This window comes from Aythya fuligula, chromosome 1 (genome assembly GCF_009819795.1).
Source record: "Aythya fuligula isolate bAytFul2 chromosome 1, bAytFul2.pri, whole genome shotgun sequence".
NCBI classification, from domain to species: Eukaryota; Metazoa; Chordata; class Aves; order Anseriformes; family Anatidae; genus Aythya; species Aythya fuligula.
Window position 1 is genome coordinate 181,571,076 of NC_045559.1, and position 143,816 is coordinate 181,714,891.

The 143,816-nt window shown below is 40.8% G+C and overlaps 4 protein-coding genes across 14 annotated transcripts; 3 read left to right on the forward strand and 1 right to left on the reverse strand.

The window, feature by feature from the left end:
• The first annotated feature begins 9,594 nt into the window (after positions 1-9,594).
• SUPT20H (SPT20 homolog, SAGA complex component) lies at positions 9,595-44,274 on the forward strand. 9 transcript variants are annotated; one of them, XM_032186492.1, is made up of 23 exons: positions 9,595-9,643; positions 10,839-10,936; positions 12,236-12,271; positions 13,023-13,081; positions 13,178-13,244; positions 20,190-20,319; positions 21,019-21,122; positions 21,639-21,755; positions 21,887-21,940; positions 22,728-22,867; positions 24,096-24,252; positions 24,340-24,396; positions 25,382-25,453; positions 26,384-26,541; positions 28,195-28,227; positions 30,296-30,413; positions 32,425-32,533; positions 32,770-32,937; positions 34,708-35,020; positions 36,075-36,229; positions 38,602-38,657; positions 42,266-42,371; positions 43,837-44,274. In XM_032186492.1, the coding sequence occupies exons 2-23, from the start codon at positions 10,934-10,936 to the stop codon at positions 43,938-43,940; spliced, it is 2,316 nt and encodes a 771-aa protein (XP_032042383.1). In that variant the 5' UTR covers positions 9,595-9,643; positions 10,839-10,933; the 3' UTR covers positions 43,941-44,274. The 9 variants fall into 9 exon arrangements, with proteins under 9 accessions (XP_032042383.1, XP_032042392.1, XP_032042418.1 ...); XM_032186501.1 differs by having other exon boundaries at positions 43,840-44,274; XM_032186527.1 differs by having other exon boundaries at positions 20,193-20,319.
• Positions 44,275-44,303: 29 nt separating this feature from the next.
• Positions 44,304-54,518, reverse strand: EXOSC8 (exosome component 8). Its single transcript, XM_032186546.1, has 11 exons — positions 54,464-54,518; positions 52,638-52,674; positions 51,629-51,692; positions 50,462-50,535; positions 49,829-49,874; positions 48,776-48,881; positions 48,643-48,688; positions 48,288-48,384; positions 47,131-47,251; positions 44,928-45,034; positions 44,304-44,514 (listed from the first exon to the last, which is right to left on the reverse strand). The coding sequence occupies exons 1-11, from the start codon at positions 54,478-54,480 to the stop codon at positions 44,399-44,401; spliced, it is 831 nt and encodes a 276-aa protein (XP_032042437.1). The 5' UTR covers positions 54,481-54,518; the 3' UTR covers positions 44,304-44,398.
• Positions 54,519-54,585: 67 nt separating this feature from the next.
• ALG5 (ALG5 dolichyl-phosphate beta-glucosyltransferase) lies at positions 54,586-77,382 on the forward strand. 2 transcript variants are annotated; one of them, XM_032207358.1, is made up of 10 exons: positions 54,586-54,765; positions 55,725-55,896; positions 57,127-57,173; positions 57,818-57,886; positions 59,156-59,248; positions 60,256-60,369; positions 61,708-61,767; positions 65,163-65,314; positions 74,799-74,884; positions 76,094-77,382. In XM_032207358.1, exons 1-10 carry the CDS (start codon positions 54,688-54,690, stop codon positions 76,204-76,206), a joined length of 984 nt encoding a protein of 327 aa, XP_032063249.1. In that variant the 5' UTR covers positions 54,586-54,687; the 3' UTR covers positions 76,207-77,382. The 2 variants fall into 2 exon arrangements, with proteins under 2 accessions (XP_032063249.1, XP_032063250.1); XM_032207359.1 differs by having other exon boundaries at positions 54,586-54,758; positions 55,724-55,896.
• A 22,995-nt stretch (positions 77,383-100,377) lies between these two features.
• Positions 100,378-140,920, forward strand: SMAD9 (SMAD family member 9). 2 transcript variants are annotated; one of them, XM_032187139.1, is made up of 7 exons: positions 100,378-100,419; positions 113,907-114,515; positions 120,243-120,500; positions 123,320-123,457; positions 125,244-125,465; positions 129,969-130,225; positions 134,753-140,920. In XM_032187139.1, the coding sequence occupies exons 2-7, from the start codon at positions 114,104-114,106 to the stop codon at positions 134,894-134,896; spliced, it is 1,431 nt and encodes a 476-aa protein (XP_032043030.1). In that variant the 5' UTR covers positions 100,378-100,419; positions 113,907-114,103; the 3' UTR covers positions 134,897-140,920. The 2 variants fall into 2 exon arrangements, with proteins under 2 accessions (XP_032043030.1, XP_032043039.1); XM_032187148.1 differs by having other exon boundaries at positions 123,320-123,430.
• The last annotated feature ends 2,896 nt before the right edge of the window (positions 140,921-143,816 follow it).

Below are 143,816 nucleotides of genomic sequence, written 5' to 3' on the forward strand. Positions count from 1 at the left end.
AATGAAAGCATCCATACACCTGATTCTCTTGGTTACAATATGCAGCCACATTAATGTAAATAATGTTCTGATTTGCCATGAACTAAGCAGAAGGGAATTAGGTCAAATGAGAAAGACAGAATAACAAGAGCATTGTTTATGAAATAAAAAATAAAACAGATATAACTCTTCCAGAGGGTCATAAATGTGCCACACTTTCACATCATCTGCATGTTAGCAAAATCCAAATATGCAGATATGTGTTCCAGACTCTGAGTGTTGCAAGAGAAGACCAACAAATGTGTTGCTTATGAACTCTGGAAAACTCAGCCAAAACACTTCATCGAAAAATTAATTATGTAGGAATGGTGTATTTCTTTGCTTATTTAATACAGGAGCAGCTCAATAAAAGATGCACTTTTTAAACTTTGAAGAAGAAACTATCCTCTTTCTATCAATATTATAGATTAATTACCTCAATATCCACATTAATTTTGTTCATAATAGAAGTATGCATATCTATTTTGCCAAATGAATAATAATTTGACTATAATTTCCAGGTATTCCTGAAGCTCTCCCAGATTTTGTTACATTGAGAATCTTGCATTCAGACATCATCATCTTAATTAGAGGGCCCCATTTTATTGTTCCAGTATGGTTTATCATGGCAACCTCACTGTTTAGTAAAGCCAAACTGCATACTATGATTTTTCATGATGTACCAACTGGTAATGGAAAAATTCTTTCCCTTAAAATTCTCAAAGAGTAAAGGGATGGTTTAGATGCATTCCTCCTTTCATATGCTAGCATGTCCATGACATAAGGTTGGCATCGTAGACTCAAACCTTTGGCGGTATCTACATTGCCCTAAGTCCTCCTTGAAGTACCCTCAGTGCCAAACTGCATCTCTCCACAAGCTTCTTTCTACAGCACAAGTATGCTCAGCCTGATAATCTCTGGGCCCTGAAGCGCTTTCCAGCACAACTCCTCAGGCACCACACACTTCCACCCACAGGTTCCCGGGCTTTGGGACAGATAAAGATGGTTATCCCAACTCCAACAGAAAGCAAGGTGCTGCCTGGTGACCCATTTGACCTAGAATTCAAACAGAGTCCTAGAATATCAACTATCAAAAGCATGTTTTCATAGAATCACAGAATCACAGAATTGTTGGGGTTGGAAGGGACCTCGAAAGATCGAGTCCAACCCCCCTGCCAAAGCAGGGTTCTTAGAGCAGGCTGCCCACATAGGTGTCCAGATGGGCTTTGAATATCTCCAGAGAAGGAGACTCCACAACCTCCCTGGGCAGCCTGTCCCAGTGCTCCATCACCCTCACCATGAAGAAGTTCTTTCGCGTGTTAGTGTGGAACTTCCTGTGCTACATCTTGTGGCCATTGCCCCTTGTCCTGTCCCTGCAAACCACTGAAAAGAAGTTGGCCAAATCCCTCTGTCCCCTACACCTCAGGTATTTATACACATTGATGAGATCCCCTCTCAGTCTTCTTTTCTCCAGGCTGAACAGACCCAGGTCTCTCAGCCTTTCCTCATAAGGAACATGCTCCAGGCCCCATATCATCTTTGTGGCCCTCCACTGGACCCTTTCCAAGAGACCCTTTCCAAGGACCCTTTCCCTGTCTTTCTTGTACCGGGGAGCCCACAACTGGACTCTAGGTGAGGCCTGACCAGGGCAGAGTAGAGGAGGATCACATCCCTTGACCTGCTGGCCAAGCTCCTTTTAATGCATGCCAGGATCCCATTGACCCTCTTGGCTATGAGGGCATGCTGCTGGCTTATGGTCAACCTGTCATCCACCAGGACCCCCAGGTCCTTTTCGTCAAAGCTCCTCTCCAGCAGGTCGTCCCCCAGCCTGTACTGATACATCCGGTTGTTTCTTCCCAGGTGCAGGACTCTACACTTGCTCTTACTAAATCCCATTTGGTTTCTTCCTGCCCATCTCTCCAGATGGTCCAGGTCTCGCTGAATGGCAGCACAGCCTTCTGGCGTGTCAGCCACCCCTCCCAGCTTTGTGTCATTGGCGTACTTGCTGAGGGCAGACACTATTCCCTCATCAAGGTCATCGATGAAGATGTTGAACAGCACTGACCCCTTGGGAACATCACTAGTCACAGGTCTCCAGTCGGACTCTGTGCCACCAATCACCACCCTCTGAGCCTGGTCAGTGAGCCAGTTCTCAACCCACCTTACTGTCCACTGTTTTCTAATTCTCAAGTTTCTATGTAAGCACAGGACAAGGAAAAAAAAAAAAAAAAAAAAAAAAGGCCAGTGGCCTTTCTATATAAAGTATAATCTGGACTGTATATCTTCCTCTACCCCTAGCTTACCCTGCCTGCCTGCTTCCAGATGATCAGGGAGCTGATCTAGCCTGACCATACTCTCTCTCTCCAGTTTCCACTGCTTTCTTCCCACCTTTCTCAAAATTAAATAGATAAATAAACAAAAATAAAATAAAAAATAAAAAAATAAAAACTGCATCCAAACATCACTCCTAGTAACCTCAGCCTCTGGTTTACTGTCTCTGGTCCATGACATTTCAGATTTACCACTGGTCTGCTGTTAAACATTCTTGCTTTATTGCTTTATTTGCTATTTTAAGGATGATGTTAACTCCTAAATCCAGTGTCTGCTGTCCAGCCTTCTGTATACAGAAATCTCAGCATATTTTTACCCATTTCTTTGTCAGAGAGTGTAGTGATAGGGCAAGGGGTAATAGTTTTAAACTAAAAGCGGGTAGATAGATTAGATATTAGAAACTTTTTCACTATGTGGGTGGTGAGGCCCTGGCACAGGTTGCCCAGAGAACCTGTGGATGCCCCATCCCTAGAAGTGTTCAAGGCCAGGCTGGATGGGGCTTTGGGCAACCTGGTCAAGTGGAAGGTATTCCTGCCCATTGCAAGGGGGGTTAGAATTAGGTGATCTTTAATGTCCCTTCCAACCCAAACCATTCTATGATTCCATGTTTTCATCTCCTATCAACCATTTTGTGCTGTGCCCCAATAGAGTCACCAAGTTCAAGCAAGGTGGAAGTGAGGAAGAAAGGATAGTAATTAGGTTATCTGAGCCAGGTTGCCTTGCCTGATCTTCCTTTGTTTCTGTGAGATGCTGGTAGGTATGAGTCAGTCTTTTGTGTAGGACTGGGAAGTAAAGTGTTAGAAATGCAAATAATTCAGGACAAGAACAGAGTAAGATGGAGTTGTTGGAGAAGTTGAAACAGTCTGTGGAATAGAGGTTGTCTCCAAGTGTCCCATATATCTGTGGTGTTAATATCCTATTCCTTCTCCTAAGCCACCATAATGTCCTGCAGTATAGACAGGGCAGTCCAGCTTTAAGAGGTCTTACTGCAGATGCAATCTGAAGAGCAAATTTAAAATAATTCATGTAGTTGGAATTGAGTAGCATCAGCTATTATATATTTTTTCTGAGAGAAATCACAAAAAAAAAAAATGAAGAAAATAAGTATTTTCTTTAGTCATCAAATCTGAGACCCAACAATGATTTCTAATTTGGAGTGTAAATCAGAATATTCTGAAAATCAGGGCTGTTTTTAAAGTGTCTCTGGCTGAGTATCCCAAATGTGATGCACCAGAGCTCCTGTCATGGAGCAAATGTCATCAGCAAATGTTATGGAGGAAGACAGCCTGAGCAGACAACTAATTTTAGGTATCTACACGTCTCAATTCTCCCATTGTCAGTACAGTAGCCAAGGAAGTCCAACAGAGTGACTCAGATGACCAGCCATGGGCTCATTGACTGGGCCTCATACCATTTCAGACTGTTATGTATCCTCATTGTTTCCTGATGAAGAATACAGATATCCCTTGAGATCTATGTCATATTTGCCAGTCCTGAAAAAGAGTCTAAGGCACCTAAGGTGAATCATAAAAGGCACTAGATACCTACTTTAGAGTGAGTGGAATTGATTTTCTAGGCTTTACTGAGTATAACAGAAGCCTACACTCCTTGGTCACTAGTAGTTACTTTATGTGTATTAATTACGTACATAATCCTATACCTAGTCTCTGTGAAAACATTTTTTTTGCACAGTGTTTCCTATTTTCTTCAATTCTACTGTCAGAAAACAAATACAGGAATTCTCTTTAACTTTGTGTGTGTTTTCATGAAGGAAAAATAGATGATCGGACAACAAACTGAACATAAGTTGAGTAAGAATGTTGTTCATCTCTTTTTTCCAACTGTAAAATTTTATTTCAACAGTCATATTACAAATATCTGCCTTCAAAAAGAATGGATGATTGTACTTGAAAGGTGTATATGTCTTTAAAAATAAATAGAAACTGGATCTTCAGCATGTCTGTAAATGATTTGAGTCCTAAATAAGGATGTACATACCCAGGATCGGAAATGTTAGCCACGGGGATTTATGAGAGCTCACACAGAAAGTCAGTGACATAACTGATTTAGAATTCAGGAGTTCATGGCTCTTTGCCCTAAGTTTAACTTACATGCCCACAGTCTGTCTGACTTGAATACAGCTTCTACTTATGAGCATGCTGTCATTTCTTTTTACATCTGTACTCAAATGAGAGGGGCTATACTTGAACAAGTGCCTCAGCCTGAGCACATAAATGTGTTTCAGACTGATACGCCTCCATGCCATTTCTCTGAAACAGCACAGGAAAATGAAAAACAGCTTTCCAATTTTCTGTTGGGACAAGTACATGTATGTCTATAGCTACAGAAGTCAGATATTCCATTCCCATGAATGCACCAAACACACTAATCAAGCAAATCTGTTTATAGACAGTTAAACATTATGAATGAAGGTTTGTTATTGCTAAAGAATAATCCAATTTAGATAGATGAACAATGAGACTGACTTCTCACCTACACAGATTTGCTTTTAAGCTTTATCTTAAAAAAAAAAAAAAAAAGTTCCCATACTTTGATCTGAAAATTCTTGAACTGTACTTTTCTGGCTTGTATTTTTATTGTTCTACACAGTCAGCAAAGTGAAACATGCATATTAAAAGTTGGTTTTTGTCTACGAAATTTTGAAAAATACTAATTTCTAAATCTAATAATAGACATCACAGACTCAGAGTCAGTCTTTGACTGATTTTATTATAGATATAGATATTTATTATAGATATCTGAGCTCGCTCTTCATTGTAATATATGTCGTTTATAAATAAGGACACAAAAAGGCAAAGAAGGCTTCACAACAGCTGCTGTTAGTCTCTTTTGTGAAAGCCATTGGCTCATATGATAATTCAGGCTGGAAGGGACCTGAAGAGTCCAACCTCCCATTCAAAGCATGATCAGCAGTGGGGGTACACAAGGGCTCAGGGCTTTGTCCGGCTGAGATAACAGGTAGGTAAGAAAGCAAATTGACAGAGTTATGGCTCTTGTCCCAGGAAGGTACCTGAGGCTGCAAGTATAGGAAATTATCTTTCCAAGTAAATTGATTAACTTTTCCTCAGATTTAGAAAGGAACAGAAGAGGCATTGCAAATACTTCTATTACAGATCACCCTCCAAAACAGCTTTGCAGCAGCCACTCTGTTCCTGTTCCTCCTCTGGGCTATGAGTATAGGATCAGCTGATTTCAAAGCTGAATTCAGTGAAGAAACAATGCTGGGAGAATTTAGAAGTGTCAAGTGTCAAATGTCGAGTTCTGTCAGTATGACAGAACAAAACCAGTTTTGTACACCCAAGGCAGAAAAAACATACCACACTACAGCTGAAAGGAATGCAGGAGGGATAGATCTTAAGGGGAAGTCTGTCCAAATATCAGAACTTAAAAACAATGATCAACATATCTGTATTATCATTCCATATTCCAGAAGTCAGTCTAAGTGATGGATCTCCACTGCAGAGTCTTTTATGTAATCAAACAAATTGGCCTGCAGAAGCATGGGGCAGGTGGAACCTAATCAGTTTATCTTATCTGTTACACCGGACATGGTACTTGACTCAAACAGATGAAAGGCTGAGGTCTGAAAGGGTTATGTTGCTACAAGGAGAAGGAATTTGGGAGACTAAGTGGACAACAGCTCTTGTTCAGTTGGATTTAATTCAAGTTGCTGTGTTGACTAGAGCCTAAGAGCAACAGATAAGATTGTAGAAGTTGCATTTACTCACAGCCATCTACAGAGTACTCCAGAGGACTCAGGACTGGATTGCCTTAACATGGACTTTTCAGAGTATATAAGAATCAAAAGGAAGAAGAAAATAGCCATTTTCCACAGCAAACCACTAGGGATCCACAGGAATCTCTGGTGTTCAACACATTCATAAAGAAGCTGGGTAGATGAGTAAACAGCAAGGTAGCAAAAATATATAATATCAAATTATTATTCAAAAGGGACTGAGAAGTAAAATTGCATGTGAAATCCAACATAAATAAAGGGCAGTTTCAACCAAAACTTGGAGGATCTGAATCTGAAGGAGAACCCTGCCCTGGCTTTTCAGAAGCTGAAGATGCCAAACATGAAAAACCTGGAAAGTCTGGTCTTTAAATTCAGCTACTGCCTCACATTTACCTCACAAATTTGAACGTAGGCCTTATTAGCACAAAAAATAAATAAATAAATAAATAAATAAATAAATTTTTAAAAAGCCATTCATCTAGGAAAATGGTGGGATCTTACAAATGTGAAAGTACAGAAAAATCAGTGCTAAAAGGACTTGCAGCAAATGAAATACACAATGCCTGTTTTCCCCAGGGCCTTCCCTTTACAATATAAACACAGCAAAGTGAAGCTAGAGTCAGTCCTAGGCCCACAATATTTGAAATGACCCATCCTGAAATACTGTATTGAGTCTGTTCTCAGTTAACAGGTTCCAGAGAAAAGAAATGCAAAAACACACATATAAAAAGGGAGGTCTGAATTAAAGCATGAAGAAATGGGTGGAAACAGCTTTAATTTTTATTATCAGCATTCCTTATTCTGAAGGAGAAAGAAAACTCATCATTTGGTAGCAAGAACTTTTAATGAAACTTCCAGTAAACTGTAATATGACTCATAGCATAATTTCTTGGGCAGCATCTGTCTTCAAACACTCTGGATGCATAGGAGGAATGGTAATCAAGGAGTTTTAAAAGATGGCTTTTTAAATGACACATGGTGCACAAAGGAGAAAATAATATGAACAAATTTAAAAATAGATTAAACAAATTGGAAGGCAGTATGGATGGACTATCAACCCTCGGGACTGATTTTCCAGTTTTCTCACTGAAAAGTTCATAGGTTTCTAGATCAGGTCCATACCTCCAGCTTTCTTTGAAGACCTAGGTTCAAAATCTTTGGGCTTTTCATCATGGATTTAGAGAGCACAGAGAGAAAACAAAGACAACTGGATTAAGCCAAAGGAAATCAAGAAAACATGTCTTGATGTACGACATCTTAGTTTATGGTTTCCAAAGGCTCAAGTAATTGGGGAAGACAGGCTTCATTATGAATCTGGCTGAGGGCACTCAAGTGGGAAAAGACTATTCAGAAGTTCATATTTCAAATTATTTCAGCCTGATACTCAGAGTGCTTCAGAATGAAAGAGGGTGGTCACCTACCCCAATGAATGGCTAAATGATAAAGAAAACAGGTCTGGTGATCCATAATTAATCACTGAAGTCTGGAAAATATCTCTAAATGCAAAACCTCTTATTCTAAGCAAGTGTAACAAATGCCAGAAACATACAGCAGGATTTTTATCTCCATGACCGACCTTCTCTCTCACAAAACTATCATCACAAATCCTGCAACTTTTCAGGAGGATCTGAGCATGGATAAAATCTCTCAAGGAATTCTTGCTACACAATTACAATAATCTTTATCATTATAATCACTGTACAACAGTTCCCCATATGTTCATCATTTATTCCATCTGTGTATAATAAGGAATACATACTGATTTGTTTCTGGTAATGGGACAAAAAGAGTGTAAATGAGCAATATGTTTAGAGAGTATACAAAACTTTCTGTGATTCTAAGGCATCTAGCTCCTCTCTTAGGAAGAAAGATTGTTTCCAAACTCATCACTGAGATGCCGTTGTAAACAAAGTTTCACCCTGAAGTAGCATTAATGTGCTGGTTCTCACCCACAGCAATGTTATGTTAGGCAAGCTGAAACCCACACACAGATGGGGCCAGATTGTGGCCAGATTCTCCAGTCCAGATATAACCTAACTTGAAGGCAGTGCTGGGGGAAGGTTGTAGGCCCTCCAGAGGGCTCAGCATAGCACATTTAACTGCCTAGGGCTGAGAATAAATTTCTGTCTTGGATACAGGCTATTTTGGGGAGTGTTCAGGCAGATCATGGTTGCGTATAACACCATTCTTGAGAAATTAGATTGCCTCATTCCAGCCTGAACTGAAATGGGGAAAAGAGACACTCAGAACATGAGCCCTCATATGACTTTTAGATAATACTGATAACTGAGAGTAGTAATGGGCAAAACATGGACCGGACATTGTCTAAGAATGAAATAACTGTGAAGAATTTACAACGTAATAATTGTGAATACCATATGTGGTAGTAATGTGGTGAAGGGACAAGAGGTAGAGTGTGTGTAAATTGTCCATTTTGTTGGTGTTGGTGTTGTGATGATGCTATGTTTATTTTGTTGTGAGTTTCCTTCTTTCCCTCCCTCCCTCCCTCCCTCCCTCCCTCCCTTTCTTTCTTTCTTTCTTTCTTTCTTTCTTTCTTTCTTTCTTTCTTTCTTTCTTTCTTTCTTTCTTTCTTTCTTTCTTTCCTTCTTTCCTTCTTTCTTTATTTCTTTCTTTCTTTCTTTCTTTCTTTCTTTCTTTCTTTCTTTCTTTCTTTCTTTCTTTCTTTCTTTTTCTTTTTCTTTCTCTCTTTCTTTCTCTCTTTCTTTGAAGCAAATGGACTTTGTGAAGATGTTGATGATTGGGATATAAGAATATATTTTATTGATAATCCTTAAGTATTCTTTTTACAGAGGCAAGAGAAGGAATGTACTGAGTTTACATGGCAATATTTTGGTAGTAGGGGGGCTGCTCGGACATAAGGAAATCTGTTCTGATCTTTATAACAACAGCAAACCTTTGGCCTGCAGAGGTTTTCAGGCATGTTACTGCCTGGGCTCCATTTTAGGACCAGTTCTCTTTAATGTTTTCAAAAATGACTCGGATGCAGGACTTGAATGCATACTAAGTAGGTTTGCAGATGACACTAAATTAGGAAGAGCTGCTGACTCGCAGAGAAGCCTCGCAGACAGATTCCAGTGGCTGAGGTCCCTGGGTTTGCTCAGCCCCGAGCAGAGCAGGCTGAGGGGAGGCCTCATGGCGGCCTGCAGCTCCCTCACGAGGGGAGCGGAGGGGCAGGCGCTGAGCTCTGCTCTCTGGGGACAGCGACAGGACCCGAGGGAACGGCATGGAGCTGGGACAGGGGAGGGTCAGGCTGGGCACCACCTTCCCCCGCGGAGGGGCGGGGCATGTGGAAGCCCCGCCCCCGTCTCCATGGCGACGCCGCGAGTCGCTTCCCGCCCTCTCCCTCCCCCCTCCCTCTCGTCTCCACGGCGACCGCTCCCTCCCCTTCCGGCGCCGACCCGGAAGCGGCGGGGCGGAAGCGGCCGGGGGCGCCGCGGGGGGCTGAGGCGGGGGCGGATGAGCGGGCGGCGGGGGCCGCAGCGCGGCGGGCAGGCCCCGGGGCAGGCCGGCCGGCAGGTAACGGGCCCGCCGCGAACGGGCCCCGCACCGGCACCGTGACCGCGGGGGGACGGCGGGGGGCAGAGGCCGGCCGGGAGGGCGGGCGGGGGCGGCCCCCGCCGTGTAGGGCCGCGGGAGGCGAGGCCCGGCCCCGCTCGGTGCTGGGCCCGGCTCTTGCCCGGCCGCTCTCGGCCCTCACGGGCAGGCCCGTGCCGGGCCGCTGGCCTGGGGGCTGGGCTTACCGTGAGGCGGGGTGGGGGGGCGGGAGGCTGCTCGGAAAGCAGCGGGGATGGGGGCAGGCGGCCGCCAGCAGGTCCCAGCCGTGCCCAGCTCTGAGTCATTCGGCCGGTGTTGTCTGGAGGAGTCGGTACCGCGGTGGAGGAGCTGAGTAAAGGCGCGGGGAGGTGGGAGGGGGCAGGTGGTGGCACCTGAAGGCATCCGTCCAACCCAAGGCTGATGTGGAGTGCAGGTGCAACAGAAAGAATTTCCCCAAATTGACGTGATGCCTGGTGGGGTATCTTAAGTAAACATTTCACGTATACCGAGGCGCTGTAATGTTCAAATTTCAAAGTAAAATTGACTTCAGTTTTCCCCATCTCTTCACTGACAATGCTGCTAAACACAAGGTTTAAAAATCAGAGTTTGTGACCTGTTTTTTTTCTTCATGCTTTAAAGTGAAATGGTATAGGGACAGTATGTGAGGGCAGAAGCATCTAAGGGACACGATGGTGCTCCGCAAATTTGATTTGTTTTTTAATTGACAGCCTAGTGTGAGTCAGTATTAAAATAACATCTCAAAACAGTGCTAGGAGGCACTGCAGATGGAGGTGTTGTCTGTGGAATAATACCTTCATAAAAGCTAAACAAAAAACTAATAGGGTATGCTAAATATTCTGGCCAGTTGTCATTAAAGAGCTTAGCATCTCTGGATTTGATGTTAGGGGTGTCTAGGTAGACTGCTACAACAGTGTTCTTGGCTATGAAATTTCAATTAGTTACTATTACTTTACTATAACTAGCATAAAATGATTGTGCATATTAGGAGCCGACATTAGAATAGGAACCCCTGTGCTTACACTTAACAGAATTTTCATGCTTTTGGAGGAGAAAATGCTGTACAGATGAGATTTATGTACAATGAGCCATTTAAGATGTTGTGTTTGAATAAAGTGATGTGTTTCATAGTGATATTTGTTTCTCCTTGATCTTTCAGTACCCCAGGAGTGACCATAAAATATGATTCTTCACCAACTGTACCAAACTTCTTAAGTACTTCTTTTGCCACTGGGTCACCTGGCTTCAACTACAATGGTAAGTTATGATTCAGCAAACATATTTTCAGATTGTTTCACTGTAGCCTGTTGCCTGTCTGGCTGATGAGGAGAAAGCCATCAATGTTTGTTTTTTCTCAAAAATCTGATTTTGCTTATCACTTCAGAGTTTTGTCATATTTTTAATGATGTTTTCCTTCATAGCTTGTGAATACTTCTCCTAAATACTTACTCGTTGTCCATTGCATCACAGGAATCATCACATAAAGTGATGTGTTTTCAGTCATGTATGGTGTTAGACAGCTGGGTACAAACTGCATGTCCTTCTTCCACGCTGTTTTTTTTTTTAGTATTCTTCTATTCACAAATACTCATATTGCCATGAAGTTTACCTGGTGTTAAGCAGTCAGTGAATAGAATGCCTGAAGTCACTCCGGTATCCAATGGGCTTATATAGAAAATGTGTTTGTTTAGATGTTCAAATGAAAATGCCACTTTAAAATGCCCTGTAGTAATAGGTTGCAATGAGTAATAGCACATCATTAAGTGATCTTTTTTCCAAGGACAGGGAAGAAAATTTATGTTAGAGATACTGTAGGTGAATAAAAAAAAAAAAAAGCCTGAGTAAGTATTTTTTCAAAGATACCACAAAGGAGTTAAATCCGTTAAAATAAATACTATTGAGTATACTATGCCATGGGATATAGGGAAGCTTTTGCCAGGATGGTGGTGTGTTAGGTTTTGGTATATTTCTTAGCTTCTCTTAGTGGATATCTTGGAGTGGAGACTGTTAAATGGTTGAGAAACAGTATATCATAAGAAACTCTTCCTAAATTGCAATGTTCTGAATGTAAGATCTTCATTTCTGTCTTGTAGAAAAATGCCTGATCTTTGGCATCCGTGCCTATGCATTAAATGTTTTCTTCCTGAGCTGCAGTTCGGGAAAATTTTGGTCTAACCTTTATGTGGAGTTAGCAGCCAGCTTAAAGAAGAACAGATTTTCTATTTTTTGTCTGTAATTATTTTTATTAATATTAATCATTACCTTTATTAGGCATAATTTCTATTCCCACTTTTAATTCTAGCTGCCCTTCATTGTTTTAACACTTTATAACGTAGCCAAAACTTCACGAATATAGATGCTTGGAAGCGGGATTAATTACTGCTAATGTAGTTACACAATGTTTCAGCTGCTAGGTTTAGAATCTGTGAAAGAATGCTTGAGCCCATCTTCTATTAATTCATATCAGTAGTAATAGAGGTTTTTGTGATGGCTTTTATGCACGAGATTGTTCAGCTAACGTACTTTCTAAAAAAAACCTGTTTATAATTCTTGCAGCAACAAGCTTTAGAACTGGCATTGGATCGTGCAGAGGTAAGGAATAGTTACTTGTTTGCATATAATATGTTGGGCTCACACCTAAGGAACATAATGTATGTGTGAAAAGCAGGAGGGTGTGTTTATGTAAATATGTGTGTGTATATAAATAAAGACCCATACATGTAACACTGGTTTTGCGAAATTCTCACTAAAATTACTAGACCAGGTCATTGTCTGTTACCTATTGAACTGAGAACAGTGTCAGGTACAATGATGATAAACCTTGCAGCACTTAAATTTTCCCCTTTTGAAACAAACAAATGTGTATGCTGTGAAATAAGCAGAGTTGTACAGTGGTGATTGCTGTAAATTCAGAGACAGCTGGCAGAACTACGTGGTAAAATCCTGTTTGTGTTTTTTTAAGGTTGCCTAGTTGGTATGAAAAGGCAAGTGCCTTTACTTTTCATGATGACGTTTGATGTAGTGGCTGCCTTGAACACTGTTAGTATATTTTAATTAAAATTATATTTATAATACGCAGGTCTGTAAAACAGAGAAACCTGGAATAAGTGCAAAAGACAAGGATAAAATAAAAATTCCCTCAGCTGGTTATATTGGGGAATACTTGATGTGTTGAGCCATTACACATGAAATTGATTGTATCTGAGCAAGTTAGCTTCAGTATGTTAGCACGTTAACTTAAGCAAATATTAGCTACTCTAATTACAGAATGTGAATGTAAAATCAAGATTTTGCATGCAACTAATGCTACAGTTCTTAGTTTACCTGTTTCTTTCTTTTTTAGTATATCATTGAAAGTGCCCGTCAGAGACCTCCCAAAAGAAAATATTTATCCAGTGGAAGGTAATAAGAGTTTTGGTATTTAGTTTTTAAGTAGTTTTTCTTTGGTTTGATTTTGGTTACATTTTAAGCTTTTTTTTTTTTTTTTTTTAATTTCAGAAAATCTGTATTTCAAAAACTCTATGATTTGTATATAGAAGAATGTGAAAAAGAGCCTGAGATAAAGGTAAGTGGAAATTGCTGAGCAGCTTTTAATTGTTGTCTAAATGGGCAAGTTCAGAAAAGACGTATTTCGCTTAATTCCTCTATTGGGGGAAAAAAAAAAAAAAGAAAAGCTGGTGGTTGTAGTAGTTACTGAAGGCTAAGACTTGGGTAACAACAATTAATGACTTTTGTGGACTAAACTGATTATTTTATAGCATTGTAATTCAGTTTGAAATAAGAACATGGTGCTGGGAGGGCTGGTGATTACCTGATGAACCTAATTCTGTTCCTAAAGGTAATAAAGTAGAATGCTGGCATAGAGTTGTGACAATTTTACTGAAGTTGCTTTTTATTATATGAAAAGTAGAATTTCAAATGAACAGTCTAGAATGGAGAGATGTAAGAAGTTTATTAGGCAACAGATAGTGCTATTAAAGTAATTGGGTAATATGTGAATATTAAACCTAGTCTGGCTTGAGTGACCTGTTTATTCTGTTTCAGTCCTGCATCACTGACACAATTGTGAGCAAATGTCAAGCATTGTTGTCAGTATCACTGCTTCTGAATCACTTAATTAGCATGACTGCTGTGGAAAAAATGTGCAATTTTTTTCAGAATCTGTGCTCTGTTGTAAATCCAGATGTCTTTTTTTGTTTAAAGATTCATCAACAGCAAATAAGTAACAATATATTTGAGCAGCAGGGAGAAGATTGGGCTTGCTAGACTGGAATCTGGAGAAAAGTAGGGTTTTAATACTATGGCTGTTGCTAAATCAGAAGGCGCTCAGCAAACTGACCCAACTCTAATAAAATTAAAGTAGTGAGGAAATTTTAGCACCACAGTAGATGAAGTGGATTATTGCTGATACAGATCTGAATTAAAACTTAATCTTTATTTAGTGGCTTATTTATTGATGTATTGGAAGCTTATGATAGCAAAAATTTCTATTTAGAACTCTTATTCACCAGATGTGGGTAGTTAATGTATCTTGGTCATATGCTGTGGATTCTAATTACTGAAAATAGGAAGCTTAAATATTGTAGTTTTAAGTTTAGAAGACGATGCTATTGTGAAACCTTATCCATGACTGCACATTCATCTCAGTTTACAATAACGAGGAAATACTGTTCTGCCTAGAGTTTGGCCAACAACCTTACAGTTTTTGATATACAGAACTGTCAAATCTTCTGTTTGCTACTGCATCATTTTGATGATACGAATTCTAAGTATGTTGTCCATCCAAAAGCAATCTTTTCATTCATATTTAGTATTATTTTTCAGTTGTATCTTAGCTCTTGTAATATAACGTTTCTCCCATGTTCATGCTTCCTAGCCTGCAGTTTATTTGTTCATTTATATTCTTGTTTGCTTTTGGTGTGCATAGGGAACACCAAATTTTCCACACTCATTCGCAAAGGACTAATGCATTACTCATCCCCTATTAGTGCAGTCTGCCCATTTGTTCACATGCATGCTAGTGAGAGTCGTAGTTATGTTGAAGTGATTCTCTAGAGCAGTTTATGTCCTTTAGATTCCTGTGCAGTACTGTGGTACCTAAATGTTGAAACAATAACATTTTAACAATAATAACAGACTTGGGCTGTGGGCTTGAAGGATTTAGGCTAGGTAGGTAGTTGCTACTATGTAGACATGTTAGAAGGCAACATCAGTGGGCAAGCACCAAAATATCTCAAAGTAAAGAAAGTTTCACACTGTTAATGAAAATCACTGGAATTAAGTCATTTGATTTCCATGTTGGACTAGTACAAAAATAGCAAATTGCACATCTGTTGCTTTGCTATAAAAGTGCTCCTAGGGACTGCTCCCCACACTGGCAGATGTGGGGAATAAGTAACAATGATACGTGAATAAAACAAATGGTGCCAGATAATGGTGAGGGATTTTCTTTGTTTTGGTGTTGTTTTTTTCCTTGATTAGTCTCTAACGATAATGAATGATGCACACGGTTGGATGTATTTGGGGAATTGTGTAAAATGTTATCTTCATATATATAACTAGCATGTGTGAGGTTACAAAACAGCTGGCGATAATAATCTACTCTGAAGAAAACCAAACCTCATTAGGGTGCAGCAGCCTTTTTAGATCACAGCATTCCTCAAGTTTGATCTGTAAAAGCTTATCTTAGGTGTTACTTAGGAAACTGAAATATTTTCTTGCCTCCACTGTGGAGACTGTGTGGGCCTTGTCTTTAATAGCTACATTAATACTAATCTGTGTACTTAGCTAGTAGTTGCAGTCTTCTCTAAGAATCCAATTTAGATTCAATGAGGTCACAAACATCCTTAGGCTTCAGTATATTCCTTGTGTTTTGTAACCAGTTAACAATGCCTCCATAAAAGGAGGTATCTTCTGAATTGTAGGGTTGGGTTTTTTAGTCAATATATACCAAACTCTGCTTTGCTCTTTCAGTTTTCTGAAAGAACAATGCTTGTCACCATTCACACAGTTAATTTTCAAGTCTTCTGTTGAAATTGACAGGAAATAAAATTGTGATCTCTTTGACTCTGTTGAACAAACCATGCGAAGAGTAGGAAAGAAATTGGTTCTGAATTTCAAGCAAAAATAGTCATATGCTCTTAGATGTAAAGGAATCACTTATGCTTTACTAATGTGAAATTTTAAATTTTAAAGAATTGCTTAAAAATTGTGATAATCTTTAGGTTATAATAAAATTATACTTAATTTGTTGAATGCTTAGTTATCTCTGATTAAAATATATAATTGCATATTCATGTGAGAGAACAAAAGTACTAAGTAACCCTTGTTGTTCTTAGATCAGAACCTTGTCTCATGCAAACAATCATATTTAATCTTCCTTTGTGTATAAGACTGGCCATGTAATTTCCCCTGGTAATTTCTGCAATGAGACTGACTTTTAGTTAGCTACCCTGCTGCCATACCTTAGGGAGTCTGTAAGTAATGCCACCAGGGTTGTGCATCGTATGATTACTCTTTTTCCCCTCAAAGAATAATTACAAATTTCAGTACATGGATTACTCTAAGCACTTTGAAGATGGTAGATTTCATATAAAGCCATCAGAACTGCCTGTGGAATGAGTATTTCAATCCATACCCACCACCACCACCACTGCCTCTCTCAGTACCTGAGAAAAGACATCTATGACGTGAGAAGAAACATGTTAAATGTTTACCCTAAGGGAAGTATTCTGAAATAATTTGAATATAAGATTTGTGATTTCACTTCTAACAAATCTTGACCTCTCAAAATTCTTCCTTAAAACAGAAGAAAAAAAAGACATCTGCTCCCTGAAAATACTCAAAAAAATAATCAAAAATGTGAGTCTGTCTACTGCTTTTTTCCTCAATGCTACAGATGAAAGGAACACAATAAGACAGTATTTTGAAAATTATAGAATAGAGGAGTTATAGAATTAAGGCTGGAAAAGACTTCCAAGATCACCTGGTCAACCATCCCCCACCACCAATGTCACCCACTAAACCATGTCCTTAAGCACCACGTCCAACCTTTCCTTGAACACCCCCATATATTCACCAATACATTCAATACCAACACTCCAATATATTCGGTGACATCTGTAACCCTCTAAGATTTTGAAAAAACGATGACACCAAAGTTATGATGGCTGTTCAGCAAACTTACCCTAAACCAATGATTCTCTGCAGTAAACATAACATGACATGAAAAAGCTTGAATTCTGTTGTTCTCTACTGAACAATCAGATAAAATATATACTCATGAGTTTATAGAAGACTATGATGGTGAGCACAGAGAACCTCTTGTTAATAGCCAAGTTATTCACTTGTCAAGTCCTGCAGAGAATAAATGATGGTGTCCAATCTGCTCTTGCATATTCTATGCATTTGTAAAGTGATGCTAGGGTTAATGAAATACGTCTGAAGTCAAGGGAAGAACCTTCGGTGGTGGGGTTATTGGGTTTTCTTAGACTTGCATTTCACAAAGGTGGTAAATTGCTTCAAGAGCTTTTTTATGGAGATGATCAGTTTGAAGCATTGGTCAGAAGCTGTAAAACAATCATAAAGACAAGTGAAAAATTGACTCAAGATGTTATAGTAAAAGCAGTCATGATAACGATAAAATCAGAATTTTGTGCACTGTCAGAGGATAAGATATTAAAGCTAAGATACAAACATAGCCATGGATTGAGTAATAGCAAACAAAGCATAAAAGCACTGCCTGTCTTGTTAGAGAGTAGTCACTCAGTATTTATTCAGTGGCAGTCTTCATAAGTCACTGGAAAAGGAAGACAGCACCTATACTCTCTCTGTGCTGCTTCCCACCCATCACAGTCACCGCAGTGTGTGTTCACGGAGGGGAGTACCACTTTTCTGCTGATTCAGAGAGGGTTAGGATTGTTAGTTTATTAGCTGGTGCAGCCGAGGTAGTGTAACTGCCTTGTGCCTCTGTGTCTGAATCCTTCCAATATACCATGGTGAACATTTGAGAAATCTAATACGCCTCAATCCACTTCTTGACCTTTAAGACTGTCCCAGACAAGATCTGAGCTTAATACCAGCTCTGAGCTACTACCTCCGATAGCCAGCTCAAAGGAGGAAGGTCCTCCTGTGGCTATAGTCATCTTCATGCTTAGTGCAAGGTAATTTTACCTGCTAATTATTTTTGGTATGCCACTTTTTGTAAACCAAAAACACCAATTTACTCCAATGTCTTGGAGTGGTGTTATTATTTTAAAATGTGCCTGGCACCTGGCATGCATCTTAAGAAATTTAGTTCATATGAATTTAGTGCTAAAAATGTTGTCAGGCCTGTTCAGGTCTGTTTGATTGTCCTCTTCCTCTTTTTCCTGTCTTCTGCCATCCTTCTCAACCTCCCCCCCCAAAATAGGCAAGAAAAAACCTGCCAAGCTGTAGTTGGCTAATTACTCCTGAACAATAAAAATAAAAAGAACTAACATGTTGTTCACTGAGTAGTGTGATTAATCAATGTAATAACTTTTACAATCGAACTATGATTATGTATGTTACTTATCTGATGTGTAAGGAGCAGAGGCCTTCTGTAAAAATAACTTCTTACTATTTCTTGTACATGTGAACAAATTTCTGAGGAAAAAGGTAAATTGTTCCCTATAAATTTTTTGTGATTGCTAGTCAGTTTAAATAATTCTGGACTTGTGATTTCATAGAATAATGTCATTAGTTGAATAATCTTTTTTATTAAGCTCATGAAAATAAAGTTGAATTAGAAATATTAACAGTATTAATAACTTCTAGAGGCTGTTTTAATTCTGTCCCAATGAGATCCAATGGATTTATTTTTATTTGCTTTTTAATTTTTAAAAATAATTTTACAATAAATAGTTTTTTTAGCATGCCTTACATAACCTGGTGATCTTTTTTAAATCAAGCCTTACATAATTCACAAGTCCTTTTCTATTTCCCTCCTAATACCATTGCACAACTGAATATGAAATGAGTGATCTTTCCAACACAGAAATCAAAACTTTTCCATCAAAAGATGACAGTATCTCAATTGTTAAGAATGAAGATATTAGAGGAGTTGAGAGTTGACTTTGTTTTCAGAGGGCAATTACTGTATGCCAGGATATTTCATGCTAGGTGTAAGTGAAGAGACAATAGCTCTATTCTGTACTCAGTGATCTTTCTGAAAATTGAAGCCGTGCACAGTCTCTCCTTCTGGGGTAGGTGTCTTATAGGATTCTAGCAGGAGTATTAGCTGAAGGTTTTACCTAGCAGGCTGCATCTGATATATAATCTAAATCTTCCCTCTTTTAGTTTAAAGCCATTACTCCTTGTCTTGTCACTATACCTGTGACAGAGTCCCTTCCCAGCTTTCCTGTAGGCCCCCTTTATATACTGAAAGGCTGCTCTAAGGTCTCCTCAGAGCCTTCTCGTTTCCAGGCTGAACAACCCCAACTCTCTCAGCCTGTCTTCATAACAGAGGTGCTCCAGCCCTCATCATCCTCACGGCCCTCCTCTGGACTTGCTCCAATAGATCCCTGTCCTTGTGCTGGGGGCCCCAGCGCTGAGCACAGGGCTCCAGGTGGGGTCTCTCGAGAGCAGAGCAGAGGGGAAGAATCACCTCTCTCAACCTCCTGGCCACTCTGCTTTTGATGCAGCCCAGGATACAGTTGGCTTGCACTTGGCCTTGTTGAAACTCATGAGGTTTGCACAGGCCCACCTCGCAAGCCTGTCCAGGTCCTTCTGGATGGCATCCCTTCCCTCTGGCATGTTGACCACACAGCTTGTTGGCAAACTTGCTGAGAGTGCACTCCGTTTTCTTGTCCGTGTCACTGACTAAGATGTTAAAGAGCACCAGTCCCAATACTGACCCCCTGAGGAACACCGCTTATCGCTGGACATTGAGCAATTGAACACAACACGTTGAGAGCAACCATCCAGGCAATTCCTTATCCACCATGGATGGATGGAGTGGTCCATCCATCAAATCTATCTCTATGCAATTTAGAGACAAGGGTATCATGCTTTTCTTTGTGGTAGTTTCCAGACTTCTAAACGCTAAAAGGCAGTAAGATTTTAGTCTGGAAAAGGAACATTTGCTTGCTAGGAATATTTGAGAGTAGTAAAAACTTTGTTGTTGTTATCAAACAGTGTATAATGTATAAATATGTGCACATAATAATGATACCAAATAATGTTCTGCTGTAGATTTGCAACATTGCAAATCTTAGCCAAGGATCATTCTTGCTAATTGTTTTGTGTGGTCTAAAAGTTTTTTGAACTGAAATGAGTGTTTCTAAAAAAAAAAAAAAAAAAAAAAGGTGCGTAAGTATGTACAATAATACATAATTTATATATTGTATTGAATTCTGCTAAATTAAATTTAAATGGGCTTGTTTTGATACATACTTCAACATTAAAATAAATATTTCTCATTCTGGCAACTGTTTTAATGCTTCTAATTACTTGATAGTATTATGTTCATGAGCAATGTTTACTTTTAAAGCAGAAGCTGAGGCGAAATGTGAATTTACTTGAGAAGCTGGTTATGCAGGAGACGTTGTCGTGTCTGGTGGTGAACCTCTATCCAGGAAATGAGGGTTACTCAATTATGCTCAGGGGAAAAAATGGTTCAGGTAACATTTTTACTATTTAATTTTTAAAACTATTCAGAGTGCTCTATAAATAGTTGGAATGTGTTGCTGTTGCTAATGTTTAACTGTTTATAACACAATCCCTTGTTTAAAAAAAAAAAAAAAGAAATAACACCTGTACTTGAACTGCAAATCTGCACAGAGTTGTGAAGTGCTTGTAAGCAATCTCTAGCAGTGCAGTATAAATCAATACATATGAATGTTTTTTATAGCCTTCCTCCCTTATTTCCAGCTAGCTTTGTATCTGTTCCCTCTTTTTTCTGTGTTTCTTATCTGAGTTTCTCTTACTTCATGTACCTTCTGGAAAGAAGAGTGAAAGAAATTATATAAGTCTAGCGAAAGCCATCTGCATTCCACTTTGATTGCATCTTTATGCTACCTGGTACTGTAGTAAGCACTAAGAATATATAGCGTCTCACTTGGGAGCAAGCATTTGTTCCATTGAGCTATAAAGGAGTTTTGCTTTGTAAGGAAAAAGAAAAGAAAAAGTGTTCTGGGAACAGAAATGGATGTAACAATTAATATTATTAAAAAAAAAAAAAAAAAAAAAAAGCAGCAATTTTGATATTTTCCACCAGCCCTGCTTTGTTCTGCGGCAAGCTCGTTTTAGATTTCACACTGTTATAGTCAAAACTTGAAAGGCAGATGAAAAGCAGTATGTTTTGTTTTATTCAAATCCAGATTCTGAGACCATACGGCTGCCTTATGAGGAAGGCGAACTGCTTGAATATTTGGATGCAGAGGAGCTACCACCAATTTTGGTTGATCTTTTAGAAAAATCTCAGGTTTGAAAGTTTTGTTTTTAAAAAATAAATTGTTTTGTACCTAAATAGACTTTGAATCATGAATCCTTCACATATGTGATTCCAACAACAGAACGTGAAACACTTGCTCATTTGGAACCAAAATATTTAATGCCCCAAATAAATACTTGATTGATCACTATAAAAAGGTAATTCATAAATACTGGGGAGAAAGGAATAGAAGGAGTTGCTCTTGTTTCGACTGCCAGACAGCTTGGATTCTGTGTTCTAGCAAAATGTCATTTGTTCTGTCATGAAATATTTGGCATGGAAATTTCCTAAAACTACATTTCTGGTATATGAAAACAAAACATTTGAAGCTTGTATGTTAGGTCTGTCTAGGTATGTTATAAAGACCTATGATCTTGTTAAAATTAGTAGTTTTATCCATAGTATCAATAAATACTGTATAATATATAACAAACTATATGGAGGCCAGGGCTGAGAAAGATGAGTAAATATTTGGATATTTACAAGTTGATCTTTTTTTTCAACTAGGTTAATATTTTTCATTGTGGATGTGTCATAGCAGAAATCCGTGACTATAGGCAGTCTGGTAACATGAAATCTCCAACATACCAAAGCAAGCACATTCTTTTGCGTCCTACAATGCAGGTAAGAAGTGTTTTAAGTCATTTCTCAGTGTTACAATAGTTCCCAGAGTTGATAAGAGCTACTACTGAACATATATTAAGAACTCTTATTACTCTGTTGAAAGCTAACTGCAATTATGTCTTTCTCATCAGACTTTAATTTGTGATGTGCATTCTATAACAAGTGACAACCACAAATGGACACAGGTGAGTCAACAGTTATTTTAAAACTTCACAGTAATGTGATGAATATACTTTATTTCATAAATTCTGATAAGCAAAATTGATGATATTCTAGACGTATTCAAACTGCTAGTGATGCAATAGTGTCTTTCTCCAAGATGCCACAGAAAACAATAGTTGTTAATTGAATCAGACATTATTTTTTGGTAACCCAGAATGACAGTGTTGGTGTTAGTGTAACTAGTTTACCATACTTCGTTTGTCTTCAATATAAAGCTCCAGAGCAGCAGGTATAATCTAATGGCACAGTTGCTCCTTTAATGGAACTTTCCTAATTATATTATTATAGTAAAGAGAATTTTGTTAACTAGGATTGGAAAATTAGAGTTAGTTAAATGCTGAAGAGCATGGTGCTGGCAGTGTACTTGTTTGTCTTTCAGAGCCACAATCTCGCTCAAATCCATTTCAAATTTTAATCTAAAGTTCCAGACAGATAATCTTTATGGCACTATTGTTAGTCTATCAAGATAAATCACTAAGAGAAAATTAATGTCTTACCATTACTGCTATTAAAAAAAAGAAAAGAAAAGAAAAAACACCTTTCGGTAGGTTCTCTTTTCCTATTAGAAACCCCTAACCAAAGCCCTGTAACTCATAACTGTTAGTGATATTTAAGCGTTATTTTCTGTTGTTGAGTATTGACAAATAGTTTCTTCAATTTCTTTAAGATAATGTGCATGTTATGCATAGGTGTGTATTAATGTGAAAGTCTTCATGATTTTACATTTAATAATAACTGTATATTATACAGGAGGACAAACTTCTACTTGAGAGCCAGCTTATTTTGGCTACAGCAGAGCCTTTGTGTCTTGATCCTTCAATAGCAGTGACCTGTACTACAAACAGACTCCTGTACAACAAGCAGAAAATGAATACTCGCCCCATGAAAAGGTATTTTTCAGTTTGAAGCCTGTTGAGACTCCTTCAAGATTTTTTTTTTGGGGGGGGGGGGCGGGGGCGGGCAGGGTTCAAAGAGAAGTGTAATCGCATCTTAATGTCTACTTAAATACTTGGAATAGTGGGAACAGTCAGATTATCTTATTTTCAAATATTCAGTTTTGTAGTGTATTTCACTTAGTAATAAATACTGCAATATGCTTATTTTTGTATATCAAAAACGTGTATGTTATTTTAACATCATACATCATATGGCAGCTTTAATCTTGTCCTTTTACTTAATTCAGGTGTCAAATGGCATCTCAATTTGAAATATATAAATGGATATTTTGCATATTGTCTGACGCTTTAAAAACTGTAAAATTTTGCTGCTAAACAATGAAATCAAATTAATTATTTATTTTTGAGGTTTATAGACTAAACAGAAGCGTTGTCTTATTTGAATCTTAATAAATTTATAAGTAATGTGGAACATGCTATATACAAGATATCAAACTTGTTTAACTTCTGTGCCTGGTGGTTCACTTTTTTTTCCACAAAAGCTTGAAATGGTTTACTCTTTCTTAGTAAAAGAGGTACATTCGTTCTGTAGAATGAAAAGTGCTAATGGTCTGTTAGAATTAACAAAGTATGTTTAAAATTAGAATCGCATTGACATACTATCCTAATGTACAGCTAGTGGTGCTAATTGTAAATAGACAAATTGATCAAGCTGCTCTTAAAAATTAGAGTGTAGTGGTAAACAAGCATTCCATTAGAAAAGTACACAGAGGTGTTAAATGGATGTCCCAGATAGCATTAATGTGCCAAAGGGTTGGGTGTGAAACAAAGAATGAAGAGTAGTTCCCATGAGTATAACTTATTAGTCACATAAGCAGTATATGGATCTTCTGGCAGAACTGAAATCTTTGAAAATATGCAAACCAAAGGCTCAGTAGCCTTTCGTATAGTTAATTATTTTGACAATGTAATTATGCATTTCAAAAATAACCCCATTCTTAGCACTGAAACATATAAACAGAATACTAGTATAGTATTCGTAAAAATACAAAATTGAGTTTAAGTTGTATAGTCCAGAACAGTGATTTTAAATTAATATTTCAAAACCTGTTTTCTAGTCTCAATGTAAATAGCATTTCCCTGTGTGTTTTTGTGCTTGTACTTAGGCAGTGGGAAATTCGGTTTTGATGTTCTTACAATCGTATCTGTCATTTTACCTTAGGTGTTTCAAAAGGTACTCAAGGTCATCTTTGAACAGGCAGCAGGAAGTAGGTCACTATTCAACGCCACCACAGCTCAGAATACTTGACTACTTACAGAAAAGGAAGGAGAGGAAAGGCACCCAGCAGTATGACCTCAAAATTTCTAAAGCTGGAAATGTAAGTGTTCTGAGACACTGGTAGGTGAACTTCTTAACTGTTTATTTACAAATGTGGTACACTAATACCACTTTATTCATCTTCCAGTGTGTAGATATGTGGAAACAGAACCCTTGCTACTTGACTGCACCTTCTGAAGTGGATGTAAGTTTGGTTGTTATCTTTTAGCAATTATTAGCAATTGTATTCAATGTTGTATTGCATGAAGAAGGAAGTGACTAAAGAATATCCAGTATCAAACAACAAGAATTTTTAAGAAGGTTTTAACATTTGAAATTCATTTTCTGTAGTTTAAGGTACAAACACAAGCTAAGCGACACTGGAATACATTGCAACTACAGTGTGATAGTTTGGATAAGACAAACAGGGCAAACTGAGCTTTAATATTGTTCAACTGTAGGATCCATTTGAAATTCTGTTGATAATATTTGAAATTTAAAAACAAAAAAAAAGGAAAGTATTTTACAAGGAGTTACTTCTCAGCCTGGTAGAAGTTTTTCTTGACATGTTATACTATAGGACATACTATTTTCAATGGTTTATTATATAGAGAATTCTAATTGGGAATTCTTCTGATCAGCCTATGTGTGCATTCTGATTTCAGCGATATGTATGTTATTGTTTTTTGGCACTGTCAGAATACATACTGTTACTAGACAGAAGGGGTCAGTGGATTAGCCAAGGCTGTAGGTTTGGGCTTAATTGGGAGTGGCAGTAGTGTACATTACACATCGAATGATGCTGTAGGTTTGCATATGATTTCTCTCCCTTTTTGCTTCAGCACTGTTGTAACTCCAGACTCTGATTAGGTCAAGTACTAATATTGTGAAATTTCTTAGCCATTCCACACTGCAGGCAGTAGTTTAAATCTGTTCTCTTAACAAAAGTGTGAAACATACGTTTAACATGTCAAGTATGATGTAACAGAATAAACATAAAGTCCTGAATGTTCTCCAATTCACTTTTTCTGAAAACTGCACATATAGATGAGGTCTTACTCATTTTTGAAGACTCTCATGTTAGCCACTGTTAAAAACAAGCAGCTGTGTTAGTTTGACATTAACTCTGGCCCAAGATGACCACTGTTATTTAGTTTTTGTTTTCTTTTTCTATCTCCATTTTCTTTAAGGTGGAAAAATATGCCAAAGTGGAAAAGTCTATCAAGCCTGACGACTCACAACCAACTGTTTGGCCAGCACATGTGAGTAATTTAGACCTTTGGCAAACTTTTCTGTCTCTAGTTAAAATGTCACGTATTTCAATAAAATGTAAATAATGTGGGGAATACTCCTCCTTCCACCAATTGAATTAACCTTCCATTTATTATATAGACATGGAAAGATTGTTACAGAAACTTGTAATTTCATACAGTGATCAGTGTTGTAATTTCTTCAGATCTTCCAGAAATGTAATGAAAAACACCGTCTCCCAAGTAATGTGCTGTCACTGTGTAGTAAATAAAACAATAATTTACAGGGATCGAGTACTCTGATCAATAAATTGTTTTCTTCATGCAGCTCATATAAAGATTGACATAAAAATGTTTCTGTCAAAATCAAAATGGCAAATTTTGAAAGAAATCATGTAATAAGGGCAGAAAGCCCTTTCAAAATTGTTATAGTCAAACCTTAAAATTTCACACAAATGGAATGATTTGATAAGGAGAGGTCATTTTAATATAATTAGGCATACATTAGTTCATTAATTCTTTGTAATTTCTGAATTGATATATCATTCTTATTTACAGCATGTATCATGATATCCTTGCTTCATATTACCAAAAAGTAATACTTTCCCATAGAACTCAATTTTCATCACTGACAGATTTTTGGAACATTTTTGGCATTGCTGTAACTTATAGAATTCTATATATGTTTACCCAGTCTGGCTTATGGTATCTTCTAACATGGTTGGTTTAAGGTTTGCAATATTTTTGAATTTTTAATAGATGGTAAACTTATTTTCCTCCCATCTCTTCAGATAATTTCTTCTCAAATAATTTTCATTTTAGCAAATGCACCCCATCTTTTATTTTGTTATGTATCTTTCGTATTGTATAGAACTGGCATATTTTACTAGCTATTTCTCCTACTGCTTTTGTAAGACTTAAGTGGTTATTTTCTTCTTCTAGGAAATAAAAGATGATTATGTGTTTGAATGTGAAGTTGGTAATCAGCTGCAAAAAACAAAGCTGACCATTTTTCAATCTCTTGGCAATCCGTTGTACTATGGTAAAATTCAGACACTCAAAGGTGATGAGGAAAGTGACAGCCTATTAACTCCATCACAGTAAGTTATATGTTCTTTTAAAATGTGGTATGATGCAATACATAAAAGAAGACAACCACTACTTACCATTTTCAGGCATAAAAATATTTAGGAGATACAAATCTGATTTTAAGAGGGTTTTTTTGTTCAAAAAAATCATCGGATAAACCTCAGATTTTTTTTCTAACAAGTAAAAGGACACATTTTACCAACATCATATCTTGAATATTCTTTTACATCAAAACTATATTGTAAGAAAATCTCGTATTGTGAAAATCTTTGTGTCTCGTACTGCAAGACATTGTTAGTGTGTGTTTTCCAGTGGTACTCATAATTTTGATCACTGTGTCAAAATCTGCCTGAAGCTGTGAAAACATTAGTCTTTATTATATTGCATTTACCCCTATATCAAGAACTTTAGGCTAAGTAAATAATGAAGGAAAATACGAGGTGCAAAGAAGTTACATCCTGTTCATACTACTGTTTTGAATCTGCTATTTTTGGCTGCAGTTCTAGAAATATTCTGTGTTCTTATCTCCTCTTGTTATGTCTGCCAATTCTTTTTATGGAGGAACCTATGCAGCAATGTATACCCTATACATTTCAGTAAGGTGGGGAGCAGTTAGCTTGAGCAACTGTATTTCTGTTAGCAAAAAAATTTTGTCTGCTATATAATTGCTATGTGATGCTATTTTTTTAGTATACAAGGATCTTCTCATATTCAGGGTATTTTATCCCTAAAATCTAAGCTATTTAACGTTTCTGTACTTACTGCTAATCTACTTAAAACAGCAGCGTAGCTTACAGTTGTAATAAGGTTGGGAATTAAGAGGATATAAAGCTGTTGTATGTTTGTTGGCTTAGGGTTTTTTTTTTAGGGTTTGTTGTTGGATTTGTTTTGTTTTGTTTTTTTCAGGTGGGGGATGTCACCGTTTTGGTCCATTGCTTTTTAAGATCTTACCCGCTGATCTTTGAATTCCATTCGTTGATCATGAATTTGTTTTCTTTCTCATAAAACAGTATCATAAGAAGTGAAAGGTGCAGATGATGTTATTGTCTTATTAAACTTAATATAAAATCTGATCTGGAGAAACTGAGAAGTTCTGTAGTGTTTAAAAAATTGAGTAAAAAATTAATAATTTGCAAGCCATGGCATTAATCAAAAAAGAAATGTTTAGTTCTGGAAAAACGTGGGGAATTGGAATTTGGACAAGTGAAATCAAACAGTGGAAACTAAATGTTTAGTTTTATACACTAAAGTAGGGCTGGTTTTGACATAACCGCAGGACACTTATGTTTGTATTTGTGGGTGAGCAGATTGGGATGTTGATTCATGGATAACTTTACCATTGCTACTTTTCACAGTAGCAATGCTGTAGCAGTTATTCACTTCCATTTTTTTGAAAATAGAAATACAAGAATTCCATATTCTGCCTTTTATAGGTAATTTTCTCTTAAAGGAGTCTATATTACACAACATATATATTGTGCACTGTTATGAAACCAAGTTTTTATTTCAAGTACTAAATACTGAGTCAATCAAATGAATCAAATGTCTCTTGTCAGTGGGCAGATCTGAAAACAGAATAGTATTGATGTTCTTTGAGCTTGTAATTATAAAAATATTATTTTACAATCCATGACTGAAAATGTGTTATACTTTCTAAATTTCAGGTTCCTCATTGGTTCCAAGACTGACGCTGAAAGGTAAATTCATACAGAATATAGAACTGTCTTGATGCCAAATAATTCATTTTGTTCCTTTTAGCTAATATGACTGTTAATGTTGTGGTTATGGAAACAGGTGCTGAACAGATAAGCAAAATAAGAAGAATTAATTATTGTAATAAGGAGAAGGAGATAGTGTGCAGTTCATGCATTTAACATGTAGGGAAATATATAGGAAAGCAAGTATGTAAATACAGCCTGTCCCGCTACCTAAATCCCAAGTATGTTGTTAGTTAGCTTCACAGTTACCCGATTACACAAGTAATTATAAAATTCTGAAAGCATGTAAGAGGAATTTCATCTTGGGATTTTGTGTGGTAAATTGGCAATCATGGAAGTTTTTAATTTGAGCTCAGTGTGATATAGGACTTTTTTTTATGCTCTTCATTATTTGATTCAGCTTTCTTAAAAAGCAAATAAATCAGTGTTCTAGTATTTTTAAGTCATAGAATAATTAGGATTAGCAATCTTGGCATAACTGTGTCGCAGCAAATTAAGAATTTCTTCAAATATTTGCCTGTAAGCATCATGTTACAGATACCTGTGTGCCTCTGTACACGAGGGCAGAACCTGTTGAAAGCACTCTCTCACAAAGCTGTTCACATGTTTGTGCCTTCTTAGGAGACTTTGAGGTGATGTACGTGCCATAGCCATTCCCCACTACGTGGTTCTCTCTTCTTAAGTGCCTGGCAGGGAGATGAACCCTTGATTTGGTCAAAATATCAGTAATTCTTTGTTTTAATAGATAATTTTGATCAATAAATTATTTGCTTGTCTTTTTCTCCTGCTTTTTTGTGGTGATACATACTTTTTTTTGCTTGTGCTGTAAGCTAAATTGGGGGATTGGTTGGCTGAAAACCAATGCAACAGTACTATGGGGTTTAGTTTTAACTGGAATTCATTTCCTGATCATATTTGCCACTCTGCACAAATCCTCCTATCAGAAAAAGTAGGTATGTTTCAGGGACTAGTTCAAGAAGTATCAACGGAGGAAGGAGCACAGCAGCACCTTTCTGAGCACACAGCACTTTATTACTCAGATTCCACTGTAACTTTAAATTATCTAGATCCTATATACTGGAAAAGGTGCATCTTGGGACCCTTGCTTACGGCAGCAGATTACATCAGTGCTATGCTCATATTTAGGTGCAAACTGATGGAAATAGTCCAGCACTTCTTCAGGGCATAAGGAACAGCTCACAGGTCTTCAGTTTGGTTTTCAAGTCTGCTAGGTTACTTTACCACAGCCATAAGCCAAGTATACAGTGTTCCCTCAAATTACTAGAAATGTAGAGATGTAGCGTTGGATTTCTTAGAGCAGTTCTGCATTTGTTTGCCTGATGCTGTTGATGCTTTACACCACTGGGTATGTCACTGCTTGCTAGTCTCCTATAATAAAATTCTGCTGTCCCAGTGCTGAAAGAAGAAAGTCTGGTCCCTTTTGCTGTGATAACTGATTTTTGGATATACCTTCACTATGAACCTCCCCTGCTCTAAGGAGTCTTCATCTGACATAGACTTCAAGTTAAAGGAGGGTTGACTGTTCTGTAAGGAACATAGCAGAGAGGACACAGCTTTATAAAAGATTCTGGACTCGTGGAGGAAATGGCTGGCTGACATCCTGAAGAACTGTACTGCCTTTTGGGAAGGGAGCTGTTAGGTCTACTGTTTTGCATATTCCTCTGAAAGAGTGTTTCCTAAACTTAGATTAAGTAGTTTGACTGATTCAAGCTTATTGCAGGAAACTGCTTCATGTAAGCATTTGTAGTTGGCATTAGAAAAATCAGTGGTTTAAAAACCAAAGAAACAAACACAAACTTTAAAACAGCACTAATCTAAGAACAGAACCCAGGAACATAAAGTAGGAAGATGGATATATAAAAATATGTTTAGCCTGTTTATCTAGGTTTTATATAGATGTATATTTAAAGGTATATATTTTATGCATAATACATATATTTTTTATATAACATCTGTATTTAGTATATACATATATACATTCAAAATTGTTAATCTTTAAATGTTTTTATGTATTTGTTTGTTTCAGAGTGGTGAACCAGTATCAGGAGTTAGTACAAAATGAAGCTAAATGTCCTGTGAAAATGTTTCATAATTCAGGTGGATCAGTCAATCTCAGTCATCTTTCTCCAGGGAAGGAAATGGAAGTGAGTTTATCGAGATATATATTTCTTTTATTTGCCCTTGTCGAATTGTTAGAATAATCAATCCTTGTTGTTCATATTTGAAAGTAAAATAACCTAAAAATTCATTCCGAATTAATTTTTAAACATGTTATTGTCATAATCATTCAGGGTGAGTGTATCAGAAAAGCTAGAGGAAAGCACTTTTGTTTTCACTGCTGGTATATTTTATCTTTTAGCCATGGCTTTTTTTTATGGCCATGCATAGTACAGTTAGCTCTAGGGTTTTGTTTAGAGCGTTTTTCTCTGTTCAGATTAACCTTTTACAAAGCAGTATAGTAAAATGCAGCCATGCATTTTTTAATACACATCAGTAAAACAGAAGTAGAAGGAATAGCTGAGCTTTTCTTTTACCTCTATAATTTATTTTCCCCTTAATTCAAGAGGAAAACTTTCAAAACGAACAAAGCTTTTAAAGTGTATATGTTTTTGTATGCATGTCATAGAAATTCCTGAATTCTCATGCTTGTGGTATTGCCCCTGTGTTTTACTTCTGCTGGCTTTCTCGGTCAACTGTATTTAAGCTCCAATTAGTAAATGAATTTGTGACGGCAGGGGCTATTTGCTTTGCTGTGTCTTTGCTGTAAATACATCCTCTGAAGGGCTATAACCTTGCTCTGAAAGAGATGGTTCTTTGTGTCAGCCAGAAGAATAGCACGTTGAAGACAGTGGTTGCAGAGAGGAATATGAATGTTTGTGTGTGTACATGTACACTCATCTGCATGCGTGTCTGTATATGCTATACACACAGAACATATCTAAACTGTGTACACACACACTGTAAAATCACAGAACAACTTAGGCTAGGAAGATACTTTATCTTGCCCATTTGTGCAAGTCCCCACTGAAAGCTGGACCAAAGTTACTTAGATTACTTAGTTTAATGATCTTGTCTCTTTTCAAATGGGGCATTAGTTTTTGTTCTCAAAATGAAGAAAAGAGTTTTTAATAGAAAAAGAAAGAACTAGTACTCAGGGTATGTTTTTTGTTTGTTTGTTTGTTTTGTTTTGTTTTTTTTTTATAAGAAGACAACTAGAAACACATGGAAGGAGTGACTCTCAGTGATAAGAGAAAGTGGAGGCTAAGCTCTCCAGAAAGATCGACACTACACAATAGCAGATGCTCTGATTTGCCAGCCCATGATAATTTAAGTTAGGTTCCAGCACTGAAATACTCTATTTGCTATACTGAGAGGCTGATTTTCTAATTTCAGACAGTTTGTGGAATGCATGCTTTAGAGACTATCTTCATTTATGGGATGTTTTATATGTAAAAATATAGCCTATAACTGTAAATATGTTTCACTGAGTCTCTTGTTGATGGCAGCTGTTTAAATTATGGATTTAGGGTATGTTGTGAGTGACTAAGATTTACAGGTTTGATTAGCTGAAGTTAAAATTGTGTTTAAACACCCTAATAAGCATGTTATAAGAAAAAACAATAAGGGATTACCTTTAATTTAAAGAGATTAAGGAAGTTCTAATCCCATTGAAGTCAATGGGAAAACAAATTGATTTGTAAGCATTGAGGATTTTCCTGAATGTGTTCAAATTCCTGCTCCCAGGATCAGGGTTGGAAATAGCAGGTGGTTACAGTTAGTGAATGAATGGAATGATGTAATTTTTCAAGGCCAAATTGTCTTTTTATATGAAGTGCATCTGTCACTTGCATTTGTGAAAAGTTACTAAGAAGCACTTCAGAATTAGGAAAAAATAATTCCTTATTTTTTTTTTGGCACAGTTTCAATTTTTCAGGAACCTTAGAATTTCTTCATAAACTAAAAAGAAAGAGTCCATTATCTAAAAAGAGTTGGTCCTAGGTTGTTTTTCAGATACATACAAATCTGGAATATTTCAAGGGAATTTTTGCTATGGTTTGGAGAATTAAAACACAAATTAACTGAATTATGTCTTCTGTTAAATATATGGAAGCTCATATTATTGCTCTGGTAGTGTTAATTTCTCTTTCCTCCTAGCAGCCAGAAAGTATATCAGGCTCTGTTCAGTCTTCAGTACTGGGGAAAGGTGTAAAACACCGGCCTCCTCCCATCAAATTACCTTCAAGTTCAGGAAGTAGCTCTTCAGGTAATTATTTATCAACTTGAGCATCTTCTTTCTGTGTTCTGCTTAATGTAAAGTGATATGCTGACGCTTCAGTAAAGTTTTATTTTTTAAAAAAGTCAGCATTATCTGTGAAAAGAGCTTTTCAAACTATCACTTTGTTAATTTCTGATTGTCTTTTTGTACGAATATATATCCTCAAAAATACTTGAGTAAACTTCAACTCAGTAAAATAATTTATTTTAATTGTTATTTTTCAGGTAATATTTTTAGTTCGCAGCAGTCAAGTGGCCATCTAAAATCCCCAACTCCACCTCCTCCTCCTCCTCCTTCTAAGCCACCTGGTCTTTCTCGGAAGCAATCTATGGATCTTAATCAAGTTAGCATGCTCTCTCCAGCTGCCATGTCTCCTGCGAGCTCTTCACAAAGTGAGTCACGACCTAAATTCTCCATTAAATCTTAGGCTTTTGCTTAAATGCTTCCTGAGATAAAACTTCTTAACCTGTGGAATGATGAAACTTAAGTGTACAGTGTACCCTAAATTGTATAAGTTGTGCAGCTTTAGGCAGGTCTCTTGTTCACTGTATGTATTTTTATGTTTATTGTAATTGTGTTCGTTTTTCTGTATATATGTATGCACCCTTTGTGTATACGTTTTAATACATTTTATGCAATTAGTATGATCTCCTCTTTATCAAAGGCTGGTAGATGATGTGATAAAATTCCAAAGTGTAGATTTTTCCTCCAGTGTACAAACAGTATGTTAGATCAGTTTGCTTTTACCTAATTTAAGCATCTGGTTTTTTAAATGTTATAGGAGCTGGTGCAGTTGTATCTCTATGTATGTATATAATCTGATTAGTCCCAAGGTGGTGATACAATAAACGATAAGATGATTTTTTAAAACACTCCTACACTGTTTTACAAATCATTGCTGATTGCAAGTGTGGTGGTGATGCTGATGATGATAGCACCATATTCTCAGGTGTTAAAATGTAAATTTCAATAATAAATGCCATCCTAGTTTAATTATTTTCATTAACACCGACAGGATCATTGTAATCATAGCTATAGATCATATGCAGTCTTTAAAATATGTATGTGTCTTGAGACGTTTTGTGAAAAGATTTGTACAAAGAAATCACAGCTGCAGTTATTCAATTTTTAATGAATTATTGTGTACTGCACATTCCAGTATCCTGCACAGTATTATAATATGCTTTTTTCATTAAATAATTTAAAATCTGGATAGCTCAAAAGGTGTAACTTCTCTGCCTTCTTGTTTTGCACAAAGAAAAAACAGAAAGCTGACAAAAGTTTTCTTCTAACAGATTTACTCAGTGCTTATTTTAGTGCTATGGATTGTGTAAATCTACTGCTCACAGTTGTTCCTTTAAGTAAGGCCCTGACCACAACAGCTGGACATTCACGTTTCTTTCCTTTCTTTCTGCAGGACATGAAAGCTTAAAAAAAGAGAGAAAAAAAACACTTTGAGCTTTTTGTTTTTTTTTGTTTTTGTTTCATTTTTGTATTGATGAGCTGTGCTTACTGCATCCACAACAAATACAGCTACACATACTACATTTAAGTAGAAGGCACTACACAGTAGCTTTTAAAGATGCAGTAGTGTCCTCTGGTTCTTATTTTTAAAAGTTATTCTTTTTATTTGATCAAAATTTGGCAAATGGGAGTTTAGTTATCTGATAAAATTTAGACTGACCCTCATGATTACTGCAATAGTATCTGTTCTTTGTTGAATCTGTTGTTTTCCATGATATGTTTTTTAACATGGTGCTATTGTGCAGGCAGTGCATATAGACTATGTGTTTAACATTTTAGGGCAAAAACATTAATTAGGGTAAAATGGTCACTAAGAAATGGCTTTATTTTGGGTTAAATGTTACTGAATATAGAGTTATGACTTCCTGTATGATAAATTATGGAGGAACATAATGGAGGATGCAAAACTGTGTTTGGTTTAAAGAATTAAGGATGGAGAACAGGGTTTTTCTGTGATTATACTGCATCCTTAACAATGAGTGCGTGCTGCAACACTCGTGTCGTGTAGAAATTAACACTTGCAGTTTAAGAAATGGAACAAATAGTCAGTGCTAAGTAAGATTCCATTAACCTTATTATACAGAAAGGGACTGGCCTTTTATAACAAACTAGCACTTTTTATTTTTCTCAATGAGCAGGGTCTGGAACTCCTAAACCATCTACTCCTACTCCAACCAACACCCCTTCATCGACCCCACACCCTCCTGATGCTCAGAGCTCAACTCCTATTACCCCTTCTGCCACCCCTACTCCCCAAGATTCAGGCTTCACCCCTCAGCCCACTTTGTTAACCCCGTTTGCTCAGCAGCAAATGTCTCTGAGCCAGGCATTGCCTGTAATGACCATTCCTCTTTCCACCATGGTAACATCCATTACTACAGGAACAACCTCCACCCAGGTCATGGCAAACCCTGCAGGACTTAACTTCATCAATGTAGTGGGCTCTGTGTGGTAAGTGCTTTGTTACGAGAGCTTCTTAATTTGTCCTGGGTGGGTTGGTGGTTGGTTGCTGGATTTTTTTTGGCAGCCAGTACGGTAGATATTTTTCAGAATCTGCAATACAAAAAGACCATTCACCTTGTAATTATGAATTAAAAAGCCACTAGAAGTTATTTATATTTCTCAAAGTTGAAGGCATCTGCTTTGAGAATACTGAAAGAAGTCTATAAAGAAAATTGTACTTTGAGCTTTTCAGATGCATATAATTTAATTCCGTAAGATGTGCCTCATGTAAGTGTGTTTCGAGGTTTTGCTCTTTAATGTTGAAAACTTTTTATTAATCAGAGAGAAGGTGGAATGTTGTATGCAGACCACTAAATGAGAAATGGAAAGAAATTCACTATAAACGTTCTATGAATAAAGGTGTGTGAAATTTAAGAAAAGAGCAAATATGTTTTCTAACAATTTCATCAAATACTTAGATTAAATATTCTTTGTAAAACTCATTTAGCTGTTTTAAAAAATAATGCTGCTGGCAGGTGTAGATTATATGGTATGAAGTGAGCTGCTTTTAGACAAAATAAAATTCTGTAGTCAGTATAATATGCTCAGTGTAAGACACGTGGTGTGCTTCAATGGAGGGATCAGGCACTTGATTTATTTATCTAAGATGTTCAGGAGCTGATTACCAATGATTAATTTATTAGACTTTTATGACACAAAAGGAAAACACAAACCTGTTACTTAGCTTTTTGTTATTATAGCACAACCATTTTGAAGACTGATCTTTCAATGTTTCTAGAATAAAAGAACCACTTAAGTTTTATTTTCCATGGGTTATATATTTCCATGGGTTATTTTCCATGTTGAACATGGGTTCAACAATCGTTTGAGAATATGAATTTACATATTTGTTTTACACTAAGCATAATGATCTTTTAAGCTACTTTGATGCTTTATCCACAATCCTAATTGCAGAAAACAATTTAGACAGAGGACAAAAACATAGTTACTCAGATTTGCTTGTACCACTTGGATTTGATGTGTTGTCTTTCCTCTTCTACAGTGGAGCACAGACATTGATGAGTGGTTCAAACCCTATGTTGGGGTGCAACACTGGTGCCATAGCCCCTGCAGGTATAAATCTGAGTGGCATTTTACCATCAGGAGGTCTGGTACCAAGTGCACTGCCCGCTGCAATGCAGTCTGCCTCTCAAGCAGGTTAGTGTGAATAAGTTGAAAAGCCATCCTTCAGAGAGGGACAGTGTAAAAACCTGTTGTGAGGACAATGGACCAAAGTGGCCATTGTGTGAATGGATTATTGTTTGTTGACTTGAACTTAGGAACAACATAAATATTTTTGCATTCTAACTGTAAGCTGTGATTAAGATGGTTTCTCTGAGAAACTGGAGTGGGGAAATGTACTATGCACCCAGAGTACCTTTGGTATGCCCAGCAGGATGTTTGAGATAAAATCTGAATTCAGATGCAATTTTGATAATGATGACTGCCAGAAAATAGACATGTTTGAATTTAGAAAGAGGCCTCTGATTTTAAATGTGCAGGGTATTTCATGCTACCACTGGTACTGCTTTATTCTAGATGGACAAGTAATTAGTTTGTTATTGCTTTTAAATATGAGTATATTAATGTATAAGTTTCAATATTCATTAAAGCAACATTTGAATTCTTTATTATGCTTTCAGAAAAAAAAATAAACTAAGACAGAGAACCCCAATACATGATTATTGAATCAAAAGGATAGAAGGTACATCAAGGTATCCAACCCTTATATTGAGACAGTCAAATCGGTCTAACCCATATTAAACTGTCCATAAATACCTTCACTGGAGAAGATTCCAGTCTCCCTCAGTAGCTGTTTGGAGTAGTTCATTATCTGTATAAAATGTTTCCTCCTAATCACAGTGCATCTCCTCAATTGCAGATTAAATTATTTTTTCTCCAATTCCTTGCAGACGTATAAAATAGTTGCTTGCTCTTTCTCTTTACTTTCTAGGTATCAGAAACATGCTGTCATGTCCCACATTTGTCTTCTCTCTCTGATAGGTTGTATTTTTCAAACCTTTCATAATCCTGTCACTCTTTTCTAGATTGTCCAATTTGCTCACATCCTTCTTAAAATGTGATACCCAAAACTGGACACAAGCCTGAGCTTGGCTGATTTACCGCTGTGGAGCACAGCAGAATAACTGCATCTTACCTCTTTCACAACATTCCTGTTAATATTTCCCCAAGTGAGGTCTGCCTATTTTTGTTCATATTTTCTTGCAACAGCATTACATGAACCTAAGAAGGGCTATACTGGCTTAGGCCAAAAGTCCATCCAGTTCATATTCTGTCTCTCACAGTGGCCCATTAGAGGATATTTAGGGGAAAAAATCTAAGTCCAGGCAAATGTAAAGCATTACATCCCTTGGTGTACAGCTGTACCTCTTATGGCAGTCTCCAGCTTTGAGACTTTCTCAGCTGAAGACTATCCATGTGGATCTTTTTGCTTAATAGCTTGTGCTAGACTTCTGTTCTGGGGACTTGTCTAATTGTTTTTTGAGTCCTTTTGTATTTTTGTTATCTACAGCATCTTGTGACAGTTCTATAAATGTAAACTGTGTGAAGAAGTTCTTTTCTTCTGTGTGTTTTCTAATCTGTGGTACGGGTTATTCGGGTATGTTTGTGACCTCTCTAATTTCTCACATCTTTTCTTGCTGTGTAGATGCGGAGATAGTTAACTCAGTTTTGTACTTGTTTGTTTGTCTTTTTGGAATTCAGTGTCATTGATTTTGGACCTTTTCTTCAATTCACTATGATGACTTCTAGTTCTAATCCTGTCCTTTCAAGCATTATCAACCTTTACCGGTTTTGTCAGATTTTTACTTCACACTATCATCTATGTAACAAATGGAAGTAGGGAGCTGATCTAGGTCTGTGGCAGACCTCAGTGGGGATTCTGTTTGAGAGCTACAGTTTTACTGGAGCATTTTAATCAGTTCTGTTCCCACCTCACAGATAACTACATATACATCCTTTTAGTCTATTTTTGAGGAGTGCTGTGCAGAATAATGCCAAAAGCCCTACAAGTCAGATGTGTCTTTGCATTCGCCCTTCTAGGGTAGTACAGCTGCTAAGATTTGGACAAGGGTTGTTTGTTGTAATGATCAAGAAACTGGGAACCCACTACTTCCTTCTGTCCTTGGACATTTCTAGGTTTACTGTACAAACAGTAAAACTTTGCAAAGCCAGAAGGAGAGTTGCTGAAAAAATAACTTGCACGAAATTCTCTATGTTGGTCTTTACAATAAATGCAAACACAAGTTAGAGGTTACAGTGTACAGTGTTTGACAGTGATTCAGTTTTCTTTCTGCTCAGTCAGCTCTTTAACTTGGAATCTGGACAACTGTGAACTTGTCAACTTCATGGAAAATGCAGCATTTGTGTTAAAGTACAAAATTTAAGCTTGCCAGTTTTCCAGCTTCCAAATGTTTGAAATAATCCCAGTGGAACGGTGTATTAATTGCAATACACATATATAATTAAGTAAAGACTTCCTACTAATAAAAAGATGTTTTCTTTAACAGGCAGCCCTTTTGGTTTGAAAAATGCATCAAATCTTCGGCCCTTAAATCTTCTACAGGTAATTGATATACTTGGACACAATAATACTTTCTTACATTTCTTTAGAGACATGCTTAGCACTGCTTACAGTATTGGCTGCCACAGATCTTTGAAGCCAATTGATGAAACCATATACTGCAAATTTCATTTGCTTTTTTAAAACACTTAAAATGAGGAAAAAGGTACTTCTGTAAAGATATCAGGTGGAAATGATATTCTCAGCTCACAACAAAGCAGCTAGTTTTCAGTAACAATGTAAAAATGCTGACATTTGAATTCAAGAGATTAATCCTAAAATACCATCTTCAATTTTCTGGATTTACCTAAGCTTTTATTTGCAAAGCATTCTTGAAACTGAAGTTAGGATTATATGAAAAGTACAAAACAGTACGGCAGAGTCACTCAGGGTTACACATACAAGGCCTGAAAGTTTGAGCTAAACATGCACAGGTAGGTGCAATAATAACTTGAAAGAGCTGCTGGTAATGAAAGTAGAAGTTCATATAAGATAGGATGTCCAAAAAGGATTTAAATGTTTCATTTCCTTTAAGCATACATACAAATAGAAACTTGAGCAAAGGGTGCTTGTTATGTTTGAGCTCCATTAAAAAGCAGAACAGGGAGTGGAGCTGGGTGTAATTCCTGGATCTTGAAGTTGCCTGCAAGTTAGAGCTGCAGAGGTGCAGCTTCAAAATGCCACAGATGTTGCACCATGCTTCAGAAAATCAATAACCAGTAAAAGATCATCTGTAGCTTTGCTACTTCATCCTGCCACTCCTGCACAAACTCCAGAAACACGGGAAAGGAAAGGCACAGGAGGCAGTGTAGAGCTCTTCTTTAAAATTAACTGCTTGTATTTATGCAATTCCAAATTGAAGTATGACCTTTCGGGCTATCTCTGACACTCAAAAGACAAGAATAATTTGGCTGAAAGCACAGCACTGCAATTAAAATGGGTTAAGGGAGAGGAATTGAGACTTTTTCACTTCAGAGACTTCTTCACAACAGTTCTTGCTTCAGGCCTTCAGCCTTATTGGAAGCATCTATTAAACTTCAGTGGCATACTCTGTATATGAAACTACTATCCAGTGCTTTTGAAGGCTATCCTATACATTTCCAGTATCAGTGCAATCTCTGCTATTTTAGTTGAAATAGAATAATTAAAATGTATTTTACTGTTTAAAAAAAATCCAGCTACAATTGATGCAGGTTTATTTTGAGCATGGGGCTTCCTCACACAACAGCTGTTGTAAATCAATGAATTTTAAAGGATTTCCAAAAGAAAATCCTCCAAGAAATACATCATTATCAATGTCACACTCATCCTAGGATGGGGGAAACGCAGCAGTTCGATTGAAATATGCCTTTTGTTATTAATCTTCAACAGCTTACATGAGGTTCACTTATTTTAACCCACTCCAGCAGCAGTTGTCACAGTTTTCTCCACAGCAGCAATCTCAGCAGCCCACAGGAATAAGAGGTGTGTTGCTAACAGCCCTCAGTCTGGGGTACATGGATGAATCAGTTTCTCCTATTCTCCCCATCTCCACACTAAAGGAGCCTTTACACAACAGATCTGAAATGGGAGAGGAAAGTCTTCCTCCCAAACCTTGGTGAACTGAAGAAGACTGCAATGGAGTTGTTGCCACGGCTGGAGCTGGGTTATACTCCTTTATTTTCATCCTGTATAGAAGAGCTGTAACAAAGCACCCAGCTAACTAAGCACTGCCTCACTCCACCATGGAGAGCCAGCCCACTGTGAGTGGTGTAAAATTAGCCTCTGTTTATCCTAACGAGCAGATACCATAGACATCAGATGAACAGAGAAGAAACACAGACAGGATTACCAGAGTAACTAAAGCTCCGTAGCTCACAACTGCTATGAGCTGGCATATGATCCTCACTCCTGTGGTGTAACAACACAGCTCTCTGCCCCAGAGAAATAAATCTGTCAGTAGGCTTTAAAGTTATCCTAAGACACTTATTGTTCTGCTGCTTGTAACTAGTATTAAAGGTGTTAATCACTGAAGAAGTGTAAAGACTTGACGGAGACCTTTCTGTCTATTCTCAAAATGAAAAATTTAAGTGGTTAGTTGTACCTGTGTCTAAAGGTCTTTCCATCATTGGTGCAGCTATTTGGGAAAACCAGCTGCTCTGCTTTTGTGTTCTTTATAACTACAAGCTCTTGTCTTTCCAGACATGCAAGACTTTTGTTTACCAAATTGTCTCTATGGATACACAACTCATTTTGTCATAATTTTGCTTGTGCTGCTGTAGATTGTTCATAAATAAGATGAATCTTTAAAACATTTTCATGGTGTAGTCTCCTGTGTCACAGGCCTCGTTCTGAAATGTGTGACAGTCTAATAGGAGACTTCCAGACTTATTCTCAGAATCCAAATGTCAGTTACTAGACAAATTACCTAAATATATATCTGTATCTATGCATAAAATTTAAGCTTATACTCTTGTGTTTTATTTTCTACATGCTAACTTTACGGGTGTTTACACAAAAGCTGATTTGAGGCTAAGTCCTTTCTGTGGCAGAAAGTTTTTTTTGAAGAAATCAATCTCTGCATTGGCTAACTTGCCCTAAGGAATGGTTTTCTTACTATGCATTATAATTCAGGGTTATAAGGTTGTTTAGTATTCATAATAGCTCATTTTAACTTGGTTCCGTAACTCATGCTACGGACAACAATGTGTATGTTCACAGTGCTGTAATCCAAGTGCTTAGTGGAAAAAACTTTAGTCCCAAAAGACAAAAAAAACCTCTGTGCTACCACTAGTATACTTACTTTTTTCATACTTAGGGTTGTCTTTTTCCACATGCTGGTTCTATGACTTTGTAAGTCTGTCTTCATTGTCTTCATCAAGATGATGATGTATGTCTTGATGTCCAGTCTTTTGGCCAAGTTTACCCAGGTCTTAGTGACATTATTTCATATGGGTATTCTTAAGAAGCATTGCAATTCCTGGAAATGCACCAGCTCAAAAGCCCATGTGTTGTTTTTTTTCCCCCTCCTTATAACTGATAAGCCATGCAGTTTGCTTAAATCAGGTGTAATATTTTATTTCCCTGCTATTTGAATCAATTCAAGAAGAGGTCGTAATTCAGCACTCTTCATGTCACTAAACACTAGATCAGGCTCCAGTAATTCCAGTTGTGTGATTAGTGTCAGGGCTACTTTGTTCTGAAAACAAAACTTAAAAAGAGTTCATATTTTTTTTTGATGATGTTAAGGCATCTGAACATGCGAATGTAAGTTTTCACACCTTTCACATTTTGATTATGATTAGGACCTTTGCATGTGGATGGTTACAGGTGTCACCTGAAGGCTTTGGGGGTAGGGAGCAGGAGAGGAAATGCGCTAAGATTACAACCATAAACTAATCTCTACTGACTGACAGCACAATTCTGTTTCTGCCAAACAGCTGTTTGGAAGCATTCAGCATCTGTTTGTTAAACTTCAGTAGTGACTACATTGTAGCCTGTATCTACATGCACTGTAAAATGTAGAATTACATGTTTTTAAATGGCACTTCAGAAGCTTGTCGTCACACTGGCTTTACTTATTTACTGGTACTGAGTTTGGTAATAAGGATCAAGCTTTTCATTTTTGCTAGGGGTCTGACCAAGGTCCATCCAATCAAGATCAGGCATTATCTGCCCAACAAGCTGCTGTTATTAACCTGACTGGAGTAGGGAATTTTATGCAACCTCAAGCCACAGGTATGTGCTTGCTGAGCCTCCTTTTGTATTTAAGTGTGTATGTTGATAAATTCACACTGAAATGAAGTTTGGTCTTAGAGAAGTCTTACAGAACAACTTGCTATTTATTATCAGCACATGAATTTTACAAGAAATACTGGACTTCCACTACCAACGCATGCACTTCTCTGCTTTGTTTGGCAGTTAAGTGTAATAAATTGGTTATATCACATGAATAAGCCACATTTGATACGATAAAAAAATATAGGAAAATTCCATGCCAGGCTTCATTGAAGAATGTTTCTTTAACTGTGTGCTTAACATCCAGTATGAGAAACCTGTTTGTGTCTCCACAAGCACTTCATAATCTAATTATGTTATAACTAACCAAGTATGTATATCATGTATATTTTATTCTGCACTGCTTCCAATTTTACTTAAACTAATTCTGTTGATCCTCCCTTTATGTTACACTCTATTCCTATGTCTTCCTTTCCCAACCCTGACAAACTCAACCTGACCTCTTTGACCTGCCTGCTTTCCCCTTCTCCTTTCTTAGTGTTGTCTCAGCTTGGCTCTGCCGTGAACAGACCTGGGCAAAGCCTTCCTCAGCAGAGACTCCAGCTCTCTTCTGCCTTACAACAGCAACAACAAGCCTTGCAGCAGCAGCAGCAACAGATACAAGTAATCCAGCAACTTCACTCTGTTTAAAAAAAAAAGAAAGAAAAAATACGATTCTCAGCTCCAAAACAAAGAATCTCCTTTTTTTTTTTAAACTGTCTTTACAGTCTGAAATTAAAAAAAAAAAAAAAAAGAATTCAGACAAACTATCGTGAAAGACTTAAAATGTGTAGTTCTCTCAGCTTGGAGCACTGCCTTTATTTTTATTCATTTAAGCCATCCACCTTCCTGATTTGCTAACATTCAAGGAGTGCTTGTGGCACATTACTAAATAAGCTCTGCCAGGTGCCATTAGGCTTGCAAAAGAAAGACACTTGAAGCACCTGTAAGTTCCAGTGTAGCACAGCTACAGTCAGTATGTACATCTCTGATAAAGCATTTCTTTAGCATTCTGTTATTCAGATGCTTTATGAAAATATTTAAATACTTTTAGCACACGGTCTCCTTGTGATACACAAAGAAAACACCACATACACAGGAAAGGTATGATGCTAAAAATGTACCACATCACCAAACGTTCACTGAAGTTGCTGAGTTACTGCAGTTACTGCAATGGAGAGAAAGGGCAAAGAAATAGCTGTCTGAGAACGTGTACAATGTTAGATATGCCCTTAGCAGGCTTCTGTGCCACTGGTGCTGCTTGACTGTACTCATTGCCCCAGTACATGATGTATTCCTTTTGTTAACCTAGTGCCTCCTCAGTTTTGTTTTTTTTTCCACCTTCCTGTCATTCTTTCTGATGTGAAACATAGCTTTATAGCTAACACTAACAAGCTTTTTTTCTTCCCCTTCTCCTTCGTGGCAGCAGTTGCGATTCTTGCAGCATCAAATGGCTATGGCGGCAGCAGCAGCAGCACAAGCAGCTCACCTGCGACATCAACAGCATTCAGGCAGCCACTCAAAAAGTAAAAGGAAAAGAGGCACACCAGTCCCTCCAAAATCCTGAGACTTGCATTTTTTTCCTCTATAAAAATGATTCAGAGGTGATTTTTATTTCCAGTTCAAAAAGGAGAAAGCTTAAAACAAATCAGTGTTTTATATTACTGGTGGGAAACCGACCTTTTGACCTTACACTGAAATAAACTGTTTTTGGAAGCTACCCCTATATAACGTGGCAACTTCATTGATAAAGCAGCTAGGGTCTGGTTTCCTTTTAAGTCACTTAATTTTTTAACAGAATGTTTTATCTTGTATTTTTTACCATTCAGCAGCATTGTACATAGTATAAGGGTGGAAAACATTTTAGAAAAAAAATGAACTTTGTAAATGTAGTATTGGTATTTGTTTATTTAGTATAAAAAGGTTTGTGAACACTGTAACAAATACAATTTTTACAAATCCACTTTTGAAAAGATCTTGCCTTTTGTTCAGTTGGGCTTTATGCTTTTTGTTACTTTGTCTATCAGCTTCTTTACTTCTTTGTGTCTTGTGATGGCTCTGGTGATACAGTCCTGAAGCTTGGCACCTGTCAGAGGACTTCCACCTAAGAATTGAAAGGAACAACTTGAATTTCCACTTATGCTTCAATTAAGTATCCTTAAATGTGTTTTCTAAGTCAGAGTATTAATACAGTAATTCTCTCAACTTTCGCCTGAAGAAAACATACAGCTTCTTCAAATATAGCCTCAGGCACAGAAGACAAACACACCAGACCTAAACAGTAGACACGCTCAAGATTTGTCGTTTGCTATGTGTAGGGTAAGCTATGACAGCAGTCATGCCACCTCTTTCAAAGTGAATTTCAAGAGTAAGTGATTTAATCAGTACTTAACCCATCTGTTATCATAAAGTGCACACATTTTACAAAAAAAAAAAAAAATGGGGGGGGTATATAACATATAGGTCAAGAAGAGACCATCCTCTTCATAGGTTCCTATGCAATGAGCTTGGAAGTACCTGGCTTATGGACGGAACAGAGTCTATCTTCTTCATCAGTTACAACAGTTACTGTTCCAGTTGCTAAGTCTTCTTCTTCAGCAGTTGGATCAACTATGAGTAACGTGCTTTTGAAAGAAAAATATATGCAGACGTTAGTACATGATGTTCCATTAACATGGCTGCAAAATATATTTTCTAATTAATTTTAATGTAGTGTTATAAAATAATTCTAGATTGATTTAGTGTTCAAACTCATCTGTTGTTTTTTCCCCACCACGTACTAGTTTAAAAAAAAGGGAAATGGTGTATACATCTGTTAAAATACCAGCTGTCAAAATACATCTATATGTGCAAGTTTTATAGACCTGTAGTATTGCAGGAGAATACTGTTAAAAATGTTATTTGTAGTATACAACCACTTATTTCATAGTTTAGCAAAGACAATGTTTTTACGTGTAGCCTTCACTAATCTATACCAGACCTTAAGGTAAAATACATTTTTAATGGTAAATCCACCAAAGTGGCTCTCAGTTGCTTGTCAGAGAGCTCTAACATCACTCAGACAGTGAATAGTTCAAAAATGGTTACTGAGTTCCTTAAGAAAACCAAAATAAGCTGTCAAATACGTCAGACAATGCAGATCATTAAAGGAGAAAATACTAGTTTTCAAGTTAAAAATTGAGCAAACCAATGAAAAGAAGGGTATCAACTAAAAGACAACTTTGCACAATAAGAGCTTGAACTTAAAAAGCCAAACAACAACACATTAGCCTTAGGTTTCTTTCAAAAACAAACAAACAAACAGGTAGTACAAACATTTTGCTTCTGAGTTATGATATAGCCAAACAAACTATACCCGAAGTTTTTACGAAGCCTCAGTTTACATGGGTTAACTACGTTTTGTGTGAGAGTTTGATGTAATCAACTTCAACCTACCAGCTACAGTGCACCTAAACTGAATGATTATGGCAAGTTTTGGGGGAATAGCAGTAAGGCTGAATGCCCGTTAAATAATTGGAAGAATTTTTTGATTTGAGCTCATGCAGTGCATAATTTTTAAAAAGGATTTTCTGGGTAATTTACACTTGAACCAACAGTTTCAGATTGCTCTTTCAGAGCTACAGTTTAATAAAAATATCAGTCCTTAGCTATGCTACTCAAAAATGCTACTTTTTTATTCTACCCACACACACTGTGCAGCATCGGTCTTGTGCAGCATGACAAAGGAAACCTGTACTCACCGAGAGTTGGATGCATCAGACCTGGCTCCTATTTATCTACAGGAGCCATGCTGTGGAGCTCCACAGTGCTCTGCACCAGCATGCCTGTAACTTTCTGCTTTGATTAATTTGGTAATCACCTGGTCAGCATTGGAGCTTAGCACTCCCCTCACCCCATCCCATCCCATGAATCCAAGGGCCTATCAGTAATTTCTGTGACTACAGATAAATGTGCCATAAATGCCTGACCTCTCTAAAGTTTAAATGGATTGAAAGCACAGTAAATATCGTATTTTTGATTCTCTACTTTTCTTCTATGCAGCAACAGAACACTTAATTAACATACTTACACTAATGAAGAGCCAATAAACAATTTCAGGTGAGGAGTCAAGTTACCAGATGGGATTATTTTGACTTCTCATAATCAGATTCTTTACCTACAGGAACAATGACTTAAGAGTGCTGGTCATACTTCATCTTGGGTAATTATGTTTTAATTTATCCAGAGGTTTTGTTGTTCTGAGTGGACCAGTACTTTTTACTTCATCTGTTGACTAAACCCTTCATATAATCAGTTCAAAAAACTACCATCTTTTATATCAGCTACGTACATAAACTTTTAAAAGATGAACTCTGTTAGTACCATTATTTCGTCTAGAGGCTACTGCATAAACATAAATCAATACCTTTTCCAAAACCTTCAACCCTAGAGTACTTTTATGCCTGTCCTTTAGGCTGGGAAACAGCTCTGCTTTAAGTCACAGGAGGAAGTTGGACAAACTGTTGTTTGTTTGCTGCATACTCATCCATACTGCAGAACTACAAATCAGTTCAGCAAGACACGCCTTGGATATAAGAGATAGCAAAACAGCACTGCCTGAACCCTCGTGTCCTTCACCAGCAGCGGATAAGTGCAGAAACACCAGTAGCATCCTCATGTTTTCACTATTTCTTTTAGATTCACACTTGTTTTCGTAAGTACAAAACAGTTAGGAACTTACTCATCAAATATAGCAAAGGAGGTGGCAACTGGATGCTTTCTGATAACCAGGGGATTCTTCTGTTTTAAATTAACTTCCGACAAACCAGTTTCTTCATTTATAGTAACAGATGGCAACTGGACTGAAGAGGTGAAAAAATGACAATAGAATAGTATTAAACACTGCTACTTTCAGTAGGCCTAAAGATGTCCTAGACCGCTGAAATATTCAAGCTGTCCTTTTACCATATCGGAAAGCAGATGAGAATGGGATTTTGGTTATATTAACAGTGTTCCATTTTTTTGAATTCAAGCAACCTGTTTAGCTTAAAACTAGCTATTCAAGTAACTATTTTGCTTTTCTCTTGAAAGTAACATTCCTCCCTAGCATTTTCTGCTTCCAAAATACCATACATACAATTACAACACCTTTAGTCTCAAATTGAACAAAAAACATTTTTTCCCCAAAAAATGCCTACAGGACATGTAAAACCAAATATATACATATAGTCTCATCTCATGTATTTTATACATCTGTAGAAAAAGTACAATCCAATCTTAAGGTAACTCTCACTCTAACAACCCAGTAATGGAGACGAGGAAATCAAGAGCAAATTAGCTATGGGAATTCAAAGGCAAGCAATTCAACGCTTAGAAAAGGAAGCCTTCCTCTAACTCTTTATGCTGTCTCCTACATGCATATATAACCCACACCTTGTGAATAATCATATCTATATAGCATGCATGAAAATGATTCTTTCAAACTATAACACATGAAGCTACAAACATAGTGTTTTGACAAAATAAGCTAAGCTCCCAACAGCTTGTTCTGCCTACGCAACACAGATGAACAAGGTAAGGTGCTCTACTAGACATTAAAGTTGTTTGTGACCTCTGCTGAAAGATTCTGATTTCTGAGACAGAAAAACACTCAGAATGGCTATTAATCTTACAAGACAGCAATAATATGCATACAAAAAGATCTTACTGCCCAGCTGTTACATATCTATGGAATCCTTCCCATCAGTTCCACTCTGTATTCCCAATTTAGTAATTTAGGTGACAGAAAAAAGCAGACTTAAGGAACTGTGAGGCAGTTATTTTCCCTCATGATTAAAAACTAACATATTTCTCCAAGCAACAGCAATCAGAGTGTTTCTTACTCTACAGAAGACTTACCATTTTTTAATGCTGCTAACAAAGCAAAGACACTGGCATCCAAGATGTTTCCATCGTAGTCCAGACATATGATGTCACAGTATAACACCCAAGCAAGCTATCAAAAAAGGTTTGCACATGTGAGTTACTACAGCAGCTAAGCAGATGGTGCAATATCTAAGAGAACACTGGCCACACAAACAAAGATACTTCTTTCGTAAGAACAAAATTTTATGCTTTAGACCTAAACCAAGCTATGTAAATTGAAAAAAAAAAAAAAAAAAAAAAAAAACTATAACCCCCAATACCTTCTATAAAGTCTTACCACCATGATCTTGCTAGTATGTATTTATATACAACTTAAGATACAACTTACCTTGCCATTTGCAATGCACAGATCTTCTTTCGCTATTATCTGTGAACTAAAATAAAATGAGAAAATAAAACAGCAAATAGAAAATTGTCTTTCAGAGTTGTTTGTGGTGTAAACACAGTAAGAAGGTCCTTACTTTTCAATCACATCGGCAATGAACTGGCTTGCTGCTTGAGCCTCTTCGCCAGGAGGTCCAGAGCGAAACCTTGTTGAACAGAGGGATGGCAGTTCTACATTTGGAACTAGGTAACAAAAATCATCAGTTATAAACTAATCATGGCATGGGAAATCAAAATAAGATAATATGCACTTTTAATACCATTTTACGTACTTCAAACGAAAAGCAAGACCAAGAATTCTTCAGTCAAGCCTTCCTACTTCACCCTTCAAAAACAGTTACTTATGAATGAGTTTGTACTCAAGAGCTTGTAGAAGTCTGTACTTGGAAAAGGTATGTTCCACAGAAAAGCAAATACTTGTACTTAACCATTTTCTGTTTGGATTCCTTCTGTGAGTATCATGACCTCACACACTCTTCCCTAAGTGTTAAGCATTCTTAACTAGCTCAAGGAACAGCACCATTTTCATCCCACTGCCTGACCTTACTGGTATGCTATCTGCTTTTCATCAACCATTAAAACTTGATGCTTTAGACTGGAAGCAAAAACATGCATAAACTTTTGTGGAAAAAAAAATCCACATATAAAAAGGGGATTTCACATGAGCTCTCTGTTCCGCTGAATGGTTTTATTTCACAAGAAACTGCACAGGAGTGAGGATGTTGGGATTTCTACAGTTCTCTGAGAAACACGCAGTTTGTGTAGCCTTTTTTGTCTATTGGGACTTCAAGACAAAAGTTAACATGCCTTTGCACAACCTTGCATGGCCCAATCTTACAGATGAACTACCTTTCTCCCCTTAACAAACATCCCTCGCTGAGGGTTTATTTTTATCCCGGTCTGGAAGCAGGAATGAGAAAGTAGCTTTGCATAGAAAACTCACAAGCAGAGCAGGGGAATTCTGAAATTTCTGAATTAACATGTCCCAAATGTCAATTTGAAAACTGATTTTACGGAAAGTAATACAGTTTCACCCGATTTCTTTCCGTTAATGAGGCCTTCACAGCACACTTCATCTTTACTTTTAGCTGAAGCACTAAAAAAAATACTAGTAAGAACAAAAAGCTTACCAATATATCCTTTATTAGCAGAATCTACTGCAGGTGCAGCAAGTTCCTGGAGTAAAAAAGGAAGAAATGAAGAGCTTAATTTTGTTCAAAAATATTTCCAGCTATTCTAAGTGCGAAGTGTCATTTTCTTGCCAGATATCATAACAGTTTGATTTAAAAGAGCTATTTTTCATCAGTCAGTTGCAAGTTCATGGGTAACAAACTGTATTTTGCCAATGGGAAGACTTCTCACTGCATGCAGGGGTGTGAAGTGATTTATCTCAGGGTTCACGGCAGGCCACCAGTAAAGCTGAGGCAACAAGGCACTTCACAGTCCGGCCAACTAATTACCAACCCACTTACTGATCAGTCTCCAGAAACTCTTCAATTACTGTTATTTCTAGATAATAAAAGCTCTGTATTTTTGTGCATATCTTTCGCCATACACAGTACACACCACAAAAATACACATTCTCAGAATGTACAAGCAGCACTAGACAATGAAATAATAATATCTTTGACGCCTGAAAGTAACTCATAAAATAATGTAATTGGATCTGACTGGCATATTATTGTAAGTTGGCAGGAGATGCATTCTACAGACAAATAAACAAATTCAGCTAACAGCCAAGTTAAAATCAAAACCAACCATACCGCCTTAACTCCACAAATTACTGTCGTATTTCCCAATTTCACCAGGGCAGACCCGTCCGCAGTTGTAATTGAACCTGAAGAGAGAAAGTACTGTTCAATAAAATCTTTCATTCAAAGGACCTTAATTAACATCCACCTTCATAAAGTGCTTAATCTCCGTCATTTTAAACTAAACACAGGCTAAACAAAGTTGATGAATCAAGGATGGGAACAGATCCCCTCTCTCTATCAAAGTCAGAACACTGGATTATTAGCATCCTTAAAATTCAAGCTAAGGATTGCTGAATCCATTATCCAAAATATACTGCTAGCATTTTCTCCCAAAATGTTACAGAATAAGCCTGCCTCATTATTACCTTGACCAATTTTTTTCATGTACAACAGATTGTGTTTTGTACATTGATGCAAATTTGAACTAATAATATTCTTTACATTAATAGCAGTCAATGCTCTACTAGATGAAAATGTACCTTTTACCACACAAGCAGGTAAACCAGCTCTAGATCACAGATCCTATCGACGGAAAATTTTTAAACCAGTAATCAGGGATGGTTATCACAAGATGACTTTTTGAGTGACTTACAGCAAGCCCTCATGAAAAGACAACATTGTACAATGGAAAAGATCTGCAGTGTTTGTTTCAGCAATAACCAGCAACCATTCCATGGTGGCACATGCTAATCTATGTATTTTTTTCCAGAAATCACAGCAAGGTCTAACAAAGGTAGTTAAGGCCTGCTGCTCACTGCACATAAGGCATCTTGCCTCTACTTGAGCCAGCTGCTCATCGAACTTAGAACAAAGCGCAGGCCAGGAGTCAGTACCTTTCAAGATGCCAGGGATCAGCTGTGCACTTATCAGTATGTGGATAGACGCTGCCTTCAGCATCCAGAACATGAAGCTGCTGTTCTTAAAAGGAGCCACACTTCTAAGACCACCTAAATTTTGCTGTGCATACCAGCCCAGGGCAGGCCAGAGAAAAATGCTCAAAAATATTACTGTACCATGCATTCTTTTTAATGTTTGTTGGAACTATAAATAAAAATCCTTCCTCTTCCTTGTTTCAAAATTCAAGCACCAAGATAAGTGATAAGCAAGTCATTAAGGGTACTGGCTATTGCAATGAGAGATTAATAATACCCACATTATCATTATTATTCCACTTACCTATGTTGACAGTGGTTGCCCGGAATTCACCTAGCTCCCTCCCATCAGGTCGACAGTTCTCTTTCTACATAGAAATTACAAATTTCAAGTTAGAAAACATATTCTTATCAAATAACACACCAGATATATTTTATCAAATAATACATTGGTAAGTTTATATAAAAAGCATTCTCCATTTTGGTGGAAATACACAGCTACAAAATTGCTAGGAAAAGCTTGATCACGTTCCAGACAGTTTTTCATCAATAGATGCCCTGTTTGCGATTGCAGGATCAGCATTTTTTTTATTTATTGTAACTTCTTTAGAAAATAAATATAACAATAGATTGATTGTCTGTCTCAAGGATAAGTACTACAGGCTAGATTCAGAAAACGAACATTACAGTGAACCAAAATGAAACAAAACAAAAAACACCTCTAAATATTGTCAGTCAGAAGCTGTTCAGCAGAACCCAAACCTTAAGTTAGAAGCAACACCAATTTGTTATCACGTTAGATCTGAACTATTATTCATCACAATTTCAAGCTTCTCAAAATCAAAACTTTTGGTTCAATTACAAGAACTGAAACTGATAGAAGTAATGCCGTATTCGTTTCCAAATCAATATTATTTTAGTGTAAAGCATACAGAAAAAAAGAGGCTCTCCTTCACAGTTACAGTGAGCACAGTTAGTAGCAATATTTTTTATTATTTTTAGTAGCAACTGAATGCCAAGTCGCTTTGCACTAGACACAAGCCTGCAGCACCACCTTGGTCAAATTTAACTCAGACTCATTTTGAGGCCAACAAAAGCATTTTCACATCTGGAGTTAAACAGGAACACAACCTGCCACAGAATCAATGACAGGGACAGGAGGAAAAACAAGTTCTGAAGAGCTACAAGCATTTTTCCTCAACTTAGTGAGTTGTTTTTCCCTTACAGTTTCAAGTTTTCATGCAAATTAAAAAAGCTTGAGTACACAAGAATTGCTTCCAACCAATTTATAAACGACATCATGTTTTACTCACCAAAAATCTTCTATAGTATTCCAACGGTTCCACTGTCCTACAATAAATAAGAAAGGATATTTACACACAAGCTTCCAAGGAGAGCAAAAAGAAAAAGCAAGTGCTATCCTACAATAACAAATAATCTAAGAATCAAGATGGCTTGCAAAGCTGCTTAGTAATACGAAATAAGAATACGAAAAACTTGGCAACTCTAGACTGATCTAAGAAACAGTAAAGATGAAGAAACAAACTTTTTTTGTCATACATTTTCCAAAATACTTCTTCACAAGGAATCTGCATGCACATACACCTAGCACAAGCTACCAGCTTTCACCTCAATAATATTAACTAAATGCCTATTAATTTGAAGAGTTGCAGAAAGGGTAATTTTATTACAGTATCTGTAATATTTGGTAGCTCAATGACTGCATTCAGATGCACAAAACAAAAAAAAAAAAAACACTACATGAAATATTACATTGTTTAGAATCTTCAGGAAAAAATAAAAAATTGTGAGAAATGCTTTATGCTTCAGTTGAGAAATAACTGATGTTTATTATTACTCAGATACTGCCAACATAGTTTGTGCATTGGGATTTTAAGCACAGAACATTAAGGTTGAAAGAAGTGTTGTTTCATATGTGTTGTTTTAGTATTTGAGCAATGCTTTCACATGTTTAGAATCACAGAATCATTCAAAAGACCTCCAAGATCATCTGGTCCAACCATCCCCTGCTACCACTGTCATCCACTAACCCATGTCCCCAAGCACCACGTCCAACCTCTCCTTGAACACCCCCAGGGACGGTGACTCCACCACCTCCCTGGGCAACCCGTCCCAGTGCCTGACTGCTCTTTCTGAGCAGAAATGTCTCCTTATTTCCAACCTGAACCTCCCCTGGCACAACTTGAGGCCATTCCCCCTGGTCCTGTCACTGGTTACCTGTGAGAAGAGGCTGACCCACAGCTCCCCACACCTTCCTTTCAGGCAGTTGTAGAGAGTAATGGGGTCTCCCCTGAGCTTCCTCTTCCCCAGACCAAACACCCCCAGCTCCCTCAGCCGCTCCTCACAGGACTTGTGCTCCAGGCCCTTCACCAGCTTCGCAGCCCTGCTCCGGACATGCTCCAGGGCCTCCATGTCCTTCTTGTACTGAGTGACCCAACACAGTACTTGAGATGTGGCCTCAGCAGAGCAGAGTACAGGGGGTCGATCACCGCCCTGATCCTGCTGGCCATACTATTCCTGATACAAGCCAGGACGCCATTGGCCTTCTTGGCCACCTGGCCACACTGCTGGCTCATATTCAGGCGAGCACCAGCCAAAACCCCAGATCCTTTTCCTCTGCACAGCTTTCGAGTCACTCTGTGCCAAGCCTGCAGCGCTGCAGGGGGTTGTTGTGACCGAAGCGCAGGGCCCCGCACTCAGCCATGCTGAGATGCAGGCACTGACAGCGGCGCTGTTACACACACACACAGAGACACAGACAGAGACAGACAGACACACAGGCACGCACGTTTTATAACGTGTACGTAGAACAAAATAAGCAGGCGTATCCCCACGGAAGCCAGCACACGGAGTCCCCGCGTCTCATGGGGGCTCCTCCGCTCTCCTCCCCCCAGCCCCGGTAGAAGGGTCCAGCACCCCTCCGCACCCACCCCCCACGACCAGTCGCGACACCCCGTTTCCCGATCACTCGCGACACCCCATTTCACCCAGCAGGCAGAACCCACGGTCCCAAGACGAGGCGAGAAGCCGGGGGCTCCCCCGATCCGCCTGCAACCCCCGGCAGCCATCCCCTGGCAGGGAAGAGCCGCGAGGGGCCGCCCCAGCGCCCCGCGCTTACTTGAACGCCGTCGCCATGCCGCTGCCTTTCCCCTCCTTTCTCCTCCCTTCCCCGGGTGTGGTTCCGGGGTTGCAGCGCCCAGAAGCCTCCGCTGCCGGCCGGCTGCCAGCACGGCGGGGCGGGGAAGGGAAAGGAAGGGAAGGGAAAGGAGATGGCGGCTTCCGCGTGGCTGTAGCCTCGCCTCAGGGCGCCGAGCCGCTGCCTCCCCCCCGCCGCCGCGGGCTATGGCGCTGCCGCTGCCCCTGCCCGAGGCCGTCGCCTTGCTGGCAGCCTTCCTCCTCCTCCTCCTCCTCCTCCTCCTGGTGAGAGCTCCTGGGGTGGTGTGGAGGGCTCGGGGTGTGTGGTGTTTGCAGCGGGGGTGGGCTCGCGGGGGGTGTGATTTGTCCCGGGGGCTGTACGCCTGCTGGAGGCACCCGCTGTGGGGATCCTGCCCCAGCCGCTCGGGGACAAGGGGTGTAAAATGGGGAGCTGCTGTGAAATGGGGAGCGAGGTTGAGGATTTTCGCATAGAAACCGAAATTCTGCCGCACGACACTGCTGCCACGTCTGTGGTGCTCCCGAGGACTTGGGGAGACAGGTGTCAGCTGTGTTTCGGCTGTGCATAGAGGTGCTCTGACAGAGGCGTGCTGTACTCCACAGCAATGCCACCGCTTCCAGTGGCTCAGCACAGGACACAGGTAACGCCAGCTGGCTGACAGATTATTTGGACAAGGTGCGGCAAGGCGTAGACCAGCCCTTCGAGGGCATCCGGAGTCGCAGTTGACTTAAGACCATCTAGTCTAACCTTTAACCCAGTACTGACAAGTTCACCGCTAAACCACGCTACCAAGTTCTACATCTATGTGCTTCTCGAACACCTCCAGTGATGGTGACTCCGCCACCTCCTTGGCAGCCCATTCCAACGCCACACAACCCTCTCAGTGAAGAAATTTCTCCTAATACCCAGCCTTGGGCTTGTTGTGCCCCCAGTGCAGGACTCAGCACTCAGCCTTGTTGAACCTCATGCAGTTGGCCTCGGCCCAGCCTATCCAGATCCCTCTGCAGAGCCCTCCTACCCTCGAGCAGATCAGCACTCACACAAGAAGTTTTTGGTCCTTTGCAATTTGGTTGGTGGATGAAGCAATGTGCTATTGACCCATCGCATTACTGAAATACGTTTGGTTGCCCCTTGTAACGTATTCAGCAGCTAGATAAACCTTTAATACAATGCTGGTATATAAACAATGCTCAAATATTTTCTCTTTTTATCTTTTTTATTACAGATTTGTGTGATTGCTCATGTAACTGCCATAAAAATGCCAGCCCTTCACCGATACGAAGAAGAAAAATTCTTCATAAATTCTGAAGGCAGGAAAGAATCTGTACCAAGTATACACGATCCCCCCACAAAGGAACTCTCTGTTGTTGTGCCTTCATACAATGAGGAAGACCGGTGTAAGATTTTTCTTGTTTTGAGAAAAAGAAGAAAATCTATCTGTTGTTCCTCTGATAATGCAGAGGTCAGTTTATGTTGGCAGTAGACTGTAGCTCGCCAGATTATGTGTCTGATTTTCTACGCAGTTTCCAAAAAAACAGTCCAAGCACATTGAATTTCAAAATTAAGTTATTGTGTAATTTGACTGTTGCTGCTAAAAGTAGGATGGAGCACTTGTAAGAATCTGCTTTATTTTGCTAAAGTATAGCAGGATAGCTGCTCATTGCCCCTGTAGTTGCTGTAAAGCTAGGCGTATAAACAGACTTTTAAAATTAATTTCAGAGCTTGCTGTAAGCAACAGCAGCAGTTTCAGACAAGCAGGAAAGGAATGATCTCATGGCTTTAATTCTGCTGTTTGGCTTTTGGCTTGGCCATATGTATGAGGACATGAGACTAAAAAGCAAAGACTTTCCAATGTGACAGAAATTGTCAAGCTGTAGAGCTGTACTTCTGCTTGATGTGGTAGCATACCTTTCTATTCTTGGTGAGTGAAAGTAGCGAGCTGTCTGGAATTCTCTTGAGGGATATTGACAAATAATGTGCATCTGGACACAAGGTAGGCCTAGTTCTTTGAGTCCATTGCATTCCTCAGTCCTGGTTCTCATTTAAGTTCTTGCTTACTGCAAGCACATGTATATTTAATGTGCTTTTCATTTAGTTGTCTCTCTGGAGACAGAGTAAGCACCTGCAATGAGTTCAGAAATGAGTATGTCTTGCAAAGATGGCCATAAAGTCGAATGTGTTTCTAACCTGCAGATAAATCTGCTGCAAAAATAGTGTCGTTTTTTTGGCTGAAGCATCACAGCTAACAGCTGTAGTAGGAGAAGGCATGGGACTAAGTAGCGTTAGGAATTTCTCTGTCAGTTGGCTTAAATAGCTTGGAGATTTTTTTTTTTTTCTTTAATACTGCTTAGAGAATAGCATTTTAAAATGGAGACCTGGTTCTAATCTTTAAAATAAATTTTTGTGTCTGTCTTACGTGTGTGAGATTTTTCATTGTCCTTCCATTCAGAAAGGATGAGGCTTAGAATTGCAGGTGCTAAGCTTGTCTACTGAAGCTGGTGTAGTATGAAGAAAGCAGTTTGCTCATCTTAGCTTTGTGGTTGTTGTCAGCTTGCATGTACAGATGCTTTTTGGTGTTTAGCCTGTTAAAATCTACTAACTTCATATTTGTGTTTTTTTTTGTCTAGTACCTCTTATGATGGATGAAGCTATGGATTTTCTGGAAAAAAGACAGGTATTTTCATTTTGCATTCAAAATATATTATCTTTATTTACTATATGTAATAAGTCTGTGATCTATTTGCATTGGGGTTTTTTGCTGTATGTTAAATAGCGTAATTTTAGCCACTTGGAAGTAATACTTTGTCTCTTATCAGTTATTTTTAGATTGAATACTGGATGGCATTTTTTTAATTAAATTTAATTACTACTGTGTGATGCATGCTATCTCTCCAAGATGGAAAGTAAGGATTAATGATCCATTTAACATTCTAAACTATATAGTTGTTTGTCCCAAAGTTTTTTAAACCTGTGTTCTTCATTAGGGTTGTTTATTTGGGTAAGAAGCACCTTGTGCATTTTGTTTGGTTTGTTTGTATTAGCAGTGATGTTGTTCTGAATTTTCACCTCTTATAAATTAATTTTTTTTAGTTCTAAATTATAGTTGAGGAACAATATGACAGCCAATATAATGGAACAGGCATCAAATGTGGCAAAATTCTTTGACTAAAATTGCTACCGTAGCAAATTTACTGCGTTATATTGGTGCCTGTCTCAACATGAATGAGTTGAAAACTGATAGAGGTAAGGTATGCTGATGTTCAAAACACCGACTTCAGATATTGGATGAAATAAGTTTTTTCTGTTCTTCTTTTTAAGAAACAAGATCCTTCATTCACTTATGAAGTAATAGTGGTTGATGATGGAAGTAAAGATCAAACCACAAAGGTAAGAAAAAGAAATGTCTTACCAAGAAATCAGAGGTATGGATTTTTACGCTGCAGTTTCAAATAATGTTTTGCCTTTACGTTTTGTTACTTGAAATACTTGACAATTCAAATTCAAGTTTCTGAATACTTTCTGTCATTGTCCTACCTGCATTACGGATGTCACATATGCATAAGCATACACATACAATTATTTTTTGAATGCCAGTATTCTTGACTGGCTGATGTGCTCCCCACACGGAGTTTTTTTCTGCTGCTGAAATTGTAAAAATTCAAATCTTAGCTTCAATAAACTTCTGAAATACTCTGTGTGCACAGTGATGTGAATAAAAACTTAAGGAAGCATTAGAAACCTTTTAAAATAGCAGATTCATACTGTAATTGACAGAATGGCTGACACATTGTGTAGCTCTTTATTGTATCCTTTGTGGTGGTGTTCATTTTAAAATCCTAGTGACAGTAACTGTTTTCAGAATAGTTCTGCATTCTTCTCCTACTTTGATGAATGTCACTGGAAAGGAAGGCTGGCCAACTTGGGATTTTTTTTATTATTATTTTTAATTACTTCTTGGTAGACTTTGGGGTCAGATACTAAATTGAATGCTGCTTTTTCATTTTCTTCTTAAGCTTCTCAAGCTTAAGCTTGTCCATTAAGTATCGTTCAGATATGTATTTATTGACTTTGCGTACTTTCTAGTATCATTTCTAACTGACTGCACTGTGGCCATGAGCCTCTGGACTTGCAAGGACTTGTGGCAGCTGTTAGAAAAGATTAGAGGAAAAAGTTCATTTGTTTGTTCCCTCATAGCATGGAAGAAAACTGCACATCAATGTGAATAGGATTTTAGATCACTGATTCTTTAAGACCACAGAGAGCAGCAAGACAAGTGAGAAATAGATAATAGCAGTAAAGAAATATATTTTTTTGATTAAATATTTGTGTTAGTATAAAGGGTCTGAAATAGCGTGGTATAAGTTACATTGGTATTGTGAGTCTTTTGGACTTCAATGAATGGAGTTTAGAATTGCTTGGAGGAATATCCTGTTCTACTGAACATGCCTAGCTTCTCCAGTCTTTTTGTGTTGACTGTGAACTGGTTTTTATTTTCCCCAAACAGACTCCAGCAAACACTGGCAATGTATTTATGGAGACTGAAGTGATTATAGCTATGTGCTATTAAATTAAAACAAAAAAGAAAGGGTGAGAAAATGTAAACTTCTACCTTGATTCCTGTTTTTGTTTTATGCTCGTTTTTTGTATGTCTATCAGGTTGCAATGAAGTACTGCAAGAAATATGGAAGCGACAAAGTGCGAGTCCTTTCTTTAGTAAAAAATCGAGGGAAAGGAGGAGCAGTCAGGATGGTAATTAATACTTTAATCTCTTTCTCTGTTTGAACTACCTGTGCCCAAATATGCAGAAGGTAGAGCTATGCTGATCTACACTATGATTTCAATATATTGACAAAATGATTGCTAGAAAACTAAGTATGGGTTCCATGAATTAAAATAAAAGCTCTTTATAAAAGAAACATAACTAAATCTTTTAGATATCTAAATTTTTAATTATCTGATTTTTTTTTAGATCTGAAATTAGATCTCAGAAATGGTATTTTATTCCTGGGAAGAACAATTACAAAGAATTCTTTTATATGATGATTCTGTGTGTGATACAGTTTTGCACTTTATAGTGGGGCTTCATTGCCTTTTTGTTTTTTTTTTTTTTTTTCCAAAGTCACATATGTTCAGTTAAGACAATGCATTTGGCAAACCCACCATTAATTGTTTCCCTGTCTGAACCCCATCAAACATTGTCAAAGATCTCTGACCAAGAACGTGACAAAACCTGCAGCATATATGTTTTGCAGTGACACTGTGACTTAGGGCTTATTATTCCTCAGACCTAATTTCAGATTCTCTCTTGAATTCTCCTGAAATTGTGTTATTAAAAAGTAGCACTGGATCCTCCTTTCCATAGTGTAAATGACAAAGGAAGGCTGTTCAGTGTGTTGGCAACTGCTAATTACTGCTTTGTGCTCCCCTGTTTAGCTGACAATAGCAACTTGTCATGTCTCACAATTTTAGTTTGTAAAGCTTTTAGTTTGCAAGCTTCTCCAGAGAGGGTTTGTTAACTTTTTGTGTTTGTGCATTCCCTGTTTTGGGACAGTGTGCCATGTGTAAAGTCTTTAGATGTTGTTACAATATAATTTAATAAATTGTTAGTGGCAGAATATTAAGCCTCACCTGTTGTGTTGAGTCTTTGAGATATCACTGTTCTGGTTGCTACATCAGGTGCTTGCAGTGTTTGCAGCTAGCTTATGACAAATACTGATTTGGAAGGTGTAGATTTTTATTGACTATTTTGATTGTAGGGTGTCTTCATTTCTCGAGGGAAAACAGTTCTTATGGCTGATGCAGATGGAGCTACAAAATTTGCAGATATTGAAAAAGTAGAAGAAGGTCTAAACAATCTTCAACCATGGCCTGTGAGTATAAACTGTCTATCTTAGTTTAATACACATGCATACAGATAGATTTTTATAGTTCTCTTTACCTTAAGCTCTTTGAGATCCAGTTGAAGATGTAGCTGTCAGTCTGAAGACCTCACGCTTAGAAGTTGTGAGAATGGGCTGCAGGAGGTAGCTTCCATGGAGTTCTTACCTCCTTGGTACTCACTGTGCCTATTTCAATGCAGCACATAACATTCTATTTACCAGTTTTCCTTTTAAATTGTTATTCTCTGTATAAATACCATGTTTTATTCACTTAAAAATACTGTATTTGCTTATTTAACTGTAGTATTCTTATCTGATGTCATCCTATATAACTTCAAGGGTGCATCTTAATTTCATTCTATTTTTAGAGGTTTTATTTTCTTAGAATTGTTTGTTTAATGACAGTATTTGGAAGAACTCCTGTAAATACAAATTCAGAAAACTGTAAGAAGAATCCCTCTCTCATGGTCATTGTCTTTCACGTGCTTGACCTGAAAGAACTGAGGTTTGTTTTCATTAGCCTGGGATTTAAGTGCAGAACAGAGGATTACATCTAGCTAGGTTCCCAATATGCAAGAAATGGTACACAGCTTTCCAGTGGGAACTCTCTGATGGCTGCACCTGTACAAAGGGCAGCAGCTGTCCATGAGTGTAGGTACAGAAGCGCCGGGGCCACCGGGTGGCAGTGTTTCCCTGATGCTTTTCACTGCCCAGGCAGCAGCAGCCGCTGCTGGTTCTTCAACATCAATCCCACACTAACACAGCAGGTTTAGGGGGGGTTTATGTGAGAAGTACTAGCGTGAGAATAACTTTAAATATTCTATTTTGAGCATCGCTTTTGATTTAATTTGGGATTATATTTGTGACTGAAACCAGGGTGTTTTACTTGTTTGAAGATACATCAAAGGAACAAGTATTCTGTTACCATTCACAATGTAGTATCTAAGGGAAAACATACATTATAACTTTAGGAGCCTTGGAATGCTCACTGCATTTCTGTGCTGTTTAATATATTTACTGTATGCATACTTCAGAGGAACAATGTAAACTAAGCCAGATATGAATAAATTGTACCAATCCGTACGTACCATATAGAAAATGTAATAACCTTTAGATGATCTCTTAGTCGTAAAAAAGATTTATTTTAGCCTTGGAATATAGCAGCAGAAAAACTGCAGCTACAGGACACAGAAGAGTATACACCTCTGAAGTTTTTATTATACAGTTATCATCACTCGTAAAGGTTTCATGTGGAGACTCACATAAAATTCCAATGATTCAGAAAATGTTAGTTTAACTAATAATTCTTTAATTTGAATTCCTGCACAGAACCAGATGGCCATTTCCTGTGGTTCTAGAGCTCATCTGGAAAAGGACTCAATAGCAAAGGTTTGTTCCTTTTCTTTCTGTGTACCAGTACTCAAAATATTTCCATTATTTGTATCTGCTGTACAGGTTTTACAATTAAATAAGCAAGATCTGCAAAAGAATGGAAGCTGGAAAATAGGAAATGTTTGCCATTAGTGGAACATATGCTCCATCACATACAACGGATGTGTTCTAGATTTCAGGCACCACCAACTTTGAACTGGTTTCAGTTATTGTTATGATTGAAGGATTCCGTTTTCCTAGTTGAGAACATCTTACAAGCAGAGCTTCAAATTCCTGACTTAATTGGTTACTAGAGACAACTTTGGTTTCCTGTCATTAGGAAGTAAAGTTTCAGGCACAGTCCTCAGAAGTTAACATTTTGTAACTGATGAGTTAAAGCTGCTGCAGTGGAATGGTCTCTGTTCAAGTGTACATTTTCTGCCAGTAGTGGTGGTGGAGTGGAAGGCAAATGATGAGTTCACTTTCATTGATTCTCTTCCACAGCAGGAGCTTGTTATCTACAGATCTTGAGGGCTGTTCAAAGTGAGTTAGGGGTAATTAGCAATAAACTTTGAAGAGTATCTCAATCAGTGGGGAAAGTACTGTACTGTAATTTTTCTGTATTACAGTAAAATTTTTGAGTTTGTACTCAATCTACTGAACGGTCCTGTTCAGTGTGTGGCTCTTGTGGAATAAACAGGGATGCATAGGCACAGTCTTATCTTGCATCTGGTTTTCTGATGTCTTGGCTGACAATAGTTGACAAAGCACAGGCATGGAATTTGTATTACAACAGACACATTGCTGGACTAATATTTTTGAGCATCATTAGATATGCTCATCATGTTGAATGTTCTCAAGAGTAAGCTTTCTGTATGCTGATGTTTGATACTTGAAACTGATATATATACCCAAATAGTAAAAAGTCCAAAAAGTCCTTTAAAAAGTCCAAAAGAAGTTACTCTGGTAATGTTCAGCCCCTGGTAGATCTTGAACTTTTTTTCTTCTGGTTTATCAAGTGGTATTGGAGCAGTGCACTGGAAAAGAGTTCTTATAAATACTGGTGTGTTTATGTCAGCATCCTCACAGAAAGAAAAAAAAAATAGGAAAAAAATAATAATAATAATTTTCCCAAATAAGAACAAATATTTGACATGGTACTTGCATGCTTGTGGGACAGAATACACCATTTACAGTTAGTCTGAGTCCTAGAAATGTTGCTGCTATATGAAGACCATGTAGCTAGATGGAGACCATGTAGCTAATAAATTGGAGCCCACAGAATTCCTTCATGCTGTGTTGAGGCACTGAGTATACATGAACTTTCATCTCATATTTCACTCATATTTCTTAGCATCTTTGAAGGGTTTGCTAGGTAAGGGAGAAGAATCGGAACAGCGTTTTAGCTTTTAATGCAGAAATACAGTTGGCAGGATGAGAGTATCCCCCCTTTGCTTCTTGTTTCTCCCCCTATTTCTGACTTTTTTATGAGAGCATCATCAACTGATTAGGTGGCAATGTTCTGTTTAAAATATGTAGCACATTTCATCACTCTACCTGTCCCAGGTCTGGAAAGGAAGGACTACCACATTGGGGAAAAAACTGCTGAGTAAGCAATAGGTATTAAAAATAAAAAAAGATGCAAAATAATGTTTGAGAAGTTGGGATTTCTCTCTGGGCTTAGTGGCATCTAGAACAGTAGAATAAAGCTGTGATAAGAAGCCATGTGGGATTTATTAAGACCAGAATTTCACCCTTAATTTAATTCTCAAGACATCAATATTGCTGTTCTGCTTCTAGAATTGTTAATGTACGTTAATGAGTCCATAAATAAAGGCATAAATAGTCCTGAGAGCAATGAACATAACACAGGAGCTCCTTTTTGCAAAGTGCACGCTATTACAGGATGGCAGTCATGCAGCCTCTAAGAGCTTTCCTTCTGGGACTAGTAAGTAGTCTTGTGTTACTGGGTACAGGGTGGCTCACCTTCACCAAAAGACCCAAAAAATCCACACCATATCCACCATTAACTCAGGGCTAGAGCTCTTTTCTAAGAGGCAAAAGCTATAAATTTCCTTAAGCCAGAAGCTCTTACATAATAAGCTGAACATCTTCCCATTTTTTAACTGAGGTTTGCAATTACTAGCTTTAAAGGAATCTCTTATCACCCAGAGATACTTAACAGATGAATTGCTGGCTCCTAAAGATTTTGCGTAGTATTTGGCTTGCTGTCCTAGATACAATCATCTAAATTCAGCTTAATTCAGCAGTGAGTTCAGAAGTGATTTGTGGGTCTGAGTCCTGTTTGCTTAGGAGCTGTCTTGAACACAAGACTAGGAGTGATCTCTGCAAACCCAGAAGGCAGCCTCCGGATTGCATGGACAAACACATCTGTGTGATTATTATGTCAAGGCCAAAAGTGTAACCAAACAATAGACTGGGAAAACTTGTAGCAGGAACATAAAATACATTTGCAAAAGAACAAAAGAGGTGACTGGAACATTGCTGGAAGTATAAAATGAAAAATTACCTTACACAGCAGCTGTTACTTCAGTCCTGTTTGTTACTTGGACCATCACATGCTGGAAAAAAAAAAAAATCCATTCTTTAATTGCATTCCTTTAAGTGCCTTAACACATTGTGTGTAATCTCTGGAGATCATTGAATCTTTAATGAAAGAAGTGTTCAATGCAAACAACAAGGGATGCTCCTGGTTTTTTTGTTTGTTTTTTTTTTTGTTTGTTTGTTTGTTTGTTTGTTTTCAATTGTTGTTGTGTGGTTTTGGTTTTTAGGAATAATAATAAACTTTCAAAAAAATGTTTTGGGGTAGCAGCTGGAACCTGCATAGTTTTTACTGTGTATTCTTAAGAATAACAGTCTTTATGCAGCCCTGTTGGGTTATTCTCCAGTGTTGATTGTGTTAACTTGTGAATTTGTTGGGCTTGTTCAGCCAACCAGACAGATGTACCCAGTGGAGCAGAGGATGTAGCATGCCATTCCACCTTCCTCCTTCACTTTCCTCTTCCTGGTACCCCCAGTTCCCTGGAAATCACAGGCTGTACTGCTCAATCTGAGTTGAAATCCAGGTTTGGATTTCTGCTGTGCTTGATACGGTGTTGTCCAGAATGGAAAGCTGCTCTGAATTAGGTAAAGCAACAAGAACTTGGACTTTTCATACCCTGTGCCTATATTCTAAATGTGAACTTGACTGGCAAGTCGTTCCCTTTCAGCTCTAGCTTTGTTTCACTGTAAGAATCCAAAAGTTCTGGTTTGCTTCCAGTGCAAAACAAAAATAGTTTACAGCCTTTGAAAGCTGTCACAAAACATGTTTATTGTCCTGTAAGCCAGCTCTCTTGAAACACTTCACTCATCACATAAATGAAGCCATCTAACTACTTGTCATTTGTTCACAGCGTTCTTACTTTCGAACTCTCCTTATGTACGGGTTCCACTTCCTTGTATGGTTTCTGTGTGTCAAAGAAATCAGGGATACACAGTGTGGATTTAAACTCTTCACCAGAGAAGCTGCCTTGCGGACTTTCTCAACTCTCCACGTAGAACGCTGGTAAATTCTCTGTTTTTGTTGTTTTTTTTTGTTTGTTTGTTTTGTTTTGTTTCTCATTGAACGTGGTTTTGAAAAAGTAATTTCAGCATTGCAGCTACTATGAAACATGATGTCTGTGCATAAATCCTAGCTGCCCAGTTTCTTGATGAATTACAGTACTACTTGTATAGTAAAAATACCTTGGTATTTGCTAGGAATTCTATTTTATTCTTAAGGTCTACTTCAGGAATTAGTTCATTTTACTTTTTCTTTTTGTGAAGGTAGGGATAAGGGAAACAGATGGACTTGCTAAGTTTTAAACTAAGTTTTGACTTTAAAATAGCATCCAATGTAAACTGCAGGAAGGATTGTAAGACCACGTTGCAGAGATTTTGGATAACATCCTTGATGCCTTCCTTGCAAGTCCATTTTACTTTGGCATGTGGTGTAGAAAGAGTTTTGTAGTACTCAGAAGTAGTACATTTTGGTTTTGCTTTGTCAGACCAATAGGTGATTGATTAGGAAAGTGGACTCTTCTCCTCTCTCTTCACATCTAAAAGCAAGAAAACCCAATCAGACTTTTTTTGTTGTTGTTGTTGTCTTATATTCAATTATATTCAATTACTTATTTCTGAGAGTCCTCTCTCCTTTTACAGATATGAGCCCTACAGGCAGAGTAAGAAATGGAGAGAAGCTCTTATTTTGCTATGGAAAGTTGATAGTTAATAATCCTATTCAAAACTTTTAACAAACTATTTTTATGCAATACAACCTCACAGTTGAGTGTTCCTTAACCAAAGCATTTTTCCTAATGTTCATATCTGACAAGATACTGGTAATTGCTAAAGGCTCAAAGAAAAAGGAAATACCTTTATTTTCTGGCTGGAATATCTAACGAGAGGACTACTGATAGATTTCAGTCATTTAAGGCACTAGAAAATGATGCATGATCTTTGAATTACTTTAGAACTTTCTTTATAATTTAGCTAGAACAGTTCCCTTATGAGAGTGACAGTCATGATTATTGTTATGAGACTGAAACGCTGTTTCCCCATAAATACCAGAATTTCTGTAAACTTCCTAGTCCACAGTTATTGCTTAAAAGCATCATGACAGTCCCCAAGTTTAATTATCATCAAATCTTTTCAAATTACTGTGTTCATCCCAAAAAAAACTCCACAGGCTACTGCATGCTACAGGGAGAAGAATTACTGACCAGTGTTCCCAAAAAAAATGCCTAATCCCACAGTCTCAGTAAAATCCATTTACATCTCGTTTTAGGTTGAGTTTTGGCAGTGGTAGTCACGCTTTATCACTCCTAGAGATGGGCTTGTGAAGGTATTGTTTGAGCACACAAATTTGGTGTGTGTGATGCAGCTTCTCTTAAACTGGATCTGGAATTTTATGTGTTCAGCTTCTGCAAAATCACTTTCCTGGCTGAGTGGTTTCCTGATTGCCATAAAGAAAACCGTAGCTGAGCTAGAATCTTGATTTATGCTGCTACCTCCAAAACCAAACATGATTTATAAAACTGTAAATTTCATATTCAGGAATTTTCTAAATACATGGCTAAACATGTATCAATAGCCCAGAAGTGCACATCTCAAAATTATCCTATTTAACTTGACTCTTTAAGTGGTTCAAGAAGGAAATCTGAAAGGAATGAATTAAAACAATTATTTTAATCTGTGAAAATGCAATCATCAATTTTTATCCAAGAATACAGGCAGTGATAAAGGGATATTGTTAATTTACTTTATGGTAATTTTATTGATAGTGTGGAACACACCAGCACTTCAGGACTTGGTGTGCTAATACATCGTGCTTTTATATGCAGCTGTAAAATTAGCCTTCAGTACTTGCTTTTTTATTTACAATAATCCAGAAACTAATCCCGTAAATGTTTTCCTTTTTCTCTGAAGCTTACTGGTTCATGATGAAGAATATTTTGTTAGTCAAAAAAAAAAGAACAGCTCAAATTCTTCCCAAAAGCAGCTCTTCAGATACTTCCAAGTCACAAATCTGCCAAAAGTAATATTTATTTATTTATTTCCTTTAATTTGCTGCCAAAACAGGCAATATACTGTCTGCTTTTCTACTCCTCTGTCTTTCAGGCAGTTCTTGTGCTTCCCTCCCTTTATTTTCATACCTATTGGCTAATTTCAACCAAATCTGACAGAACAGTAAAGATTTTAGGATGAAAGGCTTTGCCACTGCTGAAGAAAATACTACAATATGGACTCAAAAGTTACTCATCAGCTCCATAGCTAACATCCAGCTTGTGCAAGTGGAAGCTAACATTTCAGTGCACAGAACAGATTATTGTCCCTTTCCCAGTCAGTATTTGTAAGATCTGGAAAAAAACTGGGGGAAAAAGAAATAAGAAAGTGGGCAAAGTGAGTATATTAAAGGAAATAGTTGTTTTAAGTGAAATGTCCATGGTGTACAGACAGTTGGGACAGCTGCAGTAGGAAACAGTGTAGAGACATCAGCCATTCATCTCACAGAACTATGCACCGGATTTCTTTGTATTTAATGATGTAATAATCTGAAGTAATCCAATGGTAGAAATTCCTTATGTTAAATAAAACTGGCTTCTGATATGTTTCCATCACTTAGCTTATGTGTAAAAAAGGAAAACAAAAACTGGTTAGATGTGGAAGTTCTGTCACCTCGTGAGTATGAAGCTGTCAGAGGAAGGACTATGGGGCCTTCTTCCTACAGCTGCCTGATGAACACAATATTCCGCATTATATAGTATCCCTAAATGAGTCGCAGAACAACTCATTCGTACTGAGACCATTGGCAAGGGATTGGAGAGAAACCTCTATGTTGATACTGGACAAGAGGCTCTGAAATCTGTCTATTACCACGCCTGCATCATGTCGGTGGTGTTACTTGGCATCTAAAGAAATCATTTGATTCTGTTTGAATCTTAAAATCCCATTAGTTAAGTACTGCAAGAAGAATTCATTTGAGTGCTCAGATACTCTGGTAATAATGGAGGAGAGTGCTAGGAACTTGCAGCAAACAAGCAGTATTTAATAGGATGATATCCATCTGAGAGCCAGCAGCATGGTCATAGAGTCTGTCATGGGTTCCCCTGCTGCTGGACCAGCGTGTGGTGAGTTGTTTAAGGGAATGAATGCAGGTTCTGCAGGAGCCTGGTCTGTCCTTTCTGCTCAGGTTTTGTGAGGCTTCAATTTCTGGAGGTGCTACGGAGTTGAATGAATTCTTACATGGGGTCATATTTAGACTAAACACTGATATATATAACATTTAATAAGATGTTAATATAAAATGGTATACAATTGGTTTTCTAATAATCCCTGCCTGAACTGTTAAGTTAATTGCTCAGCTGTATTATAAGTACGTGCACCTGAAGGACTGGGTTTCCTTCTATCTCATCTAGAGTGCATCTGCTTCTTATCTAGCATCTGAAGCAAAAGAACAAGGGACAATATTAGGGTATCATTCGCTTCCCTCTAGTGCAGGACCTCTAAAACATGCCAGATGAAGTGTGGCCGAGAAGTGCCCACTTCCTACCTCTCACTACAGAGGGATGCTGGACAATTGGTACAGGAGCTATCTCTGTAGGTGACTGAAGTTGAGCAGGGTAAATTCCACTCACGGTGTCACAATACGTAGCAAAAATGTCAGGCTGCTTGTGTGTGAATTGCATCAAAAATATAAAACTATTCAGGAAATACTGAAAGTCATGGATTAGGGTGAATACGACTAACCCAATTTTGTATCTGAGGCAGGTCAATTTCTGGGCCATATGGGCAGTGTTGCTTGTTTCTGTAGACAAAAAGCCCAGAGAATTCTTCCCCTTGGAAAAAGGAATTCTGAAGTGTCTTTGCATACCAGGGAGTAAGTAAGTGCTCAATTAAGTGCTGAATTAGCACTGGGTAGCAGTAGACTGCACTGTAGTGCTGGGTTTTGTCAATACTGCCATAAGGCAGAGCAACACTTATCCAAGCAATAATACAGGTGTTTTGTCTGTATGTCTCACAGCAGGCTGATAACAAGCCTCACTCAAAGACCCAGTGCTGGGAGCACAGTCTCTTTCTTGGAAACTGAACGTCTCGCACTCTGGTCAATGTAAGCAATGTAGCTGTCCTGCTGCTAGGTAGGAGGGAGCAAAAGATTTTTTTAGTTTCCATACTTCGATTGTTACCAGAGACACAAAACACAAATGCTTGTGGTGTTTCAAGTGTTTAACTTGTACCACCTTTAAATGGAGCCTTGTGTTTCCATACCCACTTTTCACAGGAAAAAATTGCAAGGGGGTAGTGACAGGACATCACGATCTTCCTTTATATGATTCTATGTCTGCCTTTGACAGATTCAATCATGAGGAAATAAGCAAATTTCAGCTGCAGCAGAAATGAAAAGCTAGTTGCTCAGACCTCCACGTTTTTCTGCTTTCATCGTGCTTTTCTCTTCCAGTTGACACCGAGTTGTATATCACCTCTTTAACGTTAAAAATACTACAAGATTAAGACCACAGTTGTCTTCTTGCTACACTGAATTTAATTTATAGATGCTTATGTTTAGGAAATCTTAAAAGCAAACTGTTTTATTGTTACAGTGATGAGAATCATAACAATTTTTCAAAAGAGACTAAGATATTTCCTGGAATATTTTATTACTTGAACTCTAAAGTTCAGAAAGCATTTGAAAAATTAATAGATGCTGGAAACTGTTTATATTTTTGATACTGAGAAGTCATGCTTGCTTCGTATACAAGATTTTTGTAAGTGGTTTCTTCTTGTATGTAATTGTCCTTCAGAGAGATGGCTGTATGTATATGAATGCAAACTTGAAATTTACTTTCTACATAGCAAAGTTTTGACATTAGTTTGAAATGAGAGCAACCTTTTGAACAGCGAGCATATGCTTTGTGTTTTAGGTTCTGAATCTGATTATACCACTAATCTATTTTTCACAAATGGATGGAGCACATTTTTTAAATAAAAACCTAAAAAAAATTAAAAGAGGTATTTTAAAAACATAATAGAGACGGTTGGAATTACTCACTTTCAGATTCCAAAAGAAGCTTTACTTCTGCATCTACAGTTTTGACCTGGAAAAGTGTAGCTTTCTATGTTAAATTATAAAGTGCAAGAGGAAAACTGGGAAATTCAATTGCCTCACTGGCAGAATTTTCCTATCCAAAATTTGGTCGTTGATATTTTTTCTGACTACAAAAAAAAAAATTCATCCAGCCAGAATTTTTTCTTTCCTTACACAGAAGAGCTAGACGTGGCAGCAGTTATTATCCTACCTAGAATATTGATAAAATAAGAGGAAATTCAAAATACAGTTTTTGTTCTGGCTTGACTGACATAATTTTGTAAAGTAGCAATTTATAATGATATTAAGCAACTTAGAAGATCATTGATTAGATAAATTGATTAGATTAGAATCTTGACAGATCAGAATAGATGAAAATGTTATTACTTTTGTCTAAAAAAATTGCCTTGTGCACTGAACAAGCCATTTTTTCACATTTAAAACACAAAAAATTCAGTATAAAAATGTCACATTTGCTTCTTCAGTTTATCACTAACCTCTAAATGTGAGTCTGTAAAATATATATATATATATACAGAAAAAGAAGCATTCATTGCTTAAATAAACAGATAAATACTGGTATGGAAGGATGTGTTTCCACCTCTTTGGCATTGTAGATGAACACAAGCAGTGGAATGAATTCTTTTTTCCTGTTTTTATGCATGACAAGTAGAATTGTTTATGGACATCTAATCAACACAAAAATATTTTGGTGTTACAACTATCTCTGTTTTGTCTTGTAGAAATAAAAAAATGCTGCTCCTAGCAGGAACATGTGGGCTTTCAAAAGCCCCAGTACAGCTGGAGCATGACAGTATATTTCATTCTTTCTTTGGCCATCGAAAGTTTTGTCTGCCCTCTAAGTTTGCTGGAACAACACATCATCTCTTTGTTGTTGAAAAGTTCTAAATTTCTGTTGCAATGGTATATCAGAATGCCAAATTTTGATATTTGAAACATTTAGTATTGGAGCAGCAAAGCCAAACAGCAATTTCAAATTAATTACCAGATATTTATTCTGCAAAATTATTTTTTTTAAGAAGAAACATTTTACAGGTTCAGTTTAAAAGGGATTGAATTCAGCTAAACACCTACCAACCTGGTGTTCAACTGAGTTTTAGCCAGCATAGCTTTAAATTGTAACTTAATCAAAAGTATTTAGCATAAACACAACCACACGGAAAAGTTTTTCTGTGTTTTATACTTGATGTTTGTGTTAATTAACACATAATGGAGCCACTATTAGGAGTAGGTGGGGAAATGGTTCACACCGTGTATTTTGGGGTAACTTCAGGTGCTTAAATTAGAGCCTGAACTTTCTGCGTGATCAAGGAAGAGTGTTAAGCTTTTCTAGGAATTCATTCAAGCTGGAGCCAAATGTAGGTGCTCTGAACTGTGTTCCACACCCAGGAGGCGCCTACATCCACGTTCTGCAGGAGGATCCCCTGGAGTACACGGTGGGAACAACTCCCTGCTGTTCCCAACAGTGCTTCTGTCACACGTGAACTGCTCGCAAGTGGCTGACGTGCTGCTTCATGTCAAAGCGCGTGTATTGCACTCATCAGCTCATCCACTGGTGTTGCTTTGATCTCTACAGCTGGCTCCAGCTAATATACCCACACCAAAATCCTGGCTAGGGAAACTGAGTACTTCTGTGCTGCCTGCAGTTGGTGGTCTGCAGTCTGAACGTAGGATCAGCAGTGTACTGAGTACCCTACAACCTAAATTCCCTCATTAACTCTTCTAGCACGCATATGGATTGTGCTGGAAGGTGATAGGGAACAGCTGAAGGAAAACAGTACCCCAGCAGCATCCTACAAAAGTCATTCTCCTTTCAGCCTCGAATCGAGTTCTTTATATTTCAGGATATGTTCACTGTCACACAAATGACAACCACATGTAACAGTATTAGCGTTCAACTTGATTAATTCCTGTCCTTTTAGTCCTATACTTTGAGCACTGTAGTTCCCCAAACTATTTAGTGTTGCTCTACTCTGATGTATATTGCTGACATTCCGGTAATTGGTTGTCCATAGGAATTGTTGCAAATAACCATTAGTTCACCAGGCTAATACTTCATGGAGTAATATTTTTAGAGCAGTTCATATAGTATAATTCATCAGACAATTATTCTGTGTCTCTTAAGATTTTTAGTCAGTTAAGTAGTATGTATTGCAAAATTAGATTTACTCTTAATACACATGACTCATAAACATTCAAAGGTGAATACATGGGTTTTTGGCTTACAAAGATAAAATGTCAGCAAAAACTCAAGTAGTACAATTTCAGTAAAGGAGACCGTGGCATAATTAATAAAATGATATTCAGCCCTAATTTAAAGAAAACAGCAAAATGGCAAGGCTGCTTGGCACAGATACAGTTGACTGAGGAAAAAACAATAAAACAAAAAACATTAATTTATTCCTGTAACTATTTCTGTGACAATTAAAAGGTGTGTGTCCTAATCAAAATCGAGTAGTGGTTCTAAATTCTCTGTATAAAATACCTAGTCTCTGTAGATAACTTTTGTTTATGTTGCCTTTGCATGTTTTAGTGCTGTTGAGAGTACTATCAGTGGTTCTGTTTCCACGTACTTACCGTGTGAATTCAGGTTGATGCGTGTGTGGTAACGATTTCACCAGCAGGCCAGTGTGCTTCAGTGGGAACCTAAGTGTACGTGTCATACCTGAGTAATTACTTCAAAGTAGCTTCTCTTGTTGTTGTGTTCATTAATAATTTTGCAGAAATAGCCTGCACTGCTTGAAGGAGAGGGTGGATCGAAGTACAAGGTTGTATCGAAGTAGAAGGAAGTAATGTCTGAATTTGGCTAGCCACCTGCTAAAGTATGTCTTTTTGCTTGCTCTTGGCTACCTTTCTATCCCACAGCTGTGGTGTCAAATGGAATTGCTAGGGGCTTGAATTCAAACAACACTTGAAGTATGAAGAAATAATGTTATTTAATTATTTTATTGCATACATTTTCTCCAATGGCAACAGATGATTATTTTTGTCATTTTAAAAAACAATTGATTTAGAGTTAGTAATGAGAATTTAAGGAGATTCTTAAAGTATGAAGTTACGGAGAGAAAACATGGGTTAGCGTTGAATTGTGTTTGACTGCCTCACAGCAGTATTTTCAAGACCTAAATAAGTTGTTTTGCAACTTCTGTTCCGTTGGCTTCAAACTGGAAACCTTACCAACAGCTTGGCTAGAACATTTCTAATTCCTTGACCTTCAAGGTTTAGTTCCCTGGGAAATGAATTTGTGTTTGAATTTATCTTGAATCTAACAGAAATCAGATATGGATGGCCACTGTTGTGTTTTGTTTTTTTTTAATACAGGCTAATATCTTTAAAAATCAAAAAGGTGGTGGTTTCTGTTTTGTTTTGTATTTTTATGGGAGAGGAAGTCTTTAGCTTGAGTTTCAATGACCAGCAAGGAACAAGAACAGCCCTACTGGTAACTGAAGACTGCAGAGGGGGAAAATAAAGACCTAGCAATCAATAAATTTAAGAAATGTGACCAGCATAACCAAAAACTTTATAATTGTGATTTGCATTCACCCTTGTCAACAGCAACTACCAGTAACTTTGTATGCTGATTTCTACAGAAGCATTATAAGCCATCATTGCCAAAGCACTTTTCTAATATCAATAGCCTCAGTGCCTTAGGCTCAGAGGGCATATTTGAGCATATACTTGTAAGAATGAAGCACACAAACAATTTTCTGTGCAGAGAACAGTGAGGATTAAAGCTCATTTTGGAGAAACTAGACAAGGGGGTTAGATGACTTAATTAGCGTAGGATCACTTCCCCAGTTCATTTTGCTGCACAGCCTGTGAACAATTGTGCAGGGGAAAAAAAAAAAAAAAAAAGACAGGTCTTTAGGGTTTTTATGTTGTACATTAAATGGTCACTGGGTGAAGTACAGCTGTTGTTCAGGCTCTGTTATGTACACTACCTTCTCAAATCACTTCTGTGCTGCTGCCTTTATTCTTCACTTAGAAAGTACAGGGAGAAAGTATCAGATCAGCATAAAAACACAGCAGGTAGTCTTCCTCTTTGGTGAAAGTAGTAGAGATGTAAATTGACATCACACATTTGACTGCTTGGTCTTCAAAATTTTCTAAATCATGATTGTGGCAGAATGAAAAGTGAGCAGTGGTCTGAGCTCAGCATGACACACACCTTAAGAAACAGAGTGCAGTGAAGTATTGTTTTCTGTACATTGGCTATTTTCTTAGTCATTCAGTCAAGGAAATTAAATTCCCTTTCATGTGCATCAGACCTGTAGGGAATTGGTACCAACTTCATAACTGAGTGCCAACCTGTTTTAAATTACGCTAAGGATTTAATTAACAGTACCACCACCTTCCTTCTGGAAATAAATATCACTGTATTTTGCTATTTCCTGTTCTATTTCAGGGCATTTGATGTAGAACTTCTTTACATAGCTCAGCACTTGAGAATACCTATAGCAGAAGTTGCTGTCAACTGGACTGAAATTGAAGGTAAGGAAATGGTTTATTTTCTTGGTAAGATTCCTTAAGTGTCACTCCCAAATAAATAAATAAATAAATAAGTAAGTAAATAAATAAATAAATAAAATCTGAAGATGAGTCTTCCCAGAATGTATCGTTTTATCCAATTTTGATAGTACACAGCCTTCTTTCCATAAAAATTTTGAATTTCATGTCTTTGCCTGCCTTCTCACATGGCATGGTAGCACAGGCACAGGAAGAGTAGGTGAATAGGTAACACTGGAGAAAAAGGTAGGTAATTATTCTGCTAGGATAAAGCACTACTTCAGCAAGTCCTCTTGCAATAATGTGTTAATAAAAATAGTGCAATTATAAAATGCTCTGCAGGAAGCCTGACCATCATTGTTTATCGATTCAGCTCTGTTTCTCTGTCTCTCCTTCCAAAATTCTCAACCCATCTATTAAGTCTCCTCTAGAGCACCCTCTCTTAAGATTTTGTTTGATTCTTTGAAACTTGTACAGAGATCTCTTACTGGGGTACTAGAAAGAATAGCTTTATATATTTTTCAGTAGCAAAAACAACTTAAGAGGTACTGCTTGCATACTTCCTCCTATCAAGTGCAGTTCCTTCTTTTTTTCTGTATTTTTTAAGCTGAACCTTTTCTCCTCAACAAAACCTCCGAACAACAAAAAGTATAACAAACCGTAATGGTGACAAAAGGTGCAAGAAAACAGAGAACATCCTAAACCAACTTAACTATAAAAGAGACTATTTTCTTTCAATGCAGTTCCGTTTGTGCTTCCTAGCACAAATGTTAGCAGAGATGGAAGAGGAATTGGTTTCATGGTGTGTGTTCCTTACCTTGTCTGAAGACTGGCCAATTCATGTTACTGTCTTTCAAAGACAATTTCCAAAGAGTTTCCAAAGTTGTTCAGAAATCATTTCCTTAACTATTGGTATTCAGGTTCCTATTTATTTGAACAAAGCCCTGTCTCAGAGAATACTGTGCATCCTGTGGCATGCATTGAATTACTGTACTGCTGCCACTCATGGTATAGTGTAATATACCATGCAATACATTTTTAATATATATTTTTGTGATATTTTTTATGACAAGGTGTAGGTTGTAGGGCTGAATGTGCTGAGAATGCAGAGGTTCATGACTAGTAAAAGTATGTTTTGCCATTGCTCATTTTTTCTAACAATGTCCTTCTGATTTTCTTCTTCATTAATCACAGGTTCTAAGTTAGTTCCCTTTTGGAGCTGGCTGCAGATGGGCAGGGATCTTCTTTTTATACGACTGCGATATATGACTGGTGCCTGGCAGCTTGAAACAAGAAAATGTAATTAGGTTATTTACATTTTCCAAATGTATTATTATACTTAATGGAACATGAGAACAATTTCAATCAAGTTAAACGGTGATGAAAGCTGAGGTAATTCTTCATTGCTCCTGCTGTAGGTTTCCTTTTTGCAGCATGTACGTGTTTTGTAAGATTGTCAACAGGGAATTTCTGCAATGTTCTGAAAAGAGAAAGCATTTCCAAAAAAGATTTTCTTATCTGGTGGTCAGGTTTTTATTTTATTAAATAGTAGGGTTTTTTTTAACATGTCTTATCAACTCACTCACAGAGATATGTCTGCTTTTGTCTCATCATACATTTGGAATTTCTCCTAGTGAAATTTATACAGATTAGAAAGAGGCATTCTGTTCTACAAGGTGCAATATTGTGTTGTGAATGACCACAACCACTTATTTCTGTAGTATCTGGAAATATATGGCCATATTGCAACTTGGAATGATCAATCATGGCTCGCTCTAATGTGTATTTAGATTCAGTGTTATGGGAAACATTAAATGGGTTTACTGAGTTGTAACAGTAATGTTTGTTAAGCCTGTTCTAAGGACTTTCAGTAGTCTCTTGACATTCCAAGTGTCGCTGTCTGAAGCTGAAATAGTTTCTGAGATCACACTGCAGATCACCTCCAGGCTGTAGGAGTTCCAAGAGAAAGCACACTTCATTCTAAAATGTTGTCTTTTATAAATATGTTTTGTTCATACACACTAATTAAGACCGCATTCTGAAGGCTAGGAGTCCTTGGCATCTCCGAATGTGTAGTGAAAAGGGTATGGAAAACTAATGCAGAGCATGCAAAAATGAGACCCTAGGCACACTGGGGGCCTGTGCATTGACAATGCCAATTTCAAATTCTCGTACTTCAAATAAGATCAGAGAGGGAGAGAAAGATCTCAGGCCTTATTAGTAGTGCCATACCTTATCATAGTACTCACCTTCAGTGCTTTCAGAACAGTTGTGGACTGCCAAAGACAAATACAAATGTGAACAGATTTAAAGAATGAAGGGTATATGGTTGTATTTTCACATTTTTAACTGGTGATTCTTATGTCTTCTGCAATGGTGTACTGCAATATTGAGTTTTGCTTCTGTTAGGGTTACCTCAGTTTTCTGTAAATTGAAGTGCTGGAATAAATTCTCAAAAATATAGTTGTTTTTTATTTTGCAGATTTTACTGTGTCCTGGTTCGCGTATATCTCTGTCATTTCTGTAGAGTCAATCATGATTCATTGCTGACATTGCTTGAATAGAATACAAGCTTCTCAGTTTTGGTGAAATAAATTGCCCTGATCAAGCTTGAACAATAACAGCCCTGCCTATAATTAATTCAAGTTGCTAAAAGCAGTTCCCAAAAGCAGATTCCTAAAATTTGCTTCATGTCTTATCTTAAAATTTGAATTTATTTTAACTTTTAACCTACATAGTTCACATTTTTCAAATGATGAGACTGAGGTCATGCATTGTTTTCTGCATAATAAGTAAACATCTGGGGACCTCTTCTTTAAGAAATTCTGCTTTTAGATGTTGGATGTTAGAGCTTGGAAGGGGAGTGCTAAGTTTATAATTTTTTTTTTTAAATATATATTCTATGAGGCCTTTTTTTCTTTAAGAAAAAAACTCTGCAGATTAACACTCCAGTATCTCTCTTTATTAAGCTGTCTCCTTTAGCAACTGTGCATAGGTCATTCTAACAACAACACCAAAAAAAAAAAAATTAACTTCCACCTCAGAGATGCAGAGGTAAGGCTAGATTTACCATTTTTGAGGTTTTGAGGGTTGGATAGTGGAACATGTTGGCAGGGAAATCTTTTATGGACGAAATGGGACAGAAGGAGTGTGGGGAGAAACTGAAAAGGAGGTCAACCGAGGGCTGAGACTAGGAGCCACTGAGTAAAATGGAAAATGGCCACTGAGACTGCAAAAGGAATGGGCAAGGCACAGCAGTGGACTCAGCAAAAAGAGTAGAGCAAGGGAATGGGGAAGGAGACAGATCAGTTAAGGATGGAAAAAAGAAACATGGCTAATGAGGGAAGGGGGAGCTGAAGGGGTTCAGTAAGCCAAGTCCATGACAAGAATAAGGTTAGGACAGAAATGGCATGGTTTAAAACAAGTAGGGACTGGGGATAGAGCAATATTCAAAGTCTGGAAGTCAGGTTCCTTTTCTAGGTTTCTCAGTTGTTATCTAACTTCTGCAAAACCCTTTGGCAAATCATATCTCTTATGTGCTAATCCATAACTGGCTGCTTGTGTTGATTATTCTTCTACCCCTGGTCACTGAAATCTGCAGTAGGCCCACAGCTCCCAGTTGTGAACAGCATTAAGGAGCAATGGAGGAATCTTTCATGAAGATGCAGGAGACTATACAAACCAAGCTTCAATACAAGTTCGATATTCAGAATTAGAAAGCCAGGTAGGAAGAACATAGGAAAAAAGAAAAAAAAAAAAAGTAGCCTTTCTGAGATTTTCCAACATTGTGCATGTGTGCTATGAGGAGATATTTGCTTGTATTAGGACTGTTTTTCCTAAATACATATTTTTAGTTCATTGGATTGATTCAGGAATCAGTAAGTTGAATGGCAAAAACAATTTGATTGACAGACTTTCTGTTTGCAAGTTGGAAGTTTGGATAGCATACACATGAGACAAAGAGGGACGGTATGCTATCCTTTATCAGCTAAAGTTAAAACAAAACAGGCATTTTGTTTTGTTTTGTTTTTCCATCTTGGTGGAATGGTCAGCGCATCCCAAGGGAGCGGTATGATACGGATTCAGTTCCTCTATTGTTTAAGGGAAACCAAGCTCACAATGTCACACGAGCCCAGGACTCCACCAGGCATGTGCTCCAACAGAAGGTTAGACTCATGCTTGGCTTTAGGATTTTGCTCCGTTACCAGCATTCCTGTAATTGTGTAAGGGCCATATATAACTATCACGCTTATGAGGCAAAGGTGAGCCTACTTTGTAGAACCCAACAAAGAGCAAATAAAAGATGAGCAAAAAGTATCTTTGCACTGTGAAAACTAAAGGGCATAGGAGGTTGGTCACAGTGAAATTGAGTGTGTACGAGGAACTTCAAAGTATTTTACAGACCATGGCTTATCCATGCCTTCAGATCAGGCTACAGCAGAGCAAAGATTTTTAACACTGACAAATTCCAGATTTGTGTCAGAGCTCTGAAGTCCCCATGCATCTTGAGACCCGTATCAATATACAGGTCAATGTTAATTTAGTCCATATATTTACTGAATGCAGAGAAAATGAAGCACAATGACAAGTATGCACTTTTAAGCAAATGTAAAGGATAATAAGATGTTTTGAAAAGCAGCTACACACAGGCTTATGGATTTTTTATATGAGATGCCACGTAGCAGAGACCCAAATTACAGTATTTAATAATCCTAGCACACAGGCAACAGTCTGTGACACCAGAACATTTTACATAAACCTAAAAGTTTTATAGAAATGTCAGATGCAGAGCGATGGAAAACATAACTCATTTAGAGTTGTCAGAAACCAGATCCTTTAAAAGTTAATACATCTAGTAGAAGTCCATAGCTGTCAGAGATCAGAGATGCTTTGTCTTTGTATGAAATACAGAAAGCCATTCACAGCCTGATCTCCCCCAAGCTTTTACCTTAAAAGGAGGAGGGGTTTTTTGTGTGTTAAATCTGTAAATTTTTAGATTCTTGCTGGTGGCTCAGTGTAGTTTATTTCCAGTATCTGCATGCAGCTGCCTGAGCCAATGGGACATTTGGAACCATGTATCTTGATTTTCCCATGAAGATCACATCAGGTGACAACTTCTGGACCAGATCCAGTGCATGACTTAGAAGTTAACCATCAAGATCCCGGGTGGGTGCCTTCCCTCGAGGTTACTGGAATCAGTATCCCAAATGAGGCACCTTTTACCTGCGTGAAATACCACATGCAGCCTGCCAGCAGCCAGCTGGCTATGGTCACAGTTGTCTAACAGCAGCCTGTTCAGCACGCAGGGAGATCTGTTGGCTCATTGCACAGCCCAGAGCCCTTTTCTTAGGGTAAGGATGAGTAGAAGACTTTTATAAAATCAGGCTGAAGTTTGCCCTCAACAGAGCAGGAGCCTGCCTACTGCTCTACGGATCCAAATCAGTACCTAAGGAACGGGAGACCAAAAGCAAATTCCCACACTGGAGGGAGACCAAACCCATCTGTCCCAGGGGGTGTTCTCTGCCTTCTGTTGAAGCTGTTCCACCGTGCGCTGTTCTGCATGAAGCCCAGCAGGGAAACATGACTCGACCTCATTTATCACAGCACTTACCTGGGGCTGAGGAAGATCTGGGTGCCAGGCTTTCTCTCTGGGGTATTTACTATTTACATCAAAATCAAGGGATATGTTTCTTGCGAGTGCTATTCTTTCAGGCACAACATAGTTCAGCTTTGTTGTGCAGCAACCCCAGAAGCAGCAGAGGATGCTCCTAGGTACTATTTCAGTAGCAGCTGTGCTGGTTTAATTGCACACGGCCGTAACGAGGAGCAATCCAGCTCCCTCTACACCTGTTCTGCGGCTGCTTGGAGACTCCCTCAGGCCAGTTCAGTTCACTGGGATGGCAGGGTGCCACCTTCCATTTCTGTTTTCCTTCAGAGATCCTTTTCTGCCATTTCAGTGACTCAAAATGACTCACTGTGTGCTCCAGCAGGCACACGGTAAAAAGCAGCAAAAGGAGGACTTCCCCTTTTGACAGCTATGAACTCAGCACAAGCTCAAAGAATGATTTGTCGCTTGCTGATGAGACCTCTTTTCTGAGGTAAGAAATAAAAATTTACATTTATTTTTTTTATCTTTTCAAGCCTAGACGAGAGCTGAAGGTGCAGACCTCCAGTAAAAAAAGACCCGGCACCATCTCTTGATGTATCCCAAAGCCACCACTTGGTTTTACGTAGTGTCACAACACGGGACAGGAGGCTCTGGTGCAACATTTGCCAGTTGTTCCTAGTGGGAGAAAGGCTGACTGCTTCCAGTTTGATGTAGTCCTACTCAACTGCAGAGGTTGTGTAGGGAAACAAAGTTGAGCATAAGTAGATTGCTTCCCTCATCACAAAGCCTGTCGTTCAAACTGTGCCTAACTTTTCATTCTTCTCTTTATAGACTTGCAGAGATACAAACAGTCTCACAATTTGTATTTCAGTGAAATCTGAACCTTTACTATTTCCTCCTATCCTTTTGTAGGGTTGACCCACGCAGACACAAATCTTTCAGATTACTCATGGGCTCCTGCGTGATCCAGCCAGACAAAGAAACACTAGAAGAAAGTAATTTCAGAGACTCTGCAACATTCTTATCAACATCAATGCTTTCCTAGTTTGTGCCTTCAAAAAATGCAGATATCAATTCTTAAGAAAAATTTTGATATACCTACATAAAAACTCACTTTTCTGCACTACTTACTAACGCTTCATAAGGGATTTTTTCATCGAGTCTAACAAAATTATATTAATATGCATAAGCATACACAGCAACACCTCCAAGGCATTGACTAGTCCCAGCCAGTATTTAACTTGAATCCCTCTGCTAATGTTTATGGCTCTGGAGACCTATCCATAATTATTTATGTACCTATTGTCCAAGTGTTCCTTGGGTTCACAGTCATCATGCTGACTGCAAACTAAAAATAGTCCAAATGAAGAGACAAGCAAAGACAGAAGACTGCAATGAAGTTTCTGTATCTCAGTGTTTATTACTTAAAATAACATCTAACCTTATTTATGATCCGTGTATGTTACTTAGGGATGCAGTGGCACGTCTGTTATAGCTCAAGGGGCATGAATTAAAGTAGTGTTCCAGCACTGCTGAAGTCTGCACCCTGCCAGCTGAACCATAAGTTATCTACCTCTTTGGAACAGGGATTCAGAGGTTAAGAATTGGATGCTGCTGTCGTGCCTATTGCGTTAGCCAACAGCACATAAGGGAGTCTCGACCACGCTAGCCCAGGGGGTCATCTAGGCTCAGGGGAGAAGATACAGACAAACCTTTGTTTCTTGCTGGAAAAACAGATGGTATTTTTATATGACCGTGCTGCTATAATAGTTGTGAGATCATAGCTGAGAAGGGTGTGCTGGAATATGATTTCATTTTTTAAAGATCTATCAGAAGGGAAAGAGCTTACTACCCTCCATTTTCTTCAATATTTTTAAATCCCTTTTGCTTTTCATACATCCATTCATTCCATAGACCTGTTTATCTGTCCTGACTCCCTTAAACAGATGTTTCCCTGGCTTAAAAAAAAAAAAAAAAACACAAACAAACAAAACAAAATAACAAACAACACCAAACAAACAAAAAAAGAAATCCAGTTCCTCCTTGTTGGGATTGCTTGGAGAAGTTTCCAAGTACTAATACTCTTGCAGTTAAGAGTGAATCAGTCTGTAAGATGACTATTTGCCAGATTCTTATTCTACACACAGACATGGAGCCTTGGTATGTGTACATTCATTCATTCATTAGCTCCACGTCTCCCTTTCTGCAGAAGATGAACTCTTGCTGGACTAGGTTGGACTAGGTGATCTTGGAGGGCTCTTCCAACCTAGATGATTCTGGGATTCTGATTCTATAAGTGTTCTTACAGCAGGCCCCTAGGAAATGCTTCAGACAAGTCATGAGGAAAGCCACTCAAATAGACTTTCAGCAGCTCCCAGGTATTGCATCGGGCCTCCCAATTCTCATACCTTTTCTAAGGGCATGTTATACCATCAATAAACAGTACTCAGTCATAACCTTTCTAACAGACTGTGGGTGGTTATCAGTTGTCTACAACTCTACCACTCTTCCCAGTACTGCCATACAAGCAGCAAATTATACAAATAACTTAAAACTTAGTCTGTTTCCATGCGCACACTTAGTATTCAAGAAACAGCTGCATAGCAGACATGTCCTCCAGAAATGGCATAGCCACAGGTGAGCCCTCTTACCTGCATGACCTTAAGTCCTTCTCAGGTCTATGCCTTTACACCTGTCAGGCTCTACCTTCCTTGTGTCTTCATGTTTGCTGTCAAGATTATGATCACTGTCCTCCTTTGAACTTCCAACAGTTTGCTCTTTTAGTAGAATGAGCTTCAAAATTTAGACTGAATCCAAACCTTTGTTGCTGGCATGTTCTGTACAATATTCGTTAAGAATGAGGTGACATTAACTCTGGAATTCCCATCTGTTTTTTGCCATGTTCTAATGTTTCATCTGGGGTTATTCTGAATCTGTATAAAGATCCCGTCACAAAACAAAGAGAAATACCGAGTGTCAGCTTTTGGACTGGAGATCAGAAGAGCTGTTTGAACCACAGGATGATGAAGAGTCATTCAGTTCTGCGAACAGTTTTGGCAAATTCACTTTACGTGGTCTCTGGAAAGCAGCTTTCCACATGTGGGACAAATCTTTATCTTCCTATCTTCATTAAGTAGAGAAAGGTTTAGCTATGGGAGTCATTCAATTATGTCAAGGACAGGCTTCATCCTGTAGCCACATTGCAACCTCAGTTGCACAGACTGTCATGAGCTACCCTGCTGCATGCACTCAATCATCTGCTGTCAAACCAGGAACCAGGTCAAAACCACAAGGAATTTCTAACTCTTTTTGGCTGACTAGGTCTGATGCCGTTTAAGGTCTCAACATCAGCACTGCTGATAACTTTTGTATCTTGTTGCCAAAAAAACAAAAAACCAAAACCATATCCATGGCCATCTTCCAGTCTTTAAGCCAAGTCATAAGTTTTGGAAGTGCTAATCCACTGTGTCAGCTTTTCCTTAGTAGTTTTACAAGTCTGGCTAGATTCTGCCTGGTAGAAGCTTTCATGATAATGAGAGTTTAAGCACAGATGAGGTTAGAGCAGCCTTTACTGTTTTTCAATCAAACAATAAAATTCTGGTCTAAGAAAAATGTTTTCTGGTGTTATGTCTAATTCTACTATTCTTGACAATTTATTTTCTCAATAAAATGCTTCATAAGAACAGGAACAGAAGACAAATGGTCAGTTTTCTGCAGGAGTGTTGCAGTGGGACTACAAAAAGTACCAGTTGTTCTCATCAAGGAGACAGCAAGCAATCTCATTCAAGTATTTGCTAGAAAGCTACAGAAGAAACAGCTGACTGCAAAGGAATATGTAAGATTTATGCAACTTTTGTGTGCACTATTCATATATTCATGCATTGTCTCAACTTACATGATATGTCTGAAATTCTTACACCCACACCTCTATTTGCATATAGCACAAGTGATCCTGTGGCAAAAAAATATGGACCTTTTTGGTTCACTTATCAAAGGAGTTAATTAATGGTACAGCTAACTTCCTGCCCTAGTTGTTGCCTTCTCCAGATAGTAAAAGAGGATCAAGTCCCAAATACAGAGTCACTGCTCAGGTACCCTAGAAACGAGTTATACCTGAAGAACCATGCAAAGGAGGGAGAACGGGGTTGCACCTTACACTTAGAAAACTGAAAGACTGGAAGGAAGAAAAATCCAGTGCAAGACCCACTCCATTCCCCAAAACCATGGATGCTGTACCTCTAATACTGAAACAGTTTCAGAGAAAACAGTGAGGGAGGTTGCTCTTGCTGCATGCACCCTCCCCCATCACAAAAGAATTTCAGGAGTGGCTTGAACAGACCTGCATGTTTAAAGGAATCTAATTTTACATCTACTGATTTCTCTGGGTTATAAAATAATGAAGCATTCTTTCTATTCCTGGCAAATTCTGATTTATTCAAGATTACACAGTACATCAATCTATCCCTAATCTGGAAGAAGGGCATGATAACTTATTTACACTAAAAAAAAAAAAAAAAAATCCTTCTGAATTTTCCAGTGTTAGGGCAAAAGATTTGAATACATTGGAATAAAAGCTCCTCGCAGTGAATAGCAAGCACTCACAGGGGGGATGAAATGATTTCATTGACCCCATTTGCCCTTTCTGCAGGCTGCTCTAAAAATCCTGGGGTTTTAGCTCCTTTCCTCTCTATTAATACAAGCATTATGTATATAGCTCAGTAGGTGTCCAGTCAACACCAATCAATTCCCAACACCGATTCCCCACTTTAAGTATGTTTTATTAAGTGCAGTGATTACTTTGGGGAAAATACTTTTGCTACTAAGTGCAAATCTAATGCATAATACAGTTGCACCAGATTGAGCAATGTGCAAGAGCTTTTATTTTTCCATCAAGCAAAATGTTTTGGGAAAACGTTTGCAGAATGGTCATTCATAAAGCTCAGTCAGATAACTTCAAAATTAGGAAAAGTGAGCATGTAGACTGATATTCTCAGCTGTACCTAGACAGTAGTTTACAAGGACCCTAAAAGTTCCTTAGGAAATTCATGTTCCTAGCTCTGCAAAAGCTTCATTCTTTCATATAAGATTTCATGTTCCGCTGGAGACTTGTCAACATTTTACTCCTAATTTGATCTGCATTTGTATTCACTCACAATTGAATCCCATACAGTCCTTCTAGTTAGGACTGTATCCTGTATAGATTAATTCTTCATTCTCAAGGAAGAGACCAGATTAAAGCAAGCAATGCACATACGGTGGCAGTTTTCTCTGTAGACAGTAAGACAGTTAGGAGCTTCAAAATAAATTGGCTCACGTTTCCTACGCCTTTGCTTTACACAGCAAAAAGGCTTATAGGAGACATTCACTGGATGTAAAGTCAATGGCAAACATTATCTTTCAGAACCAACAAATAACGTAATAATAACTTAAAAAAAAAAAAAAAAAAAAAAAGATACAATAATAATAATAAATAAAAGATACAATAATAATAAAAAAGATACAATAATAATAATAAAAGATACGATACAAACCTGACAAAAAATATTATGTGGCAACACAGCTTCATGATTGTAAGTGCCATGAAGTCTGGGTCAACAGACCCTCACATACAAGAAACTTACCAATTGCCAGAACAGGCACTGCCACCAGTGTTTTCTGTTGTGAAGCAATATACATGCACACTGCGTTTCAAATATAGATGTCATTTAGTAGATTGATTGTATTAGTGCAAGACTTCTCAAGTTTTATGATGCCATGGATTTTTCAACAGCAGGGAACAGTCAGTCTTACAGATCTACTACATTTTTGCCAGAAAGTAAAAGGCTAATGATTTGAAATATGAATGCCACAGTAAGGCATATGATTAATAGCCACTGAGTAATAAAATCATTGCTGACAAAATATGTCCAATGAAAAGTTTAAATCTTTTCCAATGAAAAGTTTAAATATCCTCTTGGGAGAGGAGTCCTGGGTCTTGTTTCCAGTGCTGCAGATGCATTTTATTCAATGACTTGACAGGCAAGTGTTGTGAAGCAGTTCCCAGCACATGGATGAGAACCAAGAATCTCCATTTTCAAGCACGTTCCTCTGTGTTAACACACACAAAAAAAAAAAAAAAAAAGTGTTTATTTCTCTACTTAGCCTATGCCCTCAAGAGTCTTGCACCCTCTGCTGAACAACCCAATTTAAACAATAGCTCAGTGGCTATTTACAAAGGAGATACCACGAGTTATTTTATTTTTAAGCTAAGGAGAACCCAGAACCTCTCTGCTCCGTTTTACTATAACCATTACATTACTGGGGTAACACAGCCCCTACTTCCTACCTGCCTCAGAAGATGGTTTGGTGCTCACTTTCCTACAAGGAGGTTGCAAGTCCCTTGTGAAGCCCTCTTGTGAGTAAGTGCCTCTTGAAACACACCTCCACAATATGCGTTTTCTAGCAGCTTGACTCCAAATGGCTTTGCTCCCCCACCCCAGACATAAAAATGAAACCAGAAATTGGCATACAGTTTCCCTACCATCGGTATAGAGAGAGAGCCATGTCACTAACCCTACATGAGGCTCCCCTGCAGGCATCAGACTTGGGGAATATGGGCCAGGTGAGAGACTCCAGCTCCTGAAGTGGCTGACCCCACCAGGAAAGGCTCCTGACCCTGTCAGTCACACAGTGAGACAGAAAACCATCCCCTAAGGCAAAGATGTGACCTGACACCTAGAAACAGGGGGTACCACCACCACAGCCTGTCCCCTACCTCACTTCTTTCACGTCCCTTGACCTGGGCCTAGGCCTGGCTAACGGGGTTATAGAAAGGGAAGGCAGCATCCAGATTTTCTCCTAAGACTTTCCTTTCTATCCGTTCTCCATGCTTGCATCAGTTGGCCTCCTTGACCTGATGTGGCCTGCTATGACTGTAACTCTCATTTCTGGACCAAAACCTACAGCTGCTGCTCTCCTCACACCATGACCTCCTGGTCCTTATTTCCCTAAAACAAAGCCTCTCAACCTGTGTTCTCCACCACATGGAGGCTGTTAGGTCAGACAGCGAATACCTCACACAAGCTGGTGCAGAAAGTCTTCACTGATTTTATCTAACCCAGCAGGAAAGGAGGGCAGCCCCAACCTACCACCACCACCAGTGGCACAGCAGGCCCTTGTCCTGTGCATATCTGAAGTGTCACCCCTTTAGGAAGCCTCCCAATTCCCATCACTTTCCCCACCCACCCTTCAAAACACAAGTAAGACAAAAATCACGCACCCCCAGCTAGGATATAAATTCCTGTGCTGATTCCTTGACCTGCAACCTCATTCTCCTACTCAACTGGGCTGATGGTGTAGATCATTAAGGGAGCTAGGTGCCTGATTGCAGGCACATGTCAATAAAGGCTAACATGCAAACTGCATGCTGTTAGAACAGCAAAGGGTAACTGAGTTGTGGCACTGCTGCAGCACATATTAAATATGAGGCATCATTGCCCAGGACCTTGTATTTTACACAGCCTTGTGATTTGTTATCCACACCAAGGCAGAGATGCCCAGGCCACATCATATTTACTCTCTCTTAAGAGCTTAAGAACTCTGGCTTCCCTAAATGTAAATGGAGAGTTTGAGGAAACACAAGCCTTTGATGTGTGTGGGGAGATGTAATGCATTTAGGCAGAATATTTTAATTATGTGAATTACAACAGGGCAGCCTGCTCTTTCTCTTTTTTTTTGTGCTGAGTCATTTCCACTTGGACTCTGCAAACATGGAACCATGCACCGAGTGTTTAAGCATTTGGAATAAACTATTAATGCTGTGCTCTAGCTTTGGCATGCCTTAAGCAGAGAAAAAGAAATCACTCCTTTTCTTCTTTATATTCCCTCAGCTTCTTAGTGGCCCCTTTGGGAAAGACTGAAGCTAGCTGACCCTACGTGTTTGAGACACACGGTGCCAAGGGCCAGTGGGCTGACACTGTCTCACCCCATTCCCAGGAATTACTTCTGAAACATCTCTGAGGCTTTCAGTTGCCATCCAGTCTCATTTGTGTACAAAATATGGGGAGATGAGTCAGAGCAATTTCTTGCCCTTCATGGAGAAAACTTGATACCTTGTGCATAGTTGTGGTATCTCTATACACAGTTTACATACTTGCCACCAACCTAGTTTTATTTTTTTCTTTTGAGTCTTTTGATTTTTTTTTCACACAGTAATTGTTCTGCTGAAGTCTAGCTAAACGAGGTGTTTATTCAGCATCTGTGCCATCTAAATATTTACTAATGAAGATCTTTTTAAAAACTTTTTCCCTCAGCCACTAGGCAACGTAACTTTTTCCATTTCTTTGATCCTGAAGCCCCCCTTATTTTTAATTATTCTTTGCTTGGCAGCTGAAGGAAAATGTAGCAATATATACCAAGCCCTTCCCCACCCTCCCAGTTAACAAAGATACTGGTTGTAGATCAAAGAATCCATCAGAACAAACTGCTTCCTATGCAATAAGCCCTCTGTCTCTGGAATAAGCAAGTTTATCTTCATTGTGCATTCCGATAAGATGTTATTATAGTAGTGACTTTAATTACATTTCTCATTATTACATTAGTGCACAGTAACATGGAGTTTCACTGCATCTAAATGTGCTAGTTTGTAGAATATGGTGCCTTTAAGTCTTGTGATGGAGGGAAATAAAACTTCAGAAGCCACAAAATAAAACAAAGAATGCTTCATTTTATAGGCATTTGACCAGAAGTACCTGTGGAAGGACTGAGAAGAATTTTTGGAGTATGCACTGGGAGGCAGGAAAAGACAAAGAGACATAAAAAGACAACAGTATATGCACCACTGCACATCCCTGTCATGCAAACATGGTAAGATTCTAGGAAACAAGTAACTGCTTCATGAATTAAGGGATAGATTTTTTTTTTTTTTTTTGTCCTAACTTCATATAGTGATATATCTGGAAGTATATTTTTTAGTGACACATCTTTAAATGTTCATCTATTTTCCTACATAGGAAAACAGTTGCTTCGCCCACTATTATGTTATGGTAAGACCAGAAACTGTAAGACTAATGTGCTATCTCTAAGTATTTTTCGTTAGGCATTGAGTGGGTTAAAAAATCTTTGTAGGTATAAAAATATTCATTATGATTTGTATATTTTGCTGTCTAAAATATTAATTGAATTGATATTCTGTTAAAAAGATTTTTAATGTAACTCAGCTTCTCTGATAACTTGATTAAATGCGAGGCCTGGTATTTGCTGCCAGGTGATTCCCAGAGGAGTGAATTTATCACATGCTTAATCTTGCAATCTTTACTTAATAACTGCTTGATCTATAACTTATTGAAAAATGGTTGTAGTGCCCATAAACTGCAGTCAACTTTAAAATCAGGGTATAAATTTCCAAATGCATCTCCCTTTGAAAAGCATAGACCTCCAAACAGACCACTGATAATGGTCCTACAGAGTAGAAATAACATCATGGTCTTCAAGTGAACTGCTGCTAACTTATTTCCAAGGAGTGAATTGGAGCACAACAATTTTCTTCTTGGAGCCCCTAGGCAAAATATTCAGTCGGTCCCCAACTTGTTTTAAAGCAACCACATGGTAAAATGGTGCATTGCTTGACCCCTGTTGCTTGAAGCAACTATAAGTTTACAAGACTCTTTTTACTTCTGCCAGATAGTGAAAATACAGATAAATCTGATCCATATAAATCAAGTTTTTAATTAAAATACAGTGAGTTTTCTAATACAAATGGCATTTTCCCTTCTACTCACTATATCCTGCTTTAATGCCAACACTGCACAAATAAACTGTGCTTATCAGTAAAATGTTCTTGTCTGTCAAATATCACTATGTTTTTTTTTTCCCCTCTCATTATATTTTAAGTTTTAAATAGGCTAGTTTATAGAGATGTCTTTTTTCCCCTGGAAGGCATATATACTGTCTTTGTTTAAAACATGGGAGTGTTTTAAAATAAAACATTATTAAGGAGATGCTTGCCATCAACATTAATTGTGAACATCTTTTCATGTTTTCATCTGGAGAGCAAAGTCTGAGGACAGCATTTAGTCAGGAGAGTCTCAAATGACATTCCAAAATGAGCCTTTGCGTATCTTTTCAGAGATTCTCCTTTCTATTTTGAGACGTTTGTTAATGAGGTAGTAAGTTCAGAAGAAGGTGGAGAAAAAATGCAAAAAAAGCAGAATGTTGTCAACCTACCAACCTGTTGTCACAACTGGTATTTTTTTCCTTTCTACAGCAAAAATATGAAGAAACCACATGAGCTTCTGAGGATCCAAATAACCATCCATCCTAAATAAACACACAAGGATTTTCTAGGGATCACTGCTTCAGTATGGCTGGTTTATGAAGATAAAACACATTGAGAAATATCAAGAAGTTCACAGGCTACTAAGGTAATACCTCCAAATGCCAATCTCTTACTACCATAAAGACAAAAGCATTTTTTATCTATTTTGCACCAAAGTTCCATAGGTGGAATGAGTTCAGCTGAGTTTCAAATGGAAAAAGCCCAGCACGCACAGAACTTAGTAGGTTAAGCTGACCACACTCTTAAAATACACTTCAAAACATGTTGGTCTTCTTCATACCTATTCTTCATTAAAAACATGGCCAAATGTCTACAGTCTCACTTTTAAATGTACTTCCAGGATGGGTCAGGAAGGATATCTTCTCACGTTAATAATGTCATGTGAAAAATTCTCTTCACTAAAGATTACTTTCCTAGCCCCCAAAAAATCTGTCTCTAGCATGAAACGAATATGTGTTAGACTCAGTCTTGACTTGAAGAGAAATCTAACGCAAAATTAAAGGGATCGCTTAAGTGCAAAGTATCATGATGATTTTGTTTGTGACATGTAACCAGACAGCCATACATGTACTTGGCAATTTAAAAAACAAAAAGCAAAAAGCCTGTCTCACAAAGCTGAAAACAGTTAAAAGCCAAATCAGCTGAAAAGAAAGAAAATAAATAGCAAAGGGAATAATAATAAGGAAGTGCCTAAAACATTCAAGAAGATGCTTTAAAAACCACAATCCAACTGAGAATGGAGGCAATTCTAGTTAACAGAGAACAGACAGATTCAGAAGAGGTATGAATGCAAATATAGGTTGCACTTGATGATCTTAGAGGTCTTTTCCAACCTGAATGATTTTATGATTCTGCGATTCTACGAAACATGGGAGACAAAAAAAAAAGAAATAGAGATTTTAGAGGGAAAAAAAGAAAAACAAACAAACAAACAAAAAACAAGAAAGAGAATCAAAAGAAAAGAAATCCACAGCTAGCAGAATTAACAGTGAGGAAGGAGTTAAGCATCTCAGATATTAAGTCCTTTGAACAACAATTAATATTGCTTCTGGAAATGATACTACTAGCTGGAAATGATAGAACTGTGAGTAATAGAGCAAAGACCATTCAAAAAGTATCTGAAAAAAATCTGAAATTGATACATTAGGTATCATTACATGAAACATTAGGTATTATTAGGCAAGCTAATAACATATTTTCTGTTTTAGCAGTAGCTGAAGATGATGATAAAAAGCAAAGTCTAACTTAAGTCACTGTGAAATCATCAGTTCTTTATACCTTGCTCTCAAGAATTTTAAATGTGCAGACCAAGTAGCTCTCTGACCCATGCACGTTGTTTCAACAGGTTTGTGAAGGCTGGAAACATTAAATTGGAAAACAGCTAATATCATGCCAACAGTTTTAAGGAGATAGATGGAATGAGTGATGTGATTAACTGTTCACACAGGTCTTAGTTATTAAAATGAAGGGAGGACAATGTGAGTAACACCAGTCAACAAAAAATATCTGGTGAAATTAAAACTGAATTAGAAGTTTGGCTGGCAAAGGAAATGGGTCTGATATTACAGACTTCAGAGGTATTCAGCTTCATGCCACCTGACGTTTTAATTAGTAAATTAATGTAAGCTGTATTGAATTTGTATTACTCTAAATTGATTAAAAACTGACTAGGTCTGAAAATGTCACCATAAAAGGGGAAAATTTTATCAACCTGATGGGTTTTTAATGAGGGCCCAAAGAAATCATTTCTTAACCTTGCAGTATTTAACTATGTTTTTAACAATGACCCAGAACTAACTATGAAGTTGATATTGAAAATTTTGCTAATAACTCAAATTATGGCATGAGTAAAAAGGAGAGAGAAAAAAAATTGTCTGACACAGTCAGACTGTAAACAGGGCAGGTGAGTACCTCGCGACCACTCCATCTCCCCCACCCTGTTTCCAAGGAAGGACCAGGTGACAGCCTGTTAGCTAATCTGCTCTTCTGTGGGAGAGACTCTCCCCACTGATAGGGAATTTATTCCAATATCTGCTTGTAAGCCTGGTGCATGTTTCTGCATGCTTAAAAGTAAGGCAAAGTGCAAGAAATAACGTAGGCAGACACATGAGAAGATGGGGGGTCTAACCTGGAATCTAAAGAGCTTTTGGGCATCATCTCAGCAAGGTATTCAGTGATAACCATTGTTCTTTACAGGAAGGATAAACCTAACCATGGAACAATTTAGCAAGGCTTGTAATGGATTTTCAAAATCCTTACGTTTTTCCAGAAGATTTTCTCTAGCCCATCCATAGCCAGTTGGATAGCTAAGTCTCAGGCTCTCTGGGTACGTGTGGAGTCAGAGGTTCACTTTGCCTCTGGATGTTTGTGTATCTTTACATATTGTATCTTTATGTACTGTTTCTTTTCATCCAAACAAATTTTCAATGACAAAACTGTTCAGACTAGTAGGATAAAGAGTGGAATCGGGTGAAATGGCTGACAGTGCCTCTGATTCTTCCCAACATCAGGCATAACGTTTGGAAGATAAAGTAAAAGCAAGGAATTTCACTGGGTCTTGAACCAATGCCAGCTGAGACTTCAGCCAGGTCAGGCAAACTGCAGGGAAGTGACTCCTCATTACACGTTTCAGCCCTTGCTGGCTAAACAGAATGGAAACAGAATCCTTACAGAGTTTACCTTCTAAGGTTTACTAAGTCATTAACACTGTTATGCAAATGCACAACAAATGCAAAGGTAGCTGTTGTGGTTTAGCCCCAGCAGGCAGCGAAGTGCCGTCCAGCTGCTTGCTCACTCTCTTCAGGTGGAATGGGGGAGAGAATTGGGAAGGCAGAAGTTCAGGAGCTCATGGGTTAAGGACAGTTCACTAGGGAAAGCAAAAGCCACACACACAAACAAAGCAGAACAAGGAATTCATTCTCTACTTCCCATCAGCAGGCAGGTGTTCAGCCCCTTCCAGGAAAGGAGGGCTCAGCATGCACAGCAATTTCTTGGGAAGACAAATGCCATCACACCCAGCATCCCCCCCTTCTTTACCCCAATTTTATTTCTGAGCATGACACCACGTGCTGTGGGGCATCCCTTTGGCTAATTTGGTTCACCTGTCTTGTTTGTGTCCCCTCACAGCTCCTGATGCATCCCCGTGGGCAGGGCAGCACAAGGAGCAGAACAGTCTTGGCTCTGTGTGAGCGCTGCTCTGCAGCAACCAAAACATCAGTGGGTAATCACCACTATTTCATCAAAAGTCAAAAACCCAGCATTGTGTGAGCCTCTACAAAGAAAAATAACTCTATCCCAGACAAAACCATGGCAATATCCATCCCTTATTCCATACCATTTTTGTCATGCTCAGGTCCCACAGCAGTGAGCTGCATAAAGTTATGGAGCTCCAAAGCCAGCTCAGGTTGGGTCACAGCTGCACTTGCACTGTCTTGTAAGGCTCATCCTCTGCTGGTTTGAGTGGTTCCTGCTGTAGGACTTCCTGTAACATGCAACTCAGGTCACAGGTTGCAAGAGTTTAAAGGTATATCTATCACAAACTCCTGCCCTGGTCTCTCCAGACCAGGCTACGGGGTTTGACATTGCAATGAACTCCTCCCCTCACCTGTGCTCCAGCCTGGCCTTGTCCATTGGCCACAGCCCCTTAGAGGTGTACCTGCTCTGGCATGGCCTTAGCCATGAGCCACAGTCCCTTCAGAGCTCCGCCTGCTGTGTGGTGGACTTACTCACAGCCACAGATGCTTTGAGGCATTCGGGCATGGCCTTGTCCACAGACAGATATCGCAAGGTGTACCTGCTGTGGCATGGACTTATTTGTGGCCCCAGATACTTCAAGGTGTACTTTGCTCTGGAGTGGACTTATTCATGGCCAGAGATGCTTTGGGGTGTACTTGCTTCCATGAGGACTCATCCACAGGTCACAGTCCTGATTTGAGTTCAATCTCGAGTCCCAGACTGTCCAGTACAGCAGCTCAGGGACGTGTCTCTGTCCTCTTGCTCCACACAGTCTCATAGCTTTGAGGAGGAAGAAAAAGACCATCAACAGGAAGATCTTGTAGTCTGTGATTTAACCATATCTCTTGGAATAAAAATATATCCCAACATCACATCGTTCTGAGCATCTCAGAGTCTTACTTTGTGCAGCAGAAAAGAAATGCAGCACGAATAATAAAACAGGTTGCTGGACCTCAATCCATTAAAAACTTTGGTGGTCTAAAGTCAGGTCTCAGTATGTGGATTAAAAAAAAAAAAAAAAAAGGGACTCTATGGAGTTTTGATATAATTAGATGATGACAACTTTCACTGGAATTACTTCAAATTTATGTTCTTGTAGCTCAGAGTAGAATTTGCCCCTAAAATCTTTAATCACAAATAATATGACTTCATCTTGTGCAGCTGCTTCAGCAGGTACTTGCATACACACAAGAACAAATATTTTTAGCTCAATTACAGTGCTGGCTAGAAAAATCATCCTTTTCAATTCTACAAATTGCATTAAGTTCAGTTGTAGCCAGTTTAAATGCTTTTCTGAGTCTTTTTTTGGTTGGTGGCTGAAGGTTTATCTCCATTTGTCCATATCATAGTCTTCTCATGCACCTCTTGACACCTCTTTTGCATCTGGATGAAAAGTGTCATGAAACTAAATGATAATTTTTGGATCTTGCTGCTTGTCTGACCCAGAAAAGGACAGAATCCACATTCTGGTGGCAGTATGTGAAGTCACTCAGCCTGTTCACCTCAGTGCCTCCCGGTATTTCTGTGCTATTATTACACAGCAATATTTCTGTGCTATTATTATACAGTCTGCTATCATTATACGGTCTTCTCAGGTGCTTCTTGTTAAATGTCCACTATTCTGATTCCCTTTTCTCCTTCTCTCCCTCTAGTCGTGCATCTCTGAACCTGTCTGCCTGCCTCCATCTTCTTCAGCTTCTCCGAATTTATAGCTTCACTTCTAGGATCTGAAGCAAAGCATAGTGAGACAAGAGTAATTCTGATGTCTTTGCTGGGAGGGAACAGAGAAACCAGCTGCCCAGCACAGTCTCTGCAATACTGCATTAACCAACTTGTTGCATAAGATAGCAGCTGCTTTTTCCACCTGTTTTTCTTCTGAGAACTAGCATCTTAATGCCACAAACATGCAGAAAATTGATGTGAGCAGCATGAAACATGTTTGTATGGAACAAGTGTCTTATTCTGTCGGTGCTGGAAAAGATGTGTGGCAGAAGACTCCCTGATGGTTCAAGTGTTTATTTAAAACCTGATACAGATGTGCCGAAGCTGTTCAGACCTCTGTTTGGATAGTGATATCCTCAAACAACCTGTGAATAAGAAGCAGGGTAAACTGAGCAAGCTCCAAGCTTCTGGACACCACAAACATCAGACTTAGCCAAATCCAAGGATGAGGGGCTGAGGCTGCTCTAGCCCTACAATTAGACAGAAGGGGAACAAAAGGAGTGGAGGTAGGCATCCTGACATGGTTTGATCTCATTCATGCACCCACTGAGGGATGGTGATTGCCACTACTTGAAGGAGTCATCCTTCTTTTTCTTGGCAATGCTGCCCTGCACGTCTGGCTCCACCCTCAGCTACAGGAACAGCCCTCGCTTTCCAGGGCTCTGGCACAGGCGGAGCAGGCAGCAGAACCACAGCTATGTCGCTGTTCCCAAGAATCCACTGCCAGAGGCAAGTGTCTGCTTTGTCTTTGCCTAGAGAAAGCCCACAAGGAAAACGTAACTCAGTAAATCCATGGTGCTGTGGCTGGAGATCTTCTCGTGCCCATGCCAGCACACTTGGAGTGGGTTGAGGTATCTCCAGAGCGCAAGGTTCATCAAAACACTGCTGCTGCAACAGTTATTTCTTGTTCGGTGGTGGTGGACGGTGCCAGTACTTCACTGGAACCCTGTAACAGTACATACAGGGAGTAGGTGTACTTATAGCTCTTGGGAACTTGCAGTCCCTTCCAAGTGGAAAATTCATTTTATTCTATGCATATTACACAGTGTCTATGTTGAAAAACAAACAAACAACATCAAAACAAAACAAACAAACCACAATAATAATAATAAAAACAAAAATAGAACCCTTCCTTCCTTTTCACAATTTCATCCAGTCTTCATAGTTTTCCACATATTCCTTTACTCCTGATTTTCTTTACAGAGCTATCCAGCACAAAAAGACAAAATGCAGACCAAACAGAGGAGAACACTCAGACCAGGTTTGGGTTTATGAGTAAAGGAGGTTGGTCCATGTTTTACAGGGTGGGATTAGAGAAGGAAAGTTATACTGTGAGAAGGCCAAAGTTGGGCTTTTTTGCTTACAAGGGGCAGGATAGGAAACCAGACACTTAGGAGGGACAACAGCACGTGAGGAATGGAATTAGCAGAGCCTAGGCAGGGCAGGGGACTGACAGGTGATGAGTGACACCAGCAGAAGAAGGCTTAGAGTGGATCCCGAAAATGAGAACGCAGGATTTGAAAGCCACGTGGGCAAAGATTTGGACTTTAGGGAAGGGATTTAAAGTGTGTGGGGAGAGAGGGGAGAAGAGGAGGTGTTATGTATGAGCCTTGCTCCTGAGAAGATACATTGTTCAGATACATAGGTTAGCAGATGACAGGTAATGCGATCAACACGGTGCAGTTAAAACTGGCACCACACATGAATGCAATTCAGTTGTTTTACAGATCTGAGTCTAACTCAAAGCTACTATCAAAGTAAAGATTTACAGACTGACTGAAAAACCTAGGCAGTGTCTGCCTGCTGCTGTGCCCTCCTGGCTGGGACAGCTGCAGTAGCAGAAGTGGCATTTTAATTCACACCACCAAGGAAGATGGGCTGGGGATAGCACGGTGGGTGGGAGTAGAGACCACCTTGTTCTGCCTCCTCTTCGCTGCCAGCAGCAGTTGTGAGCAGAGGAATGAGAAACCAGAGGTTTTAGCACCTGGAACAGATGCAGTGAGATTTGGCAGAACTCGGGTATGAAAGCCCTCAAGATTCACGACCAAGTAGTCATGCCTCAGAAAGTTACACACCACACCTCAGCTGAGCCACCGTAACTGTCCGTGTGTCTGGCTTTACTCAACAGCAAGCATGAGCCAATGCACCTTAACCAGATTTAAGGCTAGCAAGGCAGAGGAGCAGAAACTGAAGGTTTTTGTGTTTTATTTTTATTTATTTATTTATTTTTTTAAAGAAGTCTGCATGGTGCGCAGGCTGAAGGAGGGCATCCTCACCTACATGGTGCTTTGTGTCAGCACCACCACTTGCAAGGGCAAAAGCACAGGATTTAAGAGAGAGGTCTAAACAGGGAGCTTGACTGATAGGATTTAGACCTAAATATGCAACTCCCCTATCATAGTGTGGATGTATTTGATGTGATAATATTACTTTCCTCATAATCTTTCTACAGATTGATGTTTTAAGTGCATAAGTTAAAAATAAACAGCATTGTGGATGTAAAATCTCCAGTCATGCCGAGTTAGGATGTGTGATTGGCACTTCATAAATGTTTACAGTGATTTATAAATACCAGCGTCTCTTCTGCCACTCATCTGTCAAGAAGTCTCCTGCAGGAGAAGGGAGACAGCAGTGGGGAAGCAGCTGATATTTTAAGATGTTTTGGACCAAAGTGGCAAAGAGAGGTATTCAGGGAGTTGCATTACATCCCCCTTCTCCCTCCACACACACATGCCTTGATGAATTTGCACTGCGGAGCTGTAATTCCATTGTGGCTTTCTGATGTCTACACAAACTGCATTAGCTTTTCTGTCATGTTTTACAAGGAAAAAAAAATTTGGCGAAAATGTCAGCAGGATGATATCTTTAATCATATTTATTGATTGACTTCAAAAGGCTCAGTGCAATTTAACGGGAACTCTCAATGCAATCAGAGGCAGGTTCAGCCAGAACCTATTCCTAGCATCGCCTAGAGCCCTAAATTCACAAGTACCTTTTGTCTCTGGTGTCCTCCTGTATGAGTGGCTGTAGCCACTGGACTTACCCGTTATTTCTCTTTCAGCCTGTCCTTATTACAGCTAATCCAATATGCTACCCAATACAGCTGATCTAGCATATAGTTAGAAATGGTTTGCTGTTCTCTGGCCAGTCCCATGAACCGACAGGACCATTCAAAGCCCCTGTGAAAGTGTTACTAAATCCTATTTACAAAATATTTTATTTCCTTGCGTTGCTATTAAAGTCTGAGTGGAAGTCCTATGTGACTGGCTCCTGAAATCACCGGTTGGATTTTCAGGACAGCAAATTCAAGGCACAGACTGCTCGGCCAGCGGGACACCCATAGCTGTCTCCTGTGGGTGAAAGCTGGGGGATGGGGGGAATTTCTGCAAGACACAGCGTCTGGGTGACTGGGTGACAGGAGGAGCTGAGGGGGGAGCTGGTGGCATCCCCTGTGCCCTCGGGGGGCCCGGGAGCACTCAGGACCCCCATGGCGGGCAGCCATGGGGAAGTGAAATGGCAGTGCCTCAGGGCTGGGGCGGCTGTGGGTGCAGGACAGGCAGAGAAGGGCTGGGTGGGGTGGGCTGGGTGAGGGGGCGAGCTGTGAGTGTGCATGTGTGTGAGCATGTGTGAGTGTGTGTATGATTGTGTGTGAGAGGTGGGGACGGGCTCGTGTGTGCATGAGGGGCGAGAGGTCTGTCGGGTGGGGGGCAGCAGTGCCATGGGGTGAAGGTTCGGTGTGGGCGGTGGGGGTGTGCAGGGTGAGCTCTGTGCATGTGTGCGTGAGGAGGGAGCGAGCGTGTGAGGAGTGGGGGTGTGAGGAGAGGGTGCACGAAGAGTGTGTGTAGTGTGTATGTGTGTGAGGAGTGGATGCGTGAGGAGTGTGCGTGTCAGGAGTGAGCATGTGAGGAGTGTGTGGGGGGACTGTGTGTGTGTGTGTGTGAGGACTGGGTGTGTGAGGAGTGAGTGAATGTGTGAGGAGTGTGTGCGGGGGGGGGTTGTGTTTGAAGAGTGAGCGTATGAGGAGTGTGCTTGAGAAGTGTGTGTGCACGGAGGGGGAGTGCTTGACGAGTGAGCGTGTGAGGAGTGAGTGAGAAGCGTGTGTGTGAGGAGCGAGCGTGTGAGGAGTGAGTGAGTGAGTACGTGAGGAGTGTGTGTGTGAGGAGCATGTGTGTGAGAGTCGGTTTGAGGAGTGTGTGTGCGTGTCAGGAGTGAGCGTGTGAGGAGTTTGGGGGGGGTGTATGTGTGTGAGAGGAGCGAGCGTGTGAGCAGTTTGTGTACGTGTGTGTGTGAGCAGTCTGTGTGTGCGTGCAGTTTATATACGTGTGTGTGAGCACTGCCTGTGTGTGTGAGCAGCGTCTGTGTGTGTGAGCACTGTCTGTGTGTGTGTGCGCGCGGGGCGGGCGGCGGGGGGGAGCGCAGGGGCGGGCCGGCGGCCGCGCTGGTGCTGGCGGCGCTCCAGCGCGGCGCACTAATACAGGCAGCCGGCTCCCGCCTGACTGACGCCGGCCGGGGCTGCTGCTGCCGCTGCCGCTGCGCCCTGGCCCCGCCACCGCCGCCGCCGCGCAGCTGCAGCCCCAGCCCCGCTCCCAGCCCCGCTCCCTCCCTGCGAGGCACCGAGACCCCAGCCCGAGCCGGCGGCAGGTAAGAGCCGGGGCTCCCCGCCGCGTCCCGGGGCGGGGGCCGCGCGGAGCCGTCCCCCCGAAGTTAGCGGAGGTGGAGGGGGTTGGGGGGGGGGCAGCGGCCGGTGCCGGTGCCGGTGTCCCCGCGGCGCTGGGGGGCCGGGAGGGGGCCGGGGCGGCGGGGGCAGAGAGGCAGAGACAAGGCGACGCCAGGGCTGCGAGCGAAAAGGAGGAGGAAAAAAAAAAAAGAAAAAAAAAGAAAAAAAAAAGCGTTTTTATGGATGGCTGAGCGCTGACAAGCCTCCCCGCCGTTATGATTGCTTTCCCTCTGCTTTAAGATGGGGGGGGGGTTGGCGAGAAAAAAAAAAAAATAAAGCAAAACAACAACACAAAAATCCCCACATGACACGTTTGGGAATAGTTTTCCTTTCAGAGGTTGCTCGCTGCTCAAGAAATGCCGCTCCTGGACACGCTCCCGAGCAGAATTTCGGGGATTTGGTTGCGTACCAAACGCCGTCCTGGGCTGCCTGGTGCTGGTCACCAAACCCAGCAGCCCACCCCATGGCAAAGCCAGACCCATCCCAGCTCTGTCCCCGCGCCCCTGCAGCTCTGAGCCTGGGGAGCTCAAAGTTTGGCTAATTTGCAACAATTCCGATATTGTGTGGCAACTGCGTTTTCCTCCTTTGATTTTATGGGTAAATTAATTTGATGCTAGCCAGGGCTGCTTTAAAAGAAGGCTTAGTGGGAATAAAAATAAATGACACACGCTTGCATGCTCACACACACACACACACACACTGTTAATTACTCGCATTTTATAGATTAATGAGGAAAAAACTCAGCCCAGAATGGTCAACTTCTCAGTGAATGAACTCTCCCTGGGTAGCAGTAGGAAATGATGTGCACGTCTTTGGAATGTGTTCAAGTTTGGGGCTGTTTGGGAAGGACACTGCAGATAAGGCAAGTTTCTCTCCTTTGTACCTGCGACATGGAGGAGCGAGGGGCTTTACACAGCCTGTCCGTGCGGTAGGAGCGACCTGCTCGTCTTCAGGAGCGTAAGCTTGAGAAAAAAAGCCACAAAATTCTTCCCCTCAGCGATGGTAGGACAAATGTCATCACTCCAACAAGCCTCATCCGTTTTCATCCAGCCAGACAACTCCCTTCTTCGTCCAGATTTGATAAGTACCAGTGTCTGGCTGGTTTGTGTTTTGTTTCCTGCTAGGTTTTAAAACAGAGGCTGGGAGTGTATTTTTTTTTCCTATTTTAAATACTGAGTTAATTTGGTATAGTGGCTAAGATAAACATGAATTTTATCAAGAAGTATACGTTGTGTTACATTTACTGAGTTGTGCAGTAGTTTCCTTTCTTTTCTGTCCCTTGCGATGGAATTAACAAACACTTTCTACTTCACCACGTTACAGGCATATAAGCTGATAAACTGTAATTCTGCAGAAATGACTGAAATAGGGGTTGAGCGTGTTTCACCACGCATCGTGGTGGTAATCAGGATTCGTGTGTTGATAGGGGCTGGAGACAGATGCTTTTATTCACATGCAGCAATTGAAACAAACACGAACCAAGGTTTACTCTGAGCTGTCAGCCGTACAACTCTGCAAAGAAGTTGAGCGCTAATATTTTATTAATGCACTTGTCCAAAGCTAAGAGGCACACGCGCGTATGCCAGATATCCACAGAAGGTGGAGAGGAGTGTAGAGGAATTGGGGAGCCACTCATGTCTGGAAGCTGCTTTCACACGAGCTGGTAGCAGTGCCCCGTGCTGCTTTCGCTGGGGACGGAACAAGGCCTAATGCAGTAAAATAGGAGCAGAGAAGTGTCAGTGTAATGTATCACATAACATCTGGACAGTTAATCCTCCTTTCTCCCCTTTTAGTCTTTTACAGACTTGGTGCATTTCACATTTGAATCCTTAGCTATCTGCTGTTATCAGCCCGGCAGATAGCGTGTCATCTAATCCTCCGCTGAATGCTAAAGTGCTGTAATTCTGATGGCCAGGCTAATCTGTCGCGATAAAGTTTTATTTTTCCATTGTTAAATTCAAAGGACAATGACTGCTAATTACAAGTGACCTCTAACCAAAACACTAGCTTGTGTTTATCACCGGTGCTGATACTTGCTAGCAGTATTCAGGCATCAGCTGCACGAGGCACCCTGCTTCAAAGAAACCTAACAGAAGAATTCAGGGAGCCAAAAGGGGGGAAAATACATGTGCTCTAGGTAATTTGCTGAAAAAAAAAAAACGTGGTAAAAGTGTACATAGATTCTATTTGCTGTGCAGCATATCTATTACAAACAATAATAATGACAGGGATGTGGAAGAAATAATTAAAAATTTCACTTAAAATATTTATGATAGCAGCACAGCAAATACATACATACAGAAGGCTGTTATGGTAGACTGCGTGGTTTCCTGCTGCAGGCGGGTATAAAGAACCATTAGAGTTATTGTACATTAACAGCCAAAGACAGTAATAGCAATGACAATTTGAGAGAATCACTGCTTTCCTATTACTGTCTTTGAGGACGTTTGTTGTAAGAAATATTAGATTGAATGCAGTGTAATAAAATTAATTTTTCAAAAATATTCTTAATAATGTTGGAATGGTAGTAGTGTGGGAATTCTGCAGATAAAGAGGTGAATTGGAGAGCTTAGGGCTCCGTGTATTCACGAGAGTAGCTGAAAACCTTGCTGAGCTTTTGCAGCTGAGGGGATCTAATAGACTGTGGGATCGGAGCCCAGACTGAGATCCTGATGGGTGTACGTACACGTTTACATCAGAGCAGGTGACACTCTGTCTGTTCAAGTTTTCTTTTTTTTTTTTTGTGCAGATAGCTGTGATTTTTAGACAGATTTTTCTACAGGACCACTTGCAGGTTTCTGCAAGAACTGTTGCAGCATCCTAGACAGATGCATCCTAGGCAGAACAGTTTTCTCTGGGGTTCAGCTCCTCTGGACAAGGGCACAGCAAGGACACCGTGGAGGTGGACACAATTTCCTAGCTTACACGTTCGCCACTGTAAAAACATAAAGCAGAAAGGAAAAGAAAATCTGATAATCGACCTTGTGGTTTATCTTTATTTATTTATTTTTGAGGCAGCAGGAAGCTCTAGGTGTGTTTCTCCCTGGGAGGAGAAATGCCGTGTCTTTCCTGCATCCTTCTCTCCAGAACTTGTTTCCTTCCCACTCTTCTTCATTGTCAGTCACACCACCACCTCCTTCCCTCTGCCAAACTCGGCATCATCCTTTGACTGCTGTGTTTCCTCACAAGCCTTGGTACTCCCAGATGTCTCCTGACACTTCTTCTTCACGTTACTTCTTACATCCCCCCTTCCTTTCGTTTGCAGCTGCCAAAGCATTAGTCCACGCAGTGGCACCCTTCCAGCTCAATACTGCAACCTCCCGTTTCCCAACAAGCTCCCTTCTTCCACCTACGTTCTGTTCCCAGGCAGCACGACCCCTGCCAAAACCCCGGATCTTTTGTTTTCCTTTCTGAAACGTCTCCACGCAGGCTCCCGTTCTGGAGTCTTTATATACTCCTGTTTTTTAGTTAGGCTTTGAAAGATTTCCCCGCTTCCAGGGTTCTCCACATCTATTGGCCTCGGTCCTGCGGTCCACTGAAAAGTAGAAAGGAGGAGGAAAGAAAATGACCAGATCCTTGGGTCATTACAGTTTGTTCTGCTTCAGGCTTCCTTTCACCCTCATTACCTGGCTACAAAAGGAGTAAGATTGGTCGCTGCTTGATAACTGTTCCTCTGTTTGTTCTGCCCCGGGTTGTGCTCGGCCATGCAGCTGCGCTGTGAGGAGCAGGAGGCAGCGGGCTGTTGGTGGTGGTACCCTTTCCAGAAGGTGGTGTTTGCTCACAGCAAAGCTCCGTGCAATTAAGAACACTTTATAATGCAAATAACCGTGCTGCCGAGGTCGGTGCACTTAAACAATGGTTAATCACTTTGCAGTTCCTTGCCATGCCTTCCCTTAATGAAAAGTCTTTTTATTTATTTTTGGTAAAGCTTTCCCGTGTAGCGTTCCTCATCAGGAGAGTGCAGAGGGCTTTGCAGGATGGTCCTTGTCGGGATACCTACATGGTAGGGCACCCGAAGGAAAATCATTTACAGGATGGGGTCCCACATGCTGGGTTCAGAAGGGACCGAAGGCACCAGGAGCTCACGTGGCTTTTCGGGACTCCCTTCTGGTTACTTGCTGGCCTGGCCTACCCACACCTACTTGGCTCCATCAGACGAGTCCAGCTGCCAACGTGCAGTTTCTTACCCTGCAGCGTGTGAGGTAGATAATATATCTCCTTAATTGAGAGCTCCTGGATTGCTTCATGGAGGGCATGAGGCCTCCACAGAGACATCTAGGGTAGGGAAACTGAAATTCATCCCTGCGTGAGGCAGCACCCTGCTGCTTTTCTGCTTCTTGGTAGGGACCTGTGTGGGGTCTTGGGCAGATCTGAGTGGTAGGAGGGGAGAGGAAGAGGAGAAACGGAGTTGGGATGTTCCCTGGGCTCCTGGGGTGAGTTTGCAGAAGAGATGCGATTTTTCTGAAGGTTCAGGGCCCTCTTCCTGCCCTTTGCTTGGTACCCTGCGTTTTCAGGAGCTGGCTGTTACCACGGCATGTCATCTTGCATGTCAGAGAGAATCCAGCCCTCATTTTGTGCTTCCAGGCTCACACAGAGGCATGTGAAGGCTGTTTAATGCCATAAGCAAGTGTTCTGCCTTGCAGAGAAGCTGAGCACCCATGTCTCTGGCTGAAGTCGCTGGGGCTGGCCGGCCGTCTCCTCCTTCTCTCCCCACAGGAGGGAACTAGGTAGGCAAGTTCCTGCTCCTTTTATTCCTAGAGCCGGCATGGTGAAACAGCTTCCACTGAGAGTTCAGGCACATCCAGATAGTTCTCATGGAAAACACCTCAGTGCGAGCCTCGGCCCCTTGTCCAAGGCAACCCCGGCCAGTGAATCAGATGAAACCCACTCATACCAGAGCCCACCTGTCCTCCAAGCCTCTTCTGAACAGTTTTAGGCCCCGTGGATGCTCCTCCCTTCCCCCCGCAGGGTTTCAGGAGCTGTGAGGGCTCCATTAGCGCAGACGGCTGCGGATGTCGGAGCAGGAGAGCCCACACGTCAGTCCGAGCGCATTAACAGCTTCCCACAGTGAGAGCCTTTTAGGAGAGACAGGTTTGCATGTGATACAGGTTGAAGGCAGCGGGCTGCTAGCGTGATTCCCTGCAAAACTGCTAACGCGGGGAGTTTCGTGGTCAGGCTGAGACCTTGCAGATCTGCCAACAGGAGCCAGCCTCCCTCCTTTTCTGTGTGTCCCAGCAGGAAATGAAGGTGTTGGGCACCTGAACGCCACAGAGCTGGGCCTCAGATCTCCTGCTGGGCAGATGGCGTGTGCTACACAGGGAAAATCAGTTGCCTTACCCATTTCCTGTGCACGTGCTATAAATGTCCAACTCAGGCTCAGAAAGTGCATTTCTCTCTAACAGAGGCACTAAACTTTCAGGATAGCCTCTCCATCAGACCTGAGTGCCAGATCCTAGGTGAAGCAGCTGTTCTTCAGAAGTATCCCTATTCACAGCATTCTTCACGTCTAACTCCAAGCAAATCCTTTCCCTAAAATGGGTGTTTGGGAATTTCTCCAAGAATGCCAGTGATTGATAACAAGGATTACAGGATCTGATTAGTGTGGATATAAACTTCAGGCCAGCAATGAAGCTGAAATTCTTTTCTAGTCCCCTTCTTCCTTTGTGAAGTGTTTGTTCTGGAGGCACTTGGCTGCGTGCTCTGTATTAGAGACGAGTCAGCGTTTATTTTAAAAGCAGGAACTCTATTTTTTTGCGTTATTTCCAACTGTTCCATTTTTAGCAACACCGATGGGTTTTGCTACAGTTTCACTGGGAATGGTGGGTATGTGAAGAATGCGGGACCGACTGTCTATAAAATGGGGATGACCAGAGCCACAAGGAGATGTGCTGGCTCCCCAAGGCAAGTTGATGCACCTCCCCGTCGTATCCCGCTGCCTTCTCCCACTGATATGTCCTCAGAGCTTCCCTGCAGCGTGTTTATCCCTTGGGGGTGTTATCTCAGGAGGGGAAGGCAGTTGGGAGATGGGCACTTTGTCAGAGCTGCTGCTCTGTGCCCGAGCAAAGCAGCCCAGGAAGGGCTAAGGCAGGGACTGGGTGAATGGTTCGTCTTCCTGCCCGCGGGGAGCAGGGCGTGGGGCAGGGGAGAGGATGTATCCCTCCGGGGTTGCATCTCAGAGACTTCGGTGTGGCCCAGCCAGGGAACGCACTGTGGTTGACTCCGTATAAACATCACAGCCCCTGGTTTCCTTTAAAAATTAATGCCAAGGAAGGAAGCGCGGTCAAAGAGAGATCACAGTGATAAGTTGGTCCGCTTTCGTGTTTTTGCACAGATTTTGGTTGTGGTAATTCTCTGTGGTGCCTCCAAATATTGTGGGCAATTTTCAAAGGTGCAAATTAGTGAGAATTTCCAGTCCTCTGCTTTCTCTGCTTTTGTTTTTGTTTTTTTTTTTGGTGAGCGTGTTTATCCTGAGCAGCGGGACGCAGGTAGCACTGCCTGAGTTAGCCTAGGGCTCGAAACCAGCATAACCGTGTTAGTGTAGTGCTGTGCCTGAACAGAGAGGCTCACGGGCTTGATTGTAGAGGGCCGTAGGGCTTCCCAGTCCCTTCTTCCTCCCTAAGGCTAGCACAGCTATTCCTGAAGAAAGTTCTGTAACTCGGAGAGGCTGTGGGGTCTCCTCCTTGGGGATCTCCAAAAGCCGCCTGGACGTGGGCCTGGGCAGCCTGCTCTGGGTGTCCCTGCTTGGGCAGGGGGGGCACCAGGGGCCTCCAGGGGCCCTGCCAGCCTCAGCCACCCTGTGGTGCTGTGATCTGCTCTCTCAGACCTCCAACAGCAGTAAGTATCCCAGCACATAGCTCTACTCTTACACATTTTCATGTGGACTTGAAAGACAGATTGCTCCTATCCTACTTGCAGCAGCCTTTTGCACATTCACGTGCTGTCACCACATCGATGTCCTTCCCTTCTTCCCGGCTAACACAGCTTTGCTGATTCTGGTACCCAAAAGATGAATTCGTTCTGCATTCAGCCTGGGGCTGCACCATCTCAAAGATGCACTCGCTCAGAGTGGTCCCACCCCAGCAATTAGTACATCCTTTCCCAGTTAGGCACCACGGACATACCAAAAGCAAACTGGGTACTTAGTTTACTTTTGTGACTGAATTTATGCCCCTTAAACACAGCCACAAGTGTTTGCCCTGTGGAAATTTATGTGGCTGTGTTAAGCTGTGCAGCTCATGTGTCTGAATCCGTCCTCCTTTATAGCAAACGAAGATGTGTTACTCCCGTCAAGAGAAGCTGGACTGTGCTGAGGTAATATCTGAGTGGTTCCATAAGCTCAGAGAGATTATGTGGAAGTCACAGACATTTAGACACTGGCATCAGACGTTGTCCTCTTCTAATCCTGGAGCTAAATGCAACGAGGGCTCCGCAGTGTGGAGGAGCAGCCAGAGAAGCATGAAGGCTGTGGGATTTCTCTTTGATATCGATGGCTTTGCTCAAAGTTCAATGCAGAAAGGCTTTCAGACCAAAGTTGAAATAAACAAGAAAATGAGTTTCAGAAGTTTGCATTATTCATTTAAGCTTATAGGAATAAACAATGAGATGCTGCCAGGGCTGTGTGAAACATGGGTAAATTTGAGTCTCAAGTGCTTTACCTCATATCATTGCAGCTGTTTTCAATTGGAGCACTTCAGGGTCAAACCAGGAAGAAATTTGGTTTCTTAATTAAAAGAAAAAAAAATCCTTCTTTACATCCCATTTAATTAAAACCCTGGGTGTCAGGTTCTGTGGTTGTGGAAGAACTCGGTAACAATGCGATGAATAATTCATTCCCTGTGTTTTGTTGGGTGCAAAAGGCAGTGGTTTTGGACGGGTTCATAACAACACCCTCGTCTTTCTGGTCCCCATCCCAAGAAGGAGCCTGGGGGATCCCAAATTATGCCATGGGTGCCACAAGTGGAACATGGGTCTTTCCGAGGTGATTTGCATCTGTCAGGGGTAACACGGGGCCACTGTTCCCGAGCCGTGAGCTGCCTGCTGGAGCAGCAGCACGTGTGTGTGTGTGGCTCACGTATGCATTTCCGTGGTGCTCTGCAGGGGTAAATGCATGCATAAAAACCTCCCTCCCCTGCCCTGCTCCGAGCAGCTGTGCCTGCGAAATCCTGTGCCAGTGCCAGGATCTCTGCCTCAGACTCAGGGTGTGTGAGCAGGCCCAGGGCAAGATTGGTGAGGTTCCTCACTCCTTTGAGACCCAAAGTATTTGTAAACAGTCTTTCATTTCTTTATTTTAAAACCCTTTCCCCCCGCTGAGCAGTGGAAGATCCAGAGAGCAAACAGCAGTGACAACGTGACCGAGGAAGATCTTTGCCAGCCTGCAGTCCTCCGTCCGCTGCAGCACGCTGGCTGCTCTCAGCTGGGCACTAAATTGATTTGAAACCAAATCAAGTCTCAATTACAGCAATATCAGCTCTGGGAGAACTCACGTCCTTTTCCCTTTCCTAGTAGGTAGAAGTAACTCGCTCACTGCTAGGTAAAAATAACCAACCGCGTGCGTGTTCACAGCATTCCTTCTCACATTGTTCGACTGAAATAATATTCTCCCATCCAATTCTGTTGTGATTTAGTCACCGAGCTGCAGACTTCCAGCTATAATTGTCTCGCTGTTCCGTTTTCCAGCCGCGTGCAATCTCCAAGAACTGTGCAGCTTCTGTCTAGACGACCCTCTGAGAGATCTCCCTCTGTGGCCTGGCTGAGCTGTGGCAGTGACACCGAGCCTGGTGATGTCAGCCATTTTCGAGACTGATAGCCGTGCCTCTCACAGCTCACTTAGCCGAGGCAGGGCCGAGCCTCGGAGTTCGATTCTGGCACCAGCTGCATGCCCACATCTGCACAGATGTGCACACGCACGGATACGCTTTTGAGGATGGCCTGGGCACTGTGCTGGTGTTGTGTTTTAAGCCTGTTTCCACCAGCATCCGTGCAGCACTCCTCTTTGACTTCTTGCATAGAGCTTGAAGTGAAATTTAACGAGGACTGATCCACTACGCCCACTGGAATTGAATTAGCAGGGAACTTCGGCAGCACAGGGACCTGCGCAGATGTTCTGCCGGGGGATGATGCAAATCCTAGTGGCACAGTGGATCCTTTTTGCTTGAAACCAAATCTAAATTTCTCCAAATCTTCCCAGAGTGGAGGTGTTGATGTGCTGCCACATGAGATACAGAGGGGGGCACATCAAATTTCTGAGATCTGTGGAAGGAGCCCCTCTTACTGGCTTCAGCAGGGCTCGGCTCGGGTCAGGGAACATCAAGCCCACAGGGATGGTGTTTCGTCTGCTTCTCTCCGATCGTGGAGTGTCAGGCTCTTCAGCAGCACAGGGGAAGTTACCGTAGAGGAGTTCCTGGAGGAACACGTTTCTCCTGTTGACCTGAGGGCCTAGGGGCTGGTTCTGCACTGCCAGGTGAAAAATGTGCTTAGGAGCAGGAGGAAGTATTCCAGTCCCCTCTGCTCTGTGTCCATAGCAGTCATTCACACCTGAGGTGGGACTCATCTCATCCAGTGTTCATTGTATGCAGTGCTGGGTTTTGCTGATCCTTTTCTGGGTGGAAATAGAGCGGAGAGCTCTGTGCCACGTACCCACACGTACTTCTCACATATGTATTCAGGGATTTCAGGGTGACTAGGTCAGATAGGAGTGTCAACAATTTGGATGTGTTTATGTGGCCATGTAAATTCTACCCCAAGGCTGTCTCCAAACTAGTAAATTAAACATGCCTGGTACTGTTCTTGGCCTTGAGGCCAACTGGGAGGGAGACACTTGCTTCCATGCACTAGGTGTCTCATCCTCCAAAACAGGGTGGCTCTATGCAGACTTCTTATTAGGAGTGAGCCCTGCTCCCTGCTAACTCCTGAATCGTGCACAAGAATTATGTGCGAGACTGCTGCTTGGCACAGATCAAAGCCATTCCAGATACCGTGGTAACAATTTACACTGTACATAATCAAATTCTCATGCTTAGAAACGTTCCCCAGCATTGTTTAATCTACTAGCTTAGATGTAGCTGAGGTGGGCACCCTGTGTTTAGGGAGAACGGAACAGGTGAGCTGGGCTGAAATGTTTCCAGTCTCACCTTTTCCTGTTCCTGAAGACCACAAAACCAAAAAGGTTTGGTCCATGCTTACATGCAGTATGGCTTCTGTGCCTCCCATAAGCAAGTTTTAAACCTTAGGCTAAACTTGGCAATGGAGTAAAGACATAGGGCATGGAAGACTGACCATGTTTGGTCTTGACTGGTCTCTTACCAGCCAGACAAAGCTTCCCATGTCTTCCAAGAAGAAGGAATCGTGTTAGTTATCCCCTGAATGATGTGTGACTCATACGATAGTACATCATGCTGTCGCTGAAGGAGATAGAGGCAACCAGACCAGAACTCCCATCACGGTATGGCCAGGGTGTGATACGTGTGGTGGGGATGTGGATCACAACCGTAACACTTCCCTACCCCTCTGTGTTCTCTAGCGGTGAGCATCAAGAAGCAAGACGGGTCGTCAGCACGGCAAATGTGTCCAACACAGCTCTAAAACCTTCCGGCATCGGAAGTTTCCAGTTGGGTGGGCAAGTTGCCTGGTGGAAAAGGCGTGCAGTTTAAACAACTGCTGTCCTAAGAGATCATTAAAATGAAATTGTGAATTAGCATCTCTATCTTTACAGCCCTGGAGTGGAGTGGCTGCCTAGGTATTTCATAATGGGGTATCTAAGCCTGGCAACACAGGGCTTATGCTGCTAAATATGCTGAATAATATGCAGCATTATGTAATTTAATAGCATTAAACTCGGATGCTCTGATAATTCTATTTTTTGAAAGCTGTTTAATGTGTTTAATGCCACTTGTATTTTGTAAGTCAGTCGGATTTGGGGCAAAAAGGATTTTAGGAGAAACTGGGGGGAGAACGATAGGAAATTGTGCAACGTACTTATCTGAGACTGCATCACATGGGCTGCAAAGCGCTGCTTTTGCTTTTATACACATACCCTTGGCGACTCTCCCACTAGCAACAATAGTGCTCAGACTCATACTGATGTCACTGTTGAGTTATTTAATTTGACCGAACGAGATTAATGTGTTTATTTAAAACCCCGGTCAAAATGGAAAAGAAAAGCTCGGGACAATACTTCGACGTGAACACGTATGTTTCCCTCTCTGATGATTGCAGCGTCGCCTTAACTTTATCGGGGCAGCTGTTGACACACGCTAACGCCCGGGAGACCCCCGCAGATAAGAAGAGCCGGCCCTTTTCCCCTCCAGCAGAGCCTCCTGCACCGCTGCTGGTATCTCAGGCTTTCATCCCAGCTTCTCCTTTCTTCCTCTTGCTGCTCTCAGGGCTGACCCGCAGCCATCCCAGCCTTTGGCAGCCACCGGCGGGCTCTCCGCAGGCTCCGATGGGCAGCAAGGGACAGGCACCTGGGAGGAGCTGGAGCCCTGCAGGCTGAGCCCAATCCCATGAGGCCTGCCGGCCCCAAAGTTCATCCGCAGTATGTTTTACAAACAGCTCGAGGGTTTTTTCCTGGGATAAATCATTCTGAGTTCATTTCTTTCTCACTTGTTCCTTCTAAGTGTCTGGAATAAACTTCGGCTCTGATTCAGTGGTAATTGCAATGATCCAGTTAAATGCTCCAGGTTGTAGGATTTTTGCAAATACAGAGGGAGAGAGAAGTATAGGATCTGAAGTTTCTCTTTGCTTAAACTTGCTGGGCCAAGTTTAAGTTTGAGCAGTTCTTATTGCTGTACTCTGGCAAGAGCCTCTCTCAATGTCTAATGACAATCGGATATATACATAGTATAAAGATAAAGAAATTGTATAACCCTGACCCTAATTCTGTGGGGCATGTGAAGCAAGGTGGGTTTCCTCTCCCTTCCAGTTCTGTAGTCATTCTGTCCCTATTTTCACGCTACCTCCTGTCCCCTGGTGCTTGGAGTATGGACCTGGTGGAGCAGCAGCCACTGCTGGAGCTTGTGACATGCCAGGGAGGCTCCTTCATCTTTGGGACCCACAAGATCCATCGAGTCCTACTCCTGGCTCCACGCAGGACCACCCCAAAATTAAACCATGTGGCTGAGAGCGTTGTCCACGTGCTCCTTGACGTCCAGAGTGTGCTGCAGGGTTGGGTGGTGCTGGAGGTGTCAGACCCTGCTCAGGGACCAGGCTTTGGGACGGGCCTCCTGACCGGTGTCCCCAAGCGCCCTTTGAACTCATTCTAACAGCTGTGAATTTAGGAATACTGCAGAATAACACTGTTTGGGAAGCCCTGCTGCTGCCACCACCAGGCAGCATCTCTCTGTCTCCTCGGTGGCTGCATGGGGGTGAGAAGGACCTGCTCTTCCCACAGGGTGGTCACGGAGCTGCTGCTCCGGAAGCATCCACTCACCAGCTGCCTCCATCTCCCGTTTTAAGTGCTTTGTGCAGTCCTTTGGACTTGGTATGCACAGGGGGTCCGTGGACTATATTTAAAGCAGTAAATAGCTTGACATACAAGGACGTTTTTCCTCAGAGTTCCAGTCAGTGGAAATATGTCATTTTCAGCTAAAATTAGACTGGCTCCAGCTACATTAAGAAAAGAAAAAAAAAAAAGTAAAATAAAAACAAAGAAAAGCCCTCAAGAACTAAACTCTTTCTGTTGGACTTTGTCAGAGTAGCAGCTCCTAGCAGAAACAACCCAGGATCCATCCAGTACAGTCTGTGTCCAAAAGCCTGTGATTTTCATCCAAAAAACTTTGAATTATTGGAGACAGCCAAACAGACTGGCTGGGCAAACAAGGTTTTCTCTTGCAAAGTGAGACAATGTAAATAAGCTTAGAGAATAGTGATAGATCTTTCAAGGCACTAAATGAAATCTGGGAGTAGTTGAATTTTAAAAGAATTTCACAGTTAATATTGTACAGCTCTTGACAAGCAGAGTGAGATTGGAGGGGCAGAGAAGGAGCTGAATACAGAAAAATACCCTACTCGTTGCTCCCATACAATTTGCTATTACAGATTTAATTTTGTAGAAGATGCATGAGCTGAACCTACAGCTACCAGCATAGAAAAAAAAAACACTACATTTTCTTTCACAATAAATACACCCCCAATCTGCAACAATTTGCCTATTGCATTCAACTCTGACTACAAGTGAAAGTGACTGGACACTTTCTGAGGTCCAGCTGTAAAATGAGTGTGGAGGATAGTGGGGAGGAGAGACTTGGACCCAAAATAAACACCACCAAACAAAAGCAAAACAAACAAACAAAAAAGCAGAAAATGATTGAAAATTAAATGCACATTTTGAATCATTTGTCTTTCAAAATATGCTGCTGAAGGAACAATGAAAGGAGTGTGTGAAGCTTAACTCTGTACTGTGTTGTTATTCCAGGCTTCATCAGCAGTTTCTTGATGTTTGGGAAGTTCTGAGACCCACCCTGTTGGACTACTCGTGACCAGCACCTGAGACTACAAAATCCTCTCTTGGAAGGAAGCGTCCATCTCAGTACTGTAAAAACTCTGCAAGCCCTGCAAGGCGGGAGAGTGATTCGTGCTTCCGTTGACACTGGTGTGTGATCTCTGCTTCTTATGCACTCCAGCACCCCTATCAGCTCCTTGTTCTCCTTCACCAGCCCCGCAGTGAAAAGGCTGCTGGGCTGGAAACAAGGAGATGAAGAGGAAAAGTGGGCAGAAAAAGCTGTTGATTCCTTGGTGAAGAAGTTAAAGAAGAAAAAGGGTGCCATGGAAGAACTGGAAAGGGCTCTAAGCTGCCCGGGTCAGCCCAGTAAATGTGTCACGATCCCACGTTCCTTGGATGGGCGGCTGCAGGTGTCTCACCGCAAGGGGCTGCCCCACGTCATATACTGCAGAGTGTGGCGCTGGCCTGATTTACAGTCTCACCATGAATTGAAACCACTGGAATGTTGCGAGTTCCCATTTGGCTCCAAACAGAAAGAAGTGTGCATTAACCCCTACCATTACCGGCGGGTGGAAACCCCAGGTAATTATTTCACCTCCAAATGATTCACATCTCTCCATTAGCTCTTGTGCTGGCAGGTCTGTACCCGGTGCATCCAAACGAGTCCTCCTTTGGGATCTGAAGAGGCAGGCTCTGTTTGATGGTGAAGGACCCTGGCTCTTTCCCTGCCCAGGGGCATCGCAGTCGTGGCCATGTGTGGTGAGGAGCTCCTGGCAGGGGTCCACGTGTCCTTGGACCCCTGAAGGATCTTGTCCAGGGTGCTGAAAGCAAGGTTCCTCTCGTGGATGTGGGTGCTGGTCATCCTCTAGCCCTCTCCCTGTCGACCAAGTTCACTGCTATGCCCATGTGCATGAAGGCTGGGCACCAGCCTGGTCTTACCACCTTGGCTGGGTTTATGCCTCATTGTCTGAAAACCAAAAATCGTCTCATTGATCCAAAGGAAAAAGGTATAGCTCTCTCTGTAAAGAGTAGAGTTTCAGTAAGATGGCTTGTTTTGCCATGGTTGTGAAACCAGTGCAGTTGACTCCTCTTAAAATGCCTGATGGTACGCCTTCAGTGGGATTTAATGGCCTCTGTGGGTAGTTTATGTGGAATAAATCCCCCAAGTTCTCATAAAACTTTCTTTCTTTTTTTTTTTTTTTTTCCACCGATGATCCTGTGTAGACTGGACTTGGTCAGCGTTGAAAACTTCTGACCTGACTGAAGGGTCATTTAGTTGGGCTTCGTGTCAATGAGACAGCTGTTATAAAATTGCAGTGTTCACTGTTGACTTCTGTAGGGATCTTAGAAAGCAGGGTAGAGATCTCGAGCGGTCAACCTGTTCCCCTCTCCCCCCACTCCCAAGACAAAGCTAATTGCCAGCTACATTCCTGACAGATGTTTTTCTAATTAGCTCTGAAAATCCCATGCGATAGAGGCTCCACAACCTCCCCAGGCAAAAGAATCTATTGCTTTGCTCTCCTTGCAGTTCAAAATGATTTCTAATGTCTAACCTAGCTCTCCCTCGCTGCCAAAAAATCGCAGTAATTCAATTTACTAATGGATACGGTTGGTAAGTGTATACTTATTATTCTGTGATTACTCTTTGTCTGGCATGAACTTTACTCTGAGGTGACATTAGGATCAGATAAGTGAACTGTGGGATGTTTCTTTTCACACAGATGAAATAAGGGAGAGACATTTGTTAACATTTGTTAAACAGGGGCTGTTCCCCTTCCTGATAGTCCACCCACTGCAGCAGAGCTGTCATTTTGAAGTTGTATCTGAGCTGCTGTAAACATTGTCACGACTAAAATTTTACAGCTGCGGGGAGTGGTGCACGTTGTCAACAGTTTTCAGTGGAAAGAGCTGATCTTCTGCCTCGCTAACGTAAACTCTTCGAGAAACTAAGAAAAGATGCTCATAAAATATCCCATGTTGTGTATCTTTCTCCTTGAAAGCTGCAGTCACCAGTGCCTTTTCATTTCTTCTGGTGTAACTCCAGCGTAGCTAATGGAGTCTCCTCAGCGCCGTGGCTGACGGCTCTGCATCAGGCTGTTTTAAACCCCCATCTTCTGATCTGGTCAGTGCTCACCGACAAGAAACAGTGCTGGGATGACCCAGCAGCTGCTAAATGGCTTTCAAGGCTGATACACAGAAGGTTTCATCTGTGAATATGTCCCTACCATTAAGCCAGTGAAACAGACTGGCTGTGTCTGCACTAGTATGTGGAACATGGCCGTAGTATTGCTGAAATGCCAGCATGCTCCCCAGCACAGCCGTGACCTGTGCTGGCTGGCACGGACCCACACAAACACTTTTGGGCACCTTTGATGTGACCACCTTGTTTTGGAGGGGAAAAAGAAACAGCTTACAGCTCTGCCAGTGGCAGTAACGCAGCTCTGGGCCAGTCGGAAAGCAGTGCTGCAAATGGGGGGTGAGGGAAGAAAAGAAATGAGCTTGGTGGGGAAGTTGAAGCATTGAGATCACCACAAAAAAGGCTGGGAGCGATTGATCTAGGTGCCAGTCTGCTCAAACAACAGTCCTATTTTTTTTCCTACAGGAAATCTTCCACATCTAGGCTCTTCCATATTACTTCCATACCAGTGTCTGTCCTTTTGGTGCTTACTTTCATCAATGAGTCTGTCTTGCCGAGTCAGCAGCCCCTCTGTGGCCAGGTCCATTACCTTTTATCCAGAATGAGTGAGTCATGTCCAAGATGGGAGGGCCTTGTCCCTTCTCAGAAGGCCTGGCAAATCCCTACAGCAGCGAGTGTTGGTCCTCAGGCTGCCCAGCCATGTCACGGTCTGTGCTGACCAGTGCTGCACAGGCTGTGTGGCTTTCATTGCTGCTGCAGGTGTTCTCAAGTGGATCTCCTCCTTGCAGGTCTGCTGACCACAGGTGCCGTTTAGGAAAGAAACAAAAAAAAAGATTTCCTCCATTTGTGCAACATCACAATATAGGGGTTAGGCCACCTAGCCTAAAGGAGGTAGACAGGATGGTTTGACTCCCTTGGTTAGATTCCCTCTTGAAGGGCTTGTTGTAAGTCTGGATGTTTCATTTTCAGTAGAAGCTGCGTTTCTGGAAAAATACAAAGCCATCTAAACATTCACCTTATTTTTATATGAGATCATTGATGTGCACTGTGGTTGTAGATAGCAGGAGCCGAAGTGAACTTAGACCAACTGATTGCTTTCGTCAGCCCCCTGTAGGACTGCAGTGTGGTATCTTCCCAGTTAGAAGACCACCTGATGGTCTTACTGTTGGCCATGTGTTTGACGTTTGTGAATGGTCCTGGGCATAGTGAACAGGTGGAACATGTGGGTCTCACCAGAGGATGGACCTCTGAAGGTACTGGACTCTTCAAAGGTGGGGTGGTGTGCCAGAAGTAGTAGCACAGATGTTGTACCTGGAATTAAATAGTGAGGCAGACAGTTTGCTTGCTAGCACCTGAGGTCACAGGCTCAATAACCACAGTCCCAGCCAGATTTCTAGCAAGAATTGTTGCAGCTGAGGAGAACAGGAGAGAGCCTAGAGCAGGAGAGGCAGTGGTGGCAGGACTTGGGACGTGCCTGTGTTTGCCTTCAGTTGAACAAAGGTTGTCAAAAGATTCTCTGTCCAGAGAAGCTGTGGATGCCCCATCCCTGGAGGTGCTCAAGGCCAGGCTGGATGGGGCTTTGGGCAGCCTGGTCTGGTGGGAGGTGTCCCTGCCCATGGCAGGGGGTTGGGACTGGGTGGTCTTTAAGGTCTCTTCCAACCCAAACCATTCTAAGGTGATTCTATGGTCTATGAACACTTAGGGATACACAGAAGGAAGGATACTGGCTCTGAATAGCAGGTAGAAGAAAAAGACCCCACTGAGTGGCAAAATGCAGGTAATTTGCAGGTAAAATGCAGGACAGACTGACCCTGATGCACTCAGTCACTCAGTCTCATGCCTTTGGTCACAATTCCTTCAGAATGGCTGAGCCTTGGAGGGCGACCTCCGTTACCAAAGGAACAAGGAGAACAAGGCCCTCAGGGGATTTTTTTTTTAAAGCCACAAACAAACAAAAAAAAAATCTCTGAATTCCTCACCACCACAGAGGCTTCAGCCCTCTAGGCAGCCACAGAGCAGTCAGTGGAAAGATTGAGTGAGGTGGCAAAAACTGTACAGCGGAGGAGCAGAAATGAAGAGTGCCCTGGTCAGAGCTGGGAATGAGTTCAAGGCCTGAAAATTCCTCTTGCTGACTCACTCAGGGCGAGTCAATGGCTTTCCCTGGCAAGTGCTGTTCACACATCTCCATTCTCAGCCCTCATTTAGAAAAGTTGCTGCTCCGAGTTCCCACAGGGCTGAGGAAAGCAGCTTCCCCAGCAGTGGTGCCCGCGTGGAGGTGCCAGCACTGCTCAGCACCTCTGCTGGGTGCGGAGGCATCCCCGCAGTTCCGGCGGGTAAGAAGTTAACTTCTACAGTGAACCCCTGCCATCACTCCAGGGTTTTTTTAGTAAGTTTTTAGTGCTCAGTACTTCCACAGGTGACTGTCAAATTTTCTGATGGCACATGCCAGTGGCTGTGCAGGAGCGTGGCTTAACCCTGGCCCAGCCCGAGCAGGGACCTGAGCTGCTGCTGGGACCAGGCACGGCTCCTCCTGCCGAACAGCCCCAGCTCTCCCTGCAAGCAGTGGGTGCTCATCTCCCAAGGAGGGTGTTCCTGCAGCCTCTTCTCATGCACATGTTTTGCATTATCTCTCTGGTTGCTTTATAGCAATTACTCCTCTCTTTCATTACACTGGATAAATGAGAGTTCGCTGTAATTAAAGGTGCTAGCTAACCTACCTAAAAAGAATTGGCCTTACCTAGACGGAGCTCTTGGGCCCAAACAATATGTTTAAACACGTTCAGACAATATATTTGTGTCAGCATTTACAGCCAAGGGTGCCCGTTGCTATTTGTTTCCGTAAGCTGGTAAGGATGGACTGAAAGATTATGTGAGGCTGGGTTTTAGGCCAGAGGAACTCGACACCAGGTCAATCAATACAAGCCTGCAGGATTGTTCCCGTTGTTGGGACAATTCATCCTTGTCACAATAACCCAAATTGCCTCCCTATCTTCTGTTCTTGCTTTTAGACCTTGGAGATTCATTTCCCCTGCCTGTGTTTAAGGCCTTAACAAAGGCAATTAGGTGCTGAATGAGCTAGTGACTAAAAGAGAAGTGTTGTGGTATGTTATAGGTGCTATCACCCCCTCCTGCAAGGACTACAGAGGGACCCAGTTAAAGCCCAAAGCTGAACTCCCATGTGCAGAAATATTTAGCAAGCTTCCTTGTGTTCCAGCCTCAGGGCTACATCTTGTAGGTAGGTCACCTAGTAGGGTTTCCAAAAGTGTTTTGGCTCCAGTTCTGCTCTTGCTTCTGATCTGTCAGAATCCAAAATCCGAAATCATTCAGGTGAACTTTGGCTTTCACAGTGCAGCACTATTACAGCACAGTGTAAGATCCAAGTGAAAAGATTCAGTGAGGAGAGATGCTTTCTTCTATTAGAAGCATAATTTCTATTATTTTTCTATTTTACACAGATGAATTTGGCTTTCAGTTTTCTGACCTGCATTTTTCACGTCCCAATTATCAATCATTGACATTTGTCTCCTCATGCTAGATCTTTTCTAACTATATTGCAAGAGATAGATTAATATTACTGCGATATTTCAATTGCCATTTACATTTCATTTTAAAGATCCCACTGTCTGGCTGGCAGCATTTTCAGGTACCTGAAAACCTTTTAAATCTAGTCTCCAGCTTCTGGTCTGTGTTTTTTTTTTTTTTTTGCCAATCTGGTGGTAAAATAATGCTGTGTATTGCAGACTGCTATTAATTGATATTAAACTTGGCTCTGATTTTGGCAAAATCTGATTATAATATTAAGCAAACCCCTGTTACTGTCATCCTTTCAGGAAGGAAAAGTAATTTCGAGACGGAGAAATGTGTCTGTTGCATTTCTGTAAGAGGGCTGTGTGCCCATACTGTACATGTGAATTTTATGGTACCTTGCTTAAGTCAGGAATGAGTCCATATTCTTTACGTGGAAATGCAAAAGCTGGCTGCAAATCTGGGAAAAAGGGTCCCAAATCATGTTTTGATTCTTGTTTTTGGACAGGTTTGTTGCCGTTCAATTACTTGTATATAGACAGCAATATTTGGTAGCATGGAATATGGCTCTTTTTGACTTACAAAGAGAGATACTCTCAGGAGTGCAGTTTAAATCGATTTTTCTCCATTCTTGTTTTTATTTTCAGTCCTACCTCCTGTACTCGTTCCAAGACACAGCGAGTTTAACCCTCACCTCAGCCTCCTTGCCAAGTTTCGAAATACTTCTCTGCACAGCGAGCCTCTGATGCCACACAATGCCACCTATCCCGATTCTTTCCAGCATCCCCCGTGCACCCCTTTTCCATCGTCACCCAGCCACATGTTCTCCCAGTCGCCCAACAGCATCAGCTACCCCAACTCACCAGGAAGCTCTTCTGGACCAGGGAGTCCCTATCAGCTCACAGGTAAGAACGAGCTCAGACATCCCAACAGAGGCTGTTGAGGCTTTTGCCAGGGCCTGGGATCAGGAGGCAATTCTATGTGCTCCCTCCAGACTGTAGCTACAGATTGAAATGTTGGACAGGATGGATTTGGAATGGGATTTCTTGGGACTGCCTCTTAGTATTGTCTCCCTCCTTCTAATGGAGGCTCAAGGAACTGAGAGCTGTAGTCATTCCACTCCTGGAAGTGCCTGAATGAACTTCCATGTTTACTGTAAGGGAGAAGTTCAAAAGAGGAGCAGGTGTGCCCGGCCATCTTCTGCCCAGAGCTGCCCATCCAAGCTTCTGGGACAACCTGTGGAAAAGAGCATTTGCAACACCTGTATCAGGCAACTTTAATGGAAGTGGTCAGGATAGGGATCTTTACAAACACCAAGAGAGACAGAATAAAATGGGGAAATCAACACACAGCAATTATTTTTAATATATGATGATCCCACTGACTGCAAACTTCAGGAAGTTAAGATGTTTAATAATCTAATCCAACACTTGGTGAAGCTACCAGGCAAATACCCATGACTTTGAAATGTGTTTCACATTTCCACAGTTCCAAATTCAGCAGGGTCAAGACACTCAGATTGTTTGTGTTGTGAACTCCTTACTTAGTATTGCTCTAATTACCAAAAAATTAACTATTCTTTTACTGTTAAATATACGAAGAAGGTGTCATGCAACACAGCTGAGAGCTAGCTTTAATATCAAAGCATGGTGGAAATTCACTTCTGCACTTTGTTGTAACTCTGAAATAGTTTCAGCGATCTCGGCTTTTTCACAAGGATGAATTCAGGTCAGAACTCTGTAGATTAATGTTTTAAAGTGTCAACTACAAAGCATTTAAATTCATGTCCTTAATGATATATCTGTTCTTATTTTAAGTGCAGGAAAGATGTTTATTTTCACAAGGTATTTGTAGTATTTTAACTTCCTTTTAAGCCGGACACTTTCAACATTATTCCCTTCCCGGTACACTCAATGGATTTCTGTTCATTTCTTCTCCAGATCTGTAGTTGAGATTAACTCATACTTAGCAACATCCAAACACTTCAGAGAGTAGTAGGACTTGTTTGTCTTCTCCCAACTTTTTCTTTCACCTCTCTGTAACCGAGCTGGATTTAATGGAGCTGGTTCTGACAGGTAAATCAGGACCATTGCAAAGTACATAATGACTCTGACTCGTGTGATTTAACTGAACTTGGGGCCTGGCAAAGCTACTTAAAAATGTAAGTGGCTCAACCTGAGCTTCAGTATGTCACAGCACAGTGAATGCTGATAAACATAATTTGCCTGTGTAACGATCAGGGATGAACTATGTAAGGCAAACTAGGACTAGATCAAGAACCTTGAGTGGGATGGATGACACCAAATATAGATGTCAACAATGCAAATTTCTGCATCTGATGCAATTGTTTATATGCTCTCTGTAGTCAACAGAGAAAAATAGGCACTCCTAGAACAAGATTCATTTCCTCTTAGGGTACATGTCTAACGTAGCTGAGATGCACCATGTCTGGAAGTACCCATTTTTCTTTAGGAAAGTTCATAGTGACTATCTTAGGTGTAGACATCAAAATACCTGGATAACCACATTATTTCTTTCAGTAACTTGTATTATCTTCCACTGTTTCTTGATTTTGTTTTATTGTCCTAGTTTGCTGCTTTTTCTGTGGGAATGGTATGCCCTCTGTATGTTAGGAATATCGTATAGCGTATGAGATTCCTAAATCATGAGCACTACTTGAATAGAATTAATAACATTCCCGTGCAATGTGTATTTAGAAGTTTCAGTGGTTATCCTATGAGACAGTCTGCATTTATCCACTCTGGGTGAAGTTGCTGTGTTTTGAGGGCCAGTCAACAGACCCCATACACAAGAGGAAATTTCAGCTTGGACCTGGGTTAAACCCTGGACTTCTCTTAAAGATACCTTTAACCCTGCAGGCTCACGTATCACTGTAACTTGCCCATAGACCCATTGAGTTTCTGTTTACTTCATGCTTTCAGAGTTTATATAGTGAACATCAGCGTTTTCCAATATGAAAACAAAGTCACTTTTTCTTTGACTTTGTAAAGCCTCCTGTCTTTCTTCAGAATCCCCACTATGGAGAACTGCTTTCCAGCTTACTGTGCCATAAAGGAAACGAACCAGGGTCTGGGCAGGTTATGAGTTGGTACTTTTTCTCCACTTTTTTCTTTCATTTCCATTGCTCTTTGATGGGAGACTGAACAAATCAGAAGAGGGCTGTACTTCCCTTCTAGGGCAGAGGTGAAAAGGACAAATCTGGAGGTAGTTTTTCCAACTCTCACTTTAGAAGGCTTTCCATAGGCCTTCTTTATAGTCTGTGAAGAAAGCAAGCTTTCTCCCAGAGGAGCAATTACAGTTAGCTTCTGCTCTTAAATCATCCTCTGCAAGGGTTTTACATTTAGGAGAGAAGTCTGGAACTGAAGGATCAAACTGGTTTGCTTTCTTAGTGTAACCACTTGCATTACCAGAGGTCTTGGCAGGACAGTGCTCTGGGCCTGAGGCATTGTTCTGACTGTTCCTCCTTCTTTCAAGTGTACCAAGTCCAACACGATTGCCCTCCCTTGCCATTCTTCCTGAACATGCATTGGTCTTAATCTGGATACTGCAGTCAGGTTCAGATCTGTGCTTTGTTTTGAACCCTTTCTAGCTAAACAGTGCAGAAGAAGTGGTAAGTATCCACCAGGAAATGCTGGGGAGCATTGACCAAGGTATTGATTTCGGTTTCTTTTCTTTCTTTTCTTTCTTTCCTTCTTTCTAACAGTGGAAACTCCACCCCCACCTTACCATGCAAGAGAAACTCCAGGAAACTTAAATGGGCGGTCAATGGATGCAATATCTGAAAGCCAACTAGTACTGTCTTTGCCCAATGGAGGTAAATCTGCCGATGGAGAAACTGAAAGTAAATAACTATTTGTACTATTCTTCAAAGAAAAATGTTAAGCAAAAAAAATATTATTTGAACTAGAAGGTTTAGTGATCTGTAATCATAGATTTCAGACAGTTCTGAGGGTAAGGCTATGTACTAGACATGTCCATTAGCTAGCAGAATAGGATGATCTAAGAATTCAGTGACTTACGTGCAGAGTTACAGAGTTTAGACCTTACTTGCGTCCATGGATTACTACAATCAGAAAGTTGTTAATGAAGGCAAACGGTGTTATCTACATTGTAAAGACAAAGATATCAAATCAAGGATGGAGAGGCAATACAACACAAAAGAGCATTATCAATATCAAAACTTTCTTTATCACCTTTAGTTGTGGTTTTTATGTACTTTAAAGTTGTACATTTGGGAACTTTCTTACTACCATCTTTGTGTTAATGTTATGTTAGTGACTGGCTAGAATGGAAAAGGAGATATTCTAGTGAAGTACAAAAAGGTTTTTACAGAAGGCCAAACTCTATGTCCTTATATAAAAGATTCTGTAGTGGGGAAATGCATGGGTGGTTAGAGTAGAAGGGACTGGGATATTCCTCCCCCCTCTCAAAGCATCTTAATGACCTCTCCAGTGTGGTCTCTGCTACCTCCAGACTATTAAGGCAGGTGATGCTGATCCTCCACCCTTTGAAGGCTGCTGCTGCAGAGCAGCATGGGGGAATTGAGTTCCTTTGCTGTGTTTTCCTCTGGCTTCCTCCTGCTGTAAAAGAAAAACCACCATTGTCCTTGTAGTCCAGTGTATTGCAGTCCTAAACAAATGTCCTTTACAGCATATGAACTGAACTCTGCACAGACAAGCACATTAAACAAGTAATGCCAGGCTTCTCAACCATGAAGTAACACGTATGTATCAGAGAACCAGAGGAGAAGCAAGCTGAGGATGGTAGTGTTAATAACAGATGAGTACACAGAATGGCTGGATAATTACTAGTTATCAGACACCAATATTTTAAAGTAAATTGTCGAGATTTTAATCTCCTTACCGTAATTTGCCATCTCTGATCACTGCCACAGTGAATCTTAGTTGGAATTTTATTAGAGGTTGAGCACAAAGGTGCTCTGGGGGCAAGAGGTCTCACATGCCTGTGGGAGGCAGGCAGGATAAAGTTTCCCACTAATTCCTGCAGGACGAATGAGGCTCAGAGATTCTGTTACGGTATTGAGTCTTCGTCTCTGAGTTAGAAAACCTGGGCAGGGTTTAGATCCGAAAAAAATGACCTTGATGACATTTCCACTTACAGTCCCACATGGAAGCAGAAAGCCTCAAAGCATGCAAAAAATTTGGGGGGGAGTGATTGATTACTTCTGAACTTCAGCGTTTGGTACTAGACTGAAGGCTTGGCTCAGTTTTGACTTGCTTTGAGCCCATCTGTCATCCCTAGCTGCTGCTGGTGTGCAGAGCAGATGTATCCCTTACTATTTTCAGTGTAGAGGTTGGGTCCCAGTTCAGCAAGGAATGTCAGCATGTGCTTAATTTAATGCATCGGAGTTATCACTTTTAAGAACAAGTGGGACTCCTCAGAGGCTTAGAGTTAAGCTGGTATACCAGCCCTTTGCACATTTGGAGCTTCAATCATAAAATTAAGAAGAAACAGAAGCTGCTGTTGAGATAAAGCCTGACATAAGTGACTGTTTAGATGAAGAGCTGGGAGGATGGAAGGGGGAGGAGGGAGGAAAAGAGACAGAGAATGATTGTTTTAAAAGTATTACTGAGACCTGCGTGGCTGATTAATTCTGTTTCCTACAGATTTTCGGCCTGTTTGCTATGAGGAACCCCAACACTGGTGCTCAGTTGCGTACTATGAACTCAACAACAGGGTAGGGGAGACTTTCCAGGCTTCCTCTCGAAGTATCCTCATAGATGGATTTACAGATCCCTCAAATAACAAAAACAGGTTCTGCCTGGGACTGCTCTCAAACGTAAACCGCAATTCTACTATAGAAAACACCAGGAGACACATAGGAAAAGGTAAGAAGAAATCCCTTCTGCTTGGGAGTATTCAGAGCTTGAAAGAGCTATACATTGCATTAACAAATTTAGCTGTGTTTGTCTTAAAAACAAAGCTGAGATTACTTCTGAAATAGAAGAAAAGCAGCTGATTCTTTCCTGACTGGATAACAATCAGCAGAGTAGCTCCTTACAAAAGCTATTTACTTGGCCAGCAAAGAGAAAAATGTTGTTTATAGTTGTATGTTCTAATTTAGCAGTATGTATTTTCATTTTATTTATTAGAGCTTCTGGCAACTGGGAATATTGCCATTGAAATGCCACTAAAAGGATAATTGCTGGTGCCTCAGGGCTGGTTCTCCTACCACCAAATAACAAAGGGAGATGGATGAAACACTTAGCAGTTGAGCTATTTAGCTGAAGAACTCTACAAGAGTTGCCTTTGTAGCTTTTTCCCCGTAGCAACTTAAGAAAATCAGTCCAATCTGATTCCCTTCCTCATCAGCTTCTTACTAGTAAAACCAAGTCATGGATTCTGCCTCCAGCAGGTCTTGTGTGCTCTTCTTCTGGTGTGTGCACGTCTTGGGCACACCAGCTCGTAAGTTACTGGTGGCATGTAGGATGAAACCTCACCTGAATACGCATGGCTCCACATGCTCCATCCCAGCTCGTTAGGGCTGTGTAGGGCCTGATATTCTCCCAGAATTTATTGTTGTTTGCTGTGGTGAGTCAGAAGCCCTGTGCTGGCCACTTCTCTGTGCAGATGAAGCTTTGCCTGTTCTGGTATATCCAGTCTAGACTCATTATCTTGCCAGCCCAGCCTCTCACCAGTAGCTGCCTGGGAATGGATTCCCTACTGGGCTAATTAACTCTAATTGTTCCACTCCTATTATCTTGTCAACCTCACCTCATTTCCCAGGCCTAGAGCAGTATTTTAATTGGCTCTTGATAGTCTAGTGTTGAATGACGGTGTATGAGGAAGGTCTGAGACAAATGTGACATAGTTTTAACAAACACCAGTGAACCCGAAGGCTGGTGCTGGAGACATTGTGCTTGGCTCTTGCACTTTGCTCCAGAAGGAAAAGAAGGATCTGTGTTGCAAATGTGCTGTGTGAAGCTAGTGTGATGTGTCTAGGACAAGTGTCATGGAGTAGTTTGGTGTGAGGTGAGCAGTGGAAAGGAGTTGCACGTCTAGTTCCAATGTACTCAGAAGACAAGGCAAAGCTTCTCTATCAGCATAAGCTGTCAAAGGGGTGTAGATCAAAGCTGAGCCCGGCCCTGAAAGAAGAACGACAAAAGATCTCGGTCAAAGCTGTCATTTGAGGATGTTACATCCTGTGAATTTCTGCCCCAAAAGAGGAAGAGACAGAACAGGAAGAATATGAGGTAAATGCTAATGGTCCTCATCCTTTCAAATCTGAAGATGTGCCTTCATTGATTAAAAGTCCTTTTAAGTCGTACACTAGGAATCTGCCCAAGGGAAGGGAGCAGGCTGCCCAGAGAGAAGCTTAGTGTATCTGAGATCCTTAATTTTAATGCTCTTCCCTGTTTATGCAAATCTTAAAAAAAACATGTTCAAGTGGAATAGAAGTGGCACCAGTACAGGCCTGCAGAAGAGCACAGAGCAGCTCCAAAAGCCTGTAGTTCAAAGGCACGCTGGACAGATGAAAGCTACTGAAATGGATACAATTGTCACATGTTAACAGGGGAGAAAAAAAGAGTGAGTAAACAAGATTAGCTCAGTAGGATAAGGATATGCGATTGAATTGTCATCTAGTGTATCAGCGTGAAACGGTTTCCTGGAAATACCACATCAAAGCTAAAAACAATCCAGAACACAATGCAATATCTACTAGCAATTGGACCTGTTTCAGCAGTCAGACTTCAAGGACAAAAAGGGGACTTCTGATCAGAGTGGCAAAAAGATGTGGATGCTTGGAGACTGCTGAACCTCCACTTTCTGCAGAGAGCAATGAAATCCTGCTAAAACATATGGGCCCTTGATTTGGGCTTCTCCAAACATGCATTCAGCTGGATGCCTTCCTTCAGGGTGCTTGTCTCTGGCGAATGAATACCAGAAGAATGGAAATGCACACTGACATTTCAGTGCTGCTGTATTTATTGCTTTTAAAAAGTCCACAAGGAAAAAGAAAATTATAGCCTCAGCTTTCAGAAGTTACTTTTGTGTTTTTGTTATTGCAGTGTGCAGTTTGGGTGATGCCTTTGGAAACATTCTCTTTTTTCTTCTTTCTTCTTTCTTCTTTCTTCTTTCTTTTTTCTTTTTTCTTTTTTCTTTTTTCTTTTTTCTTTTTTCTTTTTTCTTTTTTCTTTTTTTTTTTTTTTTGGAAGTTGGGTACTCAATATACTCTGAAAATCCAGCCTTTAGAGCTTTGCACCTAAAAGTGTAGTCACCCTAAATCAGTAGTCACACCTGAAGATCTGAGATGTGGCGAATGTTTATGTCCTTGTTCTTCTCTCTTTCCCCTTTTCTCTCACTGTTTATTTCAGGAAGTTACACGGACTCCATCAGGGTCAGCTAGAGCCTTTGTGGTTTTAGTATCTAATGTCCTTCCCTTTCATTCCCCGTCCACGGGAGGGAAAGGAGCCTTAGGTCACGTAATAGCAGCCGCAGAGTGCACCTCCCCGTGATACCTGGCGCAGCTGGGCTGGAGCTGGTGACTGGCCTGATGGAGCTGTAGTCTCGCCTGTGTTCCCAGTGCAATACGAGCTTGTGCTGCGAGCCACACCTCCCTGTCACTCACATCTAATTTGAGATCTCGTGGGTGAACAGAAGTAAAAGTCAAGTGATGGCTTGAAGACAGACTAGGGTTCTTGTCTGAGTCACTCTGGAAGTCTATGGGAGAACGTATTTTTCCCAGATCCCTTTCCCACTCAACCTGCTTTTCCCCAAGCCTTTCCCACTTCTCTTCAGAGGCTGTTTTTGTTTTCAGGATGTGCCGCTGCCCCTTGCTGTCATGACCACAGAATCAGGAACAGAGGCTGGGAACATTTAACCAGTCTTTTTGTATGAAAGACAACCGGAATGAAGAAAATTATGACTGAATTAGTAAAAAGCATAGTTATCACTAGCTTTGCAGACAATCCACTTAGACTCTGAATGTGTGCATTTATATGTCAGAGTTTGAATGCCATACCTGGGAGGATTTTATTATTTTTAGTGGTGTTTTCTATGTGAAAAAAAGGCCTGAGTTTTTCCACTGCTCCAGGCTGTTCATCTCATTTTCACAGGATGACTTGGCCCCCTTCATGGTGTGGTTTCATGATCACGTTTAAGCAGCCTGGGTCCCCATGGTCATGCTGGCACTGATGAAGATCTCACTGCAAATAAATCTTTGTTGTTTCCTCTCGTTTGTTTTTAAGTTAGTTTTCATTGGGTTCAGTTCCCTGACCTGGGTGGCTGCCCAGTCCCCAAGCCTTGCTGCCAGCATGAAAGCAGGTGTGGGAAGAAGCAGCAGGAACATGGGGAGAGAGCCTTTTCAGCACCAGCACAGACTTCCATCAGCCTGAGCTGGCTGTGAACCTACTTTCCGTGGTGGATGGAGTGAATCGACAGGTTGCTGTGCCTCTCATCATCTGTCAGCTGAGGAAGGCTTCTACACAATTAGCTTACACCAGATCTCTAACTTTAAGGTTGCCAAATTGGGCTAAGAACAGTTCTCCCACCACTTTATATTTATTTTCATGCAAGCAGATGTCTGGGGGGACTGGAGTTCTTGAATGGATAGAAATGCTTCCATGTTCGTTTCCAAAGGCATGGTAAAAGTTTGGGAGGTAGTGTTCGTAAGGCATTCAGGCACTGGGAAGTCCACCTGGAAACGAGTCAGTTTCTTGCTAAAGGTTGCTTTGAACGTGAAAGATCTGGTGAGTAAGTCAGGGACATGCAAATGTAAATATGTGGTTCTGATGTGGTGGATAAAATACAGAAAAGCTGTTTTTAAGGGCACACCATGCTGTGTTTGAGCTGCGTCAGATAGGATCCAGTAGTAGTACATAGCGTGCGACAAAGTGGGTCTTGGTCAGCGTGCCTGTGCTCAAACCAAATAGATGTGGATGTGTAATGCGTAACAGACTTGTCGGTTCTCTGACAGATCTGATCCATACTTTGTATATGGCTGACATATGTTTGACATTTTGTGTGTGTATACACATGTGCGTGTGTGTATCATAAAGTTCCATGCTGTTGGGTTAAAGAAGTAAGCCAATATTCACAGAGAAACAAAGCAAAATATCACATTGAGATTTTTTTTTTCCTGTACCAATACCTTGAAATACTGTTCTTGACAATTTCCTCTTAGTGCTGATGAATGCACAGATACATGGATATACACAAAGTGCACTGTCTTTTAAAAGCCATGGTGTAGGCACTGAGTGCCTGGAATGATACTGGGCTTGTATGTCCACACCAGTGAAATAGTTAAAAAATTCACAGAAACAAACTAAATTACTGATATAACATGTTGTGAACAATGGAGGAATAATACCTGTCTTGTTTTCTTTCTCGAGGTGTTCATCTTTACTATGTCGGCGGGGAAGTTTATGCTGAATGTGTCAGTGACAGCAGTATTTTTGTGCAGAGCCGCAATTGTAACTATCAGCATGGCTTCCACCCAGCCACTGTCTGCAAGATCCCCAGCGGCTGCAGCCTTAAGATCTTCAACAACCAACTCTTCGCCCAGCTGCTTGCCCAATCAGTCAACCATGGCTTTGAAGTGGTATATGAGCTGACCAAGATGTGTACAATTCGAATGAGTTTTGTTAAAGTAAGGCTTTTTTGTTTTCTCTTGCCTTTCTGAAAAGGACAATCCCATCACTTGCTAGCTGAAAACTAGCTTGCTAGCTAGTAAAACTAGACCCTATCAAATCCTTCCCAAATAGGAGTATGCACCCAAGCTGCAAATTGCATTCCAGAGACAGCCTGTTTTCTAATCTTGCCTTAAGCTTGTCTTGCAGGTGGTTAAAATCAATAGTTGTGGACAACCCTGAAATTTCCTAGACTCCAAAAATAACATTTCCATAGGCTCATGTGGAAAACAAGCAGAGACTGAACGGTGGTGTACCCCCACTGATTGCAAAAGGAGCTCAGCTTAGATGGGCTCAGCGGCATGTAAATGTAGCACATATCTTAGGCAGTTGTGATCTGTTACTGCTTTGCAAGGGAGCTTGGTAGAGCCACAGATCTGAAAAAAACGTCCGTATGTCTCCAGACCAATTTGTAGTCTCACTGTTACTATGAAGTTGTATACATAGAATTGTATACATATATATATGTGTATATATATAGTCAAGAAACACTAGCTCCTCCTTCAGCTCCCATTGAGCTTGTTGGGAACTGTCAATGTTTGCCACCGCTCTGATCCCTGTTTACAGGTTCTCTTAATTCCTGATCGTCAGCCTCACTACCAGAAGGACTTCTTGCAAGCAGAATACAAAACCCAAAAAAAGACTGACCTTCCCCCTGTTATTTAGCGTGAAGCCACCAAAGCCATTACTGTTTCCATAAGTGTCTTTGAAATCTGAATTTTGTAATCTGACTTCTCTGTGTGCATCGTATCAGTCTTTGTGGGAATTTTTTAAGTCTCTGAATGGCCCTCTAAGTAGAATGAGATCTCTTGAGACCTTTTAGCACTTAAGATTTACTTGGGTGCCTGCTGTGGCATCTAAACCCCAGAGAATGGTGAGTATTTCAAGACTGTTTACAGATGTGCTAGACTCGGACTTCCCATAGTGGTGCTGGGAAGAGCTGGCAGCAACGTTCAGCCTGCAAACTAGGGAAGTTGCACCATTAGAAGCAAGTCAGTCCTGTTAGATACCATAAGAAGTGGCTTGAGTATGTCCATTCGTCTTGCAGGTTTGGTTTTATACAAATGACGGAATCGAGCTGATTGAATTCACATCTAGGATACAACAAAAATGCTTGAGGCTCAAGCCCAGTTCCCCTGTATTCTGCAAAGCAGATGAGTAGAGTCCCAGGGAGCTTTCTGGCCCTTACTCTTTCCAGCCATTGTTGGAGACCCATCTGCTTAACTCTCTAAGAGCATTAAGGTGCCTTGTAAGTTCTCCCAAGAGTCCAAACCAAAATCTCCGTGCTTGTGACCATGTTCTTGCTTTGTTCTTGGGAAGGAACTGACATCTTGTTCACACGCAAGCATTAGGGAAAAAAAAAAAAAAAAGCAAGCGAGAAACCCAACAAACAACATTTTCTTTAATGGAAGACGTGAATGGGCATGTTTGTAAAGGCAGTGTAGCCAGTTATGCAATATCTTCATTATCTCAGCAACTCAGGGGCAGTCTCTTTGATGTGTTATCTGCCTCCAAGCCCAGCATGGCAGCAGAAGTGGTGGCACTGATGCACTAAGTAACACAGCTGCTGTATTATCACCTTGCTTTGTTGAAACAATAGCAGCCACTATAGTGCCTCAGGCACCAGAAGACCTTTGCAAGGAGTTATTTTGAACCTTTTCCCATGACCTTTGGAAAATGGCTATGCAAATGTCACCCAGACTCTTCCTGGCCTGTAAAAACCCTTTCCTGTACTCAGTCTTCTCAAATTATTTCTCTTCGAAGGTGTGAGCCCTGGTGTGTTTAGTTCAGGGACAGAAATACTCTTGGGCATTGGGCAGAGGAGCATGTTGTCTGTCAGACCCCCAGAAAATGCCACACACCACGAGACCCTAGGTGCAGGGCAGTCCCGTGGCTTCTCCCCAGATTTGTGTCGGGGTGCTGCTGGGCAAGTTGAGCCAAAGGGCTCAGCCCTACACCACCAGTGCTTGAACTACCAGCTGGGAGGCAGGGCTGGGCAGGGACTAAGTCATGAGAAACTTGCCAGAACTCTATCACTCTCTGGAGGCAGGACACAGGACGGGGAAGTGAGGCTCCTGCCCTCTCTGCCACCCCTGGTGTGCCCCTGGAGCAGCTGGGAGGAGCTCAGCCCTCAGGCACATCTGAATGTATCATCGGTGAGAGCAGGTAACAATTTCCATCCACACAGCCCTCCTGATAAACCTAGCAAAACCAGGTTGGCTGTTGTCCCCTCTCCACAGGTGAGACAGCTGAAGCACAAACCAGAGAGACAGAGACCTTCACCAAGCGAAGGACCGAAGGCAGTGCCCTCCCTCCCATGTTCCTGCAGGTTTGGGGGCTGAGGGGCTGACCCAGCACAGCTTGGTCATGTTTCCTAGTGCAAGGCAGCTCAGTGCAGCCCAGCGCAAGGCAGCTTAGCGCTTTGGGACCCTGGCTGTTGCCCATGCAAGGTGGGAAGGGCTGGCAGGAGCAGCAGGCTTCCTCAGCAGGCTTGTCCCATGGTGAAAAGCTCGCTTCTAGACTCCCCCTGTGGGTATTGTTACCCTCTTCCCATCCTCTGTGCAAAACAACAACACAGCTTTGCAGGTTGTTCTCATTTTATTCCCATTTTAGGGGAGCTCCACCTCTGGGTTCACATCAGCCCTGGGGCTGAAGGAAGCTCCCTGCAGCCGGGGAGCCTGTGTGATCTGCTGTGATCTGCTGTGATCTGGGGGAGCACAGGGAGCCTTGCCTCCAGGCATTTCATCTTCCAGCAGCACAGGCAGCAGGGCTGGGGAAGGTGGCTGGAAGTGTTTGGGAGCTGCCAGCAGAGGGAGATGCCCGGCCATCTACACGGACTGCCAGACTCCTCACAATCAGGCAGCAACCTGCAATTCCTATTCCTACAGGTTTTCCGTCCTGTTGTTTGGGGGAGATGCATCAACTCCTCTGACACTTGCCCTTCTGGCCATGTTTTTTCCCTGCAGCTGAGGATTTAAGGCTCTTAACAAAGTCAGAAGCCTGACAGCACTCGAAGAGTGGCATTTTTTGCAAACATTTCCAGAACATTAATCTGAGTTGCCTATGAACACAGGCACTTTCTAGCCTGATAAATGTTGCTCAGGGCAGAAAAATGCTCCCTGATTAAAAGTACTCGTTGGGCTTTGGTGGGTCCATATCTTCATTTTCTGCTCTCTGCCCCTTTTCTCCATTAAGCACAAATGAATTTTATCCAGACCACTTATTATGGCATCTCGTTTTGGTCTTGGTCCTAGTTTTGCAGGTGGGTGTCTAGAGAACTGGTTCCTAGCAACCTCAGTAGTTCGAGTTGTTCAGCACTCTACAATTTAGGTACCTTTGGTAAACATTGGCATTAATATATCTCCATGGCACTCTCTTATGACAAAAATATCACCCCCCTGACTAGCATAACTGTAGGGTTCAGCTTCCCTGGTCAGTGGCCCACAAATACAGAGCCTCATCCTGCAGTGGGACAGCATTTTGCAGATTGCCCTGTGGAGATCTGAGCTCTGTTTTGTGAGACCTCAGGCTCTTCCTTGGATCAGGTCATGTCTCCAGAGCTTTGGTATTGGGCTGAAGAGAGGAGAGCAGGAATTGCTAGGTCAGATGCTGAGTGTTATGACTTCTTTTCTGTAGTTCTGTGCTGATAAAAACATCTGTCTGGTCAAGACCTGTGGCACTTTGTTGACCCCCACAAACTCTTCAGGTAATTTACACAGGTGGCTAAAATCTGCGCCCACTTGAGGCAGGGACTTCTGGTTCTTTTTTCTCCCTGCTAGCATCCCATGCCCACCTTCTGACAGGAGCTCCTTGTCCCTCATCTCCCAGAAAGAGCTGGTGAAATTACTGCAGGATTTCCCACAGCAGACAGCCAGTGTGAAAAAAGGATATGTTCAAGGATATAAAAACTCTGGAAAATGCCTATACATGAGTTAAGTTTAAGGTAAAGGAGGTAGGAGGAACCTTGCTGGAAGCTTCCATAGGCTCAGACAAATACCTAGAACTTTAAGAGTCGCAGACTGGTGGGATGCATCTCTGCTGATAAATGAGGCAGTGCCTGGGATCGTTACCAGTTCCTGCTAAAGTGTTATGACAGGGCCTGGTCTGTGTTTTGTCTGTGCCAGACAGCAGCCTGGCAGATTTTTGTGGGCATGTCTCTGGAGTGCGAGCAGCAGGGACCATTCCCTACAGGCAATCTGCAGGCAGCCAAGCTCAGAACCAGGCCAGTCTGTGCCGGTTGGTCTCAGCACCTGCAAGTGTTGCGAAGCACTTCTAATCCAATAGTATAAAGATCCTGAGAACTAATGGTAATAACCTTAAAAAGGCAAAGTTTTCAGAGAAAATTATCCCCAGGACAAAGCATTATATCCTGGTGACTGGGGTGATGGGCTACCTGCAGTTGTCTTAGACCGACAGCACTGGATTTGTGATTTAATGTTGTATTTTTTTTTAAGGTCTCACTTTTTGGTCCTTTGATGCTTTTATAGGGCTGGGGAGCAGAATATCACCGCCAAGATGTTACAAGCACACCCTGCTGGATTGAGATCCACCTGCATGGACCATTGCAGTGGCTGGATAAGGTGCTGACACAGATGGGCTCACCTCATAACCCCATCTCCTCAGTCTCTTAGGAATCATCTCTAGAAGTCCCTTAGGATGGATGCTATTGCAGGCAGTGGCTTATAGGATTTCCAGTGAACAGAAGCTTCTATATGTAGATGTATGTAGATGTAAATATTCCTATACATAGTCTACTCTCCTATTTTTTTTTTTTCATGATACGTTTTGTGGTTTCTAGTTACTCTGATGCCAGTACAATAAGTTTAGAAATTCAGGTATAGCATATCTGTTCTCTAGTACAAAATAAGCCAAATTCCTGCAAAAGTGTCGAGCAGTTTCTGTGAGCATCTTCATTCCCCAGCCAAGCCAGTAAACGGTGCGAATTCTCAGCACTTTCACGTGGATTCAGAAACCTGGCTGTAGCTGTTCCTAGTAGGTGAAATTCACCCCTCTGCAGGCAACCAAAGTCAGATCTCGGCACCATTTATCTCCATCGTACATCCTAATTTCAGGTCTGAAAGAGGACCTTAAGTGGTGCACAGGACTTACACGTAGAGATGACTTTTTTCCAGTGAATTGAAGGACTAAACAGCAATCCCAGTCTGTCTCCCTACAGCAAAACGTGATGGGACAGCAGATCCTCTGAGGAGCTGAGACCCCTGTCTCCCCTAGGATTTGGCAGGAGGAGAGAGCCCTCGGGATGCCTTCAGCTCTGGAGCCTTATCAGAGCATTCTGGACACACCTGAGTAGCCTGATACTCTTAACACAGTAGTGTATGGTACTGCTGCACTGAAAAGTAACAGGCTCCTAAGAAAAAAAAAAAAAAAAGAGAATTTGAAATATATGCCTAGAAGTTTAAAATCTAATTAACTTCCAGTACTTTTTTTGCAAAGTACATACATACTTGCATATGTATCCGGCATGTAAACTGAATCCTATCCATTATACAGTATTGATGTAGTTTGTTTTAAAGTTAGGACTAACTGTAGTTAGACTACTGTGCTGATATCAAGGGTACGTCTAAAAGGGACTTGAACTGTGATTCAGAAAAAGGAAATGAAGTGTGCATTAAAGAACTGAGTAATTCGTCTTGGGATGGTCTCTGCATTGGGAACAGGAAGCCCCACGCTCACAAGATGCACTGAGGAGGAGGCGTGAACCAGTCACATCTATTGCCTGTGCTGTGCCAGTCCTCGGGATCTGACTGAAACGCTTGGGTTTGACAGAGGGGGCTTCCCTGTCAGTCACTTCGTACATCCCCATGGATGGTTCCTCATCTTAGATACAGGCTTCATCAGCTGCAGCGGTTTTGCCTCGCCTGCAGGGAGTGGCGAGGCAGTGTAAGCCACGAACAAGCAAAGAGTGAGTCTATGTGCAAACCTTTTATTATTATTTTTTTTAAAATCTCCTTGTCTGTGGTCCTTCTGTAAGCAAGAAAAATTACTGTCCGTACTGTCACTCAGCCAGCCTTTCCAAATGTTCACTTGGTGGCCTTTTCTGAGGAGGCAGGTGAAACCCTACTGTCTTTTGGCGGTCCCTGTTACCTTGCTGAAAGGGTACAGGATTAGCTCCTTCTGGGCCACTGATTTTTATTTTTTTTTTCTGTAAGGGTCAAAAAGAATGGTTACTCAAATCTCACTCTTCCTTAGAACATAGTATATGGAGAAAAAATGTTTTACAGAAAGTTTCTTTTCCTCTCACACAATACCTGGTGCTACGCATTTTACTGCATGATTAGAAGAGGATGCCTGAAATCTTCAGGTCCATCGCATATGCAAACCAAGTAACATTCATTGGAAAGACTTTCTGTGTCTTTTAGATGCTATGTAATACCTGTTCTGAGGCGGTAATCATGAACAGAGAAGAAGAATGAGTAAAACAGAGGGGTTACTTCCTTTGAATGCACCATCAGCTGCCTCCAGCATTGGTAGGGCACAGAAGGATAAGTGGTCATTAAGACTGAGCAGTATTGCCAAGTTTTATAGAAAATTTGTAAATGTGAAGAACCCTATTTTGTCACCATTTGCCATCAGTAGTGTCAGTGTGGAATAGGAAAAGCTTTACAGTCTCCTGCAGCAATGAAATCCAGTAATAACGTTACACGGAAACTCCAGGCATGCCATTTACTGCTTAACAGACTAAAGAAAGGCTTGGAAACAGACATTTTCCTCAGCTCTGTCTTCAATCTCCCTGTACTGAGTTGTTGGTAACATTGTTTTCAGTGTTTATTACACCTTTTCTCCAGTAATTTCATTGTGCTTTTCATATTGCTTATCCCTTTGCTTACTTAGCAGCTAAGGACAAATTAAAAATCACTTCTGTCTTCTAGCTCTGCCCTTTATCCTAAATTCATCCTTGCCTTTTAGGCTGAAACCTCCTTCCCTCCTAATATATAGGGAAGCCTATGGGTTGCTTTTAGACATCCCCAGCACTGTCATCTTCCTCCCAGAGAGCAAAGGTGGCCTTGCTAAGGTGCGCCTGCTCTTGAACATCTCCATTTTCCAGTTTCCTGTGATTCTGCAGAAGGAAAATTATGGTTGGTCAGTGGAGAGAAGCAGGTTTTTCTGAGGCATCATTCGTCTTATCATAAGGTGCTTTAGGTTGGTCAAATACACCGCACCCTGAGCATGATTTTGTCTGCCCACTGCATGTAAGGGGAACACATGGTCACAAAATGTGGGCAAGCAGGAGAGGTGGGCCCCTGGGGAGGTGAAACAACTCACAGCCTGGCAGTGATGCTTGCTTAGTAAGTGTTGGTGTTTTTAAATGGAAGTTGGTAAATTCAGAGCAGCTTTTCCTTGCCTGTATTGCTACTTTTTTCTCTAATCCTCATGCAGATAGCCCTTCTGGCTTCACTGCAGCCCACACATTCATCTCATTAAAGGCAGTCACCTAAATATTTCCCTTACTCATAAGGAAAGGAACAGGCATTTCTGGAGCGTGGTTCTCGTGTCCTATTTGAAATGTCTACATTAGGACGAGATGAATCATGTAACTCTGCTAAAAGTTGGATCAAAGCACTGATTCTGGGCAATCAAAGCCAACATCCATCCCAGAGCTGTTAGCCTTTGGGCAAGCTGTTACCACTTTGTGAATGATTTCTGATTTTGGTGGCCTCTAGAGGCTTAGTCCTGACCAGGCTAGCCCCACTGCACAAGCTGCTGTGCAAATAGAGCAGCTGACAGCTCCTTCCCAGGAGAAGGGAAGAGCTCACCATGGGGGAGAAGTAGGAGCAGTGGATGAGGCAAACAAGTAAATAGAAAGATGATCTGCCTAGATGCAGTGATAAAAAGTAAGGCTACTAAACCATTTATTTCCCTTCCTTTTTGATCAAAGTCTGTCTTGGAGTCCTCTCTTGTATACGAATTGAGATAAATTAAAAATTTGTTTTTCTTATAATTTACAGCAAGGCAACTTTGTATCTCGCTGTAACAAGATCCAAATATCTCCTTTTGGAAGGAAATATTTTCTGCTAAAAGATCTTCATGAACCTATCAACCTATATTCAATTTAAAGCCTTTAAATGCACTCATTAATAGTTTTGAGATGGACTTCCTGAGAGATTTAAAACCACTTACGGGGAGACTGCTTAGTTGAAGGCAGCTTTTTTCAAATGTTTTTGCAAGCCATCAACAATCCAAACCCTCTTGAAGGTTTCTGTGGATAAGTACCACGCATCAGCAGGCAGCAATGGGAGTTTGATTGGGTGGTGGCATAAAGCACGTCCATCATGGTACCAGACCACTGGTTTTCCTATTGAGTAGTTGAGAGATGACTGCTTAATTGCTGCCAGTTCTCCAGGAGCACCAGTATTAATGTGCCATTTGCATCCAGAGGTGACCAAAGCAGCTGTGGCACGCTGCATGAAACCATTCAGTGCCGCTGTTGCTGACTGCTCAGGCCCATGACCTTGCCCTGTAACAGGAGATCAGGTACGTTGGAGCAATGGCTGCAGCATTCAGAGGTGCAGCACATGCTTTTTCTCCCCGTCAAACCCTTCCTTGCAGACAACCCAGCTGGCTATGCCTGATGGTGATTTCACCCATAGCACATCCAGGCAGCCCCCGTGCTTTGAAGGCTATACTGAGTTGACTTTTCACAAGGGCTCTGCTGTGTGCTTGCTGGTATTCCTGTAAAGCCACAAGCATCTTCACTCCTCATCAGTATTTCGTGTTTTGCTACGCTCGGTCTGTGTTAGCAACAAGAAGGGGAACTGTGGCCCCGAGTAACATCAGCTGGAGTCAAAGAAATTCCTTCCATGTCTCCAGCAAGTGCTGTGCCAAGCTTTTCAACACCCTGAGCAGCCTCTTAAGTGGTTCCTGCTCTGAGCAGATCGGAGTAGATGCCCTGCAGAGATCCCTTCCCGTTTACATTGCTCTGTGGTTCTGTGCAGACACCCAGTGCTAGCAGGCTGCCACAGGCAGGAGCTCTGCTAGCAGAGACGGTGTCAGGATGAAGCATGTTTATTTATCCTCCGCTATTTTTTCACGAGTTCAGTGCAGGACAGAGTTGCTAGGTATTAATGTTCCCTCAGTATAAAATCTGCACTGGAAACACCTCTCACTGTAAACATCATCTCCACTGCACAACTCTTAAAATGGAGCAAATCAGCCATTTGTGTCTAACTTTATCTCATCTGCCCTTGTTCTTCCTCACAAACCTACTGAACACAGCATGCCACGTGTGCTCTCCAAGCCAAAGGTGAGTTCATTGCTCTGGAGAAGCCAGAAGTTACTCGACCATCCAAACCCAAGCCCCTCTAGGTCAGTGTGCTTCTCTGAGGGCATGTAAGAGGTTAGGTCACCATCCATTGAAAAAACGACTGATGGTAGAGTTGGTCCCATCTTGCAGTAGGGAGAGAGATTATGTGAGGCTTTATATCTCTGAACAAAACACTTCTCAACCTGGAGACTTCACTGCAGCCATTGAAAGAGGGCTTCTCCTTGGTGCAGCTCAGGGAGTACCTTGCTGCAAGGCACAGAAAGCCTGAGTGGGCATTTAGTCTTTGTTCAGTGAAAAGAAATCGCTTAGTGTCTCTAATGCAGACTCCTCTGCATGTGCACCAGCACAGGACTTTAGCTTGTACTGATCACCAACTCTCAGGAGCTCCAGAGTGGCCAGGAGTGACCAAGATCCTGTTCCCTCTTCACCTCAGGGCTTTCCAAACAGCTTGCCCGGGGCACCTTATGTTACGTTGCCATATTGATGCCACATTTACCTGCCAAGGAGGCGAGATGTCTGAGAGTCCCATCAGGAGGATGCTTCCACTTGTACCCAAGCCATGCTTACAAACTTGGTGCCTGTACAGCTGATGAATTTAAGTTGCAGGCCACGTCTCTTATGCAAGGTAGACATAACCACTAAGTCCTCCAGAGTCAGCTACTCTTCCATTATAGCCAATGTGAACATTTGCAGCTATTTGTGAACGGTTTTTAGATCTTCAGTCATAGTGTTTTTATTATCCATGGATGCTGCTATTTTATATTCCGTGTTAGTCTTCAAATAATATTGCGTATGAATAGCATAGGAAGAAATAGACCTACCAGTTAATAATTTTAAATACAGACCTCATCAGCAAAGAAAAGCTAGAAAAAAAGTTGGTAAAGTCTGACCCCTTGCACTTTCAATGTAGTGAGCACATCATCTGTTTCAAAGTGATTTTTTGATGCTGAAGTGTGTTACATCTTACTAATTCACAGTTATGTCCATGAGATGCTTTGCAAACAGGAGAGCAAGGGAACAAACGTAATGACAAGCAGAGATAATGCACCTCTAGATACATTTTTTTCACTTATTCAAGTAATTGGAGTTCATTTTAATTATTTATAATACTAAGTACGAGTTAAATGTACCACGGTGTATTTTCTACAAGCAATTCAGTGTTAGCAATTTAATCCCTCATTTCAGTATCGCCTCTGCCATTCAAATTGGGCTGAGAAGTGGGACAAAAAAAAACACGAAGAAACAGGCCTTTTTGGGTGGATCGATGAAGCCATCATCTTGCAAGGATGTATGCAACCAAGGGGCCATAATGGTGGATTTGAGCAAGGTCTGTTTTCTTCGTGTTAAATACTAGCTATCACAGTCTGGTGCAGAAAAGGGAAACGTGAAACAAAGATTTAATGGTACCACTTCTGCCTACGAACAATTCTGCCCTCTCTCTTTTCCATCGCAGTCAAGGCAAAACTTCTTCACCACTTGGAAGAAGACAGTAAGTAGTATTCACAGTTAGTGATACTCTGTACAACAGTGTGGATCACTGTGTAAATAATGCTAGCTGGACTCTTGCCTCTTGAGAACAAGAAATCTGAGACACACTTTCAGGAGTCTGTGAGATCAGGGCAGCTCAGAGCCCTCTCATCAGCCCCAGAGTATTCTGCCCTGGCATATCAAGAATACAACTGTTAATCAAGTGGATGATTTCACCAGTATTCCTACTGCTGCGTCTGCTTTGAGGCATCCTGAAGTCAACATATTTAGCCTGATGTTTGAACAGTACACTTTTTAACACACTCCATTTTCTTTGGCTGGAACTATTCTATTGTAAAAGGGATTATTCACGTCTTGTGTTTTACTGTTAATAAAGTATTTCTGATTTAAGAACTTCTCTTGTTCCCTCCTTTTTTCCCCCTCTTTGAAAGAGATTGGCCTCAGCAGTTTGATGACCAGTAACTTTTGAAAGCAGAGCTTTTAGAAAGCCTTTATTCATACAAGTATGTCTTATGAAAGAGGATGAGAATGGGATGCTAAACACTACAAAACAGATTGAAAATTAATATGGCATAAAATCTGCCTGTTACAGTAATAACACGCATACCTCATTAGCTTTCCTGTGGTAGATGTGAAGATGCAACAGGGTGGTTCCACTTACTTTCAGATGAACCCACCCAGACCCTGGCAGGCTTTTAATGAGTAGTAGTGATGCTGCCATGTGACAGAAGCTCTAGCTGTGGGCCAGCAGACCTGCATTACTGGAAGGACAGATTTGTAGTAGTATTTGTAGTAGTGCAGGTCAAGAATCACTCAAGGAAAAAGGTAGGTAGAGTAAGAACGTACGGTTCTTGGTTATAAAAGTCAGGATTTAATCTTCCTTAAACTCAGGATTTGGGTTCTGCAATAGAAGTGTGGGAGTTGGACAGGTAATGGTCTTGGAGCCACGCAGAGACTGCAGGGGTAGCACACTCCCTGAGAGCCCCCTCTGACACTACCTGAACAGGACAGCCCTGTTATCAGCACATCTATTGTCTACACCAGGCTGTGAGGCACTGGAATCACATCATTGCAAGCACAGGACAGCTGAGATGCACATCTCTATGCAGATCTTCAGCATGTTTCATTTGTCCTGAGGTAACTCATTCAGCATTGTCTTAACGCTCCCTGCATCCCTTTTCCACCCCAATGTCTATGCACATCAGCTTTAAGTTTGCCTTGAAGCTAACTTCAGAGTTCTTGAGACATTTAGGTTAGCGTATGAGAAGCAACTGAAATAGAAGCTCTTAAATGCGTCAAAGGAACCTGCCCAATGAAAACATTTAGATAAAACATAGTTCCTAGAATTAGCAGCTCTAAAGAATTGTTTCTAAAACAGTTGCATATTTCTGCAAATAACAATGCATCCGGGGCAAGATCTAGGGGCTGCCTGGTGGATTCACTGCTGAGCTGCTGGAGAAACTCACCGTGTGTGCCTGCATGTTCCAGCAACTGCATTCAGCACAAGCTGCTGTGGAGGACTGAGAGGACCCATTTGTGCTGCACAAGCCTGGGTGAGTGCTATGTGACTATTTGGGTGCTGGTATGTGCATTGCCCTTTGAGCTGTCTGGCCAGCCCACGCTAGTTTTATGTGTGTGGGTCCATCTGTCTGTTAGAAATATGTGCTACGTCTCAGCTATGGCTGAACCTGAGAACACAGACCAGAGGCAGACTCACATCTACCAGGCTGCAATAGGAAGGTCCCCTGGGTCTCAAGATCTGCTGAATTTGTCTGTCTTCTAAGAAATACATGGTCTGCCACAAAACTAGGAATTGTAAATGTGAGTAGTATGCAGTGCCTCTGTCACTGCCCACAGGAAAACTGTAGGGGGAAAAAAAAAAAAAAAGTGTGAGCCTTTGGTTAAATCTCATGTGGAAGCAATCCTGGGTAAGGAAATGCATGGGGTATCATTGCACCAAATCAACTAACTTATATTTGGTTAGTTTCCAGAAAGACATCAAAGTTTGATGCACACAGAAAATCCAACAATTGAGTTGCTTGTTCCAGAGGTAAATGATTATCAGGTTTGCCTAGATGTCTCCATCAGATCTACTGCCATAGGGACTTAGAGCTTACTTTAGATCTGAGAGCTGATAAAGTAAAACAAGAATTCTGACGTGCACACGTGCACTACACTAGATAACAGGTAGCTGATTGGTATGAAGTAATGGCAAAATGCACCTATACAATTTACTACTGACAAGATATTCAGGCATTGCACTGAGCTCCGATTTGCAGATGCTCATACATCTCATAGTTTACGGCAGGCACATGAAAGTTTCCTTGAGATACTGTCGGAAGCAACTGCTGTGAAATCAACACGAGATGTTATTTCTGTAAATTGGGACAGATACCAGAACAAAATAATCATCTGAATATAAATCTCACCCTATAAAGTTATTAGCGTCAACATGACTATAGATTCAACTTTCACCTTCTGCATTTTCTCTTCCACACTGTATTTCCGTTCCTGGTGAAAATGGCCTGCTGCTCAGTGGGGCAGGATACCTAGTGAAAGGACACAGAGGCCAAAGTACCTAGTGCTTCTTGTCTCTGGGTTTTCTCTGATAAGGCTTGTCCTCTCCACTCCCAATACCTCAAGCCTGCTAGCAGCGTCCAAGAGTGAAGCAGTAACCAAAGGAGAAGAAGACACAGCTAGGGACTGCTTACGCCACTCAGGACAAGCACAAGTCCTTGAGACCAGATGGGATGCAATCACAGGTGCTGTAGGAGCTGGAC

Excerpts from the sequence above, each read along its gene's own strand:
- SMAD9 (XM_032187139.1), top strand. The coding sequence starts at position 114,104 with ATGCACTCCAGCACCCCTATCAGCTCCTTGTTCTCCTTCACCAGCCCC. Across the intron at positions 114,516-120,242 it reads CCGGCGGGTGGAAACCCCAG|TCCTACCTCCTGTACTCGTT; the intron begins GTAATTATTTCA and ends TTTTATTTTCAG. Across the intron at positions 123,458-125,243 it reads TGCCGATGGAGAAACTGAAA|ATTTTCGGCCTGTTTGCTAT; the intron begins GTAAATAACTAT and ends TGTTTCCTACAG.
- SUPT20H (XM_032186463.1), top strand. Across the intron at positions 35,021-36,074 it reads AATGTAGTGGGCTCTGTGTG|TGGAGCACAGACATTGATGA; the intron begins GTAAGTGCTTTG and ends CCTCTTCTACAG. Across the intron at positions 38,658-42,265 it reads GGCCCTTAAATCTTCTACAG|GGGTCTGACCAAGGTCCATC; the intron begins GTAATTGATATA and ends CATTTTTGCTAG.
- ALG5 (XM_032207358.1), top strand. The coding sequence starts at position 54,688 with ATGGCGCTGCCGCTGCCCCTGCCCGAGGCCGTCGCCTTGCTGGCAGCC. Across the intron at positions 54,766-55,724 it reads TCCTCCTCCTCCTCCTCCTG|ATTTGTGTGATTGCTCATGT; the intron begins GTGAGAGCTCCT and ends TTTTTATTACAG. Across the intron at positions 55,897-57,126 it reads ATACAATGAGGAAGACCGGT|TACCTCTTATGATGGATGAA; the intron begins GTAAGATTTTTC and ends TTTTTTGTCTAG.
- EXOSC8 (XM_032186546.1), bottom strand. Across the intron at positions 49,875-50,461 it reads TAATTTGTGGAGTTAAGGCG|GAACTTGCTGCACCTGCAGT; the intron begins GTATGGTTGGTT and ends TTTTTACTCCAG. Across the intron at positions 44,515-44,927 it reads CTGTTCCGTCCATAAGCCAG|GTGGAAGTCCTCTGACAGGT; the intron begins GTACTTCCAAGC and ends TTCAATTCTTAG.